The sequence below is a fragment of the Calonectris borealis genome, chromosome 17 (genome assembly GCF_964195595.1).
Source record: "Calonectris borealis chromosome 17, bCalBor7.hap1.2, whole genome shotgun sequence".
Taxonomy (NCBI): Eukaryota; Metazoa; Chordata; class Aves; order Procellariiformes; family Procellariidae; genus Calonectris; species Calonectris borealis.
The window spans coordinates 3,581,416-3,703,311 of record NC_134328.1 but is presented as its reverse complement, the minus strand read 5'-3'; the positions used below and the strand labels follow the sequence as shown (position 1 = coordinate 3,703,311).

At 48.8% G+C, this 121,896-nt stretch overlaps 3 protein-coding genes across 10 annotated transcripts; 1 reads left to right on the top strand and 2 right to left on the bottom strand.

Annotated features, from left to right (window-relative positions):
• The first annotated feature begins 7,015 nt into the window (after nt 1–7,015).
• Nucleotides 7,016–35,694, top strand: MYH7B (myosin heavy chain 7B). Its single transcript, XM_075166306.1, has 42 exons — nt 7,016–7,112; nt 7,841–7,944; nt 9,701–9,844; nt 9,949–10,105; nt 10,208–10,235; nt 11,388–11,484; nt 12,342–12,365; nt 14,275–14,367; nt 15,155–15,218; nt 15,341–15,439; nt 16,496–16,599; nt 17,144–17,282; nt 18,549–18,667; nt 19,484–19,633; nt 19,974–20,144; nt 20,853–21,032; nt 21,120–21,252; nt 21,747–21,823; nt 23,348–23,435; nt 23,864–23,981; nt 24,608–24,731; nt 25,247–25,383; nt 25,834–26,089; nt 26,667–26,909; nt 27,301–27,477; nt 27,823–27,968; nt 28,543–28,633; nt 29,252–29,641; nt 30,076–30,202; nt 30,700–30,818; nt 31,047–31,243; nt 31,445–31,794; nt 32,301–32,425; nt 32,737–32,852; nt 32,964–33,156; nt 33,249–33,452; nt 33,572–33,697; nt 33,868–34,038; nt 34,352–34,456; nt 34,842–34,937; nt 35,107–35,244; nt 35,455–35,694. The coding sequence occupies exons 1-42, from the start codon at nt 7,016–7,018 to the stop codon at nt 35,461–35,463; spliced, it is 5,826 nt and encodes a 1,941-aa protein (XP_075022407.1). The 3' UTR covers nt 35,464–35,694.
• A 297-nt stretch (nt 35,695–35,991) lies between these two features.
• On the bottom strand, nt 35,992–75,359 carry TRPC4AP (transient receptor potential cation channel subfamily C member 4 associated protein). Of its 7 annotated transcripts, none has more exons than XM_075166311.1 (20): nt 65,503–65,564; nt 65,232–65,360; nt 64,868–64,984; nt 63,161–63,280; nt 61,821–61,878; nt 60,647–60,702; nt 58,870–58,998; nt 57,524–57,725; nt 55,341–55,529; nt 53,493–53,635; nt 49,105–49,236; nt 48,362–48,420; nt 45,789–45,890; nt 43,828–43,911; nt 43,407–43,497; nt 42,896–43,036; nt 41,290–41,398; nt 40,965–41,077; nt 40,522–40,728; nt 35,992–38,819 (listed from the first exon to the last, which is right to left on the bottom strand). In XM_075166311.1, exons 4-20 carry the CDS (start codon nt 63,161–63,163, stop codon nt 38,682–38,684), a joined length of 1,956 nt encoding a protein of 651 aa, XP_075022412.1. In that variant the 5' UTR covers nt 63,164–63,280; nt 64,868–64,984; nt 65,232–65,360; nt 65,503–65,564; the 3' UTR covers nt 35,992–38,681. The 7 variants fall into 7 exon arrangements, with proteins under 7 accessions (XP_075022412.1, XP_075022414.1, XP_075022408.1 ...); XM_075166313.1 differs by having other exon boundaries at nt 63,175–63,280; nt 65,503–65,563; XM_075166307.1 differs by lacking the exons at nt 63,161–63,280; nt 65,503–65,564 and adding an exon at nt 75,213–75,359.
• Nucleotides 75,360–79,679: 4,320 nt separating this feature from the next.
• On the bottom strand, nt 79,680–89,056 carry EDEM2 (ER degradation enhancing alpha-mannosidase like protein 2). 2 transcript variants are annotated; one of them, XM_075166305.1, is made up of 11 exons: nt 88,918–89,056; nt 88,701–88,811; nt 88,565–88,604; nt 87,286–87,391; nt 86,101–86,226; nt 85,162–85,373; nt 83,851–83,992; nt 83,429–83,553; nt 82,563–82,707; nt 81,267–81,388; nt 79,680–80,436 (listed from the first exon to the last, which is right to left on the bottom strand). In XM_075166305.1, the coding sequence occupies exons 1-11, from the start codon at nt 89,028–89,030 to the stop codon at nt 79,945–79,947; spliced, it is 1,734 nt and encodes a 577-aa protein (XP_075022406.1). In that variant the 5' UTR covers nt 89,031–89,056; the 3' UTR covers nt 79,680–79,944. The 2 variants fall into 2 exon arrangements, with proteins under 2 accessions (XP_075022406.1, XP_075022405.1); XM_075166304.1 differs by having other exon boundaries at nt 79,795–80,436; nt 82,563–82,740.
• Nucleotides 89,057–121,896: the final 32,840 nt, after the last annotated feature.

The following is a 121,896-nucleotide window of genomic DNA, read 5'->3' as shown; positions in this document are numbered from 1 at the left end:
GCTTCCCCGAGCTTTGCCCAAGCTTCTGCAGCACCAAGGTGGGGACCAGCCATGGACGCTGATCCCCTTCTGCTGGGGGGGAGCAGGTCCCTGCAGGCGCAGCCCCAGCAGCCGCCGCGCTGGTTGTGCACGGACCCCGCAGCTGGTCTCCCGGGGCCAGAGTCCCACCAACACCAGGACTTGCTTCCCAGGGTGGCTTTTAGGGAGGTTTATTTCTCCCGCCGGCCAACAAACCAGCGGTAGCATGGGGTGCGTGTGTGTGTCCAGCTCAGCTGCTGCGCTGGGATGCTCAAGGTAACCCTCGAGCCTAAACGCCATGGGGCAGAGCCTTGCTTAGGGACAGGGGACATCGTGTAGGGGAAAGCTACTGTCTGCAAGATGGTATCACACCAGGGCATATCCAGACTAGAGGCTGGAAATCAGACATTTGCTGATGTCTGATGGGCCATAGTGATGTGGGAAGGTCTCCTGTCGTGATGTGAGGACATGCAGGAATATTGCTCCCTCCTACGTGGGAGGGAGCCGTTGTTGAGGAAGGTCCTCAGCCAGTTGAGGACCTTCTTGAGGAAGGTCCTGACAGCCAGTCTTGAGGAAGGTCCAAGCCTACCAGTTCCCATGAGGAACTCCCACTTCTGTTGCCACTCCATCTTGAACAATTGTCCCTTGTCATGAGACAAACTGAGCTCAATCTAGTGTGAGACTTGATGACCAAGCGCATTGTGGAGGACAAGTTGAGCAGTGTCTGAGCCCACAGCGAGCAGAAGGCTGGGTCGGTGGGCCAGGAGAGCAGAGCCATGGCCTTCACCAGGCCAAGGAAACAACTGTTAAAGCCAAGCAGGTCTCAGCCCAGCGAGGCCACTTCCATCAGTTTATCTCCTCAACACCACCCTAGTCTGGTTTCCCATGGAGCAAAGGAGAAGGTGCGTGAGGAGTGGAGAGAGCAGGGGGCTGTGATGGGATCATCCTGGGGACTGATGCTCTGCAAGCGGGTGGTTGTGTGGGCTTGGTATGTGTGCAGGACATCACCCACCCTCGTGCCCCCAGATCTCAAAGCAGATGAAAACTGATGCAAATCCACAAACAGCTAGGGCACTGCAGGGGCAGATCCTGCACACGGACTGACAGAACCGTGTCCCAGCTCTGGTTCTGCTCCAGCTCTGCGCCTCTCTTGCAGCCTCCAAGGCAGATCTTGGTCATGATTTCCAATGGCTGCTGTGTGCCAGGGTCTGTCCCGGCAGGCCAGCTGCAATTAAGGTGCTATTAAGTATTCAAATAACAGGGCAAGATTCTCTTTTCTCTCATTGTTTTGAAGTGCATTGCCAAAACCTCAAGCATCTTCACTGAAGGCTCACACATTCCTGTAATTTTTGCAGTGTTCAGTACAACCTTCATTCCTAAACAGATGCTTTATGGTGGCAAACCCCAGAAGAAAACCCCTCAAAACTCAAAGCTGGTAAATTCAAAGCGAACAAACAAAACCTCTCCAATTTTCCCAGTCTCCAGGTGATTTCACTGTCTCCATGCCTGCATGTGACCTTCCCAGCACCTTGCTTGCTAACTCTGGGCACTAATTTCTCACATCATGTCTCTTCCAGGTGCTTTCTCAATCCTGGTATTCATTTTGGAGACTTCCTGGATGCAGTGTAAGCACGATGCCCGGAGGCTGAGCCACCAGCATGCCCATGCTGTCCAAGCCTCATGCCATGGCGAGGTGTGTACCGCTGCACCAAGGCGCTCATGGCAGCTTCATGCATGTTCATGACGGGTTTATAGAGGCAGCACTTCACCCCTGGCCAAAGGACAGCCAGCTCAGGACAGGGGGACCAGCACTGTCCCTGGGGTGGGACGTCCAGGCAGCAGGGCACTTGGCTGGGAAGTGCCCAGGGAGCTGTGGGATGGGGGGACACAGTGCTAACCCTATCCCCAGCCCCGCGGGAGCATCTGCCCTTTGGGGTCCCTGCAGCGGAATCGCTGCTGCACCCATCTCCCTGGTGTCGAGGGTGCATGGAAAGCTGTGCTGTGGTGGTGGCTGCTGTCTCTCTCGCCCTGGTGGGACAGGGCTGTGGGGATTTAGGGGTTTGCTTTGGAGGGAGCCTTGCATGGCCAGGCTGAGCCAGAGGGACGCTGTCAGACTGGCAGCGCTGGCCTGTCACCTCTGCCTGTCTCTCTGTAAGCAGACATTCTCACTCGATGGAAATATGCCTGAAATAGCCCCTCTGCAGATTGTCTTTATCTAATCAGCTGCCTTCGCACTCCCCTCCAGTGCATTTCAGGGAGCTGATAGCGGTGATATGTTAAGTGTGGAAACCTCTAGCGAACTGCCCGACACGTAGAGTAATTCTCCTTCCTGCCACTTATCAGAGCCTGCTAATGGGAAACATTCCTCCTGGGGGTCAGGGAGCAGCCGGGGGATTTCTCCAGAGAGGACGGTTGAGCCCCTGGCACCCTCCTGGCTCTCCGGGGCTGGGTAGGAGCTGATCTGACCACAAAATGCTCATTGAAGGGGCAGCTCTGCAGTCTGGTGCTGGTGGTGTCCTGTCCCATGAGGAGAGGCTTGTCCAGCCCTTGGGGGCACAGCTGAGGAGCCCCATCCTCTTCCATCATATCGTGGGACATCAACGGGGCAAGCACAGAGCTACAGGGGGAAGAAAGGAAGTGTCTCAGTGGCCAGGGGAGATGCTCCCACTGCTGAGGATGGTCATGCAGGGCTGGTGGGTCATTCAGGCCATTCACTTTAGGCAATAGCTAAAGCAAGCTCTCCTCCACTCAGGCTAAAGCCATGGGCTCCTCGTTGTGTCTGTGGGGTTTTATGGGAGGTCCATAGGAGCCCTCTGCAGCCGCTGCCCAACGAGGATGCCCCGTCACACCTGTCTGAGCAGGGCACAGCTCAGACCTTGCCAGCAATGAGGATGAGCTTCCTACCACCCTGAAAACCACACCACAAATGCCAGCGCCGAAAACACCCGAACCCAGAGGAAGTGCACTTCAGCAGCTGCTGGAGCGACCATTCCACATTTCCCCTTCTACAGATCTGCTCGGCCTTTGATGGACCCTGCTGGAACCTCTTCAAAGAGGGAGAGAAACTAGGGCGAACAGAAGGAACTGCAGAAGGAATCTCCGAAAATAAAATCGCTTTAAAGATAAGGCAGGGGAGGGGGTGAGCAGAGCACGGGGCGAGTACATGCCCTGAGAAGAATGTGTGAGGCTGGACCAGCTGGTAGGTCTGGGTCGAGAGCTCGTCCCACTGCCGGGGCACTCGTGGCAAAGGTACTTGGCACCGGACCCACCAAAGGCCTCGGGTCCCTCCAGGGTGTGGGTGGAAACCTGACTCCGAGCCCAGGGCAGAGGCAGAAGACCACCAGTCTAACCTCAGAGGTACCTGTGGTCCACCAGTGCCCGTGACTCTTTGGGACACTGAAACCGTGCCGTCTAGGCAAGGTTGAGAACCTCTGTCATGCCATGGCCAAGAGGGGTCTTGGGACCGGTGTCCCCCTGACAGTCTCCCCTGGGGAGATGCAGTAGACACATTCGTGGAGTGCAGGTCTGTGCCAGCTGCTGCCAAATCCTGATGAGGACATGAGCTTCTGACCATCAGCCTGGTGGGAGAGTGCCCACATGGGACATGGAGGTGGGGGCTTGCACCCTGCTTTATCCTGATGGGCTCAGAGTCACCTTGTTCATACTACAGGAGCTTTTTAATTCATTGTTGAAGACTTGCACCGTGCAAAGCCTTTACGTTACACCGTGTAGCCAATGAAGGCAACTTCAACCCATCCCTGAGCCCAGCCATCCTCTCTGCGGCAGCTTAAGCCACAGGGGACAGGTCTGGAGTCCTCTTCCACCCCATGAATCTCCCAGACTTCACTCCAAAGCAGGGTGGGAGGGCAGAGGACTCGCCTGTCAGGGGGATGTGGAGGAGACTGCACTGGGAACCCAGATTCACAGGGTGTGTCGTAGAATCATAGAATATCTCAAGTTGGAAAGGACCCATAAGGATTATTGAGTCCAACTCCCTGCTCCTTGCAAGACTACCTAAAACTAAACCATATGACTAAGAGCATCATCCAGACGCTCCTTGAATTAGCGGCAAACCATGCCTGTGTGCTGGATGGAAGGACTGACCACTGCTGGGGCTTCAGCAGAAATGCCCTCCAGTGCCTGTCTCAGGTTCAGGGCAGGTCCTGGGGCTGCAAAAATCTCTCTGCAACCTGGGCAGTGTGCCCAGGCTGAAGCCACATGCCCTAAGCAGCTCCCAGTGCTGCTATTCTGGCTGTGGCAGAGGCCACGCCACGTCCAGCCTGGGCACAGCACTGTGCGGCTAATCCTTAATCACCCTCAGTTTCCCCTGCTCTCAGGAGGATACAACAACCCCAAGTTACTTTCAGCGGTACTGAATGGGGAATAGTAAAACCCTGCAGCCATGGGCCCTGGTTCTCCAGCATCACCTTGGTGGGATTATTTCTAATTTCTATGCCCCCAGGACATGACCACATGACTGGGGAGCCAAGAAGTGGTTTGGCACCAAGGCACCTCCCGGCCAAGTATGGGGGATGCAGCCATCTGGTCCACCTAGGGGGGGCAGATGCTGCCCTGCACATGCATGTGGGTCTCAAGTCACCTAGCTCTAGTTAGGCTGATTTCCAGCTCCGGAGGCGGCTGCAGCTCGTTTCACACAAGTCTGCTTTGAATCCAAGCAGCCCACGAGTGCTGCTGCTCCCATGGGGGGGCACGGAGTGGCTTCGTGTCTGGGAAGGAGCAGAGCAGTGCTGCAGAGAGGACTGGCCATGTTCCCTGGGGGGCTGAGCAGCGGTAGCCCACCCTGGTGGGGCATGCACATCCCGGCTGCAATCTCTGGGCTGCTCTGTGGGGCCCTTTGCCCTGGGGAAGGTGCGTGGTGGTCCTGCCCTTGATAGCGGCATGTCCTGGCCTGGTTGCAGGCAGGAGGGAGATGGGGTGCAAAAAAGCATGCAGCTCTGCTTTGCTTTTTAAATGCACCAAAACAAAGGCAAAGAAAGGAGCGGAACGCTTGATGGGTAGGCATGAGGGTCCTTTGGGGAGGCAGCAACATGGCCAGCTCAGAGGGCAGAAACCTCACTGCACTTCAGATGCCAGCAGCTAAAATGGCTTTTTCTTTAGCCTGGCACAGAAATCCCCGTGGCACGGGTGTGGGTCTGGCTGCACCCCGCCGGGTCCCATTCCCATCTCGGGCAGCCCATGGTGGTGCTGTCGGGACAGAGGTGTGCTCTGGGCTGTGATCGCCATGTTGTACATAGTGTCTTTGGGTGCTGCCCAGGTAAAGTGGTGTGGAGGAAACCCGGAAGCCTCTCTGTAAAGAGGTCTTTAATCTGGTCTAGCCATGAACCAAGGCCGCAAGCCAAGGCGAGCGAGCTCTGGGAGCAGGACCCGGGGGTTTACTGCTGGGCAGAGCTTGCCGAGGGCAGAGCCCCTCCACATCAGCAAGACAGAGCAGGGGGCTCGAGCCCACGTGCTGCTACGGCTCTGGGGGGCATCAGATCCCTCTGACAAAGGCGTCGAGTTTCACTTGCCTATAACCAGAAAAGTAAATTCTGGTATTTGTGAAGTTTGGTGTTACATGGGCAGCGGCTGGTGTGCCTCAGGAAACAAGCTGAGCCCTTTGAGAAGAAGACAAGGGGGTAGCAGAGGCCAAGCCCCGAGGTCCTTCCTTGGTCCCCAGCCCCTGGACAGTCCAGCTGGAGAGAAGCTGACCCAGAGCTGAGCGAGAGGTTGGGATGCTCCAGCTTGGAAAGCCAGTGGCCGCACACATCCCGCGAGGCAGCAGCTCTCCTGGCGGGGTGCGGGGAAGAAGCAGGAGGACCGATTGCTCAGGTGCAGGAGGAAATGGCGAAGCTCTCGTTCCTCTGCTCCCTGCCGGAGCCGGCAGCACGGGCAGGCTTGGAGTGCTGCGCTGCCTCCCGGAGCTGGAGCCTCTCACTCTGCCTTTGTACTCGCCTGACAATACAGGAATAAAAATAACCAGGCTGCATTTGCAGAGAGATAAAAGCGAAGTTTGCCTTTTGTGTCTCTCCAGGCAGTGGGACAGCAGCACCAATGGAGCTGTGTGGACATGACACATGGGAATTTCTGACATATCTTTTCCCACTCTGACCTTGACAGACACAATAAAAAGGGGCTTTGCTGCACACACACAGCCACTCAGTCCTATCACCAAGGTTAGTAATAAAGAGCATGTCTGTGTGCACGCTTGTCCTCTGCTACTAACCCGCTTCACCTCTGCAGGGTGGATGTTCTCAGAGGACAGGAGCTGACTCTGGCGGTACAGGGGAGGGTGGGACAGACCTGGATCGAGAGCATTTTTGCTAAGATCTGCGCGCTTTGCCAAGTTGCTGGCTACCAGCAGTGGCTATGTTCGTGATAGCTGCGGCGTTTCGGAGCTCTGCTGTGTGATACCGCATTAGATGGATATTAGAAAGCACTCTCATAAAACTGCTTTTCCAAGCAGCTGTCACAGCGGTCTTCTAGAAGGAGTCTTCCCAGGGATAATACCTCCAGTCTTGCTTTTATCTTCCTGCAATATTGCTCTGCAACATAGACCCGGGTCTTTGCAGAAATTTTGTGCGGGGCACCAGGGCTCCAACAGGTCTGTAGCGCTGCAATAGCTTTTAGCTGAGTTTATCAAGAAAAGGGGTGTTGTTGATGATCTCTGATGAAGCCCAAAATGCGAATGTGGATTTTGACACCAAAGCGATGCTGGCTCACCCAGCTGGCACTTGCCGTGTGGGGCTAATAGTAGCAGAAGGGAAAGTGTTCAGTAATTGTCTTGTTATTATAGTTATTATTAGTTAGTATTGTTGTCGCTGTCTTCTCTTACTCTCTAAAATTAAAAGTGTGTTTGGTGACCGTGTTGCTCTTGGTTAGCAGCCCAGCGGCGGGTGCTTTCCCCGTGCACTGAATCCTTGTCTCTTCCTTCCTTTCAGCGTTCAGGTGTCTTTCACTCTTCCTTCGCTGTTGCCAAGTCTTCCTCCAGCCAGGCAAGATGTCTATGCTGGACATGAGCGAGTTTGGGGAGGCTGCTGAATACCTCCGGAAAAGCTACACAGAGCAGCTGAAGCTTCAGACAATCCCATTTGATGGTAAGACCCCAAGGCAGCTCTCGGCACAGCCCCAGGGGAGCCCTTGGCCATGGCTCTTTTTGGAGAGCGTCCCCGTCCCTTTCCCAGTGCTGGTACTGCAGGTGCTGCAGAATTGCCCCCATCACCCTGGAGGACAGGAAGATCTCAGAAGTAGGAAAAGCAGGTTTTTGACTGTCCCCTTGTCTGCTGAGGTGTGGGCAGAGGTGGCTGTTCATCTCCCCTGACCCTGAGGGGCAGGAGGGCTGAGGGAGATGGGCTGAAGGACTGGTGGCAAAACCTTCTCTAGCTCTGTCTCATTTTGGAGGTGTCTGCTCTGTCCCAGCCACCCCGATGTACCGTGGCTTGCCATGCTCAGGGCTCCGGGGCCTAACTTGCTTCTCTCGGCTGGACAAACAAGGAGAGTTTTGCTTTTTCTCACTGTCCTTTTTTCATGACGGTCCGAGTGCAAGCACACATGAAACAGCAGACTTCTATCAGACTAAAAGTTGACCCTGGCAAATTAAACAGCTGCCAAACACAAAAAAGGCAAAGAAATTCCAGCTCCTATGACCAAGAGTGTAGGAAGGAATAATCACTGTCCTTCCACGTTATCAGGCTGCATTTATGTGGCTTTCAGTTGAAAATTTCAAAGAGTTTCCTACATTTCAACCTGTTTTGTGTCCCTTCCCTTCCCTTCCCTTCCCTTCCCTTCCCTTCCCTTCCCTTCTCTTTTTTTCCTCCTCCTCCAGGAAAGAAGCGAGCTTGGATCCCGGATGAGAAAGAAGCTTATATTGAAGTGGAAATCAAAGAAAGCTCTGGTGGCAAAGTCACTGTGGAAACTAAAAATAATGAAGTAAGCAAAATACCTTTCATTTTCCAAGGGCTAGCAAGCGTATGCAGAGGGGAGATACGTGTGACAAGATCACGTCTGAAATTAGCCAAGCTCTTGCTGATAACCCTTCCGCACTCAGCAATCAGTCATGCCCCGAGGGGACACACACCGCAGTGTGTCAGGACACGTAGGCCAATTACTTGCCAAGAGTGGCAACGGTTCAGCATCCCCCCATCAAGTGTTTGCTTCCAAGCACGGTTTACCGTGCGAGACAGACCCAAGGGGGACGATCGGGCTGGCCCAGCGCAGCTCCCGGCCATGGGAGGAAGGTCTGCCCGAAGGCAGCGCCTGCTCCGGCACAGCCCTTTGCAATGCTGAACCGCTGCCCGGCTCATCTCAAAGGTGAAAACAAGAGGTAAGGGGCCAGTTGGCCAATTCCCGCTCGTTTTAGCTGAGATTTGCAGTGCTGCTGGGAGAACAGGCGCTGGGCAAAGAGGTGGGACCAGCTATGTCTAGTGGTGAGGCTCCAGCTTTCCAGCAGCAGGAGGGAGGCAAAGCAAGCAATGATCAGCTGATATTTGTCAAGGTAATAGCCAGTACAAATAGCCGCAAATGAGCTTAATTAATATTCTTTTCTCGGGTATGGGAGTTGCGTGGCCCCGCAACATCATTACGCTAGAGTAAAACTGGGAAAAAGAAAAAGGATCTGACCAGGCAGTAGATGGTAGACTTTGTTATTTCTATTTGTCAGCTAGTCGTCACGGCACTGAGAAGCGCTCATGTCTGCCGAATTTAAAAGGAATATACGTAATCGTCTTTGAAAAGTGTCAAGGTTTTGAAAATATTTTTGTCTAAAATTGGGAAAAAAAGAAAAAATACTTTTGCTACCCCAAAAGAAAATTTATTGGGGAGGGAGTGTCAATTTGAAAAGTTTATTCTGATATTTAAAATCCTGTGGTTGAAGATCTTCAGCTTCTGCAAACAAAGCAGTTTCCAAACCTTTTTTGCCGTTCCCTCTTGAAACTGTTTTTTTTAATAATTTGTCATGGATTTACAAAATCTAAAACTATATCTGCTTTCCCTGGATCAGCATTTCCAGCAGAAACAGTTTCAAAAGACATAACCCCACCCTTTTTCTTCTATCTACCTTCCCGCTTTTAACACCTTACGCTTTTTAACACCATGCATTTCATATTCACCTGTAAAAAAACCTCTTTGAAAGGTTTAATTTAATCTTTATTAACAAAACCATTTGCTAAATCCAGCTTCTTCCATTCGGGCCAGATACGTAACGCGATAGTTTCCCAGCGCTCGCTTCACGGGATTAAATAAATCCAGTTACAAGTGATGGGGTACAGGCTTCAGCTGTTTGCCCAAATAACCAGGGATCTCTCCGAGTGAAAGACCGCGCTGCTGCGGGGTTTTAGGCTGCGAAGAAGAGCGCAGGATGGGGGTGTCAAGCGCGTTGTGGGGTGACATCTTGGTGCCCCCCAGCTTGAACCCCCTCCGCCGGGCTCAGCCGCAGCCTGTGTCCCTGGGGAGGAAACAGGCTTGGGGCTTGCTTTTCCCAGCTGAGCTTTGTGACTGGGGTGCTGGTGGGGCTCCCCTAGCCCCGTCACCCCAAAATGGAGGCAACCCTGTCGGGAGGACAGCAGGCACGGGGCCAGGGTTGTCCCCAGCATGGGACTGTCAGTATGTCTGCCCACCCAGCAGGTTTTGGGAGAGGGTGTTCGGTGGGGGCTGGGGTCCATCTGACGTGTCCCCCCTCCTCCGGCAGACGCGGGTGGTGAAGGAGGACGAGGTGCAGCCCATGAACCCCCCCAAGTTCGACATGATCGAGGACATGGCCATGCTGACGCACCTCAACGAGGCCTCCGTGCTCTACAACCTGAAGCGCCGCTACTCCCACTGGATGATCTACGTAAGCCGACGGCGCCCGCGGGACAGGGGGTCCCCCCCTGGGGTGGGGAGGTGAAGGGGTGTCAGGGCCCCTCCGTCCCTCATCCGCCCCCTCTCCCCCCGCAGACCTACTCGGGGCTCTTCTGCGTCACCATCAACCCCTACAAGTGGCTGCCCGTCTACACCGCACCCGTGGTGGCGGCCTACAAGGGCAAGCGGCGCTCCGAGGCGCCCCCGCACATCTACTCCATCGCCGACAACGCTTACAACGACATGCTGCGCAGTAAGCCCTCGCCTTGGGGACCCCCCTCTCGGGGGGTCCGGGCTCTCGGGGCAGGGGGTGAGGCAGGCGGCACTGGCCTAACACCTGCTCCTTCTCTTCCAGACCGCGAAAACCAGTCCATGCTCATCACGTAAGTGCCCCTCCACGCCCTCGCCCTGCCCCGCCCCGCGCGAGCGGTCGAGGCCCCCCGTGCTGCCCTCCCGGGGGAGCCCTGGGCCGGCACCCCATGCCCCGGAGGGCCCCCCCGGCCGCGTCCCCTCCCGCAGCTGTTAGCCCCCCTGTCCCTTCCCGCCCAGCCTGCCGCCGCGGCCGTGCCAGGTGACAAAGCCCCGCGCGGGCCGGCAGGCAGGCTCCCCCGCACCCCGACAGCTGCGGGAGCTGCCGTGGGGTGACCCGATCACCGGCGTCCTCCGAGGAGCGAGGGGGAAGGAGAGATGGAGGCCAAGGCCAGAGGGAGATGGCGGCGGCGGCCGGAGGGGTGGCGGTGGGGGAGGAGGGTGACGTGGGAGGGTGTAGGCCAGGTTGATTTCAACTGACATATAGATAAGGGCTATATAAAGGACTCTAAAGGGCCCTACGCCGCTGCCAGGAGCCACGGACATTTTTAGCCTCGGCCATAGCCTAATTAGGAAAGGCAGGGGCTGCGGAGAGATGCTTGGCGCGTGTCCGGCGACAGCTCCGCTCCCCGGCTCCCCCCCGGCTCTTTGTGATCTGGGATTACAATGGGAGAGCAGCTAACTATAGGGATGAGCTCAGTGGGGCCCACCGGCCACCCGCACCGGGCACGCCGGCCCCCGCGCTCGCCCGGGCAGGATTCGCCCCGGCGCGGTGCCACTGCCGTCTCCAAGCCCCCCCAGCAAAGCGAGGCGTGCTGAAACTGCCCGAGCGGGAGCAGGCGAGGCTGGTTCCTGGCTGATCCCGGACAGCTGAAGCCCCGGGGCCAGGGCCGTACAGCCTTGGTGGGTGCCAGCACCTCCCACCATATCTGCGGCGGGCAGCTGACCCCCCACGGCACCTTCGAGCGGGCAGGCAGAGCCTGGGCTTGCAGCCGGAGGACACGGCGAGGATGGAGCTGAGTTTCGCTCCAAAGACAAGCCCTAAAGACAAGCACGTACACCCCCAGGCTGGAGGGGATTGATAGTGCTGGCCTCCCCATCCCTCCGATACTTTGCTTCTCCCTCCTGGCACGATGAGCAGGGTGGCAGGTCGGCAGGGTCTCTGTTTGAAGTTTTGCCTGTTTTTTGCCTTATGTCCTTGATCTGTGTATTTCTGTTACTCTAAGCGGAGAATCTGGTGCTGGTAAGACTGTAAACACCAAGCGGGTCATTCAGTACTTTGCCATTGTCGCAGCCTTGGGTGACACACCGGGCAAGAAATTAGTAAGACCCTCTTTTGAAACAAGTTCTTGCTGTTATCTTCCTTTCTTTATTATTTTTTTTCTTTTTTTACCCCTCCCCTTTTCTTCTTCTTTTTACTTTTTTTTTTCCTTCCCCAACTTTTTGCATTTGGAAGCGTGTTTTGGTCTGACCCACCCAGGGCTTGGCTTTTCCCTGACTTTTGAACAAGCAAGGCTTGAAATTATTCTGCTCAAGGGGAAGTGGATTTTTTTTTAATGTGGCTGCTCAATCTGCGCAGCCTGGAAGAAGTGCTTTAGATGCCCTCTTTATCTTCTCTTCCTCCTTCAACACTCCACAGATCTTCTTAAGGAGCATTAAAAGAATGGAGTAAATCTGCCATTTCCCACCTTGCCTCTTTTAAGCCTTGCTTTTTGTCCTTTTCTCCTTTTTTTCTCCTCTTGTCCATTTTGACCCTTTTCTACCTTGTGCTTTTCTTGCTCTTGTTTTGATTCTTGCATTTCTTTGGTGCTGGTTATTTTTGAGCTGCCCTTGCAATTGCTTATTTCTTCTTGATACGTTGAGGCTCCAGCCTGCTTTTCCTTTGTAGAAGCAAACTGGCTGCTTTAGGTATCAGACAAGCAATACTTCAGCATTATTTTCTTTACTCTTCTTTGGGTTTGGATTTAACTGTTCTTGCTTTTTGATGCATTTCTTTATTTTCTTGAGCTAATCTATTTAACAACTTTTTGGCATCTCTTATATAAAAGTTTAATCCTCCCATTTTTTCTTGGACGTTTTTTGGCACTAAATGGTCATGCCCTGCTTTTCTGACCATGCTTCTTGTGGTTCTTGCCTGGCTTTTCTGGATGTCTAAAGACAATTTTCTTTCCTTTCTCTAGGCAGCTGTTGCCACTAAAACTGGGGTAAGTGTTGTAGACTCCTAATCTTTGACTCTGAGGACAGGGTTCTGCTGCACTGCAGAGCTATGGCGGGGTGATGGGGAATGCTTGTGTGGGGCATCTGCTTTGGGTCTGGGAGCAAGGGCTGCCCCAGCACCTGGGCAGTGTTTAGTTCTCCGCTTGCCTTTGTATCTCCCACTTTCCCATAGTTTGAAGCTTTGGTGTTTCATCTCTTAGTGACTTTCTACCTTTCTGACTCCAACCTCTCCTTCAAGGGATCATTACTCTTCAAACGCTTGTTTCTAACCAGCACAGTGTTTGCTTGGGAGTGGCGTGGTCTCCTCCAAAGATAAGGTGAAGCCTCCATTCTCTGAGCCGTTAATGTCCCCCCAGCCTCGAAGCCCTGCTGAGGGTGGTGGTGCTGAGGGGCAGGGGAAGAGCCTCTTTGCCACGGGCAGCATTGTGCTCTGGCTGCGGACCGGGGCCCTGATGATGCCTGGACATGCCACCCTTTGCAAAGACCTGAACTGGCTCGGCCCACCACATTGCAGGCAGCTGATGTCCTTCTCTGGTGTGCATTTCTGAGGTGCTTGCTTAGCTCCAAGGAGGCAAGTGAGTGCCTTCAGAAATCCAGCAAATGTTCAGTCCCCGGTGCTCCCAGCACCCCAAGGGCTCAGCCGTTTCAGCAGCTCAGCCATATGTCCTTGGTCCTTGGTCCCTCTGTCTGAGCGCTGAGGGACAGCCTTTAGCTGATGCACACTCTTGGTTGGGGGATGCTCATTAACACATGAGTCTCAGACCACTTGGGCAAACTTACTAAGAGTGAGATAGCTGGGGGGCTGAATCTGTGGGTCCTCAGGGCAGCCTGTGGGGCAACCCCCATTGAATCTCACCGTCCAGGCAATTTTAGATCAGACTGAATTTAAAGATAACAGATCAAAGGATATTCAAGTGACAAAATACAGTTTGTTAGTAAAGCTGTCTCTTTTGCCCTTCACATGCCTGGAGCTGCAGGGGTGGGGAGCAGTCATGGGCCCAACATTGAAAAGACAGCGCGGCTCTTGGTGGGCAGAGCCGGGAGCTGGTGTCTCCCACCTAAGGAAAGCCCTATGGACTGTAATGTGTCAGAGCATGGGCTCTCATGAAAAATCCTGCAGGTGTCTGTGCCACCAAACTCTACTACTGTTGTCAAACCCCACTGTCCTTCATGTGGCTTGGCACGAGTCTCTTGCTTCTCTCCTCGAATTCTTGTCCTGCTTTGCCTGCATTAGGTGGAGGCTGTCTCTTCACCTTTGAGCTGTGCATGTGAAACACGAATGGAAAAACAGGGTTAGGGGAAGATTAATCTTGGGGCTTGCTCAGGAGTGCTCAGGTGAGTTCAGCAGATCACACCAGGTGGGACCTGTGATGTGTTCCCATCGAACTGTAACCCTGCTGTGCATGTTGTTGGTGTAGGGAGTCGTAGATCAAGCCTGTTTTCTGGATCTCTTCTTTTGCAATGTGCTGTGATTTGAACTCTCCAAGACTTTGGTTTGGTGGAAGAGGAAATGCCTGCAGAGTCAAAGAGCCTGAAATGTTTCAGACTGTTGTGATGACAATGCGTGCTTGCTCTTGGTTTGCATATTGTAGCAGCCTAAGAAAGGGGCTAAGGACTGCTGTGTGCAGAGGGGACAGTAGCCTGGATCTTCAGGTTAGGCAAGGAGAAGCCCACAGAGAGCATTGCTGCAAAACCTAGCTCTGCTGACCCCTAAACCAAGCTGCATTGCCTCATGAGACAAGGAGATGCCTCAGGAGCAGCAGGCTCTTGAAGACAGCTAATGAGCATAGCAGGCAGATGGTGCAAGGAGCCCCACTCTCTGTTTCCCTGTGTTGTTGGTTACAGATCCCCCCCGGCTGGGTGGGAGCTGACACATCCTTTGGTTTTGTTTTCCAGGGCACCCTCGAAGATCAAATCATTGAGGCTAACCCAGCTATGGAAGCTTTTGGCAATGCCAAAACCATAAGAAATGACAACTCCTCGCGTTTTGTAAGTGTCTTAGCAAGACAGAGAGCTAATGTGCCGCATTTATGTAAGCTGAATGCATCGCTTGTGGTATTGTGTTTTTGTACAATGTGAGCCAAAGGCACGTAGCAGGAAGCTAGCTCTGCTTCCTAGTGGGATTGGACTGCTGAGGCCAAACTTCTGGTTACATCAGTGCAGTAAATGGTGTGCTGGTCAGAATGAATCGCCCTGGTGTCACAGGCTGTGGCTGGACAGAAGTCCCTTACAGGACCAAAGTTGAGAGGGCCAGTAAGCACAGCCTGGAGTGCTGGAGCTGGGACAGACAAGCATGCCCCTTCCAGGGAGCAGCATCTTTTTTGCTAAGCCCAGCCTAGGTCTGCTGTGGGATGCAGAGCTCATCAGCCACAGGTGGCTTTGATGCCTGTTCTTGTGCCTTGGAGGGAAAGGAGGCACTCCTGGGTGAGATTCCTCAGCACACCACAGAGCAGGAGGCTGTGGGCAGACTCAGTATCACACTGCCCCGCCGAAGTGCTTAGCTTGAAGAACAGGCCTGAGGACAGGGATTTATCTGCTGTGAGTGAAATTTCTGCCTGCCTAGTCTTTAAAGCCTTAGGCGATGCTGTCTGACCCTCTGCACACTACAAACCAGAGAATTTCACTCACCTACCCCTCACAGAGCCCAGTAACTTGCCTGCCATCAGCAGAAGTGGGAAATAACCAGTGTCTTGTAGTTGTCTGAGGTTTCTAGGAGCTGTTCAGAATCGTAGCTGTGTAGCTGAGCCCAGCACTTACCTCCTGCGCATGTTTTCAGGGCAAGTTCATCCGGATCCATTTTGGCCCCTCAGGGAAGCTGGCCTCCGCAGACATTGACATCTGTGAGTAAACGTGTGCCAGCTGCAGTGGGGAGGGATTTCATCTCGCTATTTGTGCCGATGCTGGGTCAGCTCCGGGAAAGAGCAAACCCTCCTCTAACCCCTCATGCCCTATTTGATTCTAGATCTTCTGGAAAAATCAAGAGTGATTTTCCAGCAACCCAAAGAGCGAAGCTACCACATCTACTACCAGATCCTCTCTGGGAAGAAGCCAGAGCTGCAAGGTAAGGCAGCCGAAGCTGCAGCATAGCCTTTATAGCATGATGGCCTGAAAATAGCCACAAAGTGCTCTGTTGTCAGCTTTGGGGTCCCCAGGGAATGAGCAAACCCAGCTCACCATGCAGGTACTGCCCTCGAATGCTTTGCTAGCTGCGCAGGATCATAGGATTGGTGGGTAATTCAAGGTGGAAGGGATTTCAAGAGGTCATCTAATCCAGCCTCCTTCGTCCTCACAGACTGAGAAGCCAGACTAAAGCCTTTTCTGCAACTTCTAGGTGCAGAGAAGTGGTCACTCAGGGTCTATCTGCAGGGTGGGAGCGCTTGCAAAGCTTCCTTGCATAGAGTCCTCGCTGTGTGGCGGGTACAGCACTGACCTCAGCATGTGCAGGCTGGATATTTACTCATTTTGGGGTAGGGGGAAGTGTTTTGCAGCCTACTCTGAGCTCCTTCAGCCACCCTAGTGAGATGACCTGTTTCAGGTGAGCTTGAAAACAGCTGCACAGCTCACTCGCAGCAGCGGCCCTGGTGTAGACATATCCTAGATGTGTTCCCCAGGACAGTCCCAGCTGACCTAAATTTGCACTGGGGCAGTCCTGTGTTCTGAGCAGCCCTGCCCTCCAGGTGCCAAGTCACACGGAGTGCGCAGGAAACCTTTCCACACTGCAGAAGGATGGCTGGCACAGTCCCCTGGGGTGGTCAGCCTCCTGGCTGTGGGCTCTTGAGCTTGTTGCTGGCTCGAGAACAATACCTTATTAGGCAGGTCTGGAGAGCTGTGCAGAGCAGTAATCTTATCTGGTGGTCACAAGGACATGAATGGCCACTTCTAAATCAGTCTGCAACCAAGCCATATCCCAAGATAGCAAGCAGGAGGCACATCACAGAAGAGATGGACCCACGTGTGGGCCTGCCTGGGCTTGAAGAGGCTGTTCCTCCCACCGGCTGGTGCCCTCTAGTTGAGGCCGGTGAAGCCTTACCTCCTCATCTGTGTCCAGCATTGCCCCTCTGCCCCAGCTTTGTCTCTGTCAGACTGGCCTCACTCCCTGCATGTCTTCCCCCAACAGATATGCTGCTGCTCTCCCTCAACCCCTACGACTACCACTTCTGCTCTCAGGGTGTAACAACTGTGGACAACCTGGATGACGGCGAGGAACTCATGGCGACAGATGTACGTGTACTTCCTTCACACTGCACAGCCCGAGGCAGCGGCCTGGGGAAGGGCATAACCTCCGTCTGGGCAGACATGGGGACGTGTCCTGGCTTTTCTGTGTCCCCTCTCTAAATTAGCCATGAGTTCCCTCTGGTTTATTGGCAGTTGCTCTACACATGCTGTGAGCCTACAAGAAAGAGCAGAGTGAGTCTGATTTCCATAACAGCCTCCTCCAGGCAGAGAAAGGAGAGTAATTCCCTGCATTAGGAAGGGCCTGTAGTACATGAGCACTTCCCATGGCTCCCATGAGAAGATGAGACCTCACCTCGGAAAACCTCCTGCTTGTGGATGCTAGGCTAGTCCTTTTGCTTTCACATAGATCTTGTGGGAGCTGGACTCACGTTCCAAATCCCATGGACAGGATTCCTTTGCTAGGTGCCCACTGGATAGAGCACCCTGCCCAGAGCCCCAGGGTAGGGAGAGCGCCTTAGGAGACAGTGGGAGGACCAACCCTTACCTCAGAGTGGTGATTTTGTCTTATCTATGCTGTTTTGTCTCTCAGCACGCCATGGACATCTTGGGCTTCAGCAATGATGAGAAATACGGCTCCTATAAAATAGTGGGCGCTATCATGCACTTCGGCAACATGAAGTTCAAGCAAAAGCAGCGAGAAGAGCAGGCAGAGGCTGACGGCACTGAAAGTGAGTTTGGCTCCATGCTGCCAGCTCTGCCCAGCCTGGGCTGGGCATGCAAATTCCTCCAAGGGCAGACTGTGATAACTTCCCTGGCCTGGTCTGTGAAGATCAGTGACCATGATCCCAAGCAACTACACCAGGACCTGCCGTAGGTGCACAAAGGGCCTTGTCCTTGAGTGAGCATATTTAAGACAGCCTTTTCTGCAAGCACTAGGTGGTCTCATCTGCATCAGACTTGGCTCAGCAACATCACAGGCTGTCACACCCTGGCTGTGCTTCACCTTGTTCAGTCTTCTCCTGCCCTTCATCACCTCTTGCATTTCATTAGACAGCCTTCCAGAGCGGGTCGTCCACAGAATATGAGCCAGACCATGATCAGGACTGCAAGGACCTGCTCAAGTCAGAGCCTCCTGAAAACCAGTTAGAGTAGGATACAGTCACTGTCTAATACTTTTCCTTGTTTGTTGCTTAGGAAAATCCAATGCAAATCATAGATCTAAAAGAATAGTCAGGCTGCAGAGCAAACCTGAAAATTCAGAAAAGTCAGCTCAAATATTTTCTATTGCTTTTGCACTGCTGCATTATGCCTGGCTCCCAGGCATAATGGAGCCAGCTTCAAGGAGAGGGTGACTTTCCAGCATGTGGAAGGGTGAGAAGGGGGAGCCCTATCACTTAACTGGAAGGCTTAAGCAGTAACTATACATCAGCTGAGGCAGGGATCCAGCAGAAATGACTACCTGGATCAGACCTTGTCATGCTAACATTCATGAAGGAAGAGTTCCCCTTGCCTGAGGAATGTCAACACAGGATTCAGCTGCTACATGGTAATTAAAGAAGATTTTGATCCAACAGTGATTTCCCTACAGAGGTGATTTTCTAGCTACAATCTGCTATTAGGAGCCTCTGAAAGATAAGCAAGAAAATTACCTTTCTTCTGGTCAGTTAAAAGTCACTGCATGGGAATTCAGGCTTCCACTGGAAAATGCATAGAGATCCCCAGATCAAGAAGACTCAAAAACCTGATAGGCACTTGATAAGGTGCAGCAGGTCTGCTATGGCCATCTCCTCCAAACGGTAACTTCTCAGGCAAGAAGTCCAGACTTTAAAAGCATCATAAATATCCAAGATGGGAAATCACAGTAGACACTGGAGCAGGTGGAAACACTGGTATAGTTAGCACTGATCAGCAGAAGAGCTGGTAATTTTTTATTTTCTTTTTTTCCTTCCCGGGGCTTCCTTGCTGGCTCCTCATGCCTTTTTACTGTTTTACAGGTGCTGACAAGGCTGCCTACCTCATGGGAATCAGCTCAGCTGACCTCATCAAGGGGTTGCTCCACCCTCGTGTGAAAGTGGGCAATGAATACGTGACCAAAGGTCAGAACGTGGAACAGGTGAGTGTGCCGGGACATGGGCTCCCTGCTCATGCTGGTATGTGACTCCTCTGCAGGCAGGCCCATTGTGTAATGTTCTCTGCACAGGGTGGCTGATGCTTCAATTCACTTTCTTGGGTTTAGGAGGAGACTCCAGAGCAGCTGGATGTGAGAAGATGTATCCAAAGTTACTGGCTTTTAGCAGCTGGGAAAGCTGGTGGCAGAGCTGGCAGATAACTTTGGATATTAACTAAGGCTGGAGGTTCCATGCAGTATCTTTGAAATGTGGGTTGGATCACAGCCAGAAGAGGTCCAGTTTCTATGGATTTGCTTCAGAGACAGTCACACTCCCATGAAGAGTTCAGCTCTGGAAAGTAGAAAACTCATCTAAATACTCATCTAAACTGATCTTGTGGGAGACTCAAATGCACCAAAAATGTATCTTGTCAGCTTCCAGCCACATCACAGTTAGGAACCCAAACCTGGCCTGTATAGTGCAAGCCAGTCCTCGAGTAAAATTCAAGAGGACCTTAGGAGCTGGTGTCTTATCCAAAGAGAGCTGTAGGCTCCTGCCATGCACAAAGCTTCTGAAAATACCACCTTAGACTGAATCTGTATCCTAAGACCTTGGAGGCTAAGACCAGCCCAGGGACACAAGAACACACTTATGAGCGTGTAAAAACTAATCTTGGAGCATATACTGTAACCACAAACTCCCTGGATCTGTCTGTCTGTCCTTTGTATGCCAAGAGGAGCTCTCTTCTTCAGCCTTTAGCTCCTAGAAAAGCAGGGAGAAGCATAAGCGCTCATGACCTGCTCTATGATTTGCTTTGGCAGGTTGTCTATGCTGTGGGAGCCCTGGCTAAAGCCACCTATGATCGCATGTTCAAGTGGCTGGTGACTCGGATCAACAAGACCCTTGACACCAAGCTGGCCAGACAGTTCTTCATCGGAGTACTGGACATTGCAGGCTTCGAGATCTTTGATGTGAGTTCTTCAGGCCCCTTGCAATGGGTTCGGGGGAATGTGGTAGCTAGACAGCTCAGTCCCCTGATGTCTGAGAGCTTTATCTCCTTCAAGAAACTGCTGGCCTTGATAAGAAAAAGAGCTCTTGTCTGAATTAATATATCTGGAGCAAACAGGCAGCTCACAAGGACTGTTCTAACATTGCTGTGGGCACATCTCCAGTGATTCCTGGCTACCTGCTCTGATGGCAATCCAGCTGCGCCTAGCAGAGATCACTCTTCACACCCAGTCAAAGCAGAAGAGTGAATCCTTTCATGTCTGGAGCTCCTCCTTCTGACGCAGGTTTGTTTTGTTCTTGCAGTTCAACAGCTTTGAGCAGCTGTGCATCAACTTCACCAACGAGAAGCTGCAACAGTTCTTCAACCACCACATGTTTGTCCTGGAGCAAGAAGAATACAAGAAGGAAGGCATCGAATGGGTCTTCATTGACTTTGGCCTAGACCTGCAGGCTTGCATTGACCTGATTGAGAAGGTAAAGCATGAGTCAGGGCACAGGAATGGTACTTCTGGTAGGCGGCTTGTTTGCAAAGACTGGAACAGTGAGAGGTGCTCTGCTACCAGAAATGAAATTACTCCCTCCCCAGTCAGTGGCAAGTGCCCAGCTTTGTTTTTCCCACACTTACAGCTCAGAGCCTCCAGCCCATTGAGTCCTTTTTGACACAAATTTTGACTTTATGAAACCACGGAAATTCTGTTCCTACCCACCAGTGAGCCACAAAACCTGGTGCGGCCTTTTCCTCCAGAGAACTGTCATCTCTGCCCCTTTTTTCCTACCCACTTGCTGCCCCTCAGTGCCTCTTACTTGAGTACTTGCTGATTCAGAGCAGCTTGTATAAAAGATTTCCACCATTGCATGGACTCACCTTTTTTTCTGGAAAGGAGCAAACCTGTCAGGATACTGGAGAGGATCTCCCCTTCCCAACAATTTGATGGATCTGGGCAAGCCCTCATGTCTTGCAGGCCTGGCCAGTCCCACTCTGCCTGGCTGGAATGCAGAGAGAGATGCAGCCAGTGATAGCTTGCCCCATGGTCAATGTCTTGCACCGTTTGCCTGAATGAGGACAGGTCTCCCAAGCCAAGCCTTGCCTCACCTTGCTCGGTGGCACAGAGAATCCCCCATTCTGGGATGGGACATGGCAACACTGAGCTCAGACCTCTTTATACCACCTTCTCCCTGCAGCCACTGGGAATCCTGTCCATCCTCGAAGAGGAGTGCATGTTCCCGAAAGCCTCCGACATGTCATTCAAAGCTAAGCTCTACGACAACCACATTGGGAAGTCGCCCAACTTCCAGAAGCCCCGGCCGGACAAAAAGCGGAAATACGAGGCCCACTTTGAGCTGGTGCACTATGCTGGTGTGGTACGTCCCCTGCCAGCTCTTTCACAGCATTCACACCTTCTCCCTTGCAGGGCTGTCCTTACCTTTGCCTCTCTCGTCTGGTGACAGGTGCCGTACAACATCATTGGGTGGCTGGACAAGAACAAGGACCCCCTGAATGAGACAGTGGTGTCCGTCTTCCAAAAATCCCAAAACAAGCTCCTGGCCTCCCTCTATGAGAACTATGTGAGCTCTACTTCAGGTGAGGAACAATGTCACCCCTTTTTTGACCTTGGTCTCTCCCTCCCTTTGCAGCAAAGCCTCCTCACCCCCACGCCCAGCTGTTGGTGCCGCATTCCTGCACCTAGCAGCCCAGGCAAAGGGAAGACCCACACTGACCCTTAAATACCTCTCTGACCTGGGTAGGTGGGCACTCTGGACATGCAGTGCTGGCCTAGGGGCTTTAGGTGGGTGGTTAGGACCAGGCTGAGCTTTTGTGGTGCTGTAGAGCTGCCCTGGTGGCCCTGTGACTTGGGATGCGTGTCTCTTGTTACCAAGATCTGAGGAGCAACACCCAGAGTTGGGTGTGGTGGGAGATGTTTTTGGTGGTCTGTGGCTTCGCTCTGCAGCAGGGCGCTACTATCTCTGCTTTACAGAGAGCTGTGGGCATTTCAGGGGTGTTTGAGGGTGGTCCTGAGTCCTCCAAGCTGAGCAGATGTTTTGCTGATGTAATTAATCAATATTTCAACCCAACAGAGGAACCTCACAAGCCAGGGACCAAGGAGAAACGTAAAAAGGCAGCTTCTTTCCAAACAGTGTCGCAGCTGCACAAGGTAAGAGCCAGCCCCTCAGCCGAGACCATGAGGGAAGCATGCTCAGAGTGTCCCAGTATCAGTCCCACTTCCCTGCCAAGGCTCTGGGGTATCTTGCACATGAGCTCCTGGGGCTTAAAGGACCACCAGGGCTCCTGAAGGACCACCACTAGGCAAAAGCTCCTAACACCCTCTCGTCCCTGGGCAAGGGACGTGTGCCTGGCAGAGTCCCAGCCCTGTCCCTGTGCTGCTAGGGAAGGTCACGAGGCTCCAGGCTGGGAGAACGATGGCTCCCTTTGAGCTGGGGCTTGTGCTGCTTCTGCCCACGTGATGCTTGCGCTGCTCGGCAGCTCCTTCACCTTTGAGAGAGCGGCAGTTAAGACTTGTAGTGATGTTTAGATAATGTATTACATGAACATCACTTTAAGTCTGTGCTACTTCTCTCCTCATTCTTGTCGGCGGGAAGGACAGCCTTTGGGCAGAAGAAAATGGAGGAGGATCTTACAGGTCTCTGAGCAGGCAGCTCTCTGCTGTCCTGTCCAGGGAGGTGACCTGAGCTATTTTACAGTTCAGGATAACACACCCCCCAGTTCCCATGCTCGCCACAGGAATTATTTGTCCACCCCAGAGTTTAAACAACTGGAAAACAGCACAGAGGGGTGTGTGAGCCCAAAGCTGTGTCCTGCCATGACAGCCTTGTGGTGACAGGGTGCTCAAAGAGGGCAGCGCTTGTGTCAGAGCCCTGTTGAGGGAGATGTGTGGCTTTCTTCCTCCTGGACAAGTCACAGACCTTGGGGAAAGGTGTCAGCGGCAAGAACTTGCCCCATGATGACATGGAGCTGCGGGAAGGCGTTCCTTTCCCCGAGCTGCTCCTGGACAGGCTGAGCCTGTACGAGCAGGGGAAGGCAGCCTGGAAAGATTGAGGGTGCAGATGTCTTTCCCACAAGAAAAGGCAGGGCCATGTCTTGGCTTGAGCCTTGCCTTGGAGAGAAAAGGAGGCCCAGGCTGGATCAGCAGGGCCCTCTGTCATGGCTGAAGGGCGTGGGCAGCACTGTGGAGGCACAGGGAAAACCTGATGACATGAGGACTGCAGCCGATGTGGATGCCAACACTAGATTTGCAGGGTGCTGAGCACAGGGCTGATGGGCACCAGCAGAGCTGTATACCAGCAATATGCTCAGTCCCGTGTTCCTGGCTCTCCCCTGCAGCAAAATGTTACCTACAAATACTTGGGAAGCATCTGGCTCCTCTCTGGCATAGCAAAACCTGCAGGTGCCATTTGGCATCTCTGCCAGCCCAGTCCCCTCTGCCATTGCTCCCTCTCTGGCAGAAGGCAGTGGTCCTGCTACGGGGCTGGGGGTGTCCCGTTGGCAGGATAGCACAGAGAGCAGCCAAGCAGGAGGAAATTCCCCTTTTCTCATGAAGAGTGGTAAGGGGCTCTCAGTGTCTGCTCTCTCCCTGCCTGTGGGGGGAAGGGCTGGAGGGAAGTGTTGCAGGGGAGCAGAGCTGTCACCTCATGCCTCATCCCCTGTGTCTGCCCTACAGGAGAATCTCAACAAGCTGATGACCAACCTGCGCTCCACTCAGCCCCACTTTGTCCGCTGCATCATCCCCAATGAGACAAAGACCCCAGGTATGCATGGACTGAGACAGCACCCTGGCAGTTCCTTTGGGCTGCACCCACCTTCTCCCCAACCCTTTTCTTGCAGCAGTTCTGCTGCCACGGAGACCTGGCCCCATCTCAATGTGGAAACCTCTGTGACCCATGCCAGTCTCCTCTAGTGGGGAGAATGAGTTTTGCCAGGCTCCCATTTTGGCTGTGCATTGATGGTTGGGCTGCCTTGCGCTTGTGTATAACAGGAGGCTTGGATGAGTCTTTCAGGCCGACTTCCACCATCCGAGGCCCAGGCTGCAGCACTGGTGCTCAGCATAAACCTACAGGACAGGTTAACACCTGTGTTCAAAACCATGGGCTGTTTCCAGAGTTCAGGCCCATGCCGCAGTTCCATTTCCCCTGTCCTCTTGGGCTGAGTGTCTCTCCATCTTTGTTCTCACCCACAGGAGCCATGGATGCCTTCCTGGTGCTGCACCAGCTGCGGTGTAATGGTGTCCTTGAAGGCATCCGCATCTGCCGTAAGGGATTCCCCAACAGGATTCTCTACGCAGACTTCAAGCAGCGGTAACTCCTTCTTCTTCTTTGCCCAGCAACCCCCACATGTTCTGAGGGGAGACAGACTTGCCCTGGCTCTGACCTGCTCTCCAGCTTGTGCAGGGCTGGTCCGAACCACCACAACACGCCCAGTGCATGTACAGTTTGGGATAGCTCTGCTGCTGGCTCTGTGGTGCCAGGCATGGATAGTTTGGTGCCAGATGTGAAGAGACAGCAGGGCTGGTGATGTTTGAGATACTGAATGCAGGGCTGGTGCAGGTGGATGGTGGCAAGGCTCAGGTCCTCCAGTCCTGGCTCAGATTTCTCTCTGCCCTTGGGATCCTTACCATTCTCCAGCTGGCCCCATCCACCCTGCCTGGCCTGGGCCTGACCAGGCATAGTGAGGCCAGTGGCCTCCTCCTGCCCAGTCTTCCTTGTGTCCAGGGACTAAGATCTGGCAGGGTTCCCTAGTGTCTGCCCTGCAAAAGAGCCCATACTGCGTCCTGGAGCTCCTGGTTCATACATGGCTCCAGTCTGTGCTGCAGTGACATGCTTCCAGGGGGAACGGGCATGACTGGGGTACAGGGATGATGATGGAGCCATCAACTCTGTGCTGGGGTGCTTTTGCATGTCCTTCCTCTGCTTTATCCCTGCAGCTACCGTATCCTGAATCCAGCAGCCATTCCAGATGACAAGTTTGTGGACAGCAGAAAGGCCACAGAGAAGCTGCTGAGCTCCCTGGAACTGGACCACTCACAGTACAAGTTTGGTCATACCAAGGTGAGACCAGGCAGCTGGTCCTTGGGAGGGAGACATTGCCATCCTGTCTCTCTGCAGTCCCAGTTTGCTCTCCGTGCCCAGCTTGCTCTCTGCCTGACCACAGCCCTGCTGAAGCCCTGCGCTCTGCAGGTTGCATGTGGGACTTGAGGGGATTGAGGAGAGCAGAGGAAGATGCAGGCTGGGAAGAAACAGGTCTGAGCAGAAGGTCTCTGCTGCCTGATCTCGTACCACCCAACACAGCAGCTAGTCCCTGCTGGGGAATGTGATGTGCTCAGGGCAGGGAGATCTGGTGCCCAGCTGTGCCTGTGCCTTGTGTGGGTGCACCTCCAACCAGTGCAGAGCGTGGGTGTGTGCCCGTGCAGAGAGGGCACCTAAACCTGCGCTGTGTAGCCCTCACTGCTCTGTGTATCCCTGCTTTGGGCTACACGTAGCCCAGGTCTGCCTGACAGGTTATGTTACCCCTGACCCCTCTGTCCTCTCTGCTGTTGACTCTGTTCTCACTCTCTTGCCTGCAGGTGTTTTTCAAGGCTGGTTTGCTGGGCTTGCTGGAAGAGATGCGAGATGAGCGTCTGGCCAAGATCCTGACCATGCTGCAGGCCAGAATCCGTGGGCACCTCATGCGCATTGAGTATCAGAAGATCATCAGCAGGAGGTAGAGTTGGGCGGGGAAAGAGGCAGAACTTTGTGTATCTCCTTGTCCCTTCTGCACATTTCAGTGGGTTTGACATGTGGGGCTTGCCTATGGCTGGCAGTGGTTGAGTATGGGCCTGTCCTGAAGGGATGGAGGCAGACCTGTAAGAGGTCTGGCATGGGCCTGGTGGGGAGGGTCAGTGTATCTAGGTGGGGGAGATACACTTTGGGTTCCACTGGAAGATTCAGAGGGATGCAGGATGAAGAGGTCTGAAAGCCAGGCCACACCACCCATCCCACTAGGGCCATTACAGTGTGCAGCCAATGTGCCATTCATTCAACATACTGCCATTTGTCCAGCTGGTGGAGAGTAGAGCCATGTCCAGGCCTGCAAAAGCCAGGTCTCTGCTGCAGTGAGGATGGGATGTGGGGAATCTACACCCATGATGATGCTGTGCTTGTATCCCTCCAGGGAAGCCCTCTATACCATCCAGTGGAACATCCGGGCCTTCAATGCTGTCAAGAACTGGTCCTGGATGAAGCTGTTCTTCAAGATCAAACCTTTACTCAAGTCTGCTCAGACTGAGAAGGAAATGTCCAACCTGAAGGAGGAGTTCCAGAAGCTGAAGGAGGCTCTGGAGAAGTCCGAGGCTAAGAGGAAGGAGCTGGAAGAGAAGCAGGTCTCCATGATCCAGGAGAAGAATGACCTGGCTCTCCAGCTGCAGGCAGTGAGTGCCTCACCCTCTCTGGAAGTGTAAAGATAGTGCAGGGTCCATGGATAGAAGAAGGAGGAGAGCGTGCTAGATCCCTCCTTCAGCCTCTTGCAGTTCTGAGACACCCTCATTGCCACAATCTGTTTGAAATGCAGTGTTAGACTCAGTGCAAACCTGAAGCAACATCAGAGATGTGCCATCTCAGGGCTGCTGTGGGGATTCATGCTTCCCTGGCTCTGGAAAGGGTGATCCCCTCACAAGGGGGTGGGAGGGATGGCAATGTTTGCTCGCCAAACTGTGGCTAATCTATGCCGTTTCTGTGCCAGGAAGTATCAGTCCAGTGTTTCCTTCCTCTGGAAAGATTTAGTTGCTGTTAGCTCTTTGGCCCTGGTTAGTGTTAGTGGTTGTCCCATGGACCTTGAAAACGGGCAGTGACTGGAGCTGTCTTTTTTTATATGCATGAGCACCTCAGGCTTGCTCTGCCCCTTCCACAAGGAGAGCTTCAGCCCTGGGCCAGGATAGCATGGCTGAGAGCCTGCTGGTATGCTCTTGGGGCAGTGGATGAGCACTGGCTCTCCTGTGCCTGTCCCAGGAACAAGACAACCTGGCAGATGCAGAGGAACGCTGCGACCTGCTGATCAAGTCCAAGATCCAGCTGGAGGCCAAGGTGAAGGAGTTGACAGAGCGTCTGGAGGATGAGGAGGAGATGAACTCAGACCTCACCGCCAAGAGACGCAAGCTGGAGGATGAGTGTGCAGAGCTGAAGAAGGACATCGATGACCTAGAGATCACGCTGGCCAAGGTGGAGAAGGAGAAGCATGCGACAGAGAACAAGGTAACTGACCCTCCCCGCAGAGCACAGCCTCATTGCCCTGGGGCCTCAGTGTCTGTGGGGGCACTGAAGAGAAACGTCAGGGATAAGGCTGCTGGTGTGTGGGAGCTGGGGCAGGGCAGAGTGCAAAGAGATGTGGGAGAGGGCAAAACCCTCTGGTGTCCTGCCTCATTGCACAGGAGTGGTATGGGCAAACGCTTCTGTGCAATGGCAAGTGATTTGGGGCATTGATAAACCACTGGAACCAGCCTGGCCAAGGGGAGAGGGGCTGGCTGCTGCTGTGGTGCCAAGCTGCTGTTGATCATGGACAACTTTCACGGGTCAGGCTGCTGTATTAGCTTTGCATCCCCTCTCTCTGAGAAGATGCGCTTAATTCTTGACCTCACTGATCTAGGTTAAAAACCTGATTGAAGAGATGGCTGCTCTGGATGAGATCATTGCCAAGCTGACGAAAGAGAAGAAAGCACTGCAAGAGGCCCATCAGCAGGCCCTGGATGACCTGCAAGCTGAGGAAGACAAGGTCAACACATTGACCAAAGCCAAGGTCAAACTGGAGCAGCAAGTGGATGATGTGAGTCATAGGCCAGTGACAGTGAAGTGAGAGAGGTTTGAGTCGCATCTCCAGGAGAGCCCAGACTGTCCCTGAGTGGGCTCTGGAAGGTGGGATTGTTGTCAGATCCCCATTTAATATGGCCAGTTAGTGAATAACCCCATCGACAAACTGCCCCTGAACCAAGAGGTGGTCCAGAGTACCCCATGGAGAGCAGTCCTGGGCTGAGGGAATGGGACTGGAGACCAACTAGGAAACAGCTCTGGGTTTTGGGACTGGGTGAAGTTCCCACAGCAATGGATATGGGGAAGGTTGGGGCTATAGAGGGTCCTTTCCCTCCCTATCCTGTCTCCCTTCATTCTCCAGCTGGAAGGCTCTCTTGAACAAGAAAAGAAAGTCCGCATGGACCTGGAAAGAGCGAAGAGGAAGCTTGAAGGAGACCTGAAGTTGACACAAGAGTCTGTAATGGATCTGGAAAATGACAAACAGCAGCTGGAGGAGAAACTCAAAAAGTGAGTGTGGGATATGTGCCTGGGCTGTGTGCTTATTCTGCCAGGCCAGTGTCCACCTCTAAATCAAGTGGACTTGTGACTTTGAGCACTGCTGGAGTGTCCAGTCCAGGCAAAATGAGGGCTTAGTTTCCCTGGGCACTCTGCAGAGACGCTGAGGAGCTTGTCAGCTGCACAGACTAATAGATCAGGGCACTATAGACCTTCCTCTGTACACGGGCTTGGAGAGGAGAGATTTGTCTGGCAGGATCCTAACGCAGAGCTGGGACCTCAGCTACAAGTACAGACTTCATCGCTCATGTCCCATTCTCTTCGGGGAACTGGAGAACAACACCTAGGGACCTCATAGGGAAAAGCTCAGAGCCAGGTTGTCTGCCAGTTTGGCCACTCCAACCTTCCCTCAGAGCAGTCCATGCTCTGCCTCTTACCCCTGCAGTCCCTTTCTTGTGTGGGTTTGTTTGTCCTCTGGACCTGGGTGTTACAGAGCAGAGAACAATCTTCCTCTGGCTTCAGGAGCCAGAGGGACTTGACAGGACAGTGTTTGTCTGACCAAAGGCTTTACCTTCTCTCTATACAGGAAAGACTTTGAAATGAGTCAACTAAATTCAAGGATTGAAGATGGGCAAGTGACTGAGGCCCAGCTGCAGAAGAAGATCAAGGAGCTCCAGGTATGGTGGAACTGTTCTCGCGGTCCAGGAGTCCTAAATTTCCATCAGATGTAATGTGCTGGGGAATCTGCATGGGCCTCTCTGAGCCCAGGGGCATCTTCTTGGCAGAAGAGTGATGAAAAAAGCCGGCAATGTTAGCAGAAGCAAAGCCCTCTGCCAAAGTGTGGTGGACTGAAAATTAAAGAATGAACTATAGAGGTGAACGCTAGCACCGGTATGAGGAACAGCTTCTAGGATGTAGTTCTCTGTCCCGACTAAAACCTTAAATCCAGTGCCTAAACTCTGAAGATCCAAATCTAGTATGTTGGGCTCCTTCCTATCAGAGACAGGCCCCAGATTCAGGCTATTTGCATGAAGGTTCCCACAGAAAAGAAGCTAGGATCGGCCTGGATCTTGATGGCAGGGTACAGAGGAGAGCAGGAGCTCTGCAAAACGTGCTACCAAGGAGCACCAGGCATGCCTGCTTCCGAGAATCCCAAGACAGTCCAAGCATTTGCTCCAGACTTGTGGCGTGTTGCTCCCCAGCATCAGAGGAGACACCTTGCTCCGTTGTGGAGAGCAAAGATGCTGGAGCTTCACCCGGTGCTTGGAGCATCTGCCTTATTCTGTCTCTGCCAGGCCCGCATTGAGGAGCTGGAGGAGGAGCTGGAGGCTGAGCGTGCCGTCAGAGCCAAGGTGGAGAAGCAGCGGGCAGAAGTGTCACGGGAGCTGGAGGAGCTGAGCGAGCGGCTGGAGGAGGCTGGTGGGGCAACAGCCGCGCAGCTGGAGATGAACAAGAAGCGGGAAGCAGAATTCCTGAAGCTGCGGCGGGACCTGGAGGAGGCAACCCTACAGCATGAGTCCACGGCGGCCGCCCTGCGGAAGAAGCATGCAGACAGTGTGGCGGAGCTGAGCGAGCAGATCGACAACCTGCAGCGTGTCAAGCAGAAGCTGGAGAAGGAGAAGAGCGAGATGAAGATGGAGGTGGATGACCTGTCATCCAACATTGAATACCTCACCAAGAACAAGGTGGGCACTGGTTCTGTACAGGGCAGGTTCATCTCTTCTGTGAACATCAATGCAATTGGTTGCAGTGTGTTCAGCACAGCCATGTCCATGGGATGTTGTCCTAGGTAGCTCTTTGCCACGGCCAAGTCCCTCTTTTTCCTTGCCATAGTGTTCCTATGTCACTATGGCGGTGCTTGCGGGATGCTTTCCTTGTCCTAGTCAAGTCTGCAGGGTCTGGGAAGACATTTCCTAGGAGACTGACTGCAGAGAGCCACTGTTAGCTTAGCAGAGACACGAGAGCTCTGGCAGGCTCCTGCTCTCTGCCGTGTGTGCACATGGGATCAGCTGAGCAGGGCAGCAGGTCCCAGGGTGATGCAGTTGCTGAGCCCCTTCTGGGAGAACGATGCTCTTTGGCCGGAGCTGGGTCTCATACAGGCTTTGCTTGGTGCACGCAGGCCAATGCCGAGAAGCTGTGCCGCACCTATGAGGACCAGCTGAGCGAGGCCAAGACCAAAGTGGACGAGCTGCAGCGACAACTGACCGATGTGAGCACGCAGCGGGGCAGGCTGCAGACTGAGAACGGTAGGTGGGGGCGGCAGCCAGGGGACACGTGGCTGCCCTGGGGCTGGTCTGGCACTGGGGCATCTGAGTGGGGGAGCCGTGGTTCAGCCGGGCAGACTGTCCTCCTTCTCCCATGGACAAAAAAACATAGCAGGAGCTCCAGTTGGAGTGGAGGGGAGCGGGATGTCCATGTTGTGCCTCCACTCAGGCCTTGCAGAGGTGCCGTATGGCTTGGCAAGGAGGAGGACCTCTGTGGTGATGCAAGCTGTGCTGGAGATATGCTGTGATCTCAGGCATCAGAAGGAGGGGTTTCCTGGAGTACTGGCAAAGCTGGCATACTTTGCCTTTAGCTGCTTGTACCTCTGCCCATGGGCCCCAGCTTGCCTGGGTGGGGATACAGCTGGGACTGCTGGAGATCTCCATGCAGCTGAAGGCCACGGGCTCTGGAGGAGTGCGAGCTAACACAGATTGCAGCCCTTTGGCCCCAAAGTAGCTGTTTTGGCTCTGTTTGAACCCAGGGGAGCTTAGTCGGCTGCTGGAGGAGAAGGAGTCCTTCATCAACCAGCTGAGCCGTGGCAAGACCTCATTCACACAGAACATCGAGGAACTCAAGAGGCAGCTGGAGGAGGAGACCAAGGTGAGGCTTCTAGGGCATGGCTGATCTCTGAGTGACACAGATCTCAGGGAATGGGACGTATGTCCCACTGTGGCAGTGGCCCAGATTCTTGGACAGGGGAGGTGGGACATACCCTGCACACAGGAGTCCCAAGGGCAGCTCTTTCCCGCTGTCCCCAATCCCAGTGCCATGGCCAGTGTCCTGGAGCCTGGGGCCAGCTGCTCCTCTCATAAGCTCTCCCTTCCTCAGAGCAAGAACGCGCTGGCCCATGCCCTGCAAGCCTCCCGGCACGACTGTGACCTGCTGCGGGAGCAGTACGAGGAGGAGGTGGAGGCCAAGAGTGAGCTCCAGAGGAACTTGTCCAAGGCCAATGCGGAAGTGGCCCAGTGGAGAACCAAGTATGAGACGGATGCCATCCAGAGGACAGAGGAGCTGGAGGAAGCCAAGTAAGTCTCATGGCAGAAGTCAGTTCCTTGCAAGTGGCAAGTTTCCATTCAACGATGGGGCTTTCCCAGACTCCAGGGTGAGACTGCACCCTCCTGCCCGGATTTGAGGCGGTTTGGGCAGGCTGTGGCCTCCCTTCCTCAGAGCAGTGGGGTGGGATGACACTTGGGCTGGGAGCACTCACCCCTTGCTGCCATCGGCAGGAAGAAGCTGGCCACCCGGCTGCAGGAGGCGGAGGAGGCAGTGGAGGCCGCCCACGCCAAGTGCTCCTCACTGGAAAAGACCAAGCATCGGCTGCAGACAGAGATCGAGGACCTCTCGGTGGATCTGGAGCGTGCCAACTCAGCCTGCGCTGCCCTGGACAAGAAGCAGCGCAACTTTGACAGGATCCTGGCCGAGTGGAAGCAGAAGTATGAGGAGACCCAGGCGGAGCTGGAGGCGTCGCAGAAGGAGTCGCGCAGCCTGAGCACGGAGCTCTTCAAGCTCAAGAATGCCTATGAGGAGTCCCTGGACAACCTGGAGACCCTCAAGAGGGAGAACAAGAACCTGCAGGGTAGGACTGGGCTCAAGCTCTCCCTCCCTGCCCAGACTCCTGCCTGCCGGGCAGCCTCTGGCTCCCCCACCCTCAGCCATGTGGTGGGACAGGGGTCCCTTGTAGTCAAGGAGCAGATCTTGCTGCTCAGCCAAGCTTGGCCCATCCCTTGGAGGGATGCAGTGGCCCAGCCAGGAAGCCAGCATGTGTCCTGCCCTCTTGCTGGGGCACTCTGGGCAAACTGGCAATGTCATTTGGCTCTTGTTTCCAAATGGTGCATGTTTTGCTGCTGAGCGTGCCATGGCTGTCGCGTGGGGGTGTTGCTCTTGGACAAGCAGGTCTCCATGGGCCCTTAATGCTCTCCCATGCCCTCTCCTTCTCCCAGGCTGTGGAAATGTCCCCAAGCACAATCTCAGCTACTCTCCAAGGGGCTGGGGGGACATCAGCCGAGCCTGAGCAGGGGGATGGGGAAGTCACCTGCATGGGGCTGGGTGACTCCTGACCAAATGCCCTTCCATCTCTGCCAGAGGAAATTGCGGATCTGACTGACCAGATCAGTCTGAGCGGCAAAACCATCCATGAGCTGGAGAAGCTGAAGAAAGCCCTGGAGAGTGAGAAGAGCGATATCCAGGCAGCTCTGGAGGAGGCTGAGGTGGGTCCTTGTTTCCCACTGATGCTTGCATGTGCCCGCTGCCCTCGAGAGCCACTGGCCCACCCTGCAGCTCTGGTTGGGTGCTGCTGGAGCAGCAACCCACACCGTGCTGGCAGGGTGACAGTCCCGAGCCGGGCTGCAACCCCTGGGCACCCCGCTCATGGGGGTTGTGCAACCACAGCAAGGCACTGAAGTGGTTCCACCTGCCCTGCTCCCCATAGCTCTGGGCTGGGGGGCAAGGCCAGGCTGGGGTGGGTGGCTGGGGAGATCCCCCCCAGTGGCCACCTTCCCACGGCTGCCGCTGTCTCTAGGGGGCCCTGGAGCATGAGGAGAGCAAGACTCTGCGCATCCAGCTGGAGCTGAACCAGATCAAGGCTGATGTGGACAGGAAGCTGGCGGAGAAGGATGAGGAGTTTGAGAACCTGAGGTGTGTGCTGAGAGGGGACAGGCAGGGCCATCGCTGAGGCCATCCCTGGCGGGGTTGTCCCAGACTGGGCGTCCCCGGGCGGACGGAGCTGATGCATCATCTCTCCTACAGGCGCAACCACCAGCGTGCCATGGACTCCATGCAGGCCACGCTAGATGCAGAGGCCCGGGCCAAGAATGAGGCCGTCCGGCTGAGGAAGAAGATGGAGGGAGACCTGAACGAGATGGAGATCCAGCTGAGCCATGCCAACCGCCAGGCTGCCGAGTTCCAGAAACTGGGCCGCCAGCTCCAGGCCCAGATCAAGGTTGGGCGGCCGTGGGTGGGACAGATTCGGTGCTGTCTCTGCTGCCAGCCCCAGCTCCCTGCTGTCCCCACTGACCCCGTGCTGCCCGGCAGGACCTGCAAATCGAGCTGGATGACACTCAACGCCACAACGACGACCTGAAGGAGCAGGCGGCCGCCCTGGAGCGCCGCAACAACCTGCTGCTGGCGGAGGTGGAGGAGCTGCGGGCAGCGCTGGAGCAGGCAGAGAGGAGCAGGAAGCTGGCAGAGCAGGAGCTGCTGGAGGCCACCGAGAGGGTCAACCTGCTCCACTCCCAGGTGAGGGACTGCCAAGTCCCACGTCTCCGCTGGCACTGGAGAGCCAGGAGCCAGGAGTGGTGCCACCGGCCGCAGTGAATGGCCAGTTCCTGTGGCACTGAACCTGCTTCTGTCCGCAGAACACGGGCCTAATCAACCAAAAGAAGAAGCTGGAGACAGACATCTCACAGCTGACCAGTGAGGTGGAGGATGCAGTGCAGGAGTGCCGCAACGCTGAGGAGAAGGCGAAGAAGGCTATCACGGACGTAAGAGCGTGGTGGGGACTGTGCTGTATGGTTTGGCAAGGGTGCACAGCACCCTGTGGGGCTGGTGGGTGTGAGGAGAGGGGAGGGTCTTAGAGCTTCTCCGTTGAGCCCCTGTGTCTGGCAGGGCTGCCTGGCCTCCTGGTGATGCCTTTGTGCTCTTGGCCTTGCAGGCTGCCATGATGGCAGAGGAGCTGAAGAAGGAGCAGGACACAAGCGCGCACCTGGAGCGGATGAAGAAGAACATGGAGCAGACCATTAAGGACCTGCAGATGCGCCTGGACGAGGCGGAGCAGATTGCTCTCAAGGGGGGCAAGAAGCAGATCCAGAAGCTGGAGGCCAGGGTGAGAAGGCAGGGGCAGACTCCCGGCTGTGTCTCCCAGGAGCTGGCTCCTGGTGCTGCCCCAGCCCCTGTGGCACCGGGCTCTGCAGGGCACCAGCACTGCCCCATCCCTCTGGGGCCAGACTGTGCCACGGGGGGACTGTGGGCAGTGAGGGACAGTCCCTGAGGACCTGCAAGCCTGGGCCTGGCTCCCAGCCTTTGCTTGGGGTGGCCTAGCCTCTGTTGTGGCTTCTCCGAGCTGGGAAAGTGGCTCGGGCTGGGCTGGGGCTGGTGCGAGGGAGCAGAGTGCTGAGCTGGCCTCTACCCGCCTGCAGGTGCGGGAGCTGGAGGGAGAGCTGGATACGGAGCAGAAGAAGACGGCCGAAGCCCAGAAGGGCATTCGCAAGTACGAGCGGAGGATCAAGGAGCTGACCTACCAGGTACGGCAGCTCCAGCCCGGCAGGACTTGGCCCGACTCTCCCTGTGCTCGGCCTCCTGTGTCATCCAGTAGCTCCCCCAAGGCCAGCCCAGACTTGCTCTGGGCGCTCTCCGCGGACTGACAAGGGCGGGACAGGCTTCTCCCCGTCACAACATCCACCCCCTGCTCTGTGTCCTTCTGCCCATTTGCCAGCACCTCCTGAGCTGGGTGCTGGGACACAAGGTGGGGGACCTGTGATGTGGGCCGGGGGGCTGGGTTGGTGCTCTCTGTGTGTGGGAAGGGCCCTGGCACCACTGGGATTCTTGGATAAAGGTGTGGGGGCAGCCAGTCTCTGGGTGCGGTTGGTGGTCTTCTGGGGTCCTGCTGACGGAGCCGGGCACTTGCAGGCTGAGGAAGACCGGAAGAACCTGGCACGGATGCAGGACCTGATCGACAAGCTGCAGAGCAAGGTCAAGAGCTACAAGCGCCAATTTGAGGAGGCGGTAAGTGCCCGTCCCCACCGCTCTCCTGGGGCAGAGGACAGCGCTGCCCTTCCCCGGGGCTGCCTGGGATGGCTGCAAGAGAAAGAGGCCACGAGGGCGATGTGGGGAGCGTGCAGCCCGGTGTCCCGGCTGTGCCCCATGCACCCACCTCTCCCCTCACCCCATCCAGGAGCAGCAGGCCAACTCCAACCTGGTGAAGTACCGCAAGGTGCAGCATGAGCTGGACGATGCAGAGGAGCGTGCCGACATTGCCGAGACGCAGGTCAACAAGCTGCGTGCCCGCACCAGGGAGGTCATCACCTCCAAGGTAAGCCCACCCAGCCGTGGGGGGGAGGCAGGGCAGGGGCTCCTGCCACCCCTGGAGCCAGAGGAGCGGCCGCACAGCCCACGGCCGCATCCTGCCCGGGGCTGCCGTGGCACTGCTGTCCTCACCTGCCACGGTTGCCGGAACCTGAAGAGTGGCAGAGCGCTCCCTGCCTCCAGCCTCTCACCAAAGTCCTTTTGGTTTTTCTGCCAGCACGAGTAGTAGGAGCCCGGCTGCCTGCCCTGCCCCGTCCCCAGCTGCCTGCTGTAGCTTGGAGGCCAATGGCTGCAACAGTCACTGCCAGCTTTGCACCGCGTGAATAAACGTAGATCTGCCAGGACTTGCTCTGTTGCGTGTCATAGGGTAACCTGGGCCTTGGCCTCTGCTGCTGGAGATGTGGGGGGCAAGCTGGGGTCTTTGGGGCCACCTTTCACAGCCAGGAGAGAGGCGCGGGCCTCCCCTCTCCCTGCTCTATTGCCCTGGCTTGCTCCAGGCTATAGGTGGGTTTTGGGAAAAGAGCCCTTTCCTCATCCTGTCCCACCAGAAACACTTCAGCCCCCTCTCAGCTGCAGGGGACCAGAGCTGAGGGGTGAAGCAGGGGAGGGGGGTGAGGGTGCAAGGCAGAACAGAGCTCACTGGAACCGTTACTCCTGGGGAGAACATAAACAATCCTAACTACAGTCCTGCAGGGCAGAGGGAGGGTTGTTATGGCTTTGGCAAAGGGACTGCAAAGAAAGACATCTCCACTCATTTCTTTAAAATAGATTTCTTTAATAGTTTCCATTTAATACGTTTATTTGCAGTTAGTAAATTGGCATTAATCTGGGCAGCACGAACCTCAGCAATCCATGGGGATAGTGCAGACTTCCAGAAGTACTTGTTAGTGACAGGGGTCCCGGTCCCACCCCCCGTCCCAGCACGCAGCCTGCTGCAACCTCCGCTGAAGCCAGCGAGCTCTCCCCGGCACCACGCGGGGCGCTTCCTCCCCGTGCTCTCCATAAATAAGACAAAACAAGGATGAAGGACAGAGCTGTCTGGTCCCTCTCAAAACGAGATGCTTGAGGCATCTGGCATGGACAGATGAGCCCACAGGAATGTGGCCCCCAGTTAAAATTTGCCTGTGACCCTCCCTGCACGCTCATCCCCCTGCCCGCTGCGGGCAGGGCCCTTCCCCTGGAGACCAGCGCGCTCCCTTGCTGGAGGAGCTGCTGTGGGTTTCTTTCCTGCGCCCTCCTCTGCAGAAAGTCCGCTCGGCCTCCTGCGCCAGCCTGAAGGCGAAAGCAAAGCCAAGCTGCCTCCGGCGAGCAAGGACCCAAAGGTTACTCTGCTCCCACGGCGGGGAGGAGGGATCCACGAGCCAGAAGGCAGGCTGGCGCGACTTCAGCTCAGCCTCACGCAGGCCGATAGCCAAGGACAGACGCAGCTTGGCCCCTAACTGTACGTTACGTAAATACAGAGATGTAAATGAGACTCTGCGGGTTTATAGCAGCAATCGTTGGATGCACCAATTAACTAGACTATGGAAAAGGCATCCCTTAACTTAAAAGCCTTTTAATTTGAAGCATTTATTTTAAGTGTACATCTATTACAGTTAAGAAGAAGCAAAGATACACCAAAAACACAAATACCCAAGAACAAAAAAAGTACAGATGAGAAAGAAATTAGCTCAGGGGAGGGAGGGGGCAGGGGGAGTGACCTGATGAAGAACAGAGTGGCAGCTACCGTAGCGAGGAGCTCCCCGACACAAGGGGTGGGACCAGGGTAACCTCACTGGAGCGGGGGATTCCGCCCCCCAGGGAGGGACACAAGGATCCCCAGGAGCTCCTGCAAGGCTCCAGGTTTATGCACAAGCTCAGCAGCTCTGACCCCCCTGCAAGCAAAGTACTGACTGCAAGTCCAAAGAGGGAGATAAGCGAGAGGAGAAGGGTGACTTTTAGAGAGCGAGTCCTGCACCTGGGGCTGGAAGCCTCGTCCACTCAGCCAGGCCCCAGCACAGGGATCCTCAGAGTGGGTTTCATTCTGCTGGCAAAGATTAGAGACAAAATGCTACAGCTCTGGGACATCCTTGCCACCGGTCCCTCTCCAGAGCCTGGACAGAGTTGAAGTCAAGTCATCTCATCAAATAAGTTAAGAAAATTCAAATGCATGTTTCAAAGAAAATTGGTTTCTTTTAGCTGGAGCTGCAAGACGCATATGTTTTGACTTAAATGCAGTGGCTCAGGACTTCAGACTGTATTTCATTCCTGGGAATCTGACTGTCTTGGAGCAACACAATTAACATTGGTGAGCAGGCAGGGCATGTGCAGGTTTGGCAATCAGGACTGCCAAATCCCGATTCCCCCTTTCCCAACATATCCTACAAAGTTACTTTCAACCAGGAGTGTTTATTCCCAGCATTTAACACATTCTGATTAAAATAGATCCAGGAAAAAACTGACATCTCCAGTAAATATTGCACTTCAAGATTAATGTGTGTGTTGATATTAAGGACTGAAAGCAGAGACTGACGTAAGACTTCCAGGCATAGCAGGTTAGCATCAAGAGCAATGGTCCTGAAAAGGATTTTAAAACCAGATTAGTTACCCAAGAAGGGACAAGCCGCAAGTTTAAAAAATTAGTACATTTTAATGCTAGTGCTCCGTGAAAAAGCCAACCCCTGTTGCAATTCCACCACTGCTGAAATGTCTCTGTTCTCCGCAGCGTTGTAAAACGCCTTCAGATGGGAAGGATCTGCAGGAAAGACAGGAGGAGCAGAGGTTCTCTCCTAATGCACAGACAGATTTAGTACCAAATGATCCAAAAGTACATGGTAAAGAGGTGACTGGAGCTAGGGCTCTCAGGAATTAAAAGCTCACACACGCGCACACACACACACTCACACTCTAACCAACCCTAAACCCCTGATTCCAAACCCCAACAGAAGAGTTACACCTGAAGGGAGTCCTCGTGGTGGCTCTGCACGTGGCTGGTGTGTCAGGGTCCCAGTCAGACTGGCTCCTTGGACCTCACATTTGGAGGGCAATTTCTGTGCTTTTTGACTTGCTAATTTTGGTAGCCATGAAAGACAGCCACAACTAAATTGGCACATACGGAGTATCCTCATCTGTCAGCAAAAATAAAACCTCTGACCAGCCACGTTGGACTGGGAGAGAGGGGAAAAAAAAAATAATAGAGAGGCTGCTTTTTGCAGGTGAGTATTTTTATCCCAGAACAACTGGAAGATACATCCCTGAATGTGTTGCCCAGAGAGCTTGCAAAGTCTCATCCGTTAGAGATCAGAGATGGGGACCGGGAGGGGGCTGGGGTTTTGACAATGCAGTAACGCTCCACGGTTCCAAGCCGCACACGCACGCACACACACACTACACAGCGTATCCCTGAAAATCCACGGGCTGCGAGGTACCCTCCAAGCGCTGTCCATCAGAAGCCAGAGCGAAGAATTACTCCTCAGAAAAGTCTCTGTCAATGTCCATATATGCCTCGTCGATGTAGCTAACTATGGCACAGGGGGATGTCCGGTCTGGACTGAGCAGTATAGATACAGTCTCTTTCCAGTAGGTAAAACTAATACATGAGCTCTGTGGGAAGAGATGAAGAGGCCGGTTAGCGTGGTCCACAGGCGCCAACACGCAGCAGACGACACGTCCCAAAGGCATTCAGCAGGGAGAATTGAAAATCGCTTCCTATTCAGCCTGACTTCCCCAGCCACACAGCTTCACACCTCTGATTCACCACTCGGCCCATCCTCCCGACGGGGAGCAGAAGGGGCGGACGCTGAACCAAGCGCACCTTCTACAACCAGCCTCCCGCTACCCAGCCTCAGGCAGGGGCTCCCAGCACCTCTGGCTACTATAGCCCGGCTAAGAGCAGCACAGGGTGACCACCACCTCAACGAGCCTGCGTGGGCCAGCAGGCAGGGCTGCTCGTGAGCAGTACACACACACACACGCCCAAACGTCTCCTTTGCTGTCCAGTCCAAACACAAACTGGGACACCATGGTGCTGCAGATCAAGCCAATGCTGGCAGTAGCTTCTACTCCTAGGGGAGACACAAAGACAATACACCCCACCTGCTCGCATCCCTCCTGCATCACTCTCTTACGGCCAAAAGGCCTCTCTGGCAGCCCTACGCCACATCAAGCCTTTACACACTGGACAACTGAGTATTTCCACCCCACCAGTGACCCAAGACACAACAAGTACCGTAACGTGCATGTACAGCACAATGCGATCCTGAAACGCAGCAACGGCAGAGAGCTTTGGTCTCGGCAGCATCTCCCCTCCGCAGCCCAGCACACCGCGGACGCGTCAAACCACGGCACGAACGTTGCGACACAGTGCCCAGGTGCGGCAGGCCCCAAGTCACCCTGCCGCTCCCAGGTCTAACTGGCTCAGCCCGGCACTGACCCAAGCGTACCGCGCCAAATAAGGCTGAGAGCAACGTGTTGCAAGGCTGCACCCTTCACTGCACCTTCTCCTTCCCACACGGACTCCCTCCATTGCACTCCTCCTCTCTGGGGAATTGAAGTTCCTTATTTTAATTGCTTCCAAGCCCTAATACTGCCCCTCCTCAGGTACCTTATCTATAGGAGACTGGCTGCACTGCACTCACATCACAGCCGTGGGGCTGCGCGCTGCAGTATACATGCAGACCGCAGAACGGATTTTCCACAAACACATTAAAAATCTGTTAAAGCTGCCACCCAAGCACTGAAAAGTCAAGGAAGAAACCCGTGCAACCTCACTTTAGCCTTCTAGGGCACATACAAGGGAGCCACCTTCTCATCACAGGTCATTTCTTCCTCTTCTCAGTGCCCAAGACAGACCAGCTCTGGAGTGGAAACCTGCAGGCTGCTTTCCACAGGGCAGCTGCCTTGTCTTCTAGCAGCTACGCCAGATACTTTTCCCACACTGTTTGCCACACCAGGAAGAGAGGAGACAGTCTAGTTAAGGTGCTAACCAGTCTGGGAGCTGGATTCTGTCCTGTCTCCACGTCCCTGTCTCTCAAACCTGCTCAGCACTGGCAAGTCTCACTTCTGCGTGCCAGAGCCAAGACCCTGTTTGCAGGGAAGCCCAGCACCTACCTTGTGGCAGTCTGACTGCTTGCAGAAGGGACCTGACTGGGTAAGATGGTGTGAAAAACACTACAGATAGTTACACTGGGGAGCAGAATTTGCTCCCTTCTTTCCCTTCACAACCTCTCACTTCCCATTTTTGCTAGGTTACCAGTAAGCAGACACTGCTATGATTGATTCTTGCTATGGTAAGAGGTTCACCTACATTTTCTAAGCAGGTGCTGTCTTTATCCTTGTTGAGGTAATGCTGTTGCCAGAATCGCAGGAGACTGTGGAAGTTGTTCAGGATGAAGCCTGGGTATTTTTCTGTATATTCCATCTGTTGCAAAGTGCGCAGATAAAAAGGTAGCTTTTCTTTCCTTCGGGCCAGCATTAGGATAACTAAACTTGTGTTCAAACAACTGACATTTTCCTAAAAGTAAAAATGACACAGTAGGTCAAACAACAAAAAAAATAGAGACATAGGTTGTACACGCGTCCTTACAAAACATGCTCATGGTAAGCACGCAGAGGAGGTGCTCCTTCATGTATCAAGAAAGAAAGGACAAGGGTCTCCTCAAAAGAAGCCGGTTCCTCCCTGCTCCCAGCCCAGTTCATCACTACAACAGCATCAGCAAGACAACTGCAAAGTTACTGTCAGCTCTTTACCTGTGTAAGTGTCTGTACATGAATAATATTAATGAGACGGAAAAGAAAGGACATTCTCATGGACATCTGGGACATATATGATAACAGACGGCACTCTGACAGGACTTCTGCAACTGCAGCAAGAGGAGAAAGACAATCATCAGGTGCTTAAAGTTCAGACACATTGGTCCAAGCAATATGGCAGTAAGAACTGTGCTCAGACTGTAGCAACAAACCTGCAAGGCGGCATTTCTCTGTCTAAAACCAGAATTTTCAAAGCCCAGACTTAAAATAATCATTATCACTACCAAACATCCCCCCCCCCCCCCCATTTCTTATTCTTTACCTTTAGCATCAGACTGATTCTCAAACCGGTCCAGGGACAGTGTAATGCAGCGAACAAGCATGTTTGAGTCAACCAACGAACTGTTGATCTGATTTAAAAATATCTGGAACTAAAGAGAAATACTTTTTAGTGTTGCATTAAAAAACAAACAAAAAAATTCACCCTCGTGAACACTCATAGATGAGGTCTAACATTCCATACCCTTTTCAGAACGCGCATGGCCAAGAGGTGTACTAAGCCATTTACTCTGTTGGCACAAGGGAAACAGGTGGCGAACCCAAGTAGGAAGAGCTACGAACAGGGTTTGGCAAGTAGGGCAACAGTAAGTGCTCTCCGGGTTTTTGACATTGAAAGAGTACAGTTCTTGAAGGTTATTGGATTCTGAGCACAAGCACCTAAAACACGCACTTCACCAACATAAGGCTTCACAGAAGTGGACAATTTCCTCTTCCCCTTCCCTTTCCAATTAAGAGTTAGGTTCTGAATGCCAAAATACTCAGGGTCATTACCTTTTTGTTATCTCTAACGAGAATAAGAGGAGATATACACTCCCAGGCCTGCCTCATCCAGTTCGAGCCAATACTGGCACTGAGGGCTGACCAAAGGATTCCTATAGCAAGTACCTTAAAAACACTACGGAACAGAAAAATGCCTAAGTCCTGGAACCACTAATATCTCTTTTGAAGCTGGGTCAATGAGACCAAGATTTCATACACTGTTTTGAAAGAGGGAGACGAGACAGCATGGCTGCTGGCCTCTGTAGTTCCTCCAGCTCCGTGTTTTCCTACACTTATTTTGTACAGCAGACAGTGCTAGGGAGGGATATAGTGAGGGACTCATACAGAATAAGAATTTAAAAAAGTTATAGATCAATAAATAGGAAGCACACACAAAGTATAAAAAAAGGTTCTCTAGAATGTGTGAGTTCATTTATCAGAAAACAACCCGAAATTAAACACATTTTTCTTTTAAATACATCTCTGCTTCTATTCTCCAAGGTCTGCCAGACCTAACAGCACCAGAGAAAAACTACAGTAACATAAGAGTATGAGGTCATTGAAAACGTACCCAACAGCTGATATTATATGCATGAAGTGCACAAGAGCATGAAACCATTTTGCATAGAGAGCTGCCCATTCTTGATCTACACATGCAACTAAGTTTTATAGGTAATTACATCAGCCATGACTTCTTAAAAGTCTGTAAGTTCAAATAACATCAAAGATAAGAGATGTCTTTTTGCAGTACCAAATATTAATGAATGTCCACAACTATCAGCTTCATCCAAACCCCAGTGATTTCACAGTAAATGTTCATCTTTGAGCTCTGACCTTAGACCTGCCTGATCATGTAACAGGGCAATGTTTTCTGAACAGCTCAGCACTTGCTGACTCAGAACAGCTGGGAGCACTTCTGAAAACACGAGTGTATGCAGCAACATACATGCTTGTGAAGAGACTTTGGCAGCTCACTCCTTAGTGTTTGCTGTGCACCAAGCTCAACAATCACACCAAAATCAGCAAATGAATCTGACTTTCTTAGTGCTATGTTTGGTTATAAGAGCATGTAATTTGACCCACTGGGGACAGCTTTTACAAATATTTACCTTCTCATCTGTGTTGATGTACTTGTTGAACCTCTTGAATGCATCAATATTGAACTTCATCAGTTCTCCCAGAAGGTCAAAGTAACTTTGAAGCACATCTCGTGACTTGCACTCACTATCAACAATGCAGTAGAGAATATGCTGGCATGGGAGGGAAACATGTTATTGCCACAGTTTAGCCCAAGCCAGCAGTACAGCAGAGACTCTAATTTAATCACTATTTAAAACATTTATCTGCAGGTTTAGTTCTTAGATGACAGAACTAAAGACAACAATTCAGATGAGTCTTCTGTTAAATTAACTTCTCAGTGATGCAGGCTATAGAACTGGCCACCCCACACCTGGGTGTGTGCGCCACAAGCAGAATTCACAAATACTTTTCAAAAATTGCCCTACTCCCAGTGAATATTTAACACTACATTTTTACCCCCTTTTGAATTCATTACAGATAAATCCTTCTTGATTGCTACGGAGATATGTTACAGGGGAAGCTTGACATATACTTCATTACCTCCAGGAGTCCTCTCTTTAGCAGGAACATCTGGTCTGCATAGGAGGTGGTGCCTCGCAGAAAACTTTCAACTGCCCTTGCTTGCCAAAACCTGAGGGATAGAAGAAATGAGGTTTTAATTTTGGAGTATGGGGAGTATTTTATCACAACTATAATTTAAATTAAATTTCCTAATCAGTTTCATTCCAGTCTGAAGCTGGATTCAGACCTGTTGGATCCTGCACAAAATCACTGACTGTACTGGGTATGCAAGCTTTGACATTCTCCCTCACCTGCACTGCCACTGTAGCCAAGTGCAACAAAGCCAGATCTTTTCACAGCTTATAATTTTCAAGCATTTTCAACTGCTGTAAGCTGTATGAAAACAAACCAACTTCCCAGTCAACTCAAAACAGCATGTTACAGTGCAAAGCGAACCCACCTGAAGGAGGATTCAGCCGGTTCCTTCTTCATGACCTGAAGCAGTCTGGTCAACAAGCCTCTCTTCCCATCACAGACAAGACTCCTAGAGCATGTGAAGAAATTGCAGCATGAGTAGAAGGGCTGGCAAGCACTGTACCTTGTAGAACACTGAATCCAGTCTCTTCTCCAGACCTTTTAATGATCAAAGTCACAATATTAAATATACAGTACAAATATTAATTAACTTTCATGACTAGTTCTACCCATGGAAGAGTTCTCCTCACTGCCTTTGGTAAATGTCTGTAACACCTGCAACATGACTTCCAAATAAATTCTAAAGAAAAATTATTCATTTTTTCTCAAAATTATAATGATTTCAGAAATACCAATTCACAGCTTGTAGGGCTTAAGAGATTAGAAAAAACCCATATACCGCATTTGAGCTTAGGAATGAAAGAAAACCATGCTTTTTTTTTCTCAACAAACGTAAAGGAAGCCCCAAGTTCCCTTTAGGAGGCAGAGTATGGAAACCTAGGTCCTACATGAGGTAGCCGCCTTCTGCATGTACTAGTAAAAGTATAGAGGCTGTAGAACTGCAATACCACTTGTAGCAAATAGCATCTTCAGTGGAGTATCTACCTTCAGTAAGCTCGTGCAAAAGCAATGCCTTTATCTCCTCACGTGTCAAAAAAAGCAACATGGAAATGAAATGCTAAGGATGAAAAAGAAACCCATTTTAGGCCAGAAACTGAGCAATGCTGCCTGTCTGGCTATACAAACCATCCTGCAGAGGCAGAATAAGATGCTTCAAGTGGCACTCTTCTACTCAAAAATCACCCCAGCATGCATATTCAGCAGCTGCACCCAGGTTAATGGCTACGTACTGTACCAGCACCTTTGCTGGGCAGTCAACAGCCAGCTGACAAAGCCCTTCTGGGAAGTAGTTTTCCTGCAGCTTGATAGTCTGTTCTTACTAACACTTGAGAGAGATCAGAAACCTTGCAGGTTGGAAAAAGCTGTTTACACCCTCGATCCTCTTCCTTTCAGCGTGCTCCTAACAGGGTGAATTTTTCCCCCTGAATACTTACTCCTTTTTGAACAAAGCCAGAAAGGTACCTGTGCTTAGAAGGAAAGGATCTGAGTAATACAGACACAATTTATTCCCAATTAGGCACCGATTCCCAAAATCAGTGATTAGGTACCGATTCCCAAATCAGTATTATGATTGTAATTATAATCTAGAAATCCTCTTAGAGGATTTCTGAAGCGAGGTAAATCTGCTCTGTGCAGACCAAGTCCCTGCTGATACTCTGGGAGTATTCTGACAACTAAATTCTGCAAACAATGTTTCACCTTGTGAGGTTTGTACACCAGAATCACATATTAGAGAGCTTATTAAATCAAAATAGTCAATCTAACAGATACTTAAATATAACACTAAAGATTCTGTAAGTGGTTTAACATGTTAATCTAATTTAGCTTATTCTAGTTATTAGCTGCTCTTAAAATAAAGACTCTGAGCAGACACACTTAGATCTGTTTATGCAGACTGCAAATGGACATTACGTGTGCACAGACTGCTCCTGAACCTCAAAACTAAGATTTATTAGTAGCAGCAATTCATGCATTAGAGGGATCCCAGTTTAATTTCCAGGTCTGTCTGCAATGTCCGTCGTGAGAAAGGCCAGACAAACAGGCAGACCTAGCACATCACAATGAAGTCTGGGCTACGAACTCAAAACCCCCATTTTAGGTTGCTTTTGTTTTTGAAGTGCCTCACTGAGCACAAGCACACTTTAGATTTGTAATGACCATGAACATCATACAAACCTAGACACTTCCTGCTGAAACACACCACTGAAATTAAAGCAAGTGAGGTGGACAGAAGGACCTCAAACGAAACAGGTGACATCAAACCTCCAATGTAAGTGCTTGCAAAACACTAGAAGCTGCTGACCTAGACCCTCTATCCCTACTCACCTGTCTGTGTTGACAACTGCATCAACTTCAGGGATGTTGGCTTTATGGGAGATTGCACTCAGCTCATTAAGTTCTTGGCTATTTAAAAGGAGATACTTGTTCCTAAAGCAAGACAGTTGGGGAGTAGGGGAGAAAAATACGATGAATTCAAGAGGCAGTAAACATGCAATTCCATGAGAGTAAAGCCACATGCCTACGAGGGCTGCAGGACTAGGCAATCAGCTTTCACCTCTCCAGCTCTTCACAGCCGTTCACAGCCATTTCACTCCCCTCCACCACAGCACACTCCCAAGCTAGGGCCAACTAGCTGCTGTTTTATAAGCCTCCTCCAAAATTTGCCAAATGCAAGTTTCAACACTGGCGAGCTTCGAGATGCTGGTTCTTTGCTGGCCTGTTCAGGATCTTATAGTTTGTTTTGTGAATATTTGCTGCCAGATGGCACTCATTTTTGAAAATCTCAGCAACATTTTGCTGAATTTCCGCAGACTTAAACAGCAAACTTTTCACAGCTTCCTACAGTCTTTCTCTGCCATATAGTGACTATGCTCTTTTTCAGTAATAAACCTCAATTAGAAAGCAGAAACTGCAAAAAAGTACTCAATCATCCTAGTATTTTATCACTCTGAGCAACTTGTTTAGTCTGGAAATATTTAAAAACTTTATGAAATGTAAGAAACAAAACAGGAATGGCTATAAACCCACAGAATTTGCATTAAATGCTTTATTCAAATACTGAACTTTTCATAATGAAAACCAATTTATCTGTAAAATAAATTAAATGCAGAACAAGTCTGATAAAGTAGAAATGTAGTCCAGAGGCTCACTTTGACAGAGACTCCCTGCCCAATGTCAGTGTGTTCCCTTAGAGCCCTCCTACTTCAAAGTGCTCAGAATCAGACAGCAAAGATTTATTTACAGGAAACCTAAGGGAGCATAGGATGCTGTGGTGAGTGTGAGGGTGTGCAAAGACAACCTGTTCATCAAAACATAGCAATTACACAGAGGATAAATTATTAGACCAGAAAGGTGATGGGGATGCCGTCTTGCTTCAAACACTATCTTCCCAATTAGTGCCCACTGAGGCTGTCATGTGAAGCTTCTTTTGATCTGGATCAACAGGTTTCTGTAATGAAAATACAGCCTCTCTCTCCATGCAATGAACAGTTCTGCAAGTTTGGTTTATACACAATTTTACTGAAGTTAGTATTAGTATGTAAGTACTTGCTCTCATCCTGTCCTCAGCTAACTCAGCTTATCTGTGATTTCATAGAAAGTTCATGTAACTATTTGTTTAAAAACCCTAATCAGATTCCACACATTCCACTTGCTCAAGTGCTACAGCTGAAAGCTGTTTTCTGTTTAATGAAGCCCGAGATCTTTGTAGTAACGACTTAAGTAGGAACATCATCTAAAGAGATTTTATTGGAAAACCTGGGGTGATTCCTGGGCAGTGTCTCGCATGGAGGATTTATGTTAGGTCAGCCTTTCCCTTATGTTTACAATACGTCCAGCAGGTCCCCATTCTTAAAGCTAATACTTCCCAATTGGAAAGGCTGATACTTTCAGTATGCATATCTAACGGTACCACATAAAACCTACACAAAAATATCAGCCTGGCTGTAGATAAGACCAGCTACACAAGAAATGAAGGCATATACATATTTAGTGCAATATGCCTCAAATGCAGATGCTTCTAAAGAATAGGAAACCATCTTGCAGGACTGAATTAGAGCACAGGACATTGACAGAATGCAAGATGTGATTCTGCAAGTCAGAACAGAGCAACGAGTATCTCAGTACCAGCAGAGGAGGTGTGCTTCTTGAGTAAAAGCATGAAAATATAAAAATAAATAGATCAATAAAAAAAAAATCTGCATCACCCCTCAGCTACTCCAGCAGACTCAAGCTTTGTAAGTATTCCTGTTGAAGGCAAACCGAAGCTTTCTTCCTATTTCCAACCTAGGTTCCCAATGGCTAGCTGACAGATAATTGTTCCCCTAACATTTTCCAATCCATTTTAATCAGGTCTTCTCCATTGCTGGCATTTAGACAGCAATCACGTCTTCCCAACCTTTTTACAAAAGCAAAAGAATATTGATTAACCCCTTTAGAGGTACACTGTCTTTCACCCTGATCTTCCAACAGCCTTTGTTTCATGCTTGTTCCACTCTGAATTAAACCTGAACATGTCCCCACAGGCTACACGTGCTCTTCAGAGCTCACTACCAACTCTCAGGGAGAAGACAGATAAACAGCATCATGAAAGCTGCCTCTTTATTTCTTTAGCCAGAAAGTGTTAACTCATCACATAAATGTTTCGGTTCATTTCAACATGAAGCAAAATGGGCTATTTTTAATCATCAACAGACATACTAAGACATGCCCATTGGATAGCGTATCCTTAGCCTTTTCATAGCAGGAGCCGAAAGGCACGTGAATATCTGAATGGAGTTTAAGGACAACACAATGCTCCATTCAGACGGAGCCTGCACCGTGCCTAGGACACCCGCTGTAACTGCAACCAGGCAAACAATGCCGTCGAGCCACAATCTACCACAGCCTTTCATACTCACTCATGGTGATCACTAAAGCTCTGTAGAAGCCTCAAGAACTGTATCTTTAAAGTAATGTCCTAAAAAGAGACAAGAAAGGTCAAAAAATTTTGCTTTAGTATTTTTGGGTATCATTAGTTACCAAGCTGACATGAAACAGCTGAATCGAAAACCTATCCAAATCAAACCCGTTTGGACAGCAGAGCAAGTGACTTGCATAAATGGAGAAGGCTGCACTTTGCAGGCTTCCCAAAATAGAACAGAAGTGGAGACTGCCTCCAAGCCTATGCATGTAACAGTTAATAACTTCTTCTCACTGAAAAGGCAAAAAAGCTCATCACTGCATTGATCGACTTAGAATATCTAGGTTTAGGGAAGGAAAAAAATAACAAACAAAAAAAACCCCAAACCCACAAAAAACCCAATCCCCTCAAAAACCTGACTGTGACCCATTTTGTGTTCTGTGCTCTCCTTGCTAGCTATCATTTCCTTAAAGTTTGGTCATCTTCTACCTTTGGCCTGCAGGGGCCACAGAATTTACCCCTTTCCCAGTTCCCAAACTAGGAGAGAGGGGAGAGGCTAAATTGCCCTCTGCTAAATTGCTAGCGTGAGCCAAAGATAAAAGTAAAAACAATAATTCACAAAAAACTGAATGCTACCACATCTCAATTCATATATTATACAAGCATCCAGTTACTCAATACAACTCCTCAGAATTACATGATAGAATAAAAATCCAATACAGCATTTAAAAAGTTACTCACTGGGCTACAATCACAATTTTGATTGTGTCCATGCAGAACAAGGGCTGATGCCGAATGCTTTCTCCAGATGAGTTTGTCAAACAAGTTATTGAGGCCAGGAATCAGTTTGAACTCTGCTATCATTTTATGAACCTGGAAAACAAGAGAAGTACATACTCATTTGCTGTAGCCTCAAATACGGATATAACGTAGTCTGGTAAACAGATGGGCACAATTACATCATCCTCTGACAACAAAAAGAGCAAATTCTTTTATCAAACAGCATGTGTTTGTGTTAACATGCACACTAACCATGGTGTATCATTAGAGTAGTTTCCATTTGGTGGACATGGATAGAAAACAGACATTTTGGCAGAAAGCTGTCAGCCAGTGCTTCAATTAACCACTGTGCCTCCGGAAGCAGCTATGGACATTGGGAGATCACTTACAGCACATTGAAAATACCTAACTTCTATGTATCACGAAACTAAGCTGCGAATATTCTGCTGCCAGTCATCCACTGAGCATCCTTTGCCTTTCTAGCTCACACAGCTGAGGCTGAGGTAGTCCTCTGAAGACAACAAAAACTTCGATATCGTTTTTGTTCAAGTGACCTAAGCGGGAGTTCTGAGCAGAGCAGAGTCCAGCAGTAACAGAACCACACTGCAGTTCAAGTGCTGCTCCTTCAGGTTAAGGGGAAGTTGAACTTCTTTGGAGAATGCTCAGAAGAGAAGAAAATGCCAAATTACTCAGGTTTGTTTATCAGTCTGCCTGCCAAGATAGGACGTGGTACATCATGATGTGTTTGAAACAGACTATAGAGTTACTCATGTGAAAACACTAATAATTTTGGTGTGAACAGCTGTTAAATACCTTCAGTTCAAGCTTTGATACTTTTGATGTAAGCAATTTGGAAGACAAAGAATAGGAGAAATACAAAGTGGGACTCTCATCAGCTGTAGGCCTATGACAAGCAGTATCCCTTGAGATGTGGTGCAAATGAAAACCACACGACTGGGAAGCCCAACATGCAGTAAAAATTAACTGTCCAAAGCAGTAATGGACATGTTCCTTAAAATCAAGTCACCTAAACAATAACCTAGGGATGCAGAATTATAACTAGCAGTATTTCAAGCAGATCACTCCATTTTGTTCTATCTCCTCAAATACCTGAATGAATCAAAAATATTTGAAGCCAATGCTATTTTACAGGTTTTCATTCTTATTCTTGTTCACAGCATAGCTGATGGCCTTTTGCATTCCTCTTGGCTGTAGCCACCAACTTTCCCATCTATATGGAAATCACATTCCCACTGCCAGGCATCTCCAAGTATCACACCTGAGGAAGCATGCAGCTCCTTCCCACCTCACCCGTACCACCCTGACAGATTGCAAAGTTTGGAGTCCTTCGGTGCTCCCTTACTTCAAAACGCTCTCGGACACTTTGATCTAGTCGCAAGCTTCCAACAAACACAGCTCTGAGGAATCTCTCTGAACAAAGCACTCCCTGCAGTCCCCGGCCCTCAGCAGCCAGCACGGCCCAAGCACAGCAGGATGAAACCAAGCGTGCCAGCTGCCTGCAAGAGCCTCAGCCCCTCGCTAAAGGAGGAGCTCGCTATGCTCATCGTTGTAACTCGTGAATCTGCTCCTTTCCACACAGAGCATAATCTGCTTATTCCAAGTGACTCATCCCTAATTTCAAATGTGTTCGGTTTACTTTTAGTTTGCTTACCTCTAAGTTCTCACCTGATGGCTGCACAAAAAAACCTCCTGAGTCACAGTCATGGCCTCTGGATCACGCTCTCTCCCAGTCCCCAAACTCATTACAACTACTCAGCCTGGGGATGCCAAAACAATCCCTGCTCTATATTCATCCTTCAAACTCCTTTGACTTTTTCCTGCTGCTGCCCAGCTTCACATGAATTACTCTACTGCTTTCTCACTACTAAGACTACTATGAGCTTCTGCTGTGTGCAGTTTTGCTCCCTGTAGCAGGAGCAAGTAAATCAGCTGATTGCCTTTCACCACAATACAGACATGCAAGACAGCCTAGAAAAATACGTAAGGAGAGTAATTTAGGGTGTGACCTTAATGAGAAGGAAGCAAAGGCGCAGATCTGCAGTGAAACACCACTTATCCCCAAGGGTGTGATCATCCCCAACATGGCAGCAGGTAGGAGCCAAGTCACTGCTAGCACAGTTGTCAATTTATGCAAGTTAGCCAGCAGTCAAGTTTAAACCAAGGATTTAGAGTCAACATTCAGCAACAGGTTGAGTTTGTTAGGAAGCTGCATCTGCTTCAAGCAAATGCCAGACCATTATGTTGATTATCATAGTGGACTGAAGCAGGTTTGTGATGCCCTTTAGAAATTCTATGCAAAGTTATTCCAATATAAAACCAGTAAGACCTTCGGCTGCTCAGACTGGAAAACTGATATCACAGATCCTGTGCTTGTATTCCCTCGTAGAAAGAGAGATACCATCAAGCAGCTGAAATGCTTATCAGTGAGAGTGCTATGGCAGACACTGCCGTTCCCTGATTATTGGAGCTTTCCACATAGAACAGCTCAGCTCTAGTTCTTAATCTGGCTGCCTCTCAGGAAGGGGAATGGATTCACATCTGCCACACAAGTCTTTGAAAACTTCATGTAGATTAAGAAATGAAGGATATATCACGTGTTTCAGAGACAGTGGATTTTACAAAAAGAGCTCGCTCTGGACAAAAAATACTTGGGAATGAAGTAACTCAAATCTTTAAAGAATTCAATTCCAGTCCTGAATCAGCCCTGGAGAAGAAGTGAACTGCATGCCAGCTTTATCCTTACACAGTTTCCCTGTTGGCATGGGGGCAGAAGTAGCAGAGGAAGAACAAAGAGTTGTTTTCCCAGGAAATTAAAAAAAAAGTCAGCTTGTAAGTTAACTATTTCAGCAGCATACTTTCCACCTTGTCACATTTGACAGTAACGCACTAGAACTGAGCCAGGGAGGTAAGGCAGCCAGCACCTCCAGCTCCCTGAACAGGCAGCAGGACGAGCGCAAGATGCAAGTAGTTTCTGCAGTATCTATAATATAAACTGCATTCTTGTGGTGAAATCAGGCAGGGATGAATTATCTGACTTGATACAATGGAAAAAAAAGTCCTCCGAACAGATCCATGTTCTGGTAGTTCCAGTTATGTCTTGGGCTTTTTTAAAATTTTATTTTATGCCCAATAGAAACAGTACTTCTAAAAGGAATGACAACAGGATTATGAGTTTCTTATGGTAGTGATTGTGGTTTCTGCAAGAATTGCTAGTTTCCTCTGGTTACTATTATACAGAATCTACTTCTTTTTAATGCTGAGTATCCATTTCTAGGTTCAGAATGAACAGGTTAGTTATGTTCAGGACTGTACTACAAATGCACTTCTATTTTAAATTCAGATTAAGAGATTTAAGAGACTGCCTGTCGTGAGTATTTCTGACTCCTATACAGTGGGAGGTTACTAGTAAAGAACAAAATACTCAAGATAAATGTGCTCGAGCAACAGCCCCCCAACACAGCTACTCTTGCCTAATACAACAGCCCTTCAACAACTCAAAACAATTTGATCCTCCCAGTCTCTAGGGCATCCAAATGCCCCTGCTATTCCAGGCTGCTCTGCTGAGCTGAGCAGACTGCCAATGTTGGAAATCTGTCAAAACTGTACCAACGGATTGCTTTTCTTTCCCCTTCACAATATGCTTTTGACCCATTTAAATCAAACTACAGCCAAGCTGCAGTAATTGGTTCTCCATAAGCCTACGTGAGGCAGGGAACAAATTATTTTTCTTTTTGAAAGCAAGAAACGCCAAGAGGAACAGATGAGTGGGATTTCTAGGCAGCGCCTAGTGCAGACAGCACTGAAGTGTATCTTCCCAGCTGAGAGTTAAACAACACACTCACTCAGCCAAGACATGGGAACCCTCTGCAAAAATCACCCCAGAGGATTTCCAAAAGTGAAGGCAGCCAAAGAAGGGGAAGACCTGAAGGGGCTCCATCCAAGCAGGTCACCAGGAGGGGGAAGAACGCCTGGCTGCAGCTCCTGCAGCATCCAGGTACATCCAAATGCTTCCTCACACACAGAGACAGGATGCCTTATCCAGGAGGCATCCTCCTGCATCCACCTTGCACCGGAGCAGCAGCTCTGCAGAGACTAACCGCTGCCACACTGGTCAGCACAACTTGTGACAAGCCCTGCCCAATGGCTCATGCTGGTTCTCAGCAATGAAACACTACCTGTTTGTTTGTGCATCGCTGCAATGATGGGATTTGCCCAGCTTTATGCCTGGAGCTTTGCCCTTCATGTTTCTGTGTCCATGACCTAATTAATGAGCACTTAGGTTTAAAGAGACATCAACTTTGCAAGCGTGACTGTTTACAAGTGCTCACCTGATTCCTTTGTCTCCCCATGAGCAGCACGCAGAGAACATACAACACCTCCAGCTTATACATAATCTCGTGCATGATCTTCATGGACTGCGGAAGCTGTGTTCGTGTTGAGGTGTTGGCCAATCCACTTTCATCCGAAGACTCTGAACAAGATGGCAAAGATGTGAGCCTGAGGCAGCTTCAACAGGAAAGGATTTGTTACAGTTATTACTATTACGCTGAAACACTGCAGATGTAAGATCAGCACGTCTGCTTGAATCTTCTTCTCAACTAAACATACTGACATACGATAAACAACCAATATAAATTAAATGCTATGGAAGAGAAAAAATATAGCTGGAACTTTAGAGGAGATAAAATTACATTTTTAAAAATTATTTAATTTTTCCATAATAAGCTAAATGGCATCATCTACCTAAAATAAGTAAGATCACCTATATGAATTAATAGTCTATGGCACCAGAAAGGACATGGCAGAAAAGGTAATAAAAGTAGGGTTGAGATTATCAGAAGCATTTACCATTAGTCTACTTTCATTTCATACCTCAGTACCAGTATACTTAGGCCACAGTTAAATAATTTTCATAGCCCTATCTGGAATTATACTGCTAAGGGCAGAAATAGGATATAACATGCCATGATTGCAAGTGGAAAACATGACAGAAATCATGAGTGACACAGAGAAAGTAAATAAGGACATAGTGAAACTTGTGGATTGCAGTTCAGAAAGGAGTCAGCTCTTTACACAATACATAACTAAGTGACAAACTGCCCTGCCACAGGATAGTGTGAATGCTTTTTGAACCCACGTGAAGAAACAGTAACTAGGCAAACACACAAAGGAAGGAAACCATCAAAGGCTAAAAAGCACAGACACCACCTCTGACTCAGAAGTCCCTAAACCACAAGCCACTGGAGACTGAGACAGTGTTCTGGGAAAGCACATCTAGGTTTGCTTGCTAACTGACGTTGTGGGTCAAGAGCTGTGACTGGGCATGCTCCACCTCAGCAAAATTGCCTCGTGAATTCTGTTTCAAGACACCAAATGTTCTCCAGTTTCCACGAAGCTGGTGTGTATAAAGGTATGTGCGAGATGCTGTGGAGCATTCACATACTTCATTTTTTGTGTATTTTCAGAAGTTTTAATAATTAATTGCTACAAAACTAATCAAGCTGGATAAGGAAGAAAGTTTTCCAAAGAAGCACAGAAGCAAAGATTTAGATATCAAAATTCTGGGATAATACTCATTCCGTTACCGAGTACTTTAAATTCTACAAGCCATACATTGCATTTTTGTAATATTGAAGGGCAAAGAAACAAACCAGGCGCTTCCCTCAAAGCATTTTCCTAAGGTTTTATTAACACTTCCATATGCTCACCTGGAACAATTTTTTTTTTTCCAGTTAACTTATTTAATTCTGCTGGAACTACCTTTCCTTTTTAAAGAAGGGACCACTTGCCGGGTATGAACTATTTGAACCTAAAGCCATCAGCCTAAGTTTTAGAGCAAAGTGCTGGTACAGTCACTTACCTCAGATGTGTGTATTTTTGTCGGTCCAAGGGATATTAGTGCTGAGGATGTACCACGTTACAGTGTTATCTAGGTGTGCAAAGGGCACAGTTTGCCTCAGGACATTTCCTTTTGTTAACTTTAGTTCATGGAAAAAAAAAAATCAGTGCTACGCGAGAACAAAAGGGGAGCCAGACCTAAACGCTGACACGTCCGTCTTTCATGCAAGAAATGGGGAATCAATACTGCTTGAAAGGAAAAGCAACACATGGCAAACACTGAAGAAAGTTAAGATATGCATCAGCTAATCGTGGCTAGAGGAATGCAAGCCAGATACCTGTACTGCTCTGCTCTGCCTCTTCATTTGCCACTCTCATCAGTGCATCAAGTACTAGAGCATTGTCCAGCCAGGTGTACCATTCTTCCAGCTCCTGGAGGAAGCTGGAAGTACCTGTTGTTTCAGACACCTTCCGTGTTGCCAGTTTGCACAATCGCTCAATGAAGCCTGGAATATTCAAAAGTGTAGCTGAAAAAGAAAAATAATTTTATTACGATTTAAGATCACCAACACAACACAAGGTACCAAAACATCTGCATTAGTAATATAGAAGAGTACACAGAAACAAATTCCATCTGGTTAAAAAGATCCAAAGATGGAAGGAATCGGTGCACTCTCCTATTAAGGACTGGAAGAGAGTGTACATACCCTAGGCATAACTTAATCAGTGTTAAACTGGTTTGTGTTGGATTTACACTAGAAAAAAATCAGTTCTATCCTACTCTAACTGCTTGTTTCCAGCCAATTTCCTTTTGCTGGCACTGCTGTTTTCCAGTCCACGGTGAGTCAATATCAAGGAACTGATCTGGCTGAAAATTAAGCTGGCAGAAATAAAGCAGCAGCCCTTGGAAGGGGCAGCTCCATGTCCCCCTTCCTCTGTGCGATGCCACCACCTTCATTTTACCTCCTGTGGTGTCGTCTCATAGTAAACTTCAGTAGCTAGCCAAAAAGCTGTTGGCTTTTTAAGTATTAGTTTCCTGAATTAGTTCATTATGGAGCAAAACAGATGCGGAACACATGACAGCAGCCCCAAGTTAGAGGGTTTTAATTGTTGTGGAACTGCACTCTCAGAAATAGCAGTTCAAGAACAGAATTTGCTGGTCTGAAAAGTGCTTGAGGGGCTTGGGGAGGTGCTAGGAGCTGCATTTTGTCCTAAAGGTTTCACAGAATAACTTAATTACAGGACCTGTTTATTACAGATACATGGCTAAGTCTTCACTACACACTTGCAGATGAAGTAGAAAAGGACAAAGAATTTGGCCATGAACACTATGCGAAAGGGTTGCGACATTCTGCCTGCTGGTACCATCTTTGAAAGAATAAGCTCCCTGATAAAGTTTTTAAAATGGAATATGCTTTACAGTCTTAGGTACAGTCTCTAAAAGCAAACAAAAAATGATTCGTTAAACATTTGCTTGGCTAAGGTCAGCTCTGCGGGATCCATGCTTATTCTGTTCAACTAATTTAAATTAAACTTTGTACCCACACCTACACATACTTGTCCATTGCTCTTCACAAGCAAGCTCTGGCGATCACAGGGCAGAAGACAATACACCCCCCTTTAAACTTTTGCGGTTTCTGCCTGCTGGATTATGCTATCCATCTCTCACTGGATGCTGTAGAGGTGGCAGTGGTTACACGTGAAGCTTTATTGCTCATGGCTAACATAAAATGTTAGAAGATTGGAGAACCAGCTCCAAAACCCCTTTTTGCACTTGCCAACATTGTTTGGCATGGGTCTATGCAAACATCTGCTTCAGAAGCCCAAAAGCTTTTCAGCATAGTAAGAGCTGAAAACAGCAGATCCTGTATTTGAGGGTACTTTAATTTAAATCTCTTAAATTCATACTCACCCTTCTAGGCAAGACTTCTGTATCTGAGAAGTACTCAGCAAAATAAGGAAACCTGCACTGTGCCCAAAGTTAAAGTTGAGATTAGACCGACAGATTTCCAAGGCTGGTGTGGTAAGGGTGGGCAATGTGATTAATATTAAACACACTTTCCTTGCTGATAAAGACAGACATCCTGCTCAGGACAATATCAGATAAAATCAGAGAAGGAACTGCTCCAACAGCAACCACGCTGCATGCAGTTTTAGTTCAGGAATTTATATTTTAAGAAGGACACAGAATTACTGAGAGTTGTTGAAGGGAAGGCCATGGAAGTGACTGAGGGATAGAAAACAAACCCAATTATTTTAAGCCACTCAGCTCAGGGAGGACAGAAATTTACTCACCTAATTATCAACACCATATGAAACTGAAAGCTACAAAGTAAGTTTCATTAACAGGAAGACTGTTTCCAGGAAACTGCTTGAGGAAAGCTAATAAAGAAAAATGCTTTGTAAGACAGAATGCTTACAGTACCCTCTAGAAATACACGCTACAGATGTGACATTGAGAATAGGGAAACTTTACACACTGTTGAGATTCTTCCGCATTTGTTCACAACGTTACAATTACCTTGATTAATTTCTGCTCGAGAAGGACCCAAGTTTTTTTTCTGCTGGGCATTTTTGGCAAGAAGCGTGTGCTTGTCATCGCTTCCTGTGTCAAGTTCAGAAATTGTGACGGCAAGGATCCTGCAGAAATTCGCAAGCTGCTGCTGATCAAAACTGGACACAAGGCTCGCAAGATTGGGAATATCATCCAGTTGTATCATTTCCTGGAGGAGGCAACATCAGCGTGAGTCACACATGATATTCAATAAAGGAATACAGACACAGCCAGAAGGCTTCAGCTACAGCTCTTGCCTGGCAAGATCTGTGTGTTATTGCAATGTTAGTAAAAGAGAAGCAAACCAGCGAGGAAAGTGAAGAGCCTGAAAAAAACCCTGTGATTTACAACCGGTGTCACTTATGTTTATCAACTCCAGAAGTATAGATATCCATCTTTTAAACACTAAATATTGAAGTCAAGTGTTGGGGGCTTTTTTTTAAAAAAAACCCTAATTTAACAGACAAATTGCATTTAGGTATTACAAAGCTTCAGTTCAGTTTTCCACTTCTCTCTATATTCTCTTTGAAGCTCACAGATAAGAACTGATGCCTAGATTTTTTTTCCTCAGTCTTTTTCATCAAAAGGTATTAAAAAATATGTTGAAAACAGTTTTCAGCAAACGTTCAGATAAACGAAGCTTGTTTCCTATCTCAGGAAGTACATCAACCTCAAATTTACTCTAAAAAAAGCAGTAACAAGTTACAGAATCCTGACCCTCTCCACAAAATGTACATAGACACATTTCATTCAAGGTTTTCCCAGGGTTACACCTCTAATATTTTATTTGCATCACATCAGGGCACTAAGCTGTAATGATGCTGGCAAGCAAGTTCAAAAACCTAGTTTGTGCAGAAGTCCTAAGTGCCCTGTTCCCCCAGCCTACAACTTCTCAGAGAGGTGACAAACACCAAGGTAAGAGAGAAGCACGGGAAAAGCCTTCCAGATGTCAGGAAGACTACTAAAATATTTGAAGTGTAATCAGAAGGCAAGGATGAAAAATGAATTTATATGAGGTTCATTTTCTTTATTTGAAATACTGGGTGTACTTTAATGACAGCTAGGCACTCACCCCCTATCATCCTCTGCAAGCTATGCAACAGCATTACAAGTATGATACCACATGCATAATTTGGCTTCCGTATGAAATGTGATTGAAGTTATGATGACTGTAAACAGTCAGGTTTCAAATAAGCTACAAGAAGTGAGAATGCTAGCTTAGAGGATTATCTTCAACTCCTCAAAGAAAGAGCTATCTTTCCTCTACTGGCCTCAAAACCCATACAAATAAAATTAAGAAACCAGTAACTAACCTTTTTAACTCCCAGGATATCTTCAATGAGCGTTGCGGTTTGTAGGAATGTCTTTTTGTTTGTCATCAGTGTAAACAGGAACAACACAAAGTCATTTCTTTCTGCCAATCGCCTTGTGACTCCTTCCGTCTAGAAAGCAGCAAGAAGCACACACCGACCCAGAGTCAGAGCCCACCTTAACAAGTCATATGTTACAGGCACATGCAGGACAGTTTTACAGATGTGTTATCGAATCAGCTATTCCTGAAACCAGGAAACATTGTGTTTATGGTGACCAAAACTAGCTCCGGTCCTTGTTTGAAGTTAACATGACGCTTGCAAAAACGACAGGCTCCCGGATGTGAGGCTTCACCTCAAGGCAGCTGTTTACTTGCCTGAATCAAAAGTAAACACTGCATGCCTGGAAATACGTCAGAGAGGCTTGTCTCTGCTTTCCCACACAAATTGTAACCGACTCCATTTTATGGTATGTAAATGTAGTCCCTAGATTCCTCCTAACCTGTTAGCATTGCTCTCAGCTGGGCAGAGTCTGAGCAACCAGAATCAAGCTTTGGCCTTAATGAACTTGGCGATGAACCCAAAAGTCATGCTAAAGCATGAACTCAGGTTCATCACCGAGTTCATTAAGGCCAGCTTTCATGCTCTGATCATTAAAGACAGCTTTCATGTTCTGATTTCTGCTGAGAGCACGGCCAGTCTTTTCTGGAATTAAAAGTAACTTAAAACTACATCCTTACCGCTTGCAAAGCTCTCTATTATATATGACTGACACGTTACCAGTGCTCACAGAATTAGACTAGCTCAGATACTTCCTGAATATTTACACATAAGCATAAGAACAGTTAATATTGCACACACAACACTTCTATCATCCTGAACACTCCTCATTCAAGAGAGAGCAGTAATACCGAAGTGAATTAAAACAGCAGCTAGTCTATTAATTGCAAACTTATTTCTTAGCATATTACGCTATTCAGAGTTTGCAAAATTTGCATTACCCATAGTTTAAAAAAAAAAAACAAAACAACAAAAAACCATGTAAGTCAAGAAAAAAGAGTTCCCTCTCTTCCCCCTCCCATGTGTACACAGATACTCGGTAGCGAGAACATGATCTATTAAGACTCACACTCTTGAGATTAGATTGATGTCTTTGGAACAGCTCCAAGCCAGTAGCTGCCTTTTTAAAAATTTTTGTTAAACAATGCTCCCCAGGTTATGACATAATAAAATGTGTGATTAAGTAAAGAATCCTGAGGATGTTCCCTGCATGCATGATCTGAGGCATGCACTTTTAGCTTCAGCATTTTAATGGCAAGGTATTTCAACAGGCCTTTAACCCAGCGCCTTCCTTAGCACTGATCTGCCATCAACTGAACTAATATTCAGCACATGAAGGAGTTACAGGATCAAACTTAAAACACTTGGTCAGCACCATTACTGAACAAGACTAGCTGTAGCTCGGGTTAGCAGGCATCCATTTCCAGTTTCAAATTTTAAGTTTGAATACAACAAAGGCTGCCACGGCTTTCCTATGGAAACACAGATACAAAAAGATCCAAAGAAGAGGATTTAAACTTGACAATGTGGTTAAGAAAACAAATTATTTGAGTAACACATCAAAATAGAGGGCGGTCCTATATTTAACTGAAGGAATTTTAATGAAAAGTTTCAGAGTAAGTTTAAATTATGCTTAATAAAGTCTGCATGTTGTCTTATGAAGTGGCACATGTAAAACACAAACAGCAGAAGAACACTTTTCCACAGCAGTTGTACTTACACATATGCATGTGTTGTACAGTATGCTTAAACAGTCCTTGATGAGGTCATCACTTACTGCAAAGGAGAAAACAGACATTCACTAGCTATACGTTGCCAAGGAATACTAACATCCACAGTAGTGACACGAATAGCTATAAAACAGGTAGGAATTTCAGGCTAACTGCTAGCTCAGGTCATATGTGCAAATGCCTTGGAGGACAGAACACCAGAGGAAGAAACACAGTATACCTGACCTGTTCACATGCTTTCTTCCAAAACTGCTATCAGCACTGCCTAGGACCACAGACAGAGATGTACGTGTGGTCTAGCGCACTTCTTAGTCACACACAAAAGAAAACAGCAGGGGTGTAAACAGTATTTTAGGAAAAATATCATAGATCAACTCAAAATTTGTCAATATGAGAAACTGCTGAGACACATATTAGCTCCAATTATTAAAGTATGGGGAAAAAACAAGGACAGTTCATGCAGTCTTCTCCAGGCAGAATCAGGAATTCATAGAGAAGCTTTCAATCTGATTTACTCCAGTATTTCAATATTTAAAATATGTTTCCAGTACAAACATACAACAGCTGCCTCTAGCTCAAGTTCAAGTTACTTCACCTTTGAAGTTCCCTAGCTGACGGGCATGGAGCGTAGCTATGACATTTCCTTTCCTCAGAAGGGTTCAGGGAACCAGCAGAATCAGACAGGAGAAATGAAAACACTAAACTAAAGCTACTCCAGCAGGAAAGCTGTGCTGAAGCTACTGCACCCCATTGGCAAGTTCTCCTTACAGCAATTTGGAAATTAGTAGCCTCTGTGACTAGGTCAGGAGAACAGCATACTTTTCATTATCTCACAATCTCTGTAACTCCTATTACATAAACAATGTTTTGTGGCTTATTATTAATAATTGTTAACTGTAGCTATAGCCACAGTAACAATAAAAGTTTCCAGTGATTGCAGATTTACTGCACTGAGAGAAGTATGTTATGCTGACTGCATGAATACTCCTGAGCTGCCTTTGCAACAGGTGACTATCCTAAATCCCATCATGAATCAGTACTACAGAGAACAAAGAAAGCAATGATTCATTTAGGAACAGGAGATTGCTGGTAACAGAAAAATTGAATAATTTCTGTCTGAATAAGGCAAGAATGAAAAAAAAGATAAAACACCTATTTACTTACTTTTCTGTTTCTTTTTCTGTGTAATAAGAGTTGGTCTCATGAGAATTTCTACTAAAAGCTGTAACAAGAAGACAAAGAATTAAGGGAATAATCATTGGGATACAAATAACCAATTAATTTGTCAGTGACAAATCCAAACTTAGTCCTGTCTCTGCTGAAGTCACTGAGATGAATAATGGAAGCTCTACAATCAAAACCCCACTGGTATCAAAATTACATTGATAAAAAATAGTTGTATTTACCCTGAAGAAATAACAACAGTTGTATAAAACAATCTCCCACTGATAAGTTTTAAAGAACTTGAGTTTGCAAAGAATGTAATTTCACACGCATCCAGATAACATCAAGGATGGCTATCACACATCTCCCAAAATAATGAATCTTTAGCAATTATCTGCAAAGAGATGCAAATTTTACAAAGGCTCTCCCTAAATCTTCCTGGCTTCAAAATACATTTCAGGTCCAGACATAACAGAACTTAGTTGCTCCAGATTTTAATTTCACCAACAAAGAGCAAGCGACCTGCTTGTGTACATGCACCTTATATGTATACTTACACATACATTTACAGATATGTGAAGTGTTGTCTCATTTCTCTTTCAGGAATGTAAGTCAGTTTTCCAAGACTAGGACTATGGTTCTGATAGATGCAGAACTGGTCTTTAGTTGTTCTAGCCTATACCACAGGTTTATTTTAAAACATTTCAAAAAATAGCAGTTTATTTTAAAATGAGAGTTAGCCACTAGAAGGAACTGATGACTTCTGCAAGAAGTATTGCAAAAAGCCCCTAGTTTTAAAATTCAGTTTAAAATTGTTAAGAGCAACGTAGGCATCACCCAGTCAAGTCATGCCAACTGACAATATACTTACACTTTACAACTTCTCTATTTGTCCTAACTTAACTTTATCCTTCTTTTAATGAACTACCTACCCAGACACAGAGGAAAACATCTGACAGCACTGCCCACATTGTAAGCACTGACAAATAAATAAATAGGCAACTTTAAAGAGGAATATATATTTTCCAGCAATATTTGTAATAGTAGCTGTAGCATCAGTACGGTAGAGAAAAATGACTACAGCAGTAAAGTAGTGCTCATATTAATGGCTTACGTTTTAGAAGAAGAATGCACACCTCAAGGTTCGGTACCCTAGATAAGCATCCAAAGATATCCCTATGCACTTGGGATGCAGGCCACCTGCTCTTCTCCTGGGAAAGAACACCGACTGCAACAAGTCTATCTTTTAGGGGTGGCTGCAGTCATGATCGCTCCTGCCTCATCACAGAGTGGACCTTTTCAGCTAGTGTTTATTTTTCCTGGTCAATACTATAACCCACCATGTATTTATCACCTTATTCTTGCAGAACTGGTATGCTCCTCACATACACTCCAGGGACTGGACTGCAGTGGTGTGAGACACTCCTTGGAGAGGGCTTTCTTCAGCCATCCTATTGAAACTGCAAGAGTATGCAGCAAGAAGCGCAAGAGTCCAATGGCAGAAAGAGAATAGGTAAGAGGGTGCCTCACCAGAGGCAGAAGGAGCAGAAAGGGAGTTACGAGATCTTATTTCTTGGAATGGGGTTGCATTCAGGTCCAAAGTCCACGAGGGTCATGTATCAGTTCATGTGTTTGTACTCTCGGGTAATATTTTACATGTATTCATATAAAGGGAGGAGACGCAAATGTACTTTTGTTCTTTCTTGATGTAAAGGCTGTCAGAATCCAAAAATATTTTAAGGAATATACTATCACACATTACAGCATAGAGTACACTACAAATTTAGAGTCCTTCAAAATTACTCACGCTTCACCGTTCGAAATACTGCAACACGGAATCAGCACATGGCATACACAGAACCAGCAGATTAGACTACTTCCCTTTCAAGTCCTAGAGTAAGGTTTTTAAAAACACTGGCTTCTACCACTGCCTTTAACCAGATTAAACCCACTTGTATCAGCCAAATCTCTGGTCACAGTACCAGGTAATTACAGTGTATCTGATATTTACCATCTCCAGCCCAAGGGAAAAAAAAAACAACCACCAACAAAAAAACCCAACACACACACTTATTTAAATATGAAACGTAAAGCCATTTTCTGTACATTCTTATGTTAAAAACACTTCTACAGGAAGTATCACTATTTCTCTGTAAAAACAATGGAAATTTAGAACATTTTCATACAATGTTCTAAATTGCTTGGGTAGCTAAAGACTTTTGTCCTCAGTTGACAGGATACCAGCAACTAAACCAGCGCTAATTTCAAAACAACATAACCTAAATACAAGTTTTATTTCAGTAAAGGTATGCTAAGTATAACGAGAGAGAAGTAGCAAAGACACCGTTTAGTTAGACCAAATTAAAAAAAAAAAAAAAAAGGGAAGAAAGTGTCAATTAGTTCACTGGAAAATACAAATCATACTTTTCTAATGAAAGCTAAGATCCCAGAGTCTGTCATCATAAAATTGAGCAAACTTGGGTATTTGTGTAATGTAGAATTAAAACGAATAAACAAAGAGATAAATTGCCAGAATGTCTACAGAAATCTTGCAGTTCTGTTTAAAAACTTTTCCATAGATGAAGTACTCTGCATTGCATGCCAGCAATAAACATAGACGAAGCGAGTGCCCCAATGTGCTTAAAAAACCGCCAGATATCCTTCAGTGGTAAGTGAAATTCTCAATGCTCTAGTATACTGTAGTATTTAATTTCACAATTAGAAATCATTTGAAACGGTTTTCATTGAGAACCTAGAGGTCTCACCTTTTTGAAGTTAAAAACAGACTACCTGAAGAAACAGCCAGGTCTTCTATATCATATAAGAAAAAGCACCTCACTTTTGATGGTGTAATACCTCAGAAAATACACCCTTTTCACATTCTGATTAACACAAACGGGCACAAATCTAATGCTTAACATCAAATTGGTAAAGTCATTCTGTAGCTTGCATTTAGAAGCTTCAAAGGTCTCAAAGACCTCACAGATTTCTCAGTGGTATGACCATCATGCAGAAATCTTTTGATACTGTTGTAAAAACACACTTACATCGACTCCTCCAAATAAGTCAAATGTGTATGTATTTGGGAAAGTGGACTCTTGAGCAGCTTTTCTATCTTCTGTAACAAATGCCATGGCTTCCATTGAAAGAAGTGGAGAAATTTCCTGCATGCAGTAAAAAAAAAAAAAAAGACAGTTCAAAAGAAAACTGTTCATCGGTATAAATACAACGGACTATCTGTGCGATCTACTGACTAATCAATTACATGCATTCCTCGCTCTTATCTACCAGCCAATTCACAGATACTATCATACAAAGTTTCAAAAATTAGTTAAATATGATCACTGTAGACTTTAAGGAAGCAAAAACAAAATAACCCCTAGCTTTCAGGAAGAACAGTGTAAACAATACCTTTAAGATGCTTTGGCACTGGGAGAAATCGCTGTTTGGATGGCTATGTTCATACAGCTTTTGCAACAGTAAGGGAATCCCATTCCATTTTGCTTGTTTATCTCTTTCTTTTAACAAGGCCTCTGTGATCTGCAACAAAAGAAGAATGTAATTCCCACGTGTCCAATGCTTCACAACCAGGAAAACAACCTTATCACCTCCCCAAATATCAATAACAGAATATCACAGAAAAATAGTTTACTGTAGAGAGTACCATTACAAAATCCAGTACCTCTTTGCATGCAGCAAGTTATCCAGGACTGGTAGCTGCAGAATTTTACAGATGGTGGAAGTATCTTAAGCAGGACAGGACTGAAAGCAGACGTTATCATTTAGAGTACTTAATCTCATTCCATATTTTTATATTGATCAAATATTTTTAAATGGGAACACACTAGTCTCTAAATAATTCCATTAGTAGAACTCTGACTGATAAGTCACTGAAGGAGAAAATGGGTGCCCGTGACACTATCAAAAACTACACTAGTCTAAGGTAGACGGAACACTGAAGATGGAAAGGCTTCATTACCCGTCACATTCAGCTAATAATGAGTATTTCCTCAGCCAAGTCCCTGAAGCCATTATTGCTCAGAGCAATGACCCAAACCACTAAGATTTACAAGCAGACTCTAGAAGAACCTATCAAAGATAGAGCAAAAACTTCCCCTGTAGTCATGGGCTGGTTATATATGGAAACCAACTACTAAATCAATAGAACAGCACTGGCATTATCCTCTGGGAAGCAGGCTGCAACCACAAAAAAGAACACCTTAGCATTTGCTACTACATTTGTGCAAACTTTCTCCAGTTTTCCTCCTTCTCCCCAAAATATAAAAAAAAATTGCTCAATATTCACCACTGTATTTGAGACCTGAAAAAAAAATGAAGTAGCAGCACAAGGCTAATAAATATTCTGCTTAGAATCCACAAAAGGTGTTTTGAAGCCTGAACACTCCCAGGTTACTGCCAGTAGATGCTGTAAAGGAGGAGATCTTCATTGAAGTTCACCATCCAGTCAATGCTGACCAAAATTTAACCCCCTTCCTTAATTATACTTCACTTTTGGGGTTTAGACCAATCCCAAAATAGGGACTTAACCTTGTACAGAAAGGTAAGGCAGACAACAATAATTATAGCCAGCAGGATTTCTGGCTGGTTTTACAAAATTTTTATATGGTTTCCAAATAAAAAACAAAATAAGATTTAAAAAAAAAAACCACACCAATCCTCAGGCCAGCAAGACTGCATCTCAACGCAGCACTTGTGGATTCTCTCTTACTCCTAGACCTAAACCTCCAAGCGGCTTTCATTCTGCATTAAGTCACTCCCCGAATCTTTCTGTGGTTAACTTGCATTGTCTCCCTCCAGCCTGCTTAGATGTTCGTTGTTAATAGTTAGCAGCCAGGAAATCTTGCTTCTTATTGTTTCAGCCAAGACATGCTTCTCATACCTCAGTGTACAATTCCAAAGGGCCATTCAATTCCTGATTAGACAATTATATGCAAATATACCCCAATTTCTGACTGAGAATTCAACCCTTTTCCCTGCTTGTTAGAGAGCATACAGGAAGACCAGAATACTGATGCAAGCACACGAAAACTCAGACTGGCAATGTTAGCTGCTATGGGTCCTCGCCCTTCTTCTAAGTTTCCCAAACACTTAGGGTTCTTTTCCCGATACAATACCCAAATTTGTACATAACTAAGAATTTCAAGGCTCTTGCAGTATCAGGTTTTCTTGCTACAAGGTGATTGAAGCAGCATGAGCAAACCTGGGACATAAAACTGTCTCCAGTTTTTAACTCTTCTCTGCTTTCTGACTTCTGAATAACCAGCACTGCTGGAGAACAGCATAGAGTTCCTTCTGAGGAGGCCATTCTCACAACAAACAGCAGGACGAAACTAGAAAGTCAAAATGGCTTCTCATCATCTGGACTGTGAGTAATGGGTCAGCTCCTTTGAAGTCACAAATTTCCATTTCTCCTTGTAATACCCAGCACAGAGAGAGCAAGAGGAGCTCTACCACTACCCCATCTCAGGTGTGGGAGGAGTACACAGCCCCACGAGCGGCGGGAGGAACCGGATTAATTTGCTGGGTAAAGTGCAAAGAATGTGCAGCAAAATGCCAGGGAAAGAATCCAACTCTCCGGCTCCAGCTGATGTGGAAGATACCACAGGCAAAGATGACGTGCATGGGCTACAGTCTCAGGTTCCAGTAGCACAGCGCAGAATTCAGCATCCAAGTGCTCTCAGAACAGACCAAAAGCCTTTAATCGATGTTAAAACCTTGTCCTGGGCTTAATACCGCATTTGTTAATCACACGTACGCTTCTTGGTTTGAGGCAGGATCCACCTCCATTCTCATTTCTGTACTAGTAAGTCTTCCTCTCCCTGTCCCGGACTCTGAGAGGCAGTCACTTGTGCTGATCTGCAGAAAACTTTCAGAACTGAAATTCTGAAAGAATGAAGCAAATGTTTCCTTGCTCTCATCTTCTTTTAACTGCTTTCAAAAAAAAAAAAAAAAAAAAGTTTTTCTTTCTCTTGATTTAATACATGTCTTTGGTTTCATTGCAAGCTCTAGCTTGTGGTCCCTATTCTGTATTTATGAGGCTACCCTGGCTCTGAAAATTTCCACTGTGGCGGGGCGGTATTTGCCAACGCAAAGATTTTGGATTCTGTGGAGGGATTAAAATTCAATTAGATTGTATGGAGCTGTCTTTCTTTACAACCATTTTGGTTAAAAACTGCATCTCATGATTTTTGTAATAGCAGCTAGTCAACAGTTTTCATTTATAAGCAAAGTCGATTTCCTTCTTGCTCTTTTTGGGCAGACATTATTGAATAGTCATCAAAATTAGCACTGGGTCTTTCGGGGCCCTTTTCCCTCTCCAGCATTTTTTTGGTCTCATCCAAGCAGGATAAGACCCATCCAACACTGATTTCTCAGAAATTTTCTTCGTTCACTGAACAGCGCTGGATAAAATCTCTGAAATCTTGCGTACAAAGCTTGAGAAGTTAGATACTATCTAGCAAAAGGGGGAGGTTGCAGAAGCCCAGCTGGAAATGGCATAAGTTAAAGGAAAGGGCCTACTAACCGATGGTTGCAGGGATTATGAACCGTCACGCCTTACTGGCATTAGAAGACGACAGAGTAAGTACCAATTACTGGGAAAACAAAAGAACCAGCGTCAAAACTTCCCTACCACCCAGGTACAGTAAACGAAACTTGTACGAACACCAGGACACCACACAGTCATTTCTCAGAAGTTTGCCATAACACATCCAAGTTTTGAATCACAAACCAAGAAACCCGGGGGACGGCATGTTGTGGCTCTCCAGAAGCAGCAGGCCTCTGAAACAAGGCGGCACGCACTAGCTCGGGCCTGAGCACAGAGCTCCCAAACTATATCACAGTCCAAAGCGGTCTTACACCAGCAGTTTACCGAATGCTGTTCACCAGCCAGGTGATCAGGTACCTAACCAGTACCAGCCATCTCCCCCTCCGCCAGCTGCGCTGTTGAGGCCATGGCAGTGTGGATTTGCTGGAAGGGCAATCAAAGACTTTCACGAGGATTTAAGTACAGAGTTAAAAATGTGTCATCAAGCCTATCCATGACTGCAAGGTAGAGCAGACTGAGTGGTCTTCTCTTTAAACTCTCCCAAAGGACTGGAGCCCAGGAGTTCCCAGGAGGTTACTCCAAAGACTGGTAACTACCATAGGGATACTTCCCTACTACAGAGTTCAAATAACTTTTGTGCATAATTTTTCTTGAAAGTATACAAAGGGCTGAACAAAGACACTACACACAGATCTAAATATTTCTTTTACATTTCTTTCTACTCCTCCTGTGTTATAAATCCCTTTAGGACGCCCCAGCATCCATTAGCATAACGGTCAATAAATAATTTTGAATAATACGTAAATCTTCATGAAATTATATTAAGTTATATGTTAATATTTATCTAAATCCATCCCTTGATCAGTTTAGTTCCCCCTTCCTTTCTCCCTCTCCACTTTACTGCAATATTTGCTATTGATGTTCCTACCCATGACTACTCTCCTCCAGGCACAGCCCCTCCGACAGAAGCGGCTTATCCTCCCGGCCGCTTTGTGCCCATCCCCTGCATGTGGTCAGAACTGCGTTGCAAGCCTTGCTAAAACATTTGTTACTGGCCTGAGATCTCTTGTCATTATGATTGCTTCAAAATCCCTTCCCCCTCCAGTGAGGATTTTCCTTTCCATTTGTGTTCCTGCATTGTGACAATTTTCATTGCCCTACAAAGTAAACCTCTTATTTTTCCTAACCTTGTCTCCACCACTTTTCTAAGCTGTGGTCAGTGACACATCTCCATGTCTTCCCATAGTTGCTGACAAACTGAAGGCCCAAGAGCACACGACAGTAGCAGAAATACCATGAGCTAACCCTCCTCTTTGCTCTCCAGAGTAGACGTAACAGTTTTCTAATAAAATTGTGTCTTTATTTCACATTTTACCCTTCAAGCATTTCACTGTCTTGCTCAACACTCACTACAGGAGGGCGTTTTAAAAGTCTTTTCTCTGATCTTTCAAAAAGCAAAAATAGTGACTCAGGTGTCCAAGCATCCTTCACAGCATTAAAGAATTCATGCTGTGATAGGCTTTACAGCTATGACACATCAGTTGTAATTTTTCTTAATTCAATTTTTGTTGCAATCATGCATTAAGCTAAGATTGGAAGTCCTTTTAAAAAAGCAGAATCTCCATTCCCAGTATTTTCCATGACAACGTCTGAACTATATATTCAAATGTTCTGAAAGTTCAAAAGGAAAAAGAGGCACAAGATTATGGATCTCAAGAAACAGATGCAAGCACATGATGTCTACATATTTTTAATGTTTTTTGTTTGTTTTTCTTTCAAACCTTTTAGGCTGTACCTTTAAAAAACAGGAAACTAATATTTGTGCAATGAAATATTTACTTTTCCTCTGAACAGTAATAACTTGGGAAGTCATCTCTGACAGACTGCCAGGAGAATGATTATTCAGTATTTTGGGGAGTGCCCTGTCATCCCAGCTCTTTATTATATTTTCCTTCACAGTCGCTAACAAACATGCATCAGTCTGGCTAAGCTGTCTCTTTCCTCACACAACTTTTCACAAAAAAGCCTATAACCAAGGTAAGTGATATGCCCCCCTGAAGTTTTCATTTTAACACAACAGCATACTACAGAAACACAACTTCTGGCCCATACAGTGATTCTGGAAAGTTTTCCAAGGGAGAAGCCGTGATCGGCTACCCTGCAGCTGTGGGGCAGTGAACAACGCGGCCAGTCACCAGCCGGGTCTTTTGCACGTAGCTCTGATCAAGAACATACCAGAGCCCCCAAAATTTTATTCATAAAAAGAAACTCTGCTGGTGATCTTAAGCTGGGGGAAGTCAACGTGAGAACATCTATTTCCAGCCTCTCTCTAGCTCCTAGATTCTTCAAGTGCAGATCAAGTTCCCCATAACTAGTGTTTCTCCATCCTCCACAACCCTGGATGGAGCTTGGCATCCTTTCTCCTGTCAACCCGAAAGCCAGGCATGAACCCAGGGACACGGTGTCCTAGGATAAAACCTGCCGTAGCTTCTAGCCAGGTCTAACCATCCCCACAACTCCCAAACTACTGCCCTACTCACCGTCACTGGAGGAAGAGCTAGTCTACCAAGACAAATAATAGGTCTTGCAAATCTCAAAACCCCACAGCGTTTCCGAGAGCAGAACAATTCCAGCACAGATCTTTAACACCAGCAGCTCTTCAAAACCACAACAGAATTTACCAGATAATAATAATGGCTAATAATGTTTGTTCTGATGATCTTACTCTCAGAGAAAAATAAATCAACTAATATGTAAAATTACATTAACTTGTCAGCGATTACTTTTTCCTTGGAACTGCCTAAGTTTCTTCTTTAATTCTTTTTGAAAGAAAGCAAAATCTGTAGGGATATCTAGGAAAAAGCAGAAGGGCAAGGAATACAGCATCTACAACAGTTTTCTTCCCACTCATCTTCAGTCACACAAAATAGGACTATTGAAGTGCAATACTACCACTTTTGAGCATTTCTAGTGTATAACAGAGCTCTGGTCCCTGTTATATAAAAAGCATGTCCAGGCTTTCCAATACTCACTAGCTGTCCTCTACTGAAGAGGTATAAGCCTGCTAAGACCCACACACAATTAGAGCTACTAAAGTGGATTATATTCACGTGAATGTTTTTTTGTTGGTGGTGTTGCAAGGAGGAAGCAAAACTGATTAGAAAACAAAATATTTTCTAGAATTAGGAAATTACTACAGACTACTGATAACCTGTAACGGTAGGAGCTGGAAATCTGGATGTCTGAGGCAGAAAATGTTTTCCTTCCACAGAGAGGTTTTTCCAGAGTGGATAGGGACTATACTGCTAAGAGAAGCATCTAGTCCTAGGAATAGCAGATCATGAAATACAGCTGGAAAAATGAACTCTTTTTTTCCATTCTGATTGTTTCAGCTAAGCCTTGGCAATCCTGTGAGAGTGAGACCAGTGCTGACGATCTGCTCTTGGGACTGCACCAGAAGCATGCTAGTTTGCCAACAAATCACTGGTTAATCCATTATTATACTGCTCTGCCTACAGGGATTCACATAGCTGCACCTAAATATCTTCTGGTTTCATGTTATATACATGCTTTTCACAGTTGGCTTGCAGCAGATGAAGTGTGTGCCCTCTTGCTAAGGGGATTTGAGCTTGATCAGCTGAGCCAAAAATGTTCCTTTGCCTTCAAGGAACCGCAGCATAAACCCTGTCAGGTCTTATTTACAGGGCTTGTGTGCACACAGCACAGCTGTGCCAGGAGAGGGACTCCAGACCAGCCAGTTCACAAGCCGTATTTTTCCTTATTAGAAAATGTGTGTCACTTCTGGAAAGTTGGTCTGCTTCTAGTTTACCAATATGTGAAAAGCCCCTTTCACTTGCTCCGTACTCAGTGCTAGGGCAAACCTCGATACAAGGTTATGCAATCTGATACCGATGATTGAGGCTTGCATCCAGGGCAGCAGCTGATGCTAGCAATATGGCTAAGATGGATATATGAACAGATAATGGCAATACCTACTGAAATCTGCTTTATCCATCAACCTTCTCATTATTAATAATAAAGCAAAGAGACCAACCGGCAGAAAGCTATGGCTCCTGGTAGGCGAGTACAGCAAGAACACACAAGGATCCAGATTTCAGAGCCTTAGCTGGCCTCAAAACTGCCAGATATTCAGGCAGCTGTTGCTGTCAAAAATATTTTTATGTCCCTGTAAGATCAGACTGATGAACATTCAGATGTAGGCCTGTCAACAATTACCCTTACCAATTCAAAGATAAGCCCCTGCTTTCCTCATACAAAAATGGATCTTGAGATCACCTAAAAATAGTATGCAAAGCTTTGTTTTAGAATAAATGGCACTGCTGCCTACAGAAGGGTACTAATTGTCTCCCGGAGAACAGATGCTGAAATACAGTGACAACATTGCGGGAGAACACTGCTCAGATGGCAGGCACCACAGCAAGAAACAGTGTTTCCCAATTTCTCTGAATTAAGATTTTGAAAAGGGTTCCTCTTCCTCACGAGATACCGGCAGTGCAGTCCATGCAGCATATGACCCAAAACTTCCTTGCAAAGAACGGGAAGAAGGAGCTCGAAGGACATTCTCCTGACTTGTTCTTCTAGACCCCAACACAGCAGCTTGGAAACTTGATCTGCTCTCAGCCTTTTCAGGAGCAAATGAGTTGAGAAACTTAAGCAAGAACTACCACATTGCCACTGAGGAGTCAACTGCAGGGAAACTGCGAACGTTTTGATAAAAAATAGAACTTGAAAGAGAAAAGCATCCAAAACTGTCTCGTACTTCTTCAAAAGTTACATCAAAGTGTTTTATATTTAGATCTCCTACAAACAAAAAACTGCTTCAAGGTAAAAGTACAGAGACACATAATCTACAAAGTTCAAAATCATTCAGGGGGTTGGTTCCCCGCCCCCCCCCCTTAGTCTAAGTGATTTAAAAATGTATTCCTTCAGTATTTATGAAGCACTAGGAGCCCTAGGCACCCAAGCTTTAAGTCTTCCAGAGCAGCACAGTGATACTGAAATTTATAAACCAAACAAAACCAACAAACAAAACCCCAGCAACAACAAAAACCACCTCATACTTGGGCATTATGAGAAGGAGGGTATGACTAGCAGAAGTTTCCTCGATTACTGTAAAAGGCTGGTCATTTGCTTCAAGAGATATTTCCAAGAATTCCTAAAAGCCCCAAATTAAAACACAGTACCACTGCATTTCTCAAGCAAACCGAAGCCCAGAGTGGAGGGACCATCCTAACAGATTACGTCGGTGCACAATGTTGTTACAGGTTTATCTGACTTAAATCGCTATGGTTGTGAGGGAGCGCGCAAGCAAGAGCGTAGAGGTGGACAGGCAAGTTAGTGAGACAACGTGCCGCTTTGTCTACGTGCCATATGAAATACTCCTAAAACAATCTCGGAGAAATAACTTCCTTCAAAAGAGACAACACCAGGTTTAAATTCATGCAAATTATTTGCTTTTTCTTAAGTATTAACCAAACTAGTATCTGAGTGAGCAGTACAATAAGGACAAAAGAGCTGTTAAAAATCACCTCCTGCTCTTTTACCTATCTGAGCTACAGAATGAGGCATAGACATTTATGATGAACAAGTCTTCTCGTAGTAATTGCTCAGAATCATTGTTAATCAAGGAAAATACTGTTGTCTGCACTAGTGAAAACCACTTAGAGAAATCCCATTTTTCATTCCATTTCAACTCTTTTAAAATAGTTTAGCTCAATAAATCACCACCCGAATGCAAGTTCTTTATCCCATGCTTCAGCTTCCAAGTTTTTGCACCATTTCACATTTAATCTGTAAAATAAATGCCAATTGTTCCTCATAGAAAGAAATGAATAGTCCATTACCCATGAGCAACTTCTTAAAAAAGCCAGCATAAGCACACGATAGGCACAAGCCTAGGTTAACGAGTTGATTTCATTTCTCGGTATTTCCCAGCATCAACTGGGAAAGATGACAAATTTGAAATAGACCTGGAATAGTTTCATGGAAAACCACCAGCATAAAGCCTAGCCCATTTCAGAGCTAAAAGGTCTCCTGAGCCCTAATATGGTGAGGTTGCCTTTCACCATCAAAAATGTTTAAATTTTGATGCTGCATTGTTATGGTTCCAGGCAGAGCTTCCTTTCTTTGCAGGAGAAAGCCACAACCTCTATCACCAACCAAAGCAGCACAGGAGGACGGCTCTTTTACAGCATGGCAAATGCTTGTCCTGCTCCACAGTCTTTCTACAGTGATTCCGAGGATGGGAAGGAGGGAAAGGGAGCACAAAGGCACAGAGGCATCCTTCTTCCCCACCGCGTGAGGCTGCAGGGCCAGGACGAAAGCCGGGCTGGCAAAGGAGGACGGGGAGCCCCAGAGAGCGCTCGAGCCCGACCGAGAGAGGCCACTTTGCCAGATGCTGCCTCCAAGCAGCCTTGGCGGCCGGCCCCGCTAGGCCAGCCGGGCTCTTCCCGGCCTCGGAGCTCCAGGAGCGGCCTGACAGCCCTGAGCTGGTGCTCAACCCCACCGAGGGGCCGCGAAGGCCGGCAAACACCCGCTCCCAACCCTCGTCGGAGCGGGGCCTTGCAGGCCCTGCCCGAGGCCGGCTGCGGGGCAGGAGGTGCGGCAGGCCTCTGCCATCCCGCCCCGGCCCACCGGCGGAGCCCCAGCTCAGAGCTCTGCCCGTCCCCGCGGGAGCTCCCAGCCGCGCCGACCCCCAGGCCCAGTGAGCCCCCACCGGGCTCCGGCCCTCCCGCCCCAGGTGCCACCAGAGCGGCCTCCCCCCGCCACGGGGCCGCGCCACCGGCCCGCCCCCCATCCCCTACCTGCGCCCCCCGCGTCAGGCCGCAGCCGCTGAGCTGCCCGTGCCGGAGCTGCGCCAGGATGTTGGTGGCCGCCGCGCGGGCTCCGCGCCGGCCACCCCCGCCGGGCCCGGGGCCCCCCGCCGCCGCCGCCATGGCCGCTCCTCCGCTCGGACGGAGACAAACAGGAAGCGCCCCCTCCCCCCCGCCGCTTTGTACGGAGCGGCGCGAGGGACGCTCCGCAGCGCCCCCGCCCGGACCCCGCGCGCACTGCGCCGCCGCCAGCCCGCGGGGGCCGCTGGGAAATGTAGTCCGGCAGGGCAGGGCGCGCATGCGCAGAGCCGCCGCGGGGCGCGGAGCATGCCGGGAAGGAGGGGGACAGCACCCCAGCGGGCGCGAGTCGGGGCGGGCACCGCCCGCTGCGGGACGGGACGGCCGAGCGCCACGTCCACGTAGTCGCCGGCCCTTCCGGCGCCCCGGGCTTCCTGCCGTTGATCTCTCCTGGGGGCTGCTGAGGCGGCAGGGCCGTGACAGGAGCTGGGGGCTGCTGAGGCGGCAGGGCCCTGACAGGAGCTGCCTCACCTCCACGCCCGAGTTTACTTCTATTAAAATACCCACACGGGCTTTACTTTTACTATTCATTTACTAGCACCAGCTGAGGTGAGCAATTCAGACACGCAGGCAGAACTAAAATCCATAGCGCAGCACCCAAGGAGCTGTTTGAATCAAGTGAAAGAAACCACGAAGCAGAGACTGGTGGCGGCAGGGAGCCCAGGCACCGGGCAGGGCTTTGCTGCTCTGCCCCAGGGAGGCAGGGAGACAGCTGGTCTCAACGCAAACTGCTGAGACCGGTGCTGTTCTCCACACCAAAGTGAAACAGTGTAAATGCCTCCAAGGGTTTAAAAAAACCACAAACGGAGTCAAAGGAGACGGAGCACGTTGGGAAGACAGACACTTGGGAGCGAGCTCTTGACTAACGTACAGGCAGCAGCTCCGAGGGACCCAAGAGGTGATGATGGTCCCAAAGACACAACTCTCACCAGTGGCCGCCCTCCTTCCTCGCTTGCTGCTGCCTCTCTAGAGGCTTAGAGCTGCTGTTGCCTGCCCGGTGGAGCAGCCCAGCTCCGATTCTCGGTGAGACAGCAAGGAATGCAGCATACAGTATGGGTGCCCAAAATCATGACCGCTTTACATGCGGACCTTAGTTTACATTCCATTTTAACTTCCCTTGGTTGTACAAGGAACAACAGAAAGCAATAAGGACACTAGGGATTAACACGATGCCTAACAGCACTGCCTAACCTGTGATGGCATCCAGGTGATGTATTTGAAAGTTTTACAGCATCACATCTTACATCACTCCTCACCACCACGAATAATGCGTGGGCCTGATGATGATCACAGTTTTATTTGTAAAAAGCACGATCTGCTAACGGATGACTTGCTGTTTAGATAAATTGCTGTTTACTAAGCACTGCGTTTGAAGAAATGCAAACACGGCAATCTTTTCACTTGCACACTCACACTGCCTCAGATAGAAAGGCTGCTCTCAGTCCCCTTTCCTAGTGCTTCCCCTGCTTTTTGGTATGTTTTTTGCCATTTGCCAGCAATTCATGCAAAGGTCTGACTTTTTCCTCTATCTTCTCCTTTGTTAGCTCCATTAAAATAGTCTTACACAAGATGTTTGTCTGACCTTTCATCAACCCACAGCCTCTCCAAATTCAAACAATTACTTCTGAAATACCTCAGAAAATCTGGCCTTAAGTTTTGGGCTTTGCAGGCTGCTTAGAGTGGAGAAAAGAACCCAGAACAATTACAAGGACGGCGTCGACAGCAAATGCGAAATTTGGTTTTGTGCTATCTTTCACAACTTGACCAAAATCCAGTTTCCTTCCAGCCTTTGACAGAAGCCATGAGTATGCACTGCAGGTGGGACCTTTTGAGTGCTGACCTGCCTCCTTTGCAAGCCATCCAAAATTGCCACTACGCATCTGCGTTTCACGCACATCTCATTTTGGATTCCTGACAAAACTCCTCTACGTTCTGTTAACGTGACCAAGCGCTCACCATATTGCTTCATTGGAGCTCTCCCTCCAGCTGGAACATGCCAAAATAGACCTGCCATCTCTTCCCACAGATGTCCTTCATTGTGAGGCCCCTGGGAGGAGAGGCAGCAGGAGACCACAAGTTTTAGCTTTATTTTTTTTCCCAGCTGACTTACGATAGTAATTTTGAATCCATCAAGTTCTCACTAACAGCAGAACCTCTTACGTTATACATACAGGGAATGGAATCTGATCTCTAGTGGGACAGCCAGCCACCACCGATTTCATCCCATCATCCCTTAGAGAGATTCCCAAACATCCGTCCTTCATCATGTTGCCTATGAAATAGCACAACTTGTACGCTTGTCACTAAGGCTCAAGCATGCTCTCTGCCCTCCAGCAGCTAGGCCAAGTCATACAGTTTTCCATTTAAAGAAAAGGCTTACTAAGGATCCTAAGAAATCATATCACAGTTCTTTTTGTTAAAAGAAAGTCTTAGTAAGATGGTAGTTGCTCTCAAATACTGGAACAAACCAAAATTAAGGCTGTCTTGTGTTATTCTGACTCATCCATCCCATAACACTAATCAAGATCCATCTAATTACTCACAGTAGACCAGTAGCTGTGGACAGATGAGTTCTTTCAGCTCCAACTGTGCTGAGGACAGATCTTACCTCCTAAGACTACTACCCCTTGGTTCTGCTACCAGAGCCTCTTAAGTGAGGGCACCAAAATGTGGTTAGCAGAGATCTACTGTGTTGGTAATCTGCAGCCTACCCCGCAAGTCTTTTGTTTTCCTCTACTTCATGGGTGGGGCAATGCTGAGAGAGAATCAGGACCAAGCACCGAGTGAAGCCATTGGAGAAGGCCTGCATTTTGTTGTTCTACAGATTAGACAATGAATAGCATGTGAGATATGAACAGCTGGAAAAGAAAAAGGTAACCTTATGGTTACGATAAGGAGCCACTAATGAGAGCTCCATCTTTGTCTAACAATGCCTCAATGTTAGGTGCTCCTCTCTCAGTACCTCCCCTGCAACAGCTGCATCAACGCAGTATTTCTAGAACAGCAGCTCTCCCACCTGCTAAAAGGAAAGGAGACGTACAGAACTAGAAGGGCCTGTACAGGTTACCAATCTTCCCAATATGTCTGTCTGTCCAAAGTTGCAAGTGTCTCTTACTGTAGTTTACTCACAACTGCAACAGAATTTCTATCCTGAAGGGTAGGAGTACAGATTTTATGTAACTTTACAGCCCTAGAAGAGATTGAGACAAAAACCAATAGTTTCCCAAAGCAACCCCACATCAGCAAAGTCTGGGCATTGACCCAGTTGTATTTAAGTATTTCACTGGCCATATGGATTTATTTATCTTATATGTCTAACACACTCCAACGACTATAGCTTGGTTGTGCTTGCTCCAGACTCAACTTCCAGCAGGCTTGAAGAAAGCCCATAATTTTTCTGTCCCCACCCCCTTTTTCTTTAAAAAGAAAATCTCTTTGTAGCACTACTGATTTCTCTCTTTCTGATCATTGCATACACCTGTCGAAAAGACACTAATAACACATTTGACTTTGTCAAGTCAGCTGAACACCAAGAGGTTTCATGCCTTTCACCTGTTAAGAAAAAGACAGAAATGCAGCCTGGTTTCCATTAGAGGAAGGGTCACAAGGAGCTCTCTCACTGCCTGCTGCAGGGAGCAGCTTATGAACATCTGTTCAGCTGCCTCCTGCACCGAGGGAGAGTTGCGCTTCAGTCTGAACCAAGCCCCCTTCCATCCTGCCCTTATGCACGATACACATACAGCTCAGCTGGTCCACCCCGAGGCCAGCTTCGCTAACTGAGGTGGCTGATGCGGAGTTATACAAGCGAGGCCCCAAAGGGAAGTTTAAAAGGGGAAGGAAGAGGGGAAATTTCATAGGAAAAGCATGTTAGATTCTGTAAGAAGAATGCAAGCTCCACTGCAGGGTAAGTCAAACCTTTTCGAGTCCACACTCCACCTCAGTTTGCAGATGACATTACCTGGACGCTTACTAAACCGGTTTCAGGCAGGTGGTACTGACCCACACTGATTCTACATACAGAGGAGCAGAGTAATTTTCTATGTCGCAACTGCTCTCTATGTCGCAACCATGCCATCCCTCATGCTTGACAGACATGCTAGATCTACAGATCTGAGCCTCCACCTCAAAATCAAAAAGTTTTCTCAACTGGTCATCAGTCTCTCAGGCTAACTGCATATTCATAAAGAGGCCAAAGATAAAAGGTGGAGCACATCGCAGATGAGACTTGTAGTGTCAGGGCGAAGCTACAGCCAGTGATCTGTGCTTTTCTCCTTATGACAGGGAACGGCTCAGGCTCATTTTTATAGAGCAAAGTAAGCTGTGGACTCTGCATAAGCCTGTAAAACTTCAAAACAAACTCACAACGAAATAAACAAGGTACCTCTAACCTGTAGACTTCTCTTTCTCTTTCTGAACACCTGTTTTCTATTCAGGCAACCAATTGGTTTTAGATTAGCAACTTTACATCATTAACAGCTGATACCTGAACCACATTCTATGAACCAGCAGTTGCAGAATTTAATGGGAAGCTGTTTCACTTAATAATACAATCCACATTGTGAGGTATGACTTTTTCCATTACGAAACTACAAAAATACATTCCCAGAATCTGAATCAATAATTTAAACTGATAATGAAAATAGAATCAGGCGTTATCCAGGAAGACCTGACCCAGTACTGCAAGTCTAGAGTTAAAAGATTGACTGGGGCAACTCAAGAGGGAGTGTGAGCTCTTCTTAGAGTTTCTCTTCTCTCCACCTTTTTCTGAAGGGGCATCTTCAGGGTCTTTTGCACTTTCCCCTTCACCATGGCCAGAAGCTCTTTTTAAAGTGAATTTCTTGTTTTTCTTCAGTGAGTAAAATTCCCGCATCAAGTCTTCCACCTCCCACTGCTCTTCCTTCCGCTTCCTACAGCAATGCAGCGCAGCAGGGTCTATAGGATGAGCTTCAGTGTTGAAGACGTATCCTCCAGCATTCAAGACACATTCCCCGTATGGTGTAATCACCACATCAAAGACTGATCCATCATTGTGAATGAAGTTGTCTGGGTCAAACAGCAGGTACAAGTATTTTACTGTTTCAGCCAAAAAGAAGGATTCCATGCGATTATCCAGTCTGTGATCTCTCAAGTCTTTGATCTACCAGAGAAGAAATACAGTGGGTTACAGTCAAATTCAGTAAGTTATGAACTTAGGGGGAAAAGTAAAACCAGCTTGCAATTCATTTCCGTTAAACAGCACAGTATGGCACCAATTCACCCTGTATTTGCATACAACTGTTTAAAATACACCAACAAGGATTCAGATGTTTTGAATTAGCATAGTCTAGTGATAAGGAACAGGAAACTAACGATCAGGAGAAACTCACTTCCTACTTGGGTAGGGAGGACAGTGAGTAAGCTTCCCATCATTGCCCCCACTAAAAAAAAAATCATAAGGCTTGTACCTACTTCTTAAATCACACGGCCTAATTCCCAATATTTATAAGGAGTTTTTTGTAAAACAGCTTGATAGTATGTTTGAAGTCTTCTATTAAATGATTTCAGAGAAATCAGTCACTTGTGTTTGATCAGATTTTCAAGGCATAGTGGAAAAGCAGAATCACACAACTGGCAGGTGGAGAGCCTGCATGTGAGCCTTCCTGCTGGGCTGGAACACCTAGTAGCTACCAAGATACAGGAGGCAGGAGAAGCTTCTGATGGTTTCCCACGTTTTGGGCTCTGGTGCAACAGCCAATGACAGAATTTGGCCCACTGTTCAGGCTGTGAGGGAAGTTACTACAAGAAACATGACGAGCAGTTACCAGATCAGCTTCACAGAGAAATACAAGGGGTTTGTTTGAAAAAAAAGTCATGTTTCAGTCAAAGTGATCACTTGACTTAATGGCAAAACACCATTCATGAAAACACTTTCTAAAAGCTGATTTTTAGCAGCCATTTAGCCGACTTAGCAGTTGATTTAGCACTTACAGTTGCAAATCCACAGTCCACCTTGCTGATTTTCTCTATTGACTCCACTGCATCTCTTCCCAGTTCTAAAAGCGTGGGATCTCTTGTAGCACGGTACAGATACATTGCACTCTCAATCAGCTCTGCAAAAAACCCCCAAACATTTGCAAGCATAAAGATTACCAAACCATGTACACAAGGAAGACAAGATATTCCTTGAACTAATTTAACAATACTACTTCAAGATGATCAGGTAAACAGCCTAGCTTGCCTTGTATTTCCTCTGGCTCAAAGCACAGATACTTGCTTTTACTAAGGATGTGCTACAAAGAAATCCACTCTAACCAGATTGCATCAGCTCAGGTAAAAGTGAATAATGCTCCCCTCCCACATTCAGAGAGTGGGAGGGGAGCAAAAGGTAAAAGGATTAAAACTCAGTTATCAAAGGAAGAAAAGAAAGATGCTTCTAGAAAGGATTACAAATAAGAAATTCAACCCCCAAAATATTTTTAAACAATACCATAAGCCTCGGAAACAGGGGTATCTAAAACACCACGGAAACAGGCACTATGGAAATACTCTATATAGGCAACACAGGCACTGTGCTGTGTTTACTTACTAAAGAAACAGGTCTTTTTGAATGCTATAATACATTTGAAAGTTAATGCTGATGAGTATTTTGGGTAGAAGTGTCCAATGTGGATGTCACCTGAACACTCAGACCAAAAGTAAATTAATTATTCTCATTTACAAAGTTTTACTGACCTAATAATCAGGTGTGAATTTTTTTTTTGTCAGAGTTGTAAAAAACAGAAAAAAAGACAGATCATTTCATTGCAGTATCACAGACAACATATAATCCCTCTTGTATGTTGAGCTTTACTACTGCAACTAGAATTAGTTTGTTTCAGGAACTCAACAGAACTAGTGTGGTCTATTCATACTCACTTTCACTTCCTAAATTTAAAGGACACAGGCAGTCACATTAACATTTCGCTTGACTTTCAAACATCCCATGTCAGACAGTCTAACACTTAAATGTGTCAAATCCTACATTGTGAACACAATTCATTAACAGGCCCCCTTTATATAGTAGCACTATGGTTTGCTTCCTTTAAAAAGTAGCCCTGCCTTTGTGAATGGCAGAAAGCAAAATGTGTAGCTTTGACTATGGAAATCATTGGTAAAATGCATGCAGGAACTAAGTCAAAGCAAAACTGGGGAGGAACTTTTGGAGGGCAGGTGTTGCTAACATTCGATCTTACCACCAGAACAAAAGCAGGAGTCCACGTTCCTTTTTATTTCATTTCTGCTTACCAGGCCTGAGTGGATATCCTTCTCTCTTGTCCACTGTATAGCCCTGGGGAATGTTGTAGAACTCGGGCAGCCCACCAAACTGCTTCCAGACAGTGTAATAGTTGAGGAAGGTTCGCATGGCATTATCTACGTCCCCAATTAGGCTCTGAGAGAGAGGAAACAAGTAGCAAAGCAACATCTAGGTGAAGAAGAAACAGCAGAGGAATTGATGCAATAACACTCCTATATTCAAAGCAAGAGATGGTGACAGAAATGAGTTGTTCAGCAAGTCTGAATGATATAAGTAATATTTAGGCATGATGGCTTAAGAATAGATAGGATTAAGGAGATAGGTGCTGCTTTTCCATTGGATCACCTTCCGCACACCTAAATAATGTGAAGTCTCTTTGATTTTTAGTTAACGGAAGGCTGGGTTTCTTCAGTCAACATTTCTTTTAGTCAATCACAGCATCCAGTGTATTTCAGTGGGGATAACAAAGTCCCAGACCAAACGTAAGTACTGATGAGAAAGCAAACCTCTCAGTGGGAAAGTATTCACACAAATAAAGCATTTATAAGGTGGTGGAAAAAGAGGTGTCATTTTCTTTTACCTTACGTTCCCATCTGGATTACGAGACCCCTGGCAGTGGAGTTTGCTACAACAAAACTGCCCTCCCATCATGCTTAATGGGAGACTTTCTTTATAGACCATAGATAAAGTCAACATCTGCTCTTCTACAGGCTCAGACTACTATAGATTTCACCAGTGATCAAAACAAACTCTTCAATCGGCACAGATGAGGATTATATTTGTAACTTTCATGTTAAAGACCAACCCAAGACAGATGAACAAAATCACTATATGCTACTGGTATGACAGCTCTTACCTGTAGGCCTGGCCAGTAGGCCTCCAGGGACTGAAACACAGGCATGGACACTGTTCCTTTGTACATCTGAACCCAGAGGTACCAGTCATCAAACTTTGTGTAATTTTTGATAGCTTTGTTATATTCTATAAAGAAACATAGATGGGTAGGTAATCCAACAAAAAAAATCCTTTTTTAAGACGAGAGAAGCCCCTTTTTCACTTGAGCCATGTCAAATGAATGACTTCTCAGGATGCTCACTTTGGTAACCCTTTGTAACACAGACTGTTCAAAAATACTACAACAAAGGCTTCAGGAACAGTCTTGAATGTACCCTACTAGATTATTCATCATCTTCTTCCACAGTCCCACGTGCAAAGTTCTTACAGGTGCAGCCAAGGAGGCATTCCTGGGACCCTTCACACAGAAAACAAACTGCTCACCTAGAAACATGGACATCAGCTCCTTGTCCTGCAGGAGAATGGCTCCTTTAACAAGGTATTCAAAGTAGGAGTCCACTCCGGCCCCAATGCCAGCATCTTGGGCCACCCACTTGGCAGTTATCACATCAATGTGGTTACCAACCTGGAAGAAGTGAGAGGAGGAGGAAAGAGGAAGTTAAAGTAGAAATAAAGCTAATCTACTAAATTATGATTAAAAACATCCCCACAACACAACCACACAAGAAAACCTTGACCGTCTTTCAGACTGTCCATTTCACAGATTCACAATGTCCATACCAACTAGCATTTTCTCCATTACAAGACACATTTATCAGTATCAGAGAAGTAATAACTGTAGAAAACACAACTTTGGAATTTTGTGCTTCCAATATAAACGCTGCACTGGCCAAAACAAAACACCATTACACTACTGTAAAAATGCACAATTTCAACATGATGTGTCTGGTCCTAATCCACATCCTACAAAAGAGTAGAGGAGGATGAAGACGTACAGATACAGAGATGGAGCCCAAGGATGTCAAAGGCATGAGAGCTGCCATGCTAATATTTAAATAGATCCTTCTAACCTGGGACTCTTCAGCCTAGAAAGAGACCCAGATGATGGAGAATATAATACACAATCGTGACTTGCTTAACAAAGGTGAAAAAAACAGCTATTCAGTTTCTTTCTTGAACGAGGATTAGGGGCATAAACAAAAAAATAAACAGATCTCAAAGCAAACAAAAGGAACACTTCTTCATACAGCATATGAATAAATCTCTTCCACTTCACATATGCAACACTAGGAGCTCACATAGGTTCAAAAAGCAGCTATAGAAATTAACTGAAGAAAGATTGACCAGGAGATAGCGAACATTATCCAGAGATAATGCTTCTAGCTCTGGATATTCCCAAAACGCCAAAGCTGTAGAGGCTGGAAGTATCTTGTTGCACTTTCTGTGCTCTTATTCTCTTCCGTAAGCTGTTGTCACACCAGGCATCAGACAGACCTTTTATTTAATCTGTTACAGCTGCTGTTACAAAAACTGCAATACCCAGTAGAAGGCATTTGTCCCCCAACCACATCTGTTATGGAAGAGAACAATGGCGTAATGTTGGGTTGCACCACTAAAGCAGAGATGTGGATGCTGCAGGTGTTCAGGAACAATGTCAAACACACGACTTCAGCCCACTTATTAGCACTATGGTTATTTATCTAGTTCTATCTCCTCTCTGTTTATGCTTAGAATTGCATCCACAAAACTATACAAAAAGCAAACCAGCAAATTCAAAGTCCATTCCTCACTCACCAGCCCAATATCTGAGCGATTTTTCCACAGCGCCTTCAAAGCCTTCCTGGCAACATCCTCGAACACTGGGTCACCAGTAAGGTGGCTTAAAGTGGCAAATTCCACTATAAATGTACCAATTCCAGCCGTACAGGTAACTGGGGTTTCCCCAGGGTTTACTCCGTGCAGCAAGTTCACTGTTCCATATGGCATCCCAGTTGGGGTCTGAAAAGCTGAAACATAATATTTTTGGTTCAGATGAGTGTTCGCTGTTATGTTTGACAGACTGTCAAGCAAACACGTGCCTCACATTCCACTGCACACAGGCAAGAAGGGGGACTGGAGCAATTGCAGTAACTGCAAAGAACGAAATCAGAAGTAGAGTGTGATCCTGGGAGGGGCAGAAAGGGTACCCCAAGCTACACACAGTCCTGGGAAGGTACTGCAGATCTCTTCCACCTTGCCCAGAGCAGCAGACTGCATCCCTACTTTTTTTACAGCACAAGCAGGGTAGTCAAAATAGGACTAAACACACTGGTCAGGGAAGTGCAAACACTGAGCCTGTGATTACTCAGTGGTAGCCCAGGGTGCACACCACACAAGGAACCAGTGCCATGCTATCAGGGCACTCATCCCAGCAGCAGCCCACAAAGGGGTAGATAAGGCTGCATCTTCTTGTTTTTACAAGCTGCTGTTTCACAGCCTTTATTTATTATTTATATAACATATATTTCCCCTCAGCAAGCAACAGACAGACTGATGTGTTAAGTGCATACAACACTTGGCGTGCATATATACAACTGGTATCATGCACTTCACAATGTTTTCCCCGCAAGCTAAGCTTGCTTTGAGCTCAGGGAATGCAGGACTGTTTTACGAGTTTACACATCAAGCCATCTCCAAACACACCAGTCACCTCATGAACTAGAGCACAGCAACACAAACCAGACAAGTTCTCACCCGGCAGGAGCTTGCGAGCCGCTTCCTCCGCCATCCTGAGGAGAGGTCCAGAGCACGGCCAGCCCACTTCTACTTCAACGCCAGCCTTCTTTGACAGCAAGTGAGCGGAGAGGAGACCACCCACCACTGGAAGGTGCACAGTAAGAATACCATTAAAGAATGCAGGGAGGGAATGAAATCTGAAAGCAGTTCTATTTATTTGTATTTATCATGACGCAGTGGCAGCGTTCATGGAGAAGGAAAGTGAGATGGCTCATCTTTAACAGCCTAATGCAGTATGCCACAAAAGAAGAGTGGTTGGTTTATTTCTTCCTGCCTGTTTGCACTGGGTAGCAGATATATATCTTCCATTATTGTAGAAGCATCAGATCCCACTTGCCCTACTATACCTGCACTGCCCGGCAGACAATCAGAAAGCTAACACTATAACGAACACAAACCTCTATGAGAGGAATTCTATTTCATTTCTTCCAGACAGCTTAATGCTATGTTTGTGTAAAGTAATACAGCGTACCTTCTTAAATTCCTTGGAGAAAAATGTCTAGGCCAGTGTCAAGAATTTCAGTGTGACTGACAGGGGCAGGGAGTTATTAGCCCTTTTCACAGGCTTGTCTACTGTCACATAACAAGCACAAACACAGAGAAATTACACTGCTGCAAAAACTGGCTCACCAATATTTGACAGGAGAAACAAAAAAAGCATAACTAACAGTTTTGTTCCCTGCCAGTGTCTTTTAGTTGGACAGTACCAAAGCAGTTAGATGTTCAACCGGATATAAGACTCCAAAGGTCCTTATGATTTTCAAGAAAAAACACAAGTTTCACTTTATGACGCTAAAGCAAGAAATTAACAATCTCTACTCCAAAACAGTATGTAAAAAAGATAGCATACAATTTGTACTGTTTCAGTGGAAGAGATGTTTATTCCAAAGCTTAAAACCTGGCACCAGAATATTGAAACTGCCACGTCTACTTCTGTTTGTGTTGAGGCAGGAAGCAGAAAGGTGATGTGCAAAGACAAAAAGGAAGTGACATTTGTTTGGGATTCTTCTGTGTGTTTACATGTCCTGTTATACTGCATTACAAATTCACTCTGACCGCTACCTCGCGTTACCTCTGTATACAGTTCAGAGACTCATACAGGAAGGTAATCCAGCATAAACACCATGGAAAAACCCACCTCACCTCGAATATTAGTTTCAAAGACAGATGCATTGACATCAATATCAAAATCCACCCCTTCCTGCAGTACATTGACGACTCGCTGGAACTCAGAAACATTTCCCAAGATCTGCAGGGGGAGCGGGACAAGAGAGAACAAGGCTGAGAGTTCATGGGAAAACAGAGGCGCAATTCAATGTTAGGGGCTAATTCTAGTTTTGTTTTACTATTTACTAATTTACTATTTTTTTACTATCAACCACAGTAGATGTTAATAAGCGTTCTTCTTTCTTGTAAAATATACAGACTTATGAATTAATATCTGTTGCATTAATCCAACCTCTTTTCCAACACACTGACTACTTTTCTATTACGACGCCAACTTCAGAGCAAGGTCAGTTTGTGTACATTTTGTACATATGTATGTGGATAGATATGACCATCCTTTCTCCTGCAGGCTAAAGGTTTAAAACTCCAGGCCTTCATATGCTTAAGCATATGGACCCCGTTGTCAGTAATAGGAGTAGTTTCACAGGGCTTAAAAAGTTACCCAGGGCAAGATTCAGTTTGAGGCTAAGATGCCTCCATGTAAGAATCTATAGATGAGTTAGGCACTTAAGGGCCTGTTGTTGCTTGTGGAGAGTAGGATTGCATCCTACACCATTTCAGATGCCCTGTGATAACCTGCAAGGCTGCTACTCCAGAAAGGTACAAATACTCTATAAGCTCTGCAACGTATCTGCCAGCCTTGGCACATGTCGCATATGTTGGGTATCTACAAAGAGCTTGGACATCTTAAGTGCTACTAGTTGCTTGTGTTTAGGCAGCTGAATCTCACTCTTGCAGAAGTTGCAATAACAAGTCTGATGAGGAGCGGCTGAGGGAACTGGGGGTGTTTAGTCTGGAGAAGAGGAGGCTGAGGGGAGACCTCATCACGCTCTACAACTACCTGGAAGGAGGTTGTAGTGAGGTGGGGGTCAGTCTCTTCTCCCAGGTAACAAGTGATAGGACAAGAGGAAATGGCCTCAAAAAAAAAAGCAACTGTTGCACCTCATTTCAAAACATTTTCGTGCACACTTTAGGTCTCTGTTCCAGAGCTAGAAGGGGTCAGGGCAGGGAGCTCTGGCCACCTGCCTCCCAGGGCTGCAACGAAACCTCCACAGCCAATTCATAACTGACTTTCCGTCACCACCGCGTAAGAACCAGGTGTGAAGAAGGAGGCTGACAGCGGCCTTGAGCGGGCTGAAGGCCGGGCCGCAGCCGCGGTGCCGAGCCCCGGGGGTGGGGGGCAGCTCGTACTCACTAGCAGGGTGTCCAGGGCGTCGATCAGCGTGAGAGAGAAGCTGTGCGAGGAGAGAAGCGAGGTGAGGCCCGGCGGAGGGGGCGCCCGGCAGCGGGGCGCCCCGGGCCCGATGCCCCGACCCGGGGGCGGCCCCTACCTGCCCCAGGTGTCCTGCCCGTCGCACGTCAGCGGCCGCAGCTCGTCGTAGGGGAAGGCGCTCTCCAGGTAGTGCTCGTAGGCGTGGTAGAACATGGCGCGCACCCGCTCCCTGAGGCACAAGCACAGCCCGCTCAGCCCCGGTCCGGCTCGGTCCCGCGGCTCGGTCCCGCGGCTCGGTCCCGCCGCCCGGCCCCGCCGCCCGGCCCCGCACTCACCGGTAGGAAGCGACGTCCAGCCCGCGGGCGGCCGCGCCGGTGCCCGCCGGCGGCGCCGGGAGCCGCAGTGCGCACAGGCACAGCAAGGAGCCGAGCGAGCGCAGCACGGCCATGGCCGCGCCCGCCGCCGCCTCGCCGGCACCCGCCGCGCCCCCGCCCGCCAGCCAATGGGAGCGGCCGGGGCGAGCAGCGCTCGGCGCTTCCGGCGGCCTGCGCGTGCGCTGCCAGTCTGCTTCCGGGGCGCTGCGGCGGGGCGGCCGGGGTGTTGGTGCCGCCTGAGGGGCGGCCGGGCGCGGGGCTCTGGCAGCGGGAATTATCGCCAGGACTGGGCGTAACTGCAGTGACCTCCGTACAGAAGGGCGAGGTTCCCGCGTTACTTCACCGGCAGGCCGTAACTCCCTGGCAGGGACGGGGGGGACGCCCAGGGGCAGAAATGAGCCTCCTGGGTGGCTTGCAAGGCGCTGGCGGAGCTGGCAGTGCTGGAGGTGTAGCGCTCAGACCTGAAAATAAATGTAACAAACTCTGTGGCGTTTTTATGAGGAGCGGCTGAGGGAACTGGGGTTGTTCAGCCTGGAGAAGAGGAGACTGAGGGGAGACCTCATCGCGCTCTACAACTACCTGGAAGGAGGTTGTAGCGAGGTGGGGGTTGGTCTCTTCTGCCAAGTAACAGCGATAGGACGAGAGGAAATGGCCTCAAGTTGGGCCAGGGGAGGTTTAGACTGGACATTAGGAGAAATTTCTGTACTGAAAGAGTGATCAGGCCTTGGAACAGGCTGCCCAGGGAAGTGGTGGAGTCACCATCCCTGGAGGTATTTAAAAGACATGTAGATGAGGCACTTAGGTACATGGTGGTGGTGAGTTGACGGTTGGACTCGCTGATCTTAGCGGTCTTTTCCAACCTTAATGATTCTATGATTCTATAGTAATGATGCATTACCAGTGATGGTGCCAGCTGCCTGGGAAGACTCTTGTCCCGTGTGGGAAGAGGTTCCTGGTACTGCTTCTGCACAGTTCCTGCCTGGAAATGAGGCTGAAATGGCCCAGAATATTTGTGAAGCAAGTGGGAGTTTCCTGGCCTGTAAGCCTTCCTCCTGAGAATCATCCTTATGCTCTTTCTCCCTCTGCTTCACATCCAGCTTTCCAAGAGGTTTGCACGATGCATCAGGACCTGCTTCAGAGAAGCCAGCATCCAAGCCTGTGCGTGGAGCCCTGTGGTGGTGTCACCCGCGCTGGCAGTGGCGGTCGGCTCAGGGCTGGCTCCGAGGCAGCCGGGCTCGCAGCAGCCCGCTTCCCTGCAAGAGGAGTGAGTCCCCTGGGGGTATTGGTGCTGTGGCTCACACCAGGGAAGATTTCAGAGCCTGTACTCCCAGTGTGATTACACTAATTTTAGCACCCTGTTGTTCAGCCAGCAGGTTACATTTTAACATCAGAGCGATTGGCAGAGATCTCTCTACACCTGCATCTTTATACTTTGATTGATGCGCAGTAAATCCTTCCCTTTCTCCCCCATCCGTGCCCACAGGTGAGGAGGAGTGAGGTGGGACCCTGGCAGGGAGAGCAGAAACAAGAAGAGAAGTGATAAACCAGTCCGTTGCCTGGTAAAGGTGCAACGTGTAGAAATCAAAACTAAAGCAGCTTGCTCACAGGAGAGGAAGGGGCACAAATAACCCAGCACTTGGTCATCTCATTGCATTTAGCATCAGGGAGGGCTGGCTTTTCTTGATGTTCTTTAATAAAATAAACTCACTTTACCCCAAAGCTCCTCGCCGGGGGCTGTCCCACTAGGTGTCAGTGCTCACTCGTGTACCGGCGCGGCTGCCCACGGCTCTGCTCCGTGGCAGCAATGAAAAGCCACCGAGTAATTTGGACATATTGTTCATTTGCTGCAGCTGTAATTTAGGTTTCTGGGGCCATTTATCATAACACGCTCTGCTTGCTTATTGCATGGCTCAAGGCTGCTGGAGTATATCTCGCTGCGTTCCTGGGAGAATCAAACTATTGGAGCTGATTTCACTAAAAGCTGTCGCAGTACATTACTGGAGCACGTTTTATTAAAGTTCATTTTCCAGACTTAAATTTAACAGTGTTCTAGACCACTGTCATTTACCATATACTGGAACAGTAATTTCTCTATCAAAGTCAGTTATTGAATTCTAAAAGTTGACTGAAGTATTTTTGAAACAGATACAATATGTGAGTTGCAAGAAAAACAGGACAAGACAGAGGCAGAGCAGCTCAGTGTCTCTGCACTGGCGACAGAGGGAGAGCTGGGAAGGTGGGAGCACGCCGCCACCGTGGCCATGGAGGAGGTGGACTCCATGGAGGCAACATCACGGGCACTCATTGCAGTAATTGAAGCGTGGTAATTAGTCGCTGCAGCCTACTAAGCGTTTGTAAAATATTTTCATGGAAAAAAATGTAGCTAACTATAATAGAGTTGAGCTGTCCATTGCAAAATGCTTTTGTCTCTCGACCTGTGAATCGGGCTGTGAACAGCAAAGACCAAAACAAGGGATGAGCAGAGGAGGGCGGGACTGAATCGCTGCTCCAGGGACTGACGGGCAAGACAGCAGCAGCTGGGAGAGCCCGCTGGATCAAAACTGAGCTGGTTGTGAAAAAGCTGCTTTTGGTGCAGCGCTCATCACCCTCCTTACTGTTTCTGAGAGCACTTCAGGCAGCCGAGCACGCTGGGGCGGATTTGGGAGGCAGATGGGGCTGTCTCCTCCCAAATTGCTGCTCTGCCTCCTGACATAGCTGCAGGTTTATTGCGAGCCCCGCTGAAGCGAGGTGACTGTTGTTGCCACCACAAGCCCCACCACAGAGGGGCTGAGAAAACTGTCTTGTCGAGAGCCGGGTGGGAGCAGCTCCCGTTGGCGGAGGGGAGCAGAGGGGAGCACGCCGTGCCACGGCTCAGGGTGTCAGGCAGCCCGGGCTGCTGCTGCTGCTTGGCCCCTGCATGTGGGATAAGCAGCGGCTTCCAGGTGGTGGTGTGGCAATCACCTGCGTGTTTATTAATAAACACAAATACAGCTGGTGGGCCGGAAATTATTTGGGGGAAAAGGGTGGTTTTCAATGTGGCTGGGCGTGTACTAGAGGAATATTCATGTGGTGCACACATAATATCATACAAGTTACATAGGCTTTGATGCAATAAATCAAAGAAGATGCGGGCAGCAGTGCTTTCAAATGGACAGAGCACGTTACTAAAATAGTTAGGCCGCATCAGAATTAAGTGCTTCTTCAGATGCCTCACTTCAGCTTGTCAGGCTTTCTGTCTTTATGAAAAGGCCACTGGCAAAATAATACGAAGTTTCATTTGGATGTGGGAGAGGCTGTAATTACAGGGGCGTTTAACACTTTGGTTTATGACATCTTCAGGCTGAGGACTTGTTTACTACTTGCTATTACCATAAGTGGTGCTGTTGCCCTGCTTGCAGTTTTGATGCCCATTAAGATGGAAACTGTATGTAAATCAGGATCGTCCATTAATATTTATAATTCATGGTGGAATGTAGGAGTTTGTCTGTGATGAGAAGAACCGTAAACAGGAGTTTTATGAACACTGAAAACTGTTGCTAAGGTGGTTCTCTTGAAATAATTTTCCTTTGCAGCCAAACATCAATTCTTAATTTTAGTAGCACGCAAAGCAGGATGGAAACGATGATTGATTTTTCTCTAAGTGCTGTGGGCTGCTTCAGTTGAGATTTCACTATAAAAGACTAGACATTTCCAATTGCTTTTTATAAGTTCAGAATTGATTTTATTTGTTAAGCACCTGACTAACATAATAAAAGAGAAAAGAAATACAGCCAAATGTAAGACACAGAAAACCAACGGGCTACCTGGTTTTTGGCCTTCCTTTTGATGCTGTGATTTTAAGCCACACTGCAATTTTAAAAAGAAAGAGCTGGACCCCCAGCTGCCTAGGCGTGACTGGTGAGGTGTCCCAGCGCTGCACAGCCCCGCTCTCCCATGCAGGGAATATGAACAGAGTAGGTCCCACCAAGGCGGCACTCAGCAAGCAGAAACGACAGCAAAAGATGAGAAAGGGAGAGCTGACACAGCATCACTCCACTGCGCAGCTTCCCCGGCTTCAACTGGTTCTCTTTAAACCTCTTCTTGATTTTTCTCTCACTAACTAACTTAACTAACTAACGTTGTTGCAGAAACCGTAGGTAGGCAGCAACCAGAGAATTAATGCAGCGAGGGCTCCCGTTCCAAACAGGCCTCTGCCAAACAGGTCATACAGAAGCTGCTTGCACTGTGTTCACAAAGAATTTTGGCTCTATATAGAGTTTGAATATTTTATGCAAGTCTGGCTTGCTGTTGGGATTTTGACAAGTGAGAAAGCAAAAATAAAACCGAGTTAGCATCAATGCGTCTTGGTTTTTAGAATGGGGATTTATGGCACCCACGTTACATGACATCAATAAAGTCCAAAGCTGCCACACTTGTGTGAATGAGGTTTCATTTTCTTTATCCGAGCTAGGATTTTCCCATAGGGATTGTGGCTTTGATATTCTTTTACCAGGAAGATTTAGAGATGTTTCGATGATTGGTGTCTGTAGAATACAGATAGGCGAACAGGGGACAGGCAGCATTTCCCTTTTACATAAATTCGTCATGTCCCCAACGGCCCAGGAGCAGGTATGCAGCCTTTGGGTGCAGGCAGGGGAGAGGTGTGCGTCTGTCTGCCGTCAGCCGCTCACGCCACGAGAGTCAGGGATGTCTGCAGAGGGACTGGCTTCTGCATCTTTTATTTTTCTTGGTCGGCTTGCAAAGATAGTAAAAAAAAAATGGGACAAGAAGGGTTATTCAGCCTTACGCATGGTGGGAAAGGGGTGGGAAGTTTGGTTATCAGCTGCAGCGCAGCCAGGATTTTGACCTCGATGTTCAAAAAACTTGTATGTCTGGGAGAATCCCCACCTTTCACGTTCGCACGGCGAACGTGGTGCGAAGGGCTGAGTTTACAGCTGGAAAGAAGCGACAAGAAAACCCACCCGTGGCTCTAAGGGAACACAGAGAGGTGGCAGAGACATTTTATTCCCAGTTTATGACCGTATAAAACAAATTCACTGAAACTTGTCACTGAACAAGGATCTCCTGCTGTTAGGTAAAGGTCAGGACAGAGGTGAGTTTGCTTAAAGCAGGAGACAAGGGCTGTGCGCAGGAGCGTGTAACTGCACTGGTGACCGCTGCCAAAGGGGGTGCGGGACCACGGGGAGGCGGGTTTGGAGCTGCTGTGGGGATTTCCCTTGTATTTGGGAAAAGGGAATTTTGCCTGGAGGTTTTGGGGGGGGACAGGGGAGGAAGGGGGACACCACCAGCAGCCACGCTGGGACGGTCCGGGCTCGGGCTGGGCTTGCACAGGAGCCTGAGTGGCAGAGAATGCAGCCTGCTCCCGGCCAACACCTTTCTGCGGTGCAGCATGAACGACACGGAGATGCACCAGGACAGATCTGCAGGAGTCACTTCTCTCCAGCATTCATCTCCTTTTTGCCTTTTTATTTTTTGCTTTCAACCTAAAACTACTTTATTGCTGCTACACAAAGTATGTCATATATTTGACATATATTAAGGCAGTCAGGTGACAACCCTGATGATTACCTTCTGTCCCTAGACTCATTTTTTGGCAGGGGTGAATAGTAAGCTCCTCCCTGATAGTGTTGTTTCAATCTGCTTGGGGTAATCATCTGGCAAACCCTAAAAGACATTGTTCTCTGTGGAAATTACTTTGTTATTTGGTAATTGCCAATTTTATGACACAGATATGACCACGAAAACAGCACAATCAATCTCTATAAATGTTCATCAACAGAAGCGACCGCCCTGCGGTGCTTGGGAAGGGGATGGTTTGCAGTGGGAAGCCAGAGCAGAGGGAAGCCCCATCCCTGCTGGGATCTGTAGGGTTTGGTCACTGGTTTCAGTGATGCCTGCTCAGCAGGGCTGGCTCACAGGAGCTCTGCACAGGAGCCGGAGCCACCTGAAAAGCATCGGTGCCCGGACCTGGCAGGATTTGCGTGAGATCCACGTGCTGGCCACATCTCGCTCCGCCCTGCAAGAGGAGTGATGATCTGGGCAACTAAATACAGCCCAAACGCAGCTCAGGCTCTGTTACCTCTCTGTCTTTCAGGGATCCCATCAATTGGCTGGGAGAGAAATCTCAGCTGGGTTTTCTGGAATAAATACCTGCTTTTTTTGTCCATGCTGTTGGCACTCAGTGCCTTCAAAACTTACATCCCCCCTTCTGCACTCACTCACTGAATAGAGCAACCTCCTCCTTGTGAGGTCCTGGCCTCCTTTCCTGGGGATCTACCATAATGGCATTTTCAGTGTCGTGTTTGATGAGGATTCAAGCAGCAAGCTGATTTCGTTAAAAGCCCTCTCCTTTTTGCTAGGTAGAGGCCTCTGAAGAAGAGCTGAGTTCATTAGCAAAGCTGGAAGAAAATCTTTCCATGCCGACAGGCTGGACTGGACCCTCCTGGAGAGGGGGTGAGATGTGCATTGCTGGAACCCCCTCTAGCATGGCTGAGGGTCAGAGCAGAGCCTGCAAAGCAGTGAGACATGGGGACCGTGCCCATCCACTCCTTGACCCGTTTGCAGGGCTGGCCCATGCCTTGGAAGCTGCACATGAGGGACGTGAAAACAAAACACAGAGGTCCTTGAATTAATCTCGGTTTCATTATTCCAGTGGCAGTCTGTAGGCGACATGAGGGTTTGCTGACCATGGTATGGAAAACTGGAAAACTGCTCTTGATGGGGGCTGTCATCTGTGGGCGTATATAGCTGTCATCTACGGGGGGTTTTGGCTTGATCTTTTGTAGGCTGATCTGGTGGCCTCATCACCATGCTGCAGCCCCACTCTGCAGGGGGGGAGATGTGGGCTCCTGACTCCGTCCTTCCTGCCGCTCGTTCCCACAGAGCCATTTTGCCCTCCTGCAGTGTGGAAGAAGATGGAGGGGACCTCCTTCCTCTCCTCTCCACATCCCACTCACCAGGCTCCCGCTGTGACTGTGACAGCCAGATGGCTATGGGTGTTGCAGCGGGACACCCGCCTTCACTCCCAGCTGCTGTATGCAGCAGATTGGGGTCTCCCTTGGTGCACTCATGGCCGCAGCAGGACATGGTGGTAGCCTTTGACACTGTCTCCCACAGCATTCTCCTAGAGAAGCTGGCGGCTCACGGCCTAGACAGGTGCACTCTTCGCTGGGTAAAAAACTGGCTGAACGGCCGGGCCCAGAGAGTTGTGGTGAACGGAGTTAAATCCAGTTGGCGGCCGGTCACGAGCAGTGTTCCCCAGGGCTCAGTACTGGGGCCGGTCTTGTTCAATATCTTCATCAATGATCTGGACGAGGGCATCGAGTGCTCCCTCAGTCAGTTTGCAGAGGACACCAAGCTGGGCGGGAGTGTTGATCTGCTGGAGGGTAGGAAGGCTCTGCAGAGGGACCTGGACAGGCTGGATCGATGGGCCGAGGCCAACTGTATGAGGTTCAACAAGGCCAAGTGCCGGGTCCTGCACTTGGGTCACAACAACCCCAGGCAACGCTACAGGCTTGGGAAAGAGCGGCTGGAAAGCTGCCCGGAGGAAAAGGACCTGGGGGTGCTGGTTGACAGCGGCTGAACATGAGCCGGCAGTGTGCCCAGGTGGCCAAGAAGGCCAACGGCATCCTGGCCTGTATCAGAACTGGTGTGGCCAGCAGGAGCAGGGAGGTGATCGTGCCCCTGTACTGGGCACTGGTGAGGCCGCACCTCGAATCCTGTGTTCAGTTTTGGGCCCCTCACGACAAGAAGGACATGGAGGTGCTGGAGCGTGTCCAGAGGAGGGCAACGAAGCTGGTGAAGGGCCTGGAGCACAAGTCTGATGGGGAGCGGCTGAGGGAACTGGGGTTGTTCAGCCTGGAGAAGAGGAGGCTGAGGGGAGACCTCATCGTGCTCTACACCTACCTGGAAGGAGGTTGTAGCGAGGTGGGGGTTGGTCTCTTTTGCCAAGTAACAAGCGATAGGATGAGAGGAAATGGCCTCAAGTTGCGCCAAGGGAGGTTTAGGTTGGACATTAGGAGAAATTTCTTTACTGAAAGAGTGGTCAGGCCTTGGAACAGGCTGCCCAGGGAAGTGGTGGAGTCACCATCCCTGGAGGTATTTAAAAGACGTGTAGATGAGGCGCTTAGGGACATGGTGTAGTGGGCATGGTGGTGTTGGTTTGACGGTTGGACTTGATGATCTTAGAGGTCTTTTCCAACCTTAATGATTCTATGATTCTATGATTCAGATCAGCTTCCTGCCAAGCTTCAGCCTCCATCCTCCATGCATGGATTCACCCATCAAGCCATGCCCGCTCCATTGCTCCTGCTCCAGACAGGAAAGGGAGAGGGACATGTACAGTGTGGGTTTCCTTAGTGCTTCTGGTCCTGCTCACATTGCATCTCTTGGCTTTTCTGTGCAACCCCGAAGGCTCAGGAATTGCAGTGTGTTTGTAAGCAAGCTGAGTTTCTTGGAGACCCACAGATTCAAGGAATGGGTCTTTAAGGAGGAAAGGAACCCAATGCCCAAAACTTGCTCGAAGGTCTCCAGTAAGGAAGGGCTGTGACTGCCTGCTCTCCTGGGCTTGGCGTGGGCCAGTGCTGTGCTGTGCCAGCTGGAGGGTACTCCCATACACCCCCAGTGACTGAAGGAGAGCCCCGGGGGGGTGGTGAACTGTGGGTGGGAGCGAGCTGGCAGGGGGTGGCATCCCCCATCCCAGCACCCTGCGGCATCTGGGCACTGCTTCCACATCCACGGGCTGTCACCTGAAGGACTCTCCTAAGGCCTCAGCTATGCAGCTCCCAGCAGGACCACAGGGACATTTTGAAGTCCCCTTTTGCTGCCTGGCAAAGCCACAGACAAGGACAGCTTTTGATGGGGAGAACCAGCCCAGAACTGGCCACTTCTGCGACAGCCTGGACAGAGGTGCCAGCCAGAAAGCAAGGTGCTGGCGAAGATATTTGTGTTGAAGCCTCTCTGGCAAACATTTGGTAGTTTGTAGAGAACTGAAAGAATGACAACTTTGCTTTAAAAACAAAACTTTCAGTTTTCGGTTGTTAGTTTGGGATTATTGATAAAAATCAAGTATGTTTTCACTGACAGTGACTTTTCAGAGCAGGGTTTGGTGGCTAACCACCTACTCCCTCCGCGGTCAACCAGAACTGTTTTGAAGGCAGTTTTGCACCCCTGAGTCCCTGGTCTGTGTCCAGAGCTCCTGCCCCTCTGGACAGTGCTGTGACACAGAGCCCTGCCACCATGACAGCACCACAGTCGTTCATCCGTGTCTGGCACGGGAAGGGATGCCATGCCTTTCTGTCTGCTGCTGCTCTGGACCTCTTCAGTGATGGGGCTGTCCAACTAGGTCCCCAGTAACCCACTCCTCCAGGTTCCCAAAGCTTCATGTCTTATTTCATTCCTCAGTTTCTCATCTGTTCTGCTGCTCCTTTCAGTCAAAAAAGCTTCTCACTGGAGTCCCTATAGCAGCACTCAGGAAAACACTTTACTGTCCAAACTGGGCTTAGACAACTGCCCCGTTGCTCCTGTGTCCCGCTGCTGTCAGCCCTCCAAGGTAGCTCCTGGGGCCCTGGGTCCATGGGAGCCCCTGGGAGGGCTACTGCTCGTGCTGGACCCTTGTGATGCTCTGGTCTCCTCCCAGGGAGAAGCCCGTCCTGCTGCTGGCTGTAGGCAGATGAATGACCGCAGTGCTGCAGAGAAGTCAGGCAGCTGACAAAGCTGCCAACATGGAAATTATTTTTAAAAGAGTCTGTGTGCCTTTTTTGTTAACAATTATGAGTGGTCAAATAGCGTCTGTGTCACGAGAGGACTGTTTTCATGGCAATTCTGCTGCTCCTGTCTGAATCCTCAAATGTCAGTGGGCTGGAGGGCTCCTGCCTCTCGTATTTGAAGATGATATTTATTTCTCCTCTGTTAATGTTTTTTAGAGCCTGCTAGAGAGCCTTGAAGACAAGTGCTGGCTCTGCTTTCACATCAGACAAAATGCATATATTGAGTCATTCTTTATCGCTCCGGCTGTGAAGCTCCTTTGAGGCAGTGAGGTGACACGGTGGCAATGGACTCTGAAAGGACAGGTTTCCAGATGGGAAGATGACAGGCTGGCAGTGCAAAACTCCCTGCAATGACCTTCCAGCTCCACTAAAACAGATGCAGGCTCCTAGAAGACATCAGCGTGGCAGGAGATCTCCTGAGGCCTAGAGGCAGTTGTCCACTTTGAGAGTGATTGAGCAGAGGACAAAACCACCACCTGCCTCTGAGCTTCTCATCCTTGGTGAACCCAACCATTTTATTTACTGGTGTATAAAGGAGAAGCCAGCAGTGATACAAAGGGACACCTCAGTTGCTTGACCTTCATGGCGTGGTTATCTGCAGCTCAGAGCGGACAAAGGATGCCACGGTTGGTCGGTGCACGGGACCTTCCCTTGGACCCTTTCCATGGCATTTTGAGGGTGCAATGCATTTATAACTGATCAGTCGTTGCCTTTGTGAGTCCCCGTTTCAGCCTGTGTCGCAACCACTTTTCAGTGTCAAACATACCAGTGCTGTGGCTTGTGCATCTCAAGTTTTCAGTTGTGATTTCTCAAAAATTGGATGAGTACCAACAAGCAAATAACGACAACAAGGTACCACCCTACCACAAAAATACACTGCAGTTTTGGGAGCAGGTTTGATAGGATTTGCCGACGGATCTGAGTTGAATTTTGCTCATTGTGAGACCCAGCTCGTTTCCTGTCTTTTCCCCTTTTTTGTTTTTTTGTGGTGTAACAAAGCTCTGTGAAGCTTAACATTAGAAATGGGTTAGGACTTTACTGAACCGTGCATGGATGTTTTAAAGGCATTTTGGAGAACATCTTCATGTATCATTCACTCAAAATATGTAACACACCAAGTAAAATGTAGTTAAAATTCAGATGACTAAGCTTATCTAGATTTTAATCAAGTCTTTGTGGGTAATACCTTATACCAACACATACTTTCTGAATTTGTATATATGTATACAGGTGAAAGAGCTGTTTTCATAGCTGGAAGGGGAAAATATGACCTTTCTGAAATTCTGAAACTTCCCCCTGCTCTCTGAAAATAGAAAAAAATCCAATGAAAAACACTCTGAGAGATTTCTTTTGCAGATTAGGGAGGGATCTTTTAACCTACAGTCAAGGAAAGCTCAAACTGTGTTCTGCAAGAGGCCTCAGTAGTCCATACAGCAGATGATAAATGATCCCTGTATTAGGTTTGAGGACTCAGCAGGACTCTGCAATCAGGAGATGGGCTGCAAAATTATGAGGTTTTAAAACTTCTCAGTTCCTCCTGTTTGCCTCCTGGTTTCAGAGTCTTAAAGGGTCAAGACCTTTTCAAACTTTCTCTTGCTACCTTCAGTGTTGGAAAGAACATTTTTCTTACTGACAGCTGAGATTTTCAACCGAATAGCGTGGCTTCAGGCTGAGATTTTTAACTGAACCACATGGCTTCAGGCTGAGATTTTAGGAAACAAAGCAAATCTCCTGGGAGCCACTGGTGCTTGGCCAAAGCAGTGGAAATTCAGGGTACATCACACCCCCAGGACCTGATCCTTCTCCAGGCACTGCCATGTGCGGCGCTTGGCTCTTATCGAGATTTTGGATAAGTTTGGTTGTGATCGGGCTGACACCCGAGCATCGTTGGCCTGAGTGCCCGTGCTGCCTGCGCTGCCCGAGCTGGGGCTCGCTGGGGCAGATGTGGAGCAGTGCTGCGGTGCAGCAGCCCAGCCTGGGGTCCCACTGCGTCCGTGGGGCTGGCCACCCCACAGGGGCTGGAGTCGTGACTTTTTGGGGATCTGCTGGTGTCACCCGAACCGCCCAGCTTGCCCCAGGAGTGCCCTGTGGCTCTCTAGCCATGTCACCGCCAGAGCCGCCGCGGGTGCTGTTCAGGTGAACTGGCCAGCTCATCTCATAACTACTGTCAACGCAGCGCGGCGTTGGGAAATGAAGCAGCACAGCGATAGAGATCAGAGGTGCTTGTGCTCCATGCCGCGCACCGTGGGTGAGGAGGGTTACTCCACTCTGCAGCGCCGGGTTTGCGATTACAAACACGTTCCCACTATGGGCTCCGATGGAAACGTGGCTTTCTGACATTTCTCATGAGAAGCGAGACTTACCCCTTCCAGCCCTCAGCATGGCCAGTAGCCAGGCCAGGACAGCGCCGGGGCTGCGGCTATGGCTCCCCCCCTCACACCTCTGCCTGCCTCCTTCCAGACCCACCTGGGAGCAGATGGTCCTGGCGTGGTCCTTCCCAACATCCCCTGGGATGCTCGCTCCTGCCCAGCCCAGCTGCAGTGAGGGTCTCCCTGTCTCTCCACTCACCACTCTCCTTTTCAATAACTAGAAGGGGTAAATGCTCATTTACTGGAGCAGCCAGCATAAACTTGGTCATCAGCCTCCTTACTGAGAGCCCCTAAGCACTGGTGATTTTGTTTCATCTGATTTTAACCAGCTGTTCTTCCCAGACCAGAGAAACCTTTTTCAACCCAAATTTCAGAAAACCTAGCACATTGCGGGGAAAAATTCTAGTTCTGACAAATCCATACTTTTCAATGTTGCCAAATACTCCAAAATAGAGTAATTAGGAAATTCTCATTTGGCTCCACCTGGCCTGGTCTTACTAAAATAGAAAGTCCTGATTTTGCCTGTTTCCCCCATTAAGAGCATGGCTCCTGTCAGGCTCCTCCAACCTCAGTTTGCTGCTGTGGCCAGCTGTGCCACCGACCGTCTCTGGGTCGGTGATGGTGTTGCAAGGGCTGATGCCATGACCTGCTGCAGAGCTGAGCTTCATTTTTACTGTACAATCAACCACACAGGTTTTCCTGCCTAAACAGGACTTATGAACAGGTGGAATTAGCGAGGTAGAATCATAGAATCATAGAATCATTAAGGTTGGAAAAGACCTCTAAGATCATCGTGTCCAACCGTCAACCCAACACCACCATGCCCACTACACCATGTCCCTAAGCGCCTCATCTACACGTCTTTTAAATACCTCCAGGGATGGTGACTCAACCACTTCCCTGGGCAGCCTGTTCCAAGGCCTGACCACTCTTTCAGTGAAGAAATTTCTCCTAATGTCCAGTCTAAACCTCCCTTGGCGCAACTTGAGGCTGTTTCCTCTCATCCTATCGCTTGTTACTTGGGAGAAGAGACCAACCCCCACCTCGCTACAACCTCCTTTCAGGTAGTTGTAGAGCGCGAAATCCACATCCAATTGGTGGAGGTGCCATAAAACATTACCGTCAAAAGAGGAGAGAAGGAGTGTGGGAAGGAGAAGGGGAGGTTTTGTTTGCAGTGAAGCACCTCTTCATTCATACGGACTTGAGCTGAAACAAGTCCATAAGCTCTTCATGGCTTCAGAGTCCTGCCCTTGCTGCTCGTTTCCAAGCCTTGCTACGGCCTCTGAGAGCTCTGCTCCTGCGAGGACAGAGGTGTTTTGGGACCGTTGACCCCTGTAGCACCTGGAGGGCCAGCAGGAGCCCCTCACTGTTGTCATGAGCAAAAGGCGAGTTGGGTTGGTTCTGCATGCCCAAGCACCTGCTCTGCTCTGCTCCTGTGCAGACGTGGGGGCTGTGGCAGGAGGCTCTGTGACCCGTGGTAGGCAGAGGGCAAGGTAAGCGTTCCCTTGGCCATGGACACTGCCAGCCCATGAACAAGCCTTACGCTTTCACTGTGCCCTTCAGTAGCCACAGGGTGTGATGGGATGGCTGCTGAGGGGCAGAGATGTTCATTCTGCCATGTTGGTACCAAAGGGTGGGATTTCCCTTGGGTTTCTATGGGTTTCCACTGGTAACTGCAAGCAGGTCACTCTGCTGTCATTGAAAGAGGTGATGGATATGTAGAAGAAAGGTTTTGGAGCACTTTCCTCTGCCTTGCAATGCCAGAGAGAGCTCCCTGGCACCTGCCTGTGTTTTTTAGCAGCCTTCCCTTCTCCACCTCAGGGACAGGGAGAGGTGCACAGCCAGTGTAGGACACAGGGACACTGTATCTGCATGTTTGCTGGCCAAGGCTGGCTGGAATGCTGGTGCAGACCCTGTGGGAAGCGCCTTTCTCCATAAGAAGGACCATGCAGTGCCTCTGCCTAAGTGATTTGGGGACTGCTGACCAACCCAGACAGTGCCCAGGTAGGAAACCCTCATTGCTCACCAAGGAGAAGTGGCAGAGGGTGACTTTTTCTCAAAAGCCTTGTGAAGACTTTTCCCCTTCCAGTCTTTGTCTTGAGTCTTGCTGGCCATGTGTCCAGCAACCGGCACAGCAAGACCTTTTACTGCACTGCTATGGCCTGACACTGGGAAATGCAGTCATACAGCAAAGCCAGCAAATAGAAAATAAAAAAAACGGGTTTTAAAAAAGGCTACTGAGGAAACAAAGCTTCCAGATCTTGTATAACCCCTCTTGTCTGGGCTGGCAGCAGCAAGTGAGCTTTGGATCCTTTGACTACCATTTTTAAGGCATAGAAGAAAATGAGGCATTACAAAATCTTAATGAACTAGTGGCCCTTTCTTTGGCCAGGCTTAGCAAGGCTGTGGAGCCTGGGGAGGGATGGCCATTTTGCTATGGGGATGTTTTGCTTTTCCTATGCACATGAGCCCCACTTTGGCTGTATCACAAACCTTTGGAGAAATCTCATTTAGCATACGCTCAGTAAGGGTGTCAGTAATCGTTTTGCATCTCCCATCTACACTGGCCAAGGCTGGGAGGTGGGTTCCCCTGGGTGCTCCATGGCCCTTTCCCAAGAACTGAGCAGGAGACTGGGCTGCAGCAAGGAAGAGGGCATGGGAAGGGGTCTGCTACAAAGAACCCAAAGCTTGTGAGGAGATGGGGCTGGAGCTGGGCAACTGGGAAATGCTTGGCTAAGGGAGCTGTGGTCGGGGTGGGAGCAGTACCGGCATGGTTTGGTGAGACCCACAGCTTCCTTGGCAGAAGTCTGTGAAGTTTCCAGCCCTGCTAATAAATCACATGGGCGTGATTACAATGACAAGGGAAATAATTACTTCATTGCGTTTTCTTCTTAAGAAACTCATCTCATCGCACCCCAGTGCCTGTGAGCAGAGCGGTGAGGACTTTGCAAATCCAGAGCGTGGGAGTGAATTCAGACTGACAGAGCACAGGTTGTCTGCGCCGGTTGCGAGTGCAAGAGAGCTACAGCAGCCGTCGAGTCCTGCAGGTTGAACAAGGTCATTCAGAAGCCACCGTAGGGCAAAAACCCGTGAGCCAAATCCTGCCTGGTGCTAAGGCAGCTCTTCGTTATGTGGCTAATCCCCAATCACCTTCAAGTCAGCCAGCTGCCTATGAAGACCTGCTGAGCACCCAAAGCCAGCAGGTTTTGGCCATGAACACCATTACTAAGCCCTTGGTGGACAGCAATTTCAGAGAGCTGATCTAAGCCCAGCCACTGTATAAGCAATTGCTTTATTTAGTACGTGTCTATCTCAGCCTGCCGTTAGAAGTTAAAATCGTTCCTTACTGATGGGAAACAAAACACAGCTTTGAAAAAAATATATCCTGGTGATGGGCTTTGTTTTGCATTTCTTTGTGACAAAAGTGATTAAACTGCTAAATCACAGCTGCTTTTCTCATAAAAAAGACAAAGCATCTTTAGATCCCTACATCATTTCAAGAGTTGCAGAAAGCTCTAGGTAAATGGGAGTGATTTGATCTATCTTGGTTTTATCGCTGTATCTCCTACACCCACAGGCTCCCGAGCAGGGTGTATTTGCTGTCTCATGGCCTAATAGCTTCCTGTGTTACTCATAACTTAAACACCGAGAGAGAGATAAGGGATTGGGTTTGGTTTGTTTCCTTTAAGAAGAAATGAACATTAATAAATATCTCATTACCAGAAAGTGTCATAGTGAAAGTACAGAGCTTTCTCCTGTTCCACAGTTGGCTCTTCAATTTTCACCGTGGTTAAAGAGCAACATGAAAACCCTGAAAAATGATCCCAGTCACACTCAGCTGAGTTTTCAATAACTGCTGGATCAGATAGGGCTGAGGACCTATCGCGGGAGATGATCAGATATGGGCAGCAAACTGCTGCAGCCTTTGCTCGGCACAAGTTATTCCCCAGTAATGTCCACTGAAACGGTGAAAATTTGCCATGGCAGCACCTGTGATCTCTGGTATTTCAAAAAGCTCCTGAGCCCTCGGGCACCGAGGTTGGTTGCGAGGAGCCCTGGTCCTGCTGTGAGCCACTTCCCGCGACACCTCCTGTCGCAACCGTTGCTTCACCTCGTCTTGCTCCAGAGACAGTGACTGGCAAAGGTCTACTCCACCAACCTTGTTTCAAGGAGAGATGGATGTTGATGCCTCAAAAGCGTGGGCTGGCCATGGAGGTGGCCAAAGGATCTGCTGCACTGGAAGGCACTCGTGGTGGCTGTCAGTCCAGTCTCTAATCTTCTGGCCATCAGGCTTCATTCATGGTTGTCTCCCAGGTGGGAGTGAAGATGCCTCTGCTGCGAAGGACAGCTGAAAAGAGCACCAAGAAGGACTGCCCAGAAATGGAGCTGGGGGAGGCAGAAAGAGAGGGGACCTCCAAGCTTGGGGTGAGAGGGAGCAGTGCAGAGGGTGGGAGAGAAACAGTGAGTCAGGACTGTCCCCAGGCAGGGGATACACAAGACCCCAGCAAGGAAACTGCTGTCCTGCCTTCAGCCACACTTGAGAGTGAGTCTCTCTGCATCTATTCCCTGGGGTGGAGAATGGGAGCCATTACCAAAATCACCCCACAGAGCCTCAAAAGGTGACAAACCAAAGAGGCAACACAGGCTGTCCTGGATAAACCCCAACAAATCCACTGCTGATTGGAAAAAGCCGGCGACAGAGAAATGCCAGAGCACGGGCATCCGTGCTGAGTTCCCCGTCGGGGAAGGGCGATATCAAATCCCACAAGCAGCTCCATGCTGGGCACTGGTGGCGGGGGTGATTTGATGCCTGGGTTTGGATTCAAATGCTTTTGGGCAAACTGTGTTCTCCAGCACCGTGAGAACAGGAGAAACGAATAAGCATGTGCTGCTCATGTTTGAAAGGTCCAGGGAGTCGAGAAATCTCAGGGGAACACCAGCTTCCTTTTAAGATACATATATAACCCACGGCCAGGAGTGGGGAGTTGAGAGGAAAGCTTGAAAAATGGGTGAGTGAACAAGAAAGGGTCAGAAAGCAGGGAAAGGTCCACCTCCTAAAACTGCTAGAAAGGAAAGATCTCATGACTTTTAAGCCGATCTCCTGACACATAACTCTGGATTTTAGAACATAGGGTTGGCAATACTGTGGATTATTTGTTACAAATGATTTACAAGGCCCTTCAGAGGGAAATAAATTTCACAGGACAGTGCCTCCAGGGAAAATAATATGTGTCTGGATGGGTGATTCATCATTCTGCATTAAGCCTATAAGCTCAACTGACATCGAAGTATACCTGATAATCTCTTATCTAAATAATTTCCCCTTGAAATCCTCCATCTGTGCAGCTTTGTGCTGTTGATGTGAGGATAAACTGTTGGGCTAGAACTTCTGCTGGGGAAACTGGTCTTGTAACGGCACGGTCGAGATGGAGAGCTGCTGTGTCCCCACCAGAAGACCCCACACCATGTTAGGTTACATGGAAGGCACCAATGGTGCCAGACAGCTTCAGAGAGGTGGTGGAGGGCAGGGTTAGGGGCCTGCTCTGCATTTTTTTGAAATCTGGGTCCCTTTAAAGCTTCTGAGGATGACCCATCTGGTCATGTCTTGCCTCGTGATCAGTACCAGAGGAAGGCTAAGAGCTTTCTGCAGAGCCTTCATCTAGCTTGGCCAACAGGGAGTTTTCCCCACACTTCAAGATATAGTAATTGCCTTCATCCTGAGGCATTTCACCAGATTTCTCCAAATCTTTTCTTTGCTACTGCCAGTCTGGGTCATCTTCGTTAGCCATCCTGGGATGAGGTCAGGCCCAAATTCTGCGCTTCCAGATCATCTTCCACTGGTGATGCTGAAAACATCAAATAAGCCCCAGCCCCCAGGAGTCTCCCTCAAACTCCTTTTTTTCCCTTCTTCTCAGCATCCTCTTTTTTCTGCTCTTGCAGACACAGGGGTTTCTCCATCACGGGGCTCCAGCGGGCTGTTTTTTTGTGGGGGATGCTGGCCATGTGTAGGTCGTCATTATTGCGTGCTGCATGTTGGGGCAGGACAGCTTCAGCTGTGATGGGAGTAGAGCTTGGAAAGGCTGTCATGGGTCTGGACATGGGCCCTTTGGGGGTCTTACAGCACCCTCCCATCATGTGTCTTTACAGCCATGCTGCAAACCAGGGACACTTGGCGAGGAATGTGAAAGATGCATCTTTTCCTCTGGCCAACCTGCCGCTGTGGTCTGTGCGCAGCCAGCTGGGACCTGGTTTGGCAGGGTGATGTGATGCTTGTGCTACCAAATTCAAGAAATTAGTCACTAATTATAGCAGCCGCCCACAGTGTCCCCAATAATGTAGTATCTGAGAAGGTCACGAACCCTGTGAATCACCTATGAATCCACATGTAACTCCGGTAAAATAACAGGAAATATAGGCATAATGAGACGTCACCCCATCGCTGATTATGCCGATAGTATGTACCGTGCTTGTTCCTTTGCCATGGAAACAGGTTTGGATGGGACCCAAAAAGGTAAATGCTCTGCAGCTACCTCTCTCTTGAATTCAGGCTGCAGGTTTGCCTCCCCTCCTGGCTTGCAGGGTTAGCCGGAGCCCCGCACCAGCAGCCCCACAGCTCACAGCTGCTGGACCTGAGCAGCAGAGAGGACATCTGCAGATGTTCCATCCAGCTCCCCGTAGTCATGGTCAGCCCGGAGAGGTGGAGGCATGCAGCTGGGCTCTGCGTCCTGGTGAACGCACGGAGCCCCATCTCTCCGGGGTGGGCAGGGACCCATCCACCCTGGACAAGCTCCAGGATGGAGAGGTGGGGAGCAGCTTCCCGCAGTGCCGGTGGCCAGGTCCCCTTCCCAGCGTGGCTCGCTGCTGCTGACACAGTTTCTGTGCTGGCATGGTGTGCAGCAGCAGGGCACGGCTGCCAGTAAGCAGCATAACTAGAGCCTCTCAGATGTGGTTATTTTGTTTTTCTCCCATCTTCTCCACAGGGGAAAGCTGCGAGCAGAGCTCGCTGCTGGTCGTTTTCATGCGTCAGGAGAAGGGGGCTCGCATCAAAGTGGCATGGCTGGCAGCAGGGACAGGTCTTCCTCTTCCACCCTGCATCTGTCCCCAGGTGATGGGCACAAAAGCTGTGTCTGGCCCCGTTTCAGGCAGGCTCCTCTGCCCATCAGCATCCGTGATGCTCCCTCTGTGCTACCCTGTGAGCCCGACCGTCTGCACCCCTGACATTGCTCGGCTCGCCGGCTCCTCTCCATCCCTGCCAGGAGCCCCTCGCCCTCTCCCAGCTTCTCCCCACCTCCTCCTCACCATCCTCCTGGCACTCCACAAGCCACTGTCCCCCTCACTTTTCCCTCTCCGACTCCTCAAACCCCATCTTGATTCCCCCCATCCTCCCTGCCCCTTGCGCAACCTGCGTGGCTGCACGAGCATCTCTCCGTTGGCATGAAATTCAGCAAACCCAGGGCGTTTTGGAAGGGTTGAAGGGATCTGTGAATTTGCTTTGAGTATAGCAACATGTTTTGGCTAAAGGGAACAGGAGAACATTTTGAAAACGTCAAAATATTTTGTTTAGGCATTTTTTAAACAAAATGTTTCACTTGGTAGTTGACAAAAAAAAAAAAAGAAAAAAGAAAAAAATCGGTTCAAAATCTCCAAAGCAAACCTTCCCACTTTTGTTTTGAGATGGCACCTGCATGTAAGAATTCAAATTGCAAAGGCACAAAAGCTGTTTTCAATAGTAAATTATGTCCAGGCACCCATGGGAGTTTCTTTGGTGGAAGTCAAAATATTTTGAAGGGAGTCAAAACATTTTCCGATTTTATTTTTTGCCCTGTTTCACTTGGGGGAGGAAAATAAAATCTGTCCTTGCTGGGCCTGGATCAAGGACTCCTGTTCATTTTTATGTTCGCCGCTAAGTAGAAATATTTATGACAACACATGTGGGAGCTCAAATCTACTTCTCGCATTAGAGAGGGAATTAATGCCGGGGTCAGGGCCTCCGCGGTGACCCTCTCTCTCTCTGCTGCTCCACTTTAGCTTCTCAGCCTGTAGGACGAAGGGGCCAGAGAAAATCTCTTTTCTCCGTGTCTAAGTTTGCTCCAGCCCGTGCTCTGCCCTGGAGATCCTGTAGCTTTTTCTCAAGCGAGGCTGCAATTTCTTTGTGTTTTTCAGAGCCTTTCTTATTTCCTAATGTATCTGGCTGTCTGGCCCTCGTCTTCCTGTCCTCTCACCTCCACCAGCTCTCCCTGAACACCACCAGTGGGAGAGGAGCCGGGGGCCATGGTCTGTCTCCCCCCGCCCAGCGCTGGCTGCATTGAACCCCTTCTAAAAAGCCTCCAGGTGACACACATCCCATTTTTTGCCTGGTTTTCTAAGGCAATGATGTGGTGCAGTCGTGCCAGCTGCCTATTTGTCTTTCTGCCCTCTGTCTGTCAGTCCCCCACAGAGCTTTTAGAGCCGATGACTAATTTCAAGCAAATTTGCCCGAAGACTCGGAGGTGGGAAGTTCCTACGAGCACAGTGACAACCGGGAGCAGGGCTGGGGGGACCAAGCGGGAATGGGCAATCCCATGGCATTTTGCCTCCTGGTGGCACCTCCAAGGCTTGGGTGGCTTTTCTCTTCCTGCTTACTGTCAGATGAAACATATAGATGAAACAAAACTATCCGAAGACAAACAATTTTGGTTAAACAAACTGTCCAGGTTCAGTACAAAGAAACTGCAGAGAAGAGCCCTAGGTAAGTAAGCCAGGCTGGTGGGTTTGTGCTGTCTTCACACCAGAAGGGTCAGGGCTGTGGTTTTGTCCATAATAACGTTTTGCTATTTCACCGCACGGTGGAAGGGTGGAAATCAGCCAGCCGCAGGGTGTCCCCCGGCCAAACCCCCCAGCCCTGGAGCCGGGTGGGTGCACGGCTGCGGTGGCTCAGCTTTCTTTTGGAGTGACAACCCAACCCTTTGAGCAAACCCCACATCCCTCCAGTGCATGGCACCCTTGCGGGGTGGTTGGAAAGAGACCTTTGTGTTGAGGTGGGCAACGTCTGAGCTTTGCCGAGACATATTTTTGCTGTTAGAATTTTGATCAACATTTAATAGTCACTAGAATATAGAGACCCACAGATTTTTATCTGCTGTCTCTTGTGGTGTTTAGGGGTTTTGCAGCAGTTTTGCAGATCACCCTCTGTTGTATTACAGCTTGCCCTTGGGCCACAGTGATGTGAGTGTAGTTCTGAGTGTGAACTCCTAGGCAGACAGCCCCATCTTCCCTATCTGTCTATATACTTTGTCCCTTGAATTCTTGAATTGTCAGGATTGTCCAGCAAGTCTTCATGATATCCAGTGTTTTTCTTATAGCTGCACCTCCTGAAGCTGCACTCGTACCGAAAAATCATATACAGTTGGAAAAAAGTATTCCAGTAGAGCTCGGTGAATGTTTTGGCACAAAACTCTCAGGTGGTGAAATTTTCAGTTCATCAGAAGTGCAGTTGTTTTGTGAACCAGGACAGTTCACTAAAGCGTCAGAGCTGACATGCATCACAAAGATTCAGTTTTTATTCTGCAGCACCTTTGTGTCCTGGAGTTTGCAGAGAAAAGCACAAAGTGATGTGGATGTAGTTTAAAGGCTTGGGAACGAGAAGACGACCAGAGAAACCCAGAGGATCCATAAGTGTGAGAAACGTTAATGTATATACCTCTAAGCAGCAATCAGAGGTAGACCATATGAAGTTTGCCATCGTCTTTGATTAATAAGGATAATTAATTGGCACAATGGTATCCAGACAGACTGATGTGCTGTGGTTTGAAAGAAGTCTTTTAATTTCTTAGGCCTGATGTGTATCACCTCGTCCTTAGTTTGAAGGGCTTGAAGGGGCACCAGTGATGAGCTGAATGACACCAAGATCTTCCCTGTCATAGGGGAAGTTTTCGGAGTGAGGGAATGGTGTCTGCAATGGCTGGGAGAGAGGGACTCACTGGGACAGGGACAGGGCTTGTCTGCCTACTCAACATCAACCACATTTATTCCAGCTGGTCATGTCCAGCACCTCGAACCCTCCTTGCAGGCTGGTCCCAACCCTGGCGAGCTTCCCTCAAGAAGAGCTGGGCCAACTCTACAAGCTCAGCCCCAATCTTAGCCTCGCCATCCCCAAGAAGCTCATTCACACCCTTAACCCTGCACCCGCAGAGTGCCAGGATTTGGGGATTTTTCTCTCTCCGCCACTTTTCACGTTGGGCCAAAGCAGAGGACAGGGCAAAGCGCTCAGAAAACACCATCTCAGTGCAGCGAGGAGGAGGAGGTGGCCAGGACACTTGTCGGTGTGTGCACAATAACAGGAAGAAAAGTGCAAACACAGCCCTTGCACCGGGGTGGAGGACCGGATACGGCGATGAGAGTAGAGCCTCCCTCAGTTTTGAGGTTGCCTGAAGAGTGCTACTGTCTTCACGCTGAAGGTAAAGGGAGAAAATGTACAGAGGAAATTTGGCCCAGAGATGTTGTCTTCAATTCATGTTTCAGCTCGTATAGTCCACGGTTGCAGGAAATAAGTGGTTGTGCCCAAAGCTTCCATCTTTGCTGTCATCTCCCTTGCTGCAAGCTGGTGTTGAGGTTCAGGTGTGTTTTCCCATGTGAGAACAGCCTAACAAATAACCGAGAGGACCTCAGCATCTCTGCAGGAATTGAGCAAAACTATCTTAATGACAAGAAAAAAATGCATGGAAGACGTTTTGGGGTACAAGGTCAGTTCTGGCTTTCGTACTCAGTGTGAGACCAAGGTGGGTGGGCTCGGAGGTCTTAGCATGACCCTGTCTCTCTGTGGTTTTGAACAGTAGAATACAGCTCAGCAATGGGAGTTCAAGGATCTTTGCCAATTTAGTGCCATGGCAAAAATATTAGGAGATTCATGCCAATGTCTGGAGATGTTTAATATGAGGGAAAAAGAAAGAAGTAAAACCAAGCGTTTGGAAAGCAAAATTTGACGTATCTAACTAGAATGTCCCCAAGACCTTGTGATGGGATGGGGTCTGAACATTCCCCCCTGTCAGGACCGGACATTTCTTCAAGGAGAAGCAGCTCTGCTGGGCATCCACCATGGACAGGATCTGCTTTTGGCAAAAGTCAGGGAGAAGCGCGGGGATGGAAGATGGGAGAGCACCAGCTTTTGCTCCGGGATGCCAGGCAGCTGCTGCCGCCAGGGCATCTATTGCTTGATGGTAGGAAGATACCATCTCCAAAGCAAGCCAGGAACCCCTGGGTCTTTCTCTGGGGAATCCTGGTGGCCTGTTCCCCACGTTCAGCTCTCAACATGCTCCTTCAACAGCTGTGAAAAGCTGATTGCCACTTTTCCTCCTGTTGGCCAGACACGACCCAGCTCAGTGCTTGGGTCACACCAGAAGCCCTCTTGCTACGGCCTGTCTTTTTACCTCCTTTTACAGCTCCTTTCACCAGCACCCGCTGCGTGGAACCACCGCGGTCACAGGCTTCCCAGGCATCCTGGAGTTCAGCTCCCAGTGACGGCACATCTGTGGCAGCCTCCATCCTGCAGCTCTCCAGGCAGCTTTTATCTTTCTTTTTCCCTTGCCTTGCCTTGCCTTGCCTTGCCTTGCCTTGCCTTCCCTTCCCTTCCCTTCCTCTTTCTTCTCTTCTTTTCTCTTCTCTCTTTTCTCTTCTCTCTTTTCTCTTCTCTTCTCTTCTCTTCTCTTCTCTTCTCTTCTCTTCTCTTCTCTTCTCTTCTCTTCTCTTCTCTTCTCTTCTCTTCTCTTCTCTTCTCTTCTCTTCTCTTCTCTAAATTTCTGTCCTTCCTTCCTTCCTTCCTTTCTCTCTTTTTCTTTTTCTTCTTTTTCTTCTCTTTCTTCTCTTTCTTCTCTTTCTTCTCTTTCTTCTCTTTCTTCTCTTTCTTCTCTCTCTCTGTCATCCTGAAGGCAGTAAACACTTCCTTATCCTGCTGCTATTTGTACCTATAGCTTAGCAGATAAGATGGCAGGTTTGATTAGGCTCCTAAAGCTGCAGTGATTCCTTGGTTCATGAGTTGGCTTGTTTTCTCTCCGTGGGTAGCTGCCCTACGTAAAGCTGCATGAATCACGTCGTCAACGCGCTTGTGCCGTGAACGGCCTGGCACAGCGGGAGAGGAGGGAGATGTATGGACCAGCAGGGTTTTTGGGGCTACCTGTGGCCGTTCCCCCACTCTCTCCAGAGATGACGGGGTTGATGTTTCTGCCCTGCTGCTCTGCAGAACTGCCTCCTCCACCCTGCAGCCCTGGCACCTGGCAGCACCGGGTGGGCTCTGCTGGGAGACCCGTCCTGGCTAGAGACTTCCCTTCTGGACGAGGGCATCGAGTGCTCCCTCAGTAAGTTTACAGACGACACCAAGTTGGGCGGGAGTGTTGATCTGCTCGAGGGTAGGAAGGCTCTGCAGAGGGACCTGGACAGGCTGGATCGATGGCCAAGGCCAATGTATGAGGTTCATAAGGCCAAGTGCCGGGTCCTGCACTTGGGCCACAACAACGCCATGCAACGCTACAGGCTTGGGGAAGAGTGGCTGGAAAGCTGCCCGGAGGAAAAGGAGCTGGGGGTGCTGGTTGACAGCGGCTGAACATGAGCCGGCAGTGTGCTCAGGTGGCCAAGAAGGCCAACGGCATCCTGGCCTGTATCAGAAATAGTGTGGCCAGCAGGAGCAGGGAGGTGATCGTGCCCCTGTACTGGGCACTGGTGAGGCCGCACCTCGAATCCTGTGTTCAGTTTTGGACCCCTCATCACAAGAAGGACATGGAGGTGCTGGAGCGTGTCCAGAGGAGGGCAACGAAGCTGGTGAAGGGCCTGGAGCACAAGTCTGATGGGGAGCGGCTGAGGGAACTGGGGGTGTTTAGCCTGGAGAAGAGGAGGCTGAGGGGAGACCTCATCGCGCTCTACAACTACCTGGAAGGAGGTTGTAGTGAGGTGGGGGTTGGTCTCTTCTCCCAAGTAACAGCGATAGGACGAGAGGAAATGGCCTCAAGTTGCGCCAAGGGAGGTTTAGATTGGACATTAGGAGAAATTTCTTTACTGTAAGAGTGGTCAGGCCTTGGAACAGGCTGCCCAGGGAAGTGGTTGAGTCACCATCCCTGGAGGTATTTAAAAGACGTGTAGATGAGGCGCTTAGGGACATGGTTTAGTGGGCATGGTGGTGTTGGGTTGACAGTTGGACTCGATGATCTTAGAGGTCTTTTCCAACCTTAATGATTCTATGATTCTATGATCATCTCCATTAACAAATACAACTAACATCAGTGCTGGATGCACAGGCAGAGAGGAGTCTTTGGAGGTTGGACTAGGGGACCTTCAGCAGTCCCTTCCAACCCAAATTATCCTCTCAGCCTATGAGATGGGGCTCAGTCAGCTGTTGGGCAATCAGACTCCTCAAGACTGTATCTCAAGAGTTTCTTCCCTGCGAGCCTCGCTGGCAGCTTTCCCCGCTCACCTTCTGAGCACAGCAAGAGGCTTCACAGGCAGGCAGGGCTCTGGCTGTGCTCTTCGAAGCTGCCAGTGAACCAAGCAAAACTGCTCTTGTTGGAAAGTCTCCTTATTTCAGGAGAAATAAGCCCAGGCCTTTGATTTTCACTTGGAGCCCTAGCTCATTTGCTCTTCAGGCTTGGCAGAGCTCTCCCGTTCGGGGTCTGCCAGGTCACAGCACTGCTCCCATCAGTCACATACCTCTGATGGAGCAAATGTTCCCAGCTGTCATCTGTGCCAAAACCAGCTTTTCTCTGTCCTGAATTTTCAGAGAAAAGCTGTTTTTTCAGCTTGAAATCTCAAGCCAAAATTTTTTCCAGTTTTGACAGTCTTTTTTCCAGATTTCAGCCAGAAGTTGGCCCATTTGTACCCAGTAGGAGCAATCAGTCAACATGCAGGGCCGTGGCTTCCCCAGAACATCCCCAGGCCCCAGAGCTCAGCTTGCTTTTAGTGACACTGCTCAACCCAACTTCACGGAGAGCTGTTTTGTTTCTGCCAGAAAGGAGCAACAAGGAAACTCGTGCAGTTCAAGTGCTGAGAGAGAAATTGCCTGCAAGGGGTTAAGTATGACATACATAGAATAGCAGGTCATATATATGTGGGTATCTATAAATACATGAACAAACAGACATATATATATGTGTATATATATATATTGACATTTCCTATATCATTTGTGCTGTCGCCCATTCCTGTAACACAGCTCCAGAGTTAATATCACAAAGGATTTGTCTGTACACCACTAGAGGCCAGTGTGCACCTTGAATAAAGAGGCCAATGCACTAATTAATAACCGCCTGTTGGGAGGACAATGTTTCTTGCAGGGTGAGGTCTTGTTGCACAGGGGATGCTGGCCAGGCCAGGGGAGACGGCTGCCCACCGCTGGCAGCCTGGTGGGATGGGTGAAACCTTCCAGCTACGGGGCCTGCGTAATCCCAGCAACCTCTTGCAAAATCCTGCTGCACCGTGACGGCGTGAGCATGGTCCTGCCCAGGACCTGCTGCCGTGTCCAGGGTGTAACGCAGCCGTAGCGTCCTCTCCTCCAGCCCTGTGCCGCCAGACAGTCACATCCACCAGGAGCCAGCCCTGTCCTCGCCGCTCTTCAGGGACCGCTGGGATAAGGCGGTGGCAGAGCAGGTCCCACAGCTTCCCCTCCCCATGCCACTGCCACCCAGATGCCAGGCTGGTGCAGCAGCAGAGCTCCAGGTTGGAGATGGGCAAATAACTGCCTGCCTGCTTCTCTGGCTGAGCTGCAGACGGCGAGTTTTGGATGGTCCTGAAAAGTAAAATCAATTTGTGAGAAAAAATGGAAGACCATTGCAACGCTTCGTTTAACTAAAGATGGAGTGTTTCATGTTGTTTCACAGAAGTTTTCACCTCGATGTCGGCGGTAGCAGCAGCAAATTGAGACACCTTTCTCCATACGAGATCATTTCAACACGGTAACAGCAGTGAATTGTTTAGTGAATGTCAAAATGAAACATGCAGCCTTTTAAAATCTGTTCTGAAATGGGGACATTTTAGCTCAAATTATTTGCCAGCCCCAGACCCGTGGGGGGTACCCCATTTGCAACGGGGAGATGAGGGGGGAGCTGGGGGTCAAGCCGGGGAGGGTGGCACTGGGGTGGGAAGCGGTGCTGGAAGGGCAGCGAGGAGGGAGTGCTTTGCTGTGTGAACTCCTCGATAATGCAGCTGTATTTTGGGAACTCTTCATTCATAGTTGATGTTGTTTAAAACCTTGTTTATTGCTTGGCTGCTTTTATCTCTGGGAGATGGAGAATGAGACCAGAGCATTGCTCCTCTGTGTAACAGCTTCTCTCCTTTGGCCGTCCTGGGGGAAACAATGAGGTTCAGAAGTTGGCTTCATGTCCTGTTAGAAACCCAAAACCTAATACTCAGCCCTAAGTCCTTTTTTTTTTTCTGTGGAGCAGAAATAAAGACAAGAAACAAAAGCAAGATAATTTTTTTCTCAGAATCCTTCCAAAATCTTTTCTTTCTGTCTCTTAGTTATGTACTTGCACTCCCATTCACAACCTGGAAGAGCTGAGATTTACCTCGACATCACTTGAAACAGGTTGAGGTCCCAGGAATGACCCCTCGGGTTGAGACCAAGGGTCCATCCCGGTGGTCTCAGGCAGACACCAAAAAAGCAAGAACGGGGCAAGTGTACATGATATCCCATCTCGACCTTCCATCTGTTTTCGGATCAGGGATTCTCCTGCTTAAAAACACGTGTCTTCCCTTGCCTCACGCTCCAGAGCAGCTACTGGCAGGGAAAACCTGGGATTCGATATAGCGCAGTGCCAGCACACCTCGCTCAGGATCGCCCCGAGTGACCTGAGGTCAGAGGAACTGCCGAAAAGCAGAATAAAAGCCACGCAGGAGAGCTTTTGGGGTTCCCGGGAGGGTGATGTCCCCTGACTGGGTCCCTGGAGTGGTCACAGCCGTTGCAGGAGATGTGGCAGGCTCCGGGCTGGCTGAAACTTTGAGTTTTGTTGAAGTCTGATTTTGGTTGGAATAGGACAACCCCCGTGCCAGGCTGGGGGTCGCTGCTGCCTGCAGCTTTGCCGGTCAGAGACCTCGGGGGAGCAGACAGTTTGTTTAACCCGAGACACTTCAGCTGGGAGATGTCAGGCTGAATGAACTGCCTTTTCCTGCGGGACTTCGCTCCCCGCGGCTCCGCTCCAGCGCGGCAAGAGGAGGGTCGAGGAGGGAGGAAAGCTGTGGCCCTTTGCTCTGGGCAGCTCACAGTGCACGGCACAGGCATCCTGGCATCCCCACGGCTGGGGTGCAGCATCCTCCCGTCTCTTGCTGGAGCTGGGCACAGGGCTGCCCCGCTGGGATGGCTCTATCTCTTGAGGAAGCTTTGCTGGGCACCATGCAGGGCTCCTCACGCTGACTGACACAGCTCTGGTGGAGATCCACTGGGTCCCAGGGAGATCTGCAGATCTGCCGCTCTGGCATACACCATCCCAGGGCATCACTGGCAGCCTCAGCTGGCACAGTCTGCTGGACTGGCCTTGCCACCCTACTCTTCTCCTGGTGCAGAAAGTGCTGTGTCTGTATCTGGCAGTAGGGCGGGAGCCTGAGGAGCACGTGGAAGATGCTTGTCCCACCTTACCCACCATCCTGCCTCTTGCAGGACCTGCCATGGTGATGCTTCTGTGAGCAAGGAGCTCCTGGTTGTTGCTGTGTCACATGGATGGAGCACAGAGCTGCATTATCACACGAGAATCAGGATGGCAATTGCCTCTTCTTCCTCCTCCGGAGGGTCTCCTACTCTCCTGCCAGGGTCCCATGGCACCATGTGCGATGTGTGGACCACCACGGTCCCAGAGATCCCTCCAGCCTGGGAGCACCAGAGCCCAGGGTCAGCACAGGAGCCCAAAGGAGCTGCAACCCCATATTGCTTTTTACAGAAAATCCACATGAGCAAAAGCCTCCCAGGGGAGGATTCATGGTCACCGTGTCAGGGCCAGAACAAGCAGGGAGCAGCCCTGAGAAGAAACATCGTTATTAGACCCACCTTGCTTCCCCCCCCAAATCCCAAAGCACAGCTTGTTGCTGAGGACGGTCTGACGGAGGGGGCCGGGGGCTGTGCCCTGGGGGCACGTGTGCCCCAGCGCTGTTTCACGGGCAGCGCTGCTCCGGTCACCCACCCACATCCCGGGCTGCGCCAGCGCTGCAGGCAGGAGCAGGGCTCGGCTGGGTGTCTCGAAGGAGCGCAGTCACACAGGGGTTAACCGGGATCCTCTCTCCACGCACAGCTCTCCTGCCAGTCTGCTGAAATCCACTAACAGAATTAGCACTGGAAATTTGTGCACTGTACTATGTTAAAAAAAAAAAAAAAAAAAAAAAAAAAGCATGAAATATATTTAATCTCTCATTTCAGAATTGCATTTGACATCTAAGTTAAATAAAATGTTCCTGAGGTCATTAAAAATCAGAAATAGTACAAGATTTGGGTTTACCATAGTTTCAGAATGAATCAGGTTTCTGAACTTGTTTTAATCTCTGTATAATTGCTTTTCTGTATACGGTAACCTTTAGAAAATGAGTTTAATAATTAGTCATCTCAGACTAGTTAAAGACAACATCCTGCCCTCAGTTCAGTTTTATTTTCAACAAAAAGCCAATGCCAAAGTAAAGTCTTCACTGTAGCTGGAAACACAGATTCAGGCTACATGTTTGGCAGGTGAAATAGCTTGTGTTAAGCCCCCTAAGAGCTTGAAAGTTTAGCAATGCTCATCTTGATGGCTTTTCACTCTCCCTCTGCAAGAAGAACTGGAAGAGAAGTGGAAAACATCAAGAAGCAGTGCCAGCCATGGCCAGTGCCTCGGCTCTGCCCCTCCTGGGCACGGAGCCCCAGACCAGTGCAAGGAGAGGATTTAACTGGATGGTGAAACAAGGGACCTGATGCCTGGACCCCCTCTTTTCCCAGGACAGCAGGTCTGGGCAGAGTCCCGGCACAATTTTGGGCCCATGCCCAGTGTCTGCATTGCTAGCATGATCCCCACAGCTGGGGCGTGCTCATGGTCCTGGTCCTGGTCCTGGTCACGCCACCGTCTCCCCTGCTCCCTCAGCACCTCGCTCATCTGTATTAAAATCTCATCTGCTTTCTCTCTCCCCATCACATTTCATGCCATCATGCCAGTCTGGATCTCTCCTGTGTTTATCAGTTTCCCAGTACCCATACATTATCCTCCCTGACGGGTCCACATCCTCCAGGTCAACAGCTCAGCAGTGTCGGCGGCCCCTTGGTCCCTCGCCACCCCTGCAGCATGGGGTCCCTGCACAGTGTGGTACCCGCTCCCCGGCTTTTTGCAGGGGGTGGGAGACCATCCCACACCATGAAGAAAGAGGCGAAGCCCAGCCTGTGCTGATGGCATGTGCTGTGCACGGGCACTGCAGGGACGGGGCACCCTGTGTCCCCAGCTGCTCTGTCCTGCAGGGCTGCCCTTGCCCTCGGGAGACAGAGTTGCATCCCAGCACTGCCATCAGCTGTCCAGCTCCTCTTCCCTCTTGACTTCTGGCAGTCCAGTGCAAATCTGAACCGCAGGTTTCCTTCTCCGTTGCAGAAGGCAGTGGAGGAGGAATGTCCTCCTCCAGATTCCGTTTCTTCTTCACACTGGAAAGGCACTGCAAATACATTCCTCTACGTTGTCTTGTGCTTTATTTAGTTTAAATTTCTAAAGGGATGGACCTGCGACCATGTCCCTGGCAGGATTATTCCAGTATTTGATTGATCTTACTCTGGGAGATGCTTCCTGCTACTCACCTTACATTTTTCCTTTCTTAATTTCATCTCATTATTCTCAGCTCTAGCCCCTTGGCTGATAGCCATCCCTTTCCTTCCTGCTGACAGAGTCTCTGGTTGGATTTGCAGGAACTCTTGGCATTCATTGACCAGGTCATTCTCACTAAAGCCAATGGTTTCCATGGTGCACAGGCTAACCTGGCTTGGAGAGACCTTCTTGGTCATCCTGTTCCCCTTGGAAGGACTGTGCTGTCACTGTTGACCTGGTGTCTCCAGAAATGGGTTAACCCCACCTTGGGAACTCCAGTTCCCAGCCCTGAAGTGCCCATTGAAGTCAGTGGAAAAGCTCACATCAGGGGTGGGATGAAGCTCTAATCCCACAAATGTGCTAATCTTTGGATCAGGAGCACTCAGTGCTTAGATGTCTCTCGCAGACAGCTGAGAGTGTGTTTTGCTAAAGCAAACTGCAATTACATTTAGCATCTTCAATTTAGCCTGACATGTTGCCTCTAGAAAGAAGAGATGTCTTGTATTAAAGGCTCTGCAGCACAGACAATGTCTTTGACCCTCTCCTGTCTCTTCTTGCAGTCCCCCCAAACCCTCTCCCAGGCTGCATGACCAGGCGAGCAGAGATGATGGCAGCAGGCAGTCCTGGCCAGCGGGAAGGAGCTGCTAATGCACAGCTATTTCTGTCACAGCAGGGAGCATTGTACAGCACTGACCGAGGAAATGAAACCAGAGCCTGTGTGGAGGCCAGAACAAACCCAGGAAAAAAGGCCAGTAGGAACCAGCTACTTCACTACAGAAACGAGAGGAAGCAGCTCACCAGAGCACACTGATGGATAAAGGCAAGCACTGGCTCGCTACAGCTCTGCACCGGTCAGCACATCTGGGGCTGCGGGGCGAGGGAGTTTTCCCCAAGCTGAGAGCCCACCTAGCAGTCATGTCTTCATGGAGTAAAGGTATCGTTAACATATCCTTGGTATTGTCCATGTGCCATGCAAAGGTGAAGATCTCATGCCTCTAGATCTTCTTAGGGAACAGCAACAGATTGGTGACAAGGTGATGAACCAGAACCACCTTTGGCTGCTTTCTCCAGGAGGTTATTTTTGGTTCGGAAATGTTAGATGATCTGATAACTCCTTGTAAATGTAGCAGTCAAGTCCCCTGCCCAGTCCCACACACTGACACGGTGGCCTTTTTTCCACCACCTTCCCCTCTCCCTTTCTTGTTACAGTTCTCTAACTTTTACAACATATGAGGCCATGAAGTTTCTCATTAGCCCACTGTTAAACTGGACTTTGGGAACAGTCATGCCATAAGTAAAGATCTCCTTGTGCTCCTGGAGAGGAGCAGCCTCCCTAATGGGTCAGCCAATAGTCTCCCAGTACTACCTCATCGTGTCAATCCAGGTTACTTGCAGGAGTATTTCTGTTGCCAAAGTTTTCTATGGCATTCTTTCAAACCACTTATAGCTTAGGTCAGTTTTTGACCACACTCCTACCCCATGGTCCTCTTACACCGCATCCACCACATGTGGGATGCAGGTGTGCAGCAGATCCTGTACCAGCCATTAAAACATTCTCACTGGAAGCCAAAGAGAAAACAGGGGTGTGTGAGTAAAGTGCCTTAAGACACATATCTAAGGTGCCTCAGGACGTCAAGAAGGGTGTGGGTCTCCTGTAGGTCCCATTGCATCCGTGAGGAAGTCTCAGCTACCCCATGTCATTTCTGTGATGCAACACATCTATGTTTAGATGTAGGTTTCTGGAGCCCCAAGACTCATCAGGAGCTGTAGTGCCATGTGTTTGGATAGATCTCAAAGAGAGCAGCTCTGAGTTTTACAGAAATTTTAAGCAAAGAGAATGCTGATATCTGGAAAGGCTCATGGTTGGCAGCAGGAGTTTTCTGGACTGTTTGGTGTGAAACATGTTTTCAAGTCCACAGTGAATGTTGAACATGAGGAAGAACAAAGCACCCACAGGAAAAGAGGCAAACACGGCGCTTGGCGAGCATCTCCACACAGAGTGGCATCGGAGCGTGGCTGGCTCCGTCTCACACAACCCCTGCTTTCCCC

Coding starts and splice junctions, on each gene's coding strand:
- EDEM2 (XM_075166304.1), bottom strand. CDS start 89,030: ATGGCCGTGCTGCGCTCGCTCGGCTCCTTGCTGTGCCTGTGCGCACTG. Junction 88,812..88,917: donor CTGGACGTCGCTTCCTACCG/GTGAGTGCGGGG, acceptor CTTGTGCCTCAG/GGAGCGGGTGCGCGCCATGT. Junction 81,389..82,562: donor AGGATATCCACTCAGGCCTG/GTAAGCAGAAAT, acceptor GGTTTTTTGCAG/AGCTGATTGAGAGTGCAATG.
- MYH7B (XM_075166306.1), top strand. CDS start 7,016: ATGTCTATGCTGGACATGAGCGAGTTTGGGGAGGCTGCTGAATACCTC. Junction 21,824..23,347: donor CAGTGTCGCAGCTGCACAAG/GTAAGAGCCAGC, acceptor TCTGCCCTACAG/GAGAATCTCAACAAGCTGAT. Junction 23,436..23,863: donor CAATGAGACAAAGACCCCAG/GTATGCATGGAC, acceptor TCTCACCCACAG/GAGCCATGGATGCCTTCCTG.
- TRPC4AP (XM_075166307.1), bottom strand. CDS start 75,344: ATGGCGGCGGCGGCGGGGGGCCCCGGGCCCGGCGGGGGTGGCCGGCGC. Junction 57,726..58,869: donor ATATCCTGGGAGTTAAAAAG/GTTAGTTACTGG, acceptor TGCCTCCTCCAG/GAAATGATACAACTGGATGA. Junction 43,037..43,406: donor TAAAGAGAGGACTCCTGGAG/GTAATGAAGTAT, acceptor CTCCCATGCCAG/CATATTCTCTACTGCATTGT.